Genomic DNA, 109,070 nt, shown 5'->3' on the forward strand with positions numbered 1-109,070 from the left:
AAGAGTGATAACAAGTGGAGCTTGGTCTTCTAAATGATAAAAAGTTGAATGTACAAAATGGTTGACTGTGATACTCTACACAAACTGATGTGAAAAAGACCTTCCACCTGTGTTCACAGTGAAACTTTTCTCTGGGCTCCAGTTAGTCCATCTGCCATTGAAATATTCGATGGGTTTGGCTCTCGCACATACATAGTATTCTTCATTGTCTCTCAGCAAGTGTCTGCTTATGGTCACTGGCTGGAACAATGTTTTAAACACCTGATAAAAAAGACATATGCAATTATGATACTGAAAAAATAACTTTTGTGGCATTATAAAGCTAATGTGGAGTAAAAAAAATATGACTACATTGTTGAAGGACTTCCCCCTGATTTGCACTTCAAAAGCAGGGTTGATGACATAGTCATGCTTGTATTTAATGTATATAATAGCCTCATCAAACTTGTATGTAGCATTCTGTATTTCAGGAGTTGGAATTTTTACTGCAAGGTAAAAATGACAAAAAGTTGTTGAGATAGAAGTGAAACATTGAAAATGCTGATTCAGTATTGGTAGTGTGATTTCAATTGTGGAGCTCTTCACCACATACCTATTCTCACCAAGTTGATATCTTGTACAAGTACTTCACCTTCTTTAAAGTGGGTCTTCAGTTTATAGGGTGTCAATATCCTCAGATTCTGAAAGTTAATGCTATCAGGGTCCAAGGTGCCATTAAAACAGGTGTTTGAGCTGAAGAAAAAAAAAAGTTGTCTCAAGTATGGCTTTTAACAACAGACTTAAAAAGTCGCTTAACTACCAGGAATGGTATACTACCAAAGTGATGCAAATTCAATGTCGTCAGTGTCTCCAGCAGCCGGGAAACAGGTTAGGTTATTCTGTCCGAAGGTCAGTGTGGATGAGCAGAAAATGGGATCATCTGTTTCAGAGAAATTTGTTAGGAGACCATGTGGACTAACACTCGTGTTCTTATAGAACCCTTTTGGTGGGGGGGGGGGGGGGGGGGGTCTCTCATACTAGGTAGTACTATTGTTTATGCTCTATTTTCAACATTATAAAGACTTTTTAGGAAGCCAATAAGAATAATGCAAAGAACAAAATATACTGTTTAATATCACTATGAAAATGCATAAAATATAAAGGGATTTATGAGTTGATTAGGAATGAGATGAGAAAGAACATTACATTAAAAATCATGTTATTTATAAATATCCATAACATGCCCTTTATTAGCTATAAAAATCTTCTCACACCTTTAAATTTGAAACATTTCAGTACAATAAGAAAGCAGATCTCTTACCATAATCACCACTTTCAGAATGCACAAGAAAGGGACATAGTACTGAGAATATCCAAAAAATATATGACATTTTTTTGGCACGTTAATTTATTACTGACCAAACATTGCACAGTGTACCAATACTTCATTACAGGCAGCAGTGAGAAAGTAAGTATTTACCGTTCAACTCGCTGTATTTATACCACAGTAAAGAGGAAGGAGGGGGAGTGGGGAAGAAGGCAAAGAGCTAGAGAGAGAAAATGTATTACATTTTCCTGGTGATGGGTTTATTAAAAAAAGATCTCCAATGTTTAAAAACACAGCAGTCAAAGCTTTTGATGTCTGTTGAGAGGATTCAGCAGTATGTTTGGAGAAACATAGACAAGTCATCCTGGTTTATCAGCATGAAAAGCAATGAAGAATAGATTTTTAAAATGATGTTTTAAGATTTGTTGACTCACAAAAAATACAAAACAATCCTTGACAGAAAGTATGAAAGACCATCTATATATTTGCAGTTTCATTTTGTTTCACTTTGCATTTGATATATGTCCACTTGATAGAGTACATTCTGAAAAATGTCCTAATTACCAGATAAAGAATGAAAAAATTTATACCACTGTGTTTTACAGTTCAAACCAACAACTAGCTACAATTCTACGACAGTATGTTTTTGATTTATGAAGTTCTGAGTTTCAATACATAAAGTGAAATAGAAAAAAATCTTAACACATACCTACAATCTTGAAAAACAAAAACAAGTGGTAACCTGCTCCAGCCCACTTCCTTTCACCTCTGGTAATTGGGGTTACATCAGAATGAGGCCAGCATGTTAGTTTCCATAGGTCCTACTGTGCACATATATATCAACTTTAAAGGAACTGATATAGTGAGAAGTGAGACAATCAAGTGAGACATTCATAGTTTATTCTGGTAGAGTAACTTTCAGGAAAGGTAATCTTTGAATAGCAGTGCTGGTTGCTTTCTTTAAACTGCATTATTATGCTATTCTCATTATACCAGTAAGAATAGGTGGCATCCCAATTTCCTAATGAAATTCAGTGAATAATGACATTTTAGGTCTGTTTATAAATGCTTGTATTAGGATTATAGATTGCACCTAAAATATACTCAACATTTATTTTAATTAAATTTAATTTAAAGTTATGAGGGCAGATCGAGACTTTGTTTCATCAATTATTTCAAGAAGAAGCTAATAGGGAACTCTAAAAGAAGTTGTTCAGTATCTGCACCGATACTTTAGGCAGGCTTCTGTCGTGGGCCTTACTTCAGGAGGCCTGAGAGTTTGAAGGTGCAGTATTTTCACTGTTCCAAAGATCCTGAGGTCAGTGTTGCCATTCCTGGGATCTGTTAAGCATCCATTTTATCTATAATCACTAATAAATCAATACAACCATAATCACTACAAGCAGAATTATATATATATAATAATCTTTGTTGGATGCATATATCCCAGCTATGGTCTTTCGTCCACACTAGTTATTACACAAATGTATAATGTAGACAAGTGTCACAAGTGTAACACTGATATGCGCCAGTGGCCAACTAAAGGGTATTATATGTGGAAGCGTAAAACTTTAGGACTTCAGTGCTTTACAAAGTGCAGAAAAGAGAGGCTGTGGTTGCTTGGTTGTGTACCTGCACACTTCCTGCATGAGCACAGGATGGTAATTATTGCTGTGCTGACTCTAACAGCAAAGTAACGTTGGCACAAAATCTTGTCATCTTTCTTTCTTTCTTTCTTTTTTCTGTCTGTCTGTCTGTCTGTCTGTCTGTCTGTCTGTCTGTCTGTCTGTCTGTCTGTCTATCTATATCTATATATATCTATATATATCCATCTATCTATATATATATATATATCTATATCTATCTATCTATCTATCTATCTATCTATCTATCTATCTATCTATATATATATATATATAGATAGATAGATAGATAGATAGATAGATAGATAGATAGATAGATAGATAGATAGATAGATAGATAGATAGATAGATAGATAGATAGATAGATAGATAATTGTTATATTCACTAAATAAGGACATGGATTCATCTTTCAGTTCAAAGTCACCCTGTAAAATGATGCTGGCATGAATGTGAACAGACAACGGCAAACACTGGCAGAGCCCATCATGGTTGGTAATCTGCTTTTTGGTCTTTCAGTCAACCACAGTTGTAACTGTGGTATGAAGTTGCGTGGCAGCTGTTATAAAATGAACTCATGATCATAACGGTAAGTTCACCTGAGAAAATCCAATGATAAAACCCCGTGGTCTCTCAGAAGAAGGAAAGGCATGAAAGCAACAGCGTTGGTGATATGCCTTGGTTTTTATACATGATCATTATTTTTCAGTCATAAATGCACTTTTTATATGAACCTCTGTAAAGCACTACTATAAATACTTTTCACCTAAAGAACTATACACTGTACATGCTAGACATATACTTAATGGATCTGACTCATTGTATAACTGGTTGGGGAATTGCAGTATGTGCCCGCTATGGGTAACTGTTTATCTCCCACTGGTAGCATGCGTGATGATTTTACTATTATGCATAATCTTGACTAAAAACACTACAACACTATGTCTCAAGAAAGTGAGAAAGGAACTGGAAATACTTGGCAGGGGGGTGAGGGGTGAGGAGCTGGTGAAAGAAGACTGAGAGAGAGGGCAAAGCAGGCTTTGCTAGCTGAAGCGACTCTGGTGCGTGGCGGTGGCCTCGAGTTCGCGAGTGCGGCGTGGGCGGCTACTGCGGTTAGCTGCCTGAAGGCGAGAATATGAGAGTACCGAGGGGAAAGGGGAGGAAGCTCACTCCTCCTGTTTTGTTCCGCCGTGCTTTGTCATCTTTTTTTTTTTCAGAAATGCAGTGACATGTTTTCCTTCTGCCATCGCAGTCGCAATCACAAGTGCACCTCTCAGAGTGGCTGAACTCTTATTGGCTAGATGGTGAGAACTGGCAGGCCAAGAACTGCATCAGTGCTAGAGCCACGGCAGGGTATCATGGAGGCAAGAAGCCTCACGATACAGGATGAGAGTGCACTAAACAAACCCCCTAAAACCACACTCCCATCACAAGAGGCCCCTATCTCACTCACCATCTATGAACAACAGCTTCATTGCTTTATCTTCACATAGCACTCTTCTGTACATACCATTTGAGAGCTCTCGGATGGTTCTCTCTCATCTCTCTGATCTCATTGCAGTCAGCTTCCTTTGTGCTCCTTGCTCTTCTGTGCCATATGCTTTACTGCTCTGCAGATTGAGCTGCTCCCTCTGGGAGAGTACAGATCTGGATGACCAGGCCTTTCCATGACCCCTACTGCTTCCTCAGCTTCAGAACTGGGCACAGAAAAGAAAGCAAGATGGCACTTATGAGACAGAGGTAATAAAATGACAGCTAAAGGGGGATTCATCAGATTAGCCATTGAATTACATTGGTGGAAATGGAGTAAAGGAAGTAAAAGAGACAGGGAAAGGTCAGGATATGCAAACAAGGGTTCTGAAGAAGCTATACTGCAGACATACTCTTGTCTGATGCTGTAGCATTCCACAGGTGTCAGCAAAAAAGTACAACAAAGACATAAAAACCACATGACTAACACACGTGACACTAGAATGAATAGAGTATGGCAGAAAAACACAGGAGCAAGGATTCTTTGCACTGTAGATATTGTAGATTTTGTTTACTCAGTTCTAAAAATGTGTTTGCACAGCTACATGTCTGATGACTTCCTGTTATTTAGATACCACAAACCAAGAGAAACACGAACCAGACGTGCAGTGTGTTTTAGCAATCTGTGACCGTTAGCAGTATTTGTGTATGGGAAAGAGTACAGAAACCAGTTCACAAGACTTCAGTCAACAAAGCCACAAAAAGCAGCAGAGAAAAGGAGGGAACAAAGGGAATGGAGAGACAGAGAAAGAGAGAGAGGGAGAGCGAGGTTAGAGCTGGGGCAGTGCACATATGCATGCAGGTTGGAACAGTATTTATGCTTTTATTACCAAAATATCATGTCCATGCACCTACACTACAGAAACTGGTTCCAGCTAAACTTGTTGACATGTATTTTTGGCAGTATTCAAACATGTTCATTTCACAATATACTTTAGTGCCAGGATTGTTGTGATCTAATGAGTAGACTGCGGTTTAACACTTTTAACATCCAGTTTAATATCCATCTGCCCCAGAAAATGCCTAATGTCAGGGGGCAGAAGTAGCAGGAAAGAAAGAAGAGGAAATGAGTGTGAGAGAGAAGTCTATACCTTTTTGGGGTTAAGGTTAACCCTTTTCAGCAAAAAACCAATGTAGACAGTACTTGCTTGTTTACTAATGCATACAGAGCTTATAGGACCCTGAGGTGAATGTGTTTTCTGACTCATAATTGTACTGGGTAGGTAAATTCTTCATCCATGTGTGGGGTAGGTCAAGTATTTTTGGGCAGGTCTGTTTAACAGATGTACAGGGCAGGTGTTTTAGGCAGGTGTGTAAGACAGGTGTATAAGGCAATTTAAGGGGAGCAGCAGCTGTTCTTGGGCATTCCTAGAAGGTTGACCTGAATTTTGTTATTTTTAAATAAGAGAAATACTTATTGGGACAGGAGGGTTTTACACAAAATCTTTTTAGTTATATAGTTTTTATATAAAGCACAATAGTATAATATAAACTGTTATTTATAGATTTAAAACTGATATATAGGCCAGCTCATCCAGGAATTACATTTTCATACCAGTGTTGAGATACACAAATACAATGTGATACTGTAAGGGTTGGTAGCAGGCCGAGGCCCCCTCCGGCCACCAGAGGGAGGCCTCGAGTCAACCATGCTCAGGCTTAACACCCAACAGCTGGGCTAGAGGTTATATAAGCCCACTGACCCAGCCATTCAGTGCTGGGTCTTTGCTAAAGTTTTGAGCCAAGCTCCTAGCTGCTAACTCTGGGTATTGAGGTCTGTGAGCCCTTGTGCTACGCCTCTTTTCTGCTCTGCGAGGGTGTCAATGTTTTTACACGTCCCCTCCCTTCTCCAGTTTTCCCCTCTCGAGTCTGTCTCTCTCCTGAGGCTTCCCTTAGCCATTCAAGTTCCTCCCTGTTTTGTTTGGGAAGTTTTAGTTTGAGTTTTCCCCAGTGCATCGGGGGTGCCATTTCTTCCCGTGGCGTTGTTGTCCTGTTTAGTTTTTTCCTTTTGTTTTACTTGATCCAAGCTCTAACTGTTCCGCAGACGGGCCCCCACTATTATTAGAGTGTGACCACCTTACAGATACAGATTCAAGATTTAAGACCACCTTACAGATACAGCATCACTGGTAGAGAAGCCTTCTGACTATAATGATCCATTCAGCTTTTAGATGCTTTTGAATAATTCAGTTATTACTCGTTCTTATTTATTTTTCTCATGTCCCTCTCCAAGATGCTGGAGCTTCACTTGTTATTACCAGGCAACACTGTCCAGGCAGAAATATTATGCAAACTTTGTAAACAGCAAATTCTTAGTTTTTGTTTAGACTACACAAATCCTCCTAATCTTACAGTTTATGACAGAGGTCAGAGCTCTGGAACAACAGCACAAGAAACTCCCTGCAAAATAATGTTAATGATATGCATTTTCCAAACTATTTATTCAAATATACCATAGGGTGGAATTTTATCTGTGAACAGGAATTGGATTAGTCACACACTGTACAACCTACAGATCATGAGTACACCATCAATGAAGTAAGCTCACCAGGATGTTTTGAAAGATGTATAAGATACGTGAGATTCTGAGCTTGGAACTCTAACTGCTCCCTAGGTGCTAAATGAAGACTGATGACACTGTAGATTCTACTGTACATTACAGGGCAAACAAATAAGAGATAATGACAAATTATAAAGGCCCTCTCAATTAAAAAACAAAAACAAAAACAACAAACAAACCTACAAATCTTTACAATATAATTCCAAACACATGACATGTAGGCAATTATGCAATTTCAGGGATTTCACAAATAAGAGGATTTGTTTGCTTCTGATATCTGATTTTACTGGTTTCAATGCTCAGGTCTGTTGAACTGCCAACAGAGGGCAGTATCAGCTCCCCAAAACTTCACATGAAAACATGTTTGGAATATTACACTGTATCACACAATGTAATGAAAATCGACACAGAAATGTTCAAAATGATAAATGGTCACTATATTCTTAATACATTTACATTCATGCATGAATACATCACTGAAGGACAATCATAATGCACAATGGTCTTTTTCATAGGCACTGAAAGTGGGTTAAAGCTCACAGACACCCACAGAACCAATAACTAATGATGTATACATGAGACAGACCTCTCTCCAGTGAACAAAAATTGATTGCTTCACAAGATTGGCAAAAATACATAATCAATGCAAAGAGGACATTATTGGTCAAGGAAACAATTTTGAACCAACAGCCTGATAGATTTGCATTAAGTATTATCCTTCCTGTTCATATAATAAAGAAATATATATGAAGACAAGAAAAAAACCTCACAAAAGATTCTGTAATATATACTTTGCTAGAAAAGACCTGTGATTGCTGGGGACTGTACATATTACTGTTATGTACATGATGACATGCAAAGTATAGACATTTAACAAAAAAAATGATAATGTATGCAAAGTTTAAATGCTCCCTTTCATCCTAAACTGTAGCATCATCCCCTATAGAACTCCACTTGCAAATCCTTTCCTGTCGGTACATAATAGATTCTTTCTTTATCTCTCCCTATGTAATAATCACCATTTCCTTACTCTGAAGAGAGAATCTAATATCTCAGCTCCCATTCCTTCTGTCTCCTACAACAGACCCCCTCTCTTCTCTCCCATTCAGCTTGTTTGTCCTGCTCATATTTCTCCCAGACAGTGTTTGTTAGGATAGCATAAGACACACGTGCTAGGAAAGTTCCAGCAGGCAAAGCCTCTCTCCAGAAGCCTGTTGATGTGCAGACTAAAGGAGCGGCTACAGACGCAGCAGTCCTCTTGGCAAGGTGAAAGAGTGGGCCTTATCTGGACTGAGGGAGTCACAGACAGCCACTGCAATGCAAGGCTTCCTGCTGCTTTAGCTGTCAGCAGCGGAGGGACCAGTTTTGCTGGCTGCTGCCTGAAGAGGAGCAAATCAATTTGTAAACAGTATCGAGGCAGTGCCGCTTCACTAAAAAATATGAGAACCCATCCCTGCACGAGCGCAGAGACCACAATAGCCTTTTAGTCAATAACTGTAAGGAAGTAGTGTATTAATATAGAGAAATATGATGAATATTAGGGCTGCACTGAAGCATATGACCTCATATCCGATGTGGAGCTCCACTTTCATACACATTATTATTATATGTATGATGAGAGGCTGGCCAGGTTTAACCCAAAGATTAACTGGATGATGGTGGGAGCTTGTTTATAAGATGGACAGGAAGGCAGCATCAATTTATGATAAAGTGTCTCAACACAACTGTTAGTCTGCCTGAAAGACTCTCGCTGGTTGCTGATGTATCCTTTTGTTTCATGGTCTGTGCATGCTGGTTAGTGTGCTGGAGAGAAGTGTGCTCCTCCCTGCTCTCCTGCAGGGCTAGAGTGCAGCAAGAGCTGCAGAGAGCCAAACAGGTCAGACTCGTGTGAGGAAGTGCAGGTTGAGAGAGGCAGGGATGTGTAGACTCTCCAGGCTCAGGGCAGAAGGTGTGTAGGGGAAGAGCACAGGATACGTGTGCTTGGTGTCCACCAGCAGCTGGTTGTTTTCTACTCTGTCTTGGAGATGATTCTGAAAGCAAAAACAACCATACTCATCATATACCCTTCCCCATGATGGGATCCAGCACTGATAATATATGTTGCACAAATGTTGGCTGGTGGTAAGAGTTATACTTGTATGTCTCTGATGAATGACACGGTGACTCTTTCCTCAAATTCATTGAGAGGGGTGTAAAGGTTGAGGATCTTTACAATCTGGAGAGAAAACCAGTGCAAGAATGAGCACTCGAGTTATGGACCATGACTGGAGAGAGGTATTAAAGCATGCATGCTGGTCACTACCTGTTGTGTGGTGAGCGAGGTACACATGGAGCAGATGGCCTCAACGTCCTGAGACGTCTTCTTCTTGACCTGCAGCAGCTGGGCAGCCTGGATGAGGGGTTCAATGGTGGCCACTGCTCCGCTCTGCTGCAGGTTCCGCCCTCTCAGCCACTCCTCCATCTGACTGACGTTGTACCTGAATGAACGGGACAGGAATCTGTGTTCATCAGTGCACACTTTGCATCATAAAGCAGCACAATATTTGGCCGCGCATGTCCGCAGGCACCGAAGCATAAAGTAGCATGTCCAGTTGCAGTACTTAAAACGGAGTGGTCATATTTGCCTATTAGGATAGTGTTTTGAAGTATTTGGGAGACCCACAAAATAAGGCATTTTCAATTATTCCCCCCCCCCCCCCACACTCCAGCCAAACCGTTCTGTCTTTGGAGCCCTACAACACATGGCCTGAGCCTGCAATGTGCTGGACAGCCACCAGCATGCCGTGCTTGCTGCCGTGCGATACCTGAGCTGCATGCCTGTGCTCCAGGAGCAGACATCTTTGCGCAGCAGCAGATTGTTGAGTGTGACCGCATTGATGCTGTAGAAGAGCTGGCGGATGACCTGCTGGCCGATCTCTGGGTCCAGGCCATGGTCCCTCATGATCCCGAAGAAATCACCCAGCTGCCTGATGAGGGCCTCCAGAGTATAGCCCCCAGGGCCCCCGCTCTCACAGTCCATACTGGAAGAGCGGTTCCTGTAGCCCATGGGCTTGACACCTGCCAGGCTGCCACTCTCCAGCATGGCAGACACTACCATGGTGAAGGATGCAAAATGTTGGGGGGGAAAAAAATTAATAAAATGTGTGTGTATATATATATATATATATATATATATATATATATATATATATATACACACACACATATATATATATATATATATATATATATATATATATATATATATATATATATATATATATATATATATATATACATATATACATATATACATATATATATATATATATATATACATATATACATATATACATATATATATACATATACATATACATATACATATATACACACACACACACACATTTTATTAATTAATATATATATAAGGGTGCATTTAGGGTAGAGAGGCCACATGGGGCTTACCAGAGCAATGGATCAGTGAAGTATTAATATAAGGGAGCAATATAAAATTAATATACAATTGTAACCACGGTAATATAAAACTGCATCTGCACTAACCAATCATGGGTTGCAGTATGCCCTCAGCTATTTTAATGAGCTGCTGGTAGATTTGGATTGACAGGTCACTTAGAACCTGCCGGTACTCTGCCAGGTCAAAGTTCTTCAGGCAATGCTCATTCTGTTTGGGTGTGTTCTGAGTCATGAATGCCTGTAAAACAAAGGCACACACATCTTAGTTATGACTAACCTCTTACAATCAATGACAATAATAAATACAATTCATTTGCAACTTGATTTTTTCTATAGCAAACTATAAAGAGGTTGTTGCCCTGTCAAGAGCTTAGCTCCAGTTTAGAGTTTTAGATATGCGTAAAACAGGTCAGATGCTATCACTGTGTCCTTAGAACATATGGTTTAAGGTGCACCTAAAGGATGGACTAAATCCAGCTGCAGTGTTATTTAAAATATAGCAGAGGTCAATTTATTTATTTTTTTTTAAGTCAAACCTCATGTTAAACCTGATGTGCACATGGTCTAGCTAAGGATTAACATTTATGGCATTCTGTAAACTATTCTAATACAATTTTTACCCAAAATAAGAAGTTAACCCCCACGACACTCCCCATATCCAAGAGTTCTGAGAACCTTTAGGCCAAAATAATGCATCCAGTCAATGCATCATTTCACCAGAGGACAGTGATCTTTTTTACATTCATCTACTACATCATGAATAACTTCTTTGACATATTGTATAAGGAACAATGGACCATGGCTAGTTGATTGATGTTGACACTTGTAATCAGACAGAGGAAATAACATGTATGCTGCAAATAAAAAAGACATTTAATAATAAAACGACGGAAGAATGACATTTATTATTATGGCATTTCACTAAGCAAATTTACATTATTAATTTAAAACATCAGTGAAAGAAATTGTGCAGTTGTTTGGAGATGCAATGTGATGTACTAATTTATTACATACTAATAACAAATATAGTATATCTGGTTTAGTGACATTTAAGCTGTAGAAAATGGCAAGATAAATTCTTACTTGTTTTGAAAAAGCAATTATGAATACACAACTAACCAATTAAGCTAATGGGAAAAAGCTCCAATATGTTTGCCAAAGCAAAATTAACTGAAAAGCCAAAAATGGCTCAGTTATCCACAGAAATCACAATATTTTACATTTACACATTTGGCTTTTGTATACAGATGTGACCAAACTAATCCTCTACTAATACATCAAATACTAATACCTTACAGTGATGCTGTAATGAAGAAGGGTAGAACTAACTCACCTCATCTCCGCTGTATTGCTTCAGACAGTGCAAGAGGCGACTAGTGTTAGCCAGCCAGAAAGAGGTCATTTCAAAGTCACTGTTGTGTTTCTGCAGAGCACAATTTTTATATAAATGAATGACAATGTTATTTAAGCATCAATTGTTTTATATAAAAGTTATACACTTTATAAATAATATGTAAAAGTAATATGTAATTGTCTAAAGACACATTGACTGCCAGTGAGATGTTTGTGTGGATGAAGATTAATTTACTGTGAAAGTGAACCCTTTCTATGGAAACACAACTAGGAGATACTCACCTTAAGAACCTTCTTAATAGCATTAATGGTTGAGGTGAGCAGTGAGTGCACTTTCTGGTCATCATTGATGTAGTCAGAGTGGCGGATGCACATGAAGAGGATGTAGGCTGGGAGACAGGGGACCGTTGCTGACACAGCTTGGGGCTTCATGTCTGAAAACACAGACATGACACATATCCTATACCACAAAAATAGGTCACTTCACATCCTTTACAGCGTTAGCAGGACACATGCAGACGCAACTCGCTGATGATGTTTGTGCAGCCTCATGCTCACCAGTGATGAGGGTCATAACCAGCAAGGACTCATCCTCTTTGTAGTACTCCAGCATGCCCTCGAAGTCCTTCTCCTTCCTCTGCACAGTCACCTGCCTGGTGAGCTCAGGTCTACTCCTGCTTGCCTGCAAGGCTGCTGCCTGACCCACTGCACAAGGACCCCACACCACATTCACAACGCATAACAGTAAGGCACCTCCGCTCAGATACATTCCAAATTGCACAAAGGGATGAAAAGGCATTTTCAAACCTTCAAGCTCCTGAACTTTCTTGTAGTAGATCTTAAGCTGCTTTTTAAGCTTCTTCTCATTCTTCTCTAGCTTCTCTACAATCTCCTTGAGATCCTGGAATAATGTCATCAACAAATCAAGATTGATAGAGTGAATTTAAGCTTTACTTAATGTATTTAATTAATTCTGTTCTGTAGAAATAAATGCAAGATAACCCATGCTGCAGTGTGATCCTAATGAGGTGCGAGTGGTGAGAGGGAATGAGATGTCTCACAAGATTTTCGTTAGTGAGGCGGGTAATCTCCTGCTGAACACTGAACTCCACCAGGGCATCTGGGGGGAGGGAGCTGAAATGATTCAACATCTCCTGCTTCTTCTCCAGGTCTTCTTTCAGCACCTCGATTTGGGTGTGCAGAGCTTCCAGCTCATCTTGATACTTCCGTGACTGAGACTGCAGCTGTGCCTCCAAAAGCCTTACAAACATTTGCAGACACACGCAGATACATGCACCCACATATACTGAATAAATACTGCATATACTCACACATATTGTAATAAGATTAAGTATTCATTCCAAAGCCAACAAAAAGGAAAGTTTCTCATGAAAAGTGACAGAATAGAGAACAATCCAGAATTCCATTTTCCATGCCAGCAACACAGAGAAGGTCTCAGCTAAACCAGGGTCATAAGTATTATAAATAGGTGCTACTTATCGGCATTAAAAAGGTTCACGGAAACAAAAGGAAGGAGCAGCAAGCAGAAAATGTAAAGCGCAAAAAGCCCAACCTGGCTACTTGTTTTAGCCCCCGATAGGCCAGACCAAGCTCTCCATCTTCATTCACATAACCCCAGTCTTGCATTCTACTGGTGACCAAGCAAAGAGAAAACCAGGCAGCAGCACAGAAGGAATGAGAATGCAGAGGAGAGCAAAGAGAAGAAAGCAGTTAGTTATGCGAAAAACAAATTAGCTGGGTAGAGGAGATCAAACTAACACTGTTATCATACAGAGAAGCTTTGGGGTATTAGGAATATTTGCCCTTGAGCTAAACTATGACACTCAGAGGGTACGAAATAATTTAACAGGTTTTAATTCTGAACATCTAAACTAGTAGGCTTTTCAGCCTCTCAGCACTTTAATGTTCTTTTTCACTCAGTGCCTAAAACCAAGCAATGCCTACAGGGATAGGAAGACTGCCCCTCTTTCCCCACTGGGCAGTGGTACCTCAGTGGTTAAGGGAGCCAACTAATAATCAGAAGGTTGCCAGTTCAAGCCCCACCACCACTAAGTTACAACTGTTTATCCCCTAAGCAAGGCCCTTAACCCTCATTTGCTCACATTGTGTTCAGTCATAATTGTAGGTTTGTTTTTTTTAATTGTAAGTTGCTTTGGATAAAAGCATCATCATCTACATAAATGCATGCATGAGAAACTGCTTTAGCTCTGATGGGGATGGGGTTCCTAAGGAAGACTCTTTCTAGAGTCCTAGAACAAAAAAACATATACCCTGAAAACTTAGGATGGATATCGCTTACTGTAATAGGGTGTGCAACAAAATTCACTGATGAAACTATTTATAAAAGTAATCACCCCACCAATATAGTAGGCTGAAAGGGGTTGCATAGAGTAGTCACAGCTAAACATGTAGTAAGGACCCCAGGAACATCTCCAAGGTTTGAGAGGAATACTGAAAGTATAACTACAAGCCAAAGCCTGGCTAGCCCCGCTTGGCTATCGGGACCTTTACTGTTCCAACGATCCCAGTAACGGTGAGGAGGCAAGAGCATGGGAAAAGAGGAAAGGGAATGGGCAGGTTTTAGAGGGAGGTTTTAAAGCCCTCACGGGTTCATGGTGCTGGTTACTGACCTCTTGGACTCACTGAAGTCCTGGTATGCTTGCAAGGATTCCTCCTTGTCTACAGGTATTTTGCTGTTGGGACATTCTGAGATGTCACTTGAGTTCTATTAGGAAAGGACATAAAGCCATATTATACAGAAAGGTACTTACAAGTGCATTTTCCATTACATTCCACTAGTTGTAAAACATGCTTGCAAGCTTTAATGACATTGTAGAAAGGATCAAAGTATGGCCTTGAATCCATTAATATAGAAAATTACAGGAGATAACATGTATAGTAAGTAAAGATGAAAATTAATTTAACATTTTTTTCCTTTTTAAAACTTCCTGACTGAATACATTAGATTCAGCTGTTACCAGAGCACACTATCTCACCACAGGCAAGTATACTATGGTGGGAGAGTGAGAACATCGATGCTAACCTGAATTGAGTGAGAAGGCGGGAGTGGGAGGGGGACGAAGAGAGAGAGAAAGAGAGAAAATGGAGGAGAAACAGAGAGAACAAGAAACAAATAGAAAGTGAAAGAGAGAAAGACTGAGGTTCAGAAGTCATAAAATAACCATCTAATCATAGGCTGTTACTGGTGACTGTTGGTGATCAGACTGATTTTCTTAGTATATTTGCAACTGAATAATATTTAGACTCACAATGAGATTGAAGTTCTCTGTTGGCTTTGTGGAGCTAACAATCTGGGATTTCAGCATAAGAACCTCCTCCTTGCGTATATCCAGCTCCTCATTTGCTGCTTTGAGTTGACTGAGCAGGAGGTTATAGCTATCGTGCATTTCATTGGATGAGGTGCTGTCAGAAGCCTGTTCAGCTAACGCTTTCCTAAGTTCATTTAAATCATTCTTCAGCTTCTTGTTCTCAGACTCAAGTTCCTGCCTCTGAAGAATTGAAAAAAGAGGCAGGATAAGAAGAGGAGTGATGGGAGGAGAAATTTCACTACATAGAGAACCGGTATGTGCGCACGTGCATGTGTTTGTGTGTCGTCATGTGTTTGTGTCGTTGTGTGTGTGTGTAAAATGATCTGCATATAAGTGTGAGGTAGAAATAGCAAGAGTGAGCACGAACAAGTAGTTATGTGTAAAAAATAGACCTGTACACAATAAAACATTCACAAAAGATAACTGCCAAGAAAGTTTCAAATGTTATGCATTACACCTCACCCTAACTTCAATACCTTTTACAAAGCTGGAATGAGACTACCCTTGTACTTTGACCTTTCAGTTGAACCTAACCTTTTACTGGTCCTGTCCTTAGGTGTTTCATCACTCCCTGGCAGAACACTGAATAGCTGACTGGGCTAACAGTGCTCAGAGCTCTGCAGTAAAATTAAACATAGATATTCTGAGTATATATATATAGTGCAAAAGCACGGAGGAGTAATTCTCTTCTCTCCTCTAACGTAAGGCAGGGCTCCATTTTAACAACCGCTATGTTACCATTACCATTATGTTACCATTGTCATTATTACTAACAAAGAAAAAAGCAAATTAAACAAATTAAATTACATGAAAAATTGTCACTTACATAAGAAAACCTGTAAGTCAATTTTTGTATTTTTTTTCTTTAAAATGCATATTTTTCTTTGAAAGTGTACACTGTAGGAACCTTTCTGTTAAGAACATGCTCTCCTCCAACAAAATTCTATTTTAAGCATTAGAAAGTTTTATGATGACAAAATGAAAAACTGTATAATTAAGTAGAGTGATGACAAGTTCTATTATACACCAGTACTGGTAAGCACGGGTTCTCTAGGTCTACCTCTCCTGCCTGTGGTCTTCCCACTCACCCTCATCTTAAGTGGCAGAGCAAGCAGCAGCAGACCAGTCAAAATGCAGAACAGATCGAAGAACATGAAGAGAGACAGTGCTAGTGACTGTTAGACTGTGCAAGAGCTAAGAATGTGTATGCATAAACCTTCAGACTGTTGTAGGCCAGATCTGCGTTGGTGTCTTCCTCTGACGTAGATCTCTTTGGCTCAGTCACCTGAGAGACCAGAGAAGGAAAAAAAACCACAAGTCCACCTTTTATGATAAGGCAGGAGATTCAGTCTGTCATTTTACCAGATTACCTGATATGATAACTATTTAATTTATCACCAAGGGCAGTAACAGAGTTGAGCTCAAAGACAACACATCTATGTTTTGTTGTGAGATGCGCACGCGCACGCATACACTAAGTAAACACAAGGTTGCAAGTAAAGATCTGAAAATTCAGATTTGGTTTTATCATTTAGCATGTACTTTAAGTGTGTGTGTGTGTGTGTGTGTGTGTGTGTGTGTGTGTGTGCGCGCCTACCGTGCCAATAACTTTGTGACTGCTCAACTCCTCCATCTTCTCCAGGTTGGTCTGAAGCTTCTTCCTCTCCTGCTCCAGTTCTCGCACTCTTTTCTGCAGCTTCATAAACACACTGAGGTCCATGGCTGCATTCTCCATACCCATGTCCTGCCCACAGGCCAAAGGAAGCACAAACATCTTATGCTGTTTTTTTTGTGTATTTTGTGTGTGTGTGTGGGGGGGGTGTTACCCAATTTAGTAACTATCAATTCCCTTCCTCTATCTAGGTCTGCCTCTATCACCACGTCTTTTTGAGGCAAAATGGGACATCACCGGGATCTAAACTAGCAATATGGGTCCAGTCATACCTCCACCTGCTGAATGGTGTCCTCGGTGTCTCCCACCTCAGACAAGGATATGGAGGGGTAGTTGGAGTCAGAACCCAAGCTGCTTTGATTCGAGGGGACCCTCCGGTGGCCTGGATGGAACTAACACATCAAATTCAGTGAGAATTGCCCCTCTTCTTTATTTCGAAACTCCAGAGTTCATTAGTTCTCAATATGCTACCTTTACAAAGGAGACCTCCTCCTGGAGATTGTCATATCTCTGCTCCAGTCTGGAAAACTCCTTCAGCAGGTTCTGATAACGGAGCCTTTCCTCATTAAGTTCAGTCTGCAGACGGAGCTCCTTCTGAGGAACACTCCCCTTTTGGCCTGCAAGATGCACAACACCCACACAGTCACCCAACCAGAAGTTAGCCATGTTTTTGACCCACCGAGCTGAAGGTCACCGCATTAATATGACTTTTAACACACTGAAAAAAAGGTAATTTCTATCTTAACACTTGACAGATTTACAAGAGGCTTAGTTACTAACCTCGTACAATCACATTTTATGACATGATATATGATATTACAACTCTTAACTTTGATCCTTTTATGCCACAGGCTGGCATATAATCAAAAAACAGGATTGCATAACAAAGAAGGATTTCAAAGAACTGGAAAAGTGAGACTCTACAATGATTGCTGGAATGCTGACATGCTTTTCCCAGTTTGTCATGACAAAGAAAAAAACAGAATAATGAGCCAGTCTTACATAAGTATAACCCAATCTGTCCCAGCCCACAAACAAATACAGAGCTGACTGTCAACTAAACCTTTTGTGTCTTATTTGGTAGTTTATCAGCAGGGCTTTATTTAAAGAACATATGAAGTCACTTTTTGACTTCTTAGCCAGAGGCTAAGAAGATGGAATGAAGTCAAACACACTCCTTTTCTTGCCAAGTTGACTGTAACAGTATAGCCATCAGTATACAACTAAACAAGTGCAATGTGGAAGACATATGAGCATCATTTACAGTTACGTTATCTGCACATTTAAAAATATATACGTATAAAGAAGGTTTAGTAAAGAAGGAACAACACAACATAGTAGCAGTTACCACTCTTGTATGAGAACTGGCACAAAACACTATACTTAACAACAGCAGGTAAAGAGGTGATCCTGCATTCCTGCCCTGAAATCCAATACAGTTTGTGTTATCCTCTCTCTCACCCTATTTCTGCACAAAGCCCTCTTGTGTGGGACACAATACAAAATGAGTCCTGCCCTCTGAGAAGCACATCTTACTAACAAACATCCAACCACTTTGCTCTGTGTGTGTGTGTATGTGTATATGTGTGTGTGGGAGCATGTGTGGATGCATGTGTGGATGCATCTAGACACTCAGGTGCAATGGACTGTGAAACTCACCCTCAGAGCTCTTGGAAAACTGGAGGATTCTCTGATTCATTTCTTCTTTCTCCTCCTTTAACAATGAGTTTTCTCTCTCCAACTCCTCTACTCTCTAAGGACAGCAGAACACATTGCTACCGTCCGAAGCACCTTTCCAACTGACAAAAGCTCCTGCTTCATGTCATGAATCATGGATCATGTATGTGCAGTGTCTGCAGTGATGTGGCAATGGCCAACTTAATTTCTTCACAATAAATAAATTACAAAGATGTATGAACTGGACTTAAGGAAAGTGAACTCTTTAGACTTAGCTAGATGGCAATGAAGGACTGACATTGGTTATGTGCTCTGTGTCCTTTTATGCACCCCAAGCTAAACTGTGTAATGTTGTTTCCTATTCTATACCAGTTAATTATTCAACAACTTATACTCACCTTTTTCTATGCTCACCACCTATTTCTGACAACAAGCTGACCTCCCATCCACCCACTCTCACCTGTTCTAGTCCAAGTTTCTCACTGCTGTGTTCCTCTTTGAGCCTCTTAGCCTGGGTGTGGGCTTCGTCAAGCTCCACCCTCAGCCTCTCAATCTCCTCTTGTAGTGAGGTCAGCTGATTGTTGTTGCCCTGGTGACTGCGAAGTACATCCAGCTCTTTCTGCAGCTTGCCAACCTCCGTGCCCAGACTAGTGTTGGCAACGACCAGCTGCTCATTCTGAGTCTTATAGTCTTTTGACTACAGAAAGAATCAAGAGAGATGAAGATTTAATTCAGAATTAAGAAAAACTACCAAGCAAGTGTAATAATGGGAATTACGTGGTGGATGTGGTGGTATATTAGCACAGCCTGCTGTACCTGCTCATCCATCTTTCTCTGAAGTTGGACGATCTTATTCTCCATGCCGACATTGAGTTTCTTGAAATGCTCCGCTGAACGGGCCTCAATCTTCAGCTGCTTGAGTTGCCGCTTGGCGAGGACACGACGGTAGGCACACTGGATCACAATTGCTGCGTCACGGGCCCGGCAGAGCTTCTTCCTCTCCAGCCATCCACGCACTGTTCTCTGGATAATTGTTGCTTTGTGGTGGAGCAGGAACTGAATGGATCACATGGTTTGGTAAAAAAAAAAAAAAATTTAAATGGAATAATGCTCTTTGTAATTTTTATAACAAAGTGAGAAGAACCCTACATTCAGCATTCTACACTACAAAATGTATTTTGACATGCCAAAAACAGATGGTGTGCAATGTTTTGGAGAACACCCCATAGTCAATGCAGTTCATCTTGTTTCCAGCATCAGAGTGCAGCAAGGGGAGGGGAATCAGAAAGGATAAAAGGTGAGAGAGTGAGAGAGAAAACAGGGGTAAAGGAAAAAAATAAAAAATAAAAAAAATAAAGCAAACATGAAGCAGAGGTGCAGCAGGGTACCTCCTGGTAGAGCCTGCGCGTGTACATGCCCCTGGTGTAGGCCTGGATGGTGATCACAGCCTGGCGGATAGTGAGATATGCACGGCGCACGCGCACCATCCGGCACTGCTTCTGACACACAAGAGCTGCTTTCGTGAAACGCAAGTACTCCGCATATCTAGACAGAGTGAGAGAGAGTGAGAGAGAGCAGAGTAGACAAAAAAAGGACAGACAACAGGAGAAAGTGAGACAATGCTGTAGGAAGAGAAGGCTCAGTGTAGGCATTATATAATTCAAATGTATCCTCTCACCGGCGGGCCAAATAGCCTCGTCCATATCTCTGGAGTGTGATGGCAGACTTGCGGATCTTGCGGTAACATGTCCTCTGTAGCCATCCCCTCACTGTCTTCTGGATTTTAATGCAAGCAAAGCGGAACTTGTCCGCTCTGAGCTTCTCAAGGTATGCTACCTGGCCTGCTCTGAAGAAGATCTTGGTCTTGCCAAACTGGAACTTGTCTGGATCCTGGATGAAAGATGAAGATAAAGTGGCACGGTTATTGGGACAATCAAGCAATAATCATTCATTCTATAACAGCAACTTTAACATCTTTAAATATCTGATATATATTTTGTGGAACGCAAGTTTCTCTCTCCTCCTGACAGTTTTATATACACTGAAATTCTATTAGATTTGCATGAAAAACAAATAAACCAAATTAACAAAATCTATTAGAGGATTGAAGCCATATACTCATCTAAGGTTAATAGCCTCTATTCCTCATGTCCACATCACCATACCAAGGAGAGCTGATTATACAGCATAATCTTTATGGCTGCCCACCAACTTTGTGAGTGGAGAACTCAGAATGACTGAGCTTCATAAGCTGCAGCCACTGGGGAAAGCTCTGCAGAAGTTGCAGCTATTTACTGAGACTATGGAGATGAAAAATAACATTTTGTAATGCTAAAGGCTATGCAGCCCAAAAAAGAGAAATCTTTCTGGCATATTTCCTAGTTTCAGATACAGGAACCTGTGATGTAACTGTGCGATCAAGATTAACAATGATAAACTCCTTTATATTTTTATATTTTATATATCTTTATATTTAGAGCTGTCTACCAAAGCTATGTGTCTGGTGTAAATTCTTTTTATTCAATATAAAATGTAAAAGTGGAAAATTTAAACCGTTACCTTGACCAAGGACTCAAGCAGGTTTTTGCAGATCTGTTTCTTATCACCAATACTCAGGTCCTTCCTCTTCATGAGCACTCGGTATCTGCTGAAGAAATCCATGTATGTCCACCTGAAAACACACATTAGTAGATGTCATTGAGTACTACCATGTTGTGCAGGTAAAGTAATACTATATACTGTATACTAGATACCACTGTAGACAGCTGTTTTTAAAAGCTCTGTGAGAAAACTATACATTGCAACTGAATAACACTTTTATCCAGACAACACCACTATACAGCACTGACACAAGAAATCAGCACATATGATTTACCAGACCCCCCCCACACACACACACACACAGAGACACACACACAAAACAAAAAAACACAGAGAAGTGCATTCTTTAAAATCAAATGCCAATATAGAAAGAAACTATACAAACTATAATAACTATAAAAATAAATGCTATGTAAATCTTATCAATATAATCTGTTTATGTGTAATTCAATGCAGTGGCAAAAGCAATGTACACACATACACACTGATTTAGTAACCATTACAGAATGGAACAAATGCCCTGTTACCAGTCCAACCGAGTGATGTTATCAAATTTGTGATGTTATATAAACATATCTATACACAGTGGAGACCTGAAGGGATTTGATTGTGTGAATGTGTGATTTTGTGTGTGTGTTTGTGTGTGTGTGGCCAGTTACTACACATCTAAACTGGACAGAACCAGAGAGCTCCAGAGTCTTTATTATATTCTTAATCATGATTTCAGACATCCCATGAACTTTCTGAAATGACTACGTACATGGGAAGTGATATAAGAGCATTTGACTTTTGTCTCAAACTTACACCTTACAAATCTAAACATTTAAAAGTTTAAGGGTATGTTTAAGAGTTAAAAGGGAAAGAGAGAGAGAGAGAAATGCATTCTTTTTGGACCTTTACAAAGTCATGTCTCACAGTGTAGAAGTACATCTGTGGAGGGATTACCTGGATGGATACCCCGCAGCACTGATGCGAATGGTCTCCAGAACTCCACATGCTCGCAGTTGTTGGACAGCTCTTTTGGAGTCGAATCTGTACACAGAATCATCCAGTGTCCATTAAAACAAACTCTCAGACAATAAAATAACCTCAACATGAAAAATATACATGTGATATGAGCAATTAATCACATTAACCCAATAAATCTACAGACGATAAGTAGAACCCCACAACATTACAATTCATCCTTGCAAAAGCCAGCCCACCTTTTCTTCTTAAGCATCGTAAACAGCTGACGCGAGAGAGGCATTTGGGAACATGCAGTCTGCTCAGGGACACAGAGGCTCTGAGATCGCTTGCCTCAGAGCTCTGAATACAACCCTCCACTGATACTAACCCTAGCAGCATGTGATTTAGGAACTTCTCTCAATTTAGCTTTTATGAAGAGGCTCTTGTCCTCAGGAATGCGCAAAAAGGACACACACAAAACAAAACCAAGTCCTTTTTTTGGAAACCAGAGTTGTAAATTCATGTTAAAGCTTTCTTACCTAGGTTATTCATAATAAGACTGGATGCTATGATACATAATTTCGAGCAGAAGTAGTGTTGAAGTACTGCATCTACATACTTATGGCTTTAATAATGCCTTTGTCAGAGAAACCATTTCACTGCGAGTTATACTGTGTATGACTATGTATGTGACAAATAAACCAAACTTGAACTTGCATGCAATGTAATAAGTTGGTGTTTTCAACTAAAAATACATGCAGGCATTGCAAATATAAAACAATAACTAAACAGTAATAAAACACTACCAAACAACTGACTAAACCTAGTTACCAGTCATACAATCAATCAGATATCCAAAATAATCCTTCTGAAATAATCCAAATAGATCTCTGATTTCAAATCATGGTGTCAGCAATGTGCACCAATTAGTGACTATTATACCAAATAGTTTATGAATGTTAGAAGTAGAAGTATAGATCAAAGTCACTTTAGACACACATATCAAGCCAAATAATATATGTATATCCTCACTTACACAAAGGCTTGTTTCTCATCATTGGGTTTAATGCAGCGCACATAGTGAGGGGTAGTAGCATTGAGAGTCTCCATCAGAAGGTGCAAGGAATTACGAAACTAGAAAAGGGGATTCATTATAAACATTCAAAAAACAAATGTGTTCACATTAATACAAAATACAGGTCAAATCTTTTCATGTCTATTAGTGTTTAATAAGGATAACAAATTCCAGTCTCTAATGAAGTAATATGCGTAGTGCGAGGTTACCTGGTGGCCTACAGTTTTGCGGTGCTCACGATTGTGGCTTTTGGGCATTGGCTTAGCAGGACGCACATTGATCCTGGATGTCTTGCCAGACAGGACCGCAGGTGCAGAAACATCTTTTCCATCCTGGAAGAGATCTGCCACCAGCTGGAACTGCAGAAGGAAAACCACCACTATAAGCATCTGGGCAATGCCCTGGTGCTGAACACTCCCCAAGAGCATTGTGGCTGATCTTGTTTACAAAATAAAACATACCAATATATTTTGTTTACAAAATAAAACATGCTTCATATATTTACAACACAACTCAAGATTCCTCAGCTCTGTTTTTCCATATTTTCGTTGTATATGGAAAAAGTATGACCTTTTCTTAATGAGATTCAGGTTTAGAAAAATCTGAAAATATGAAATCTGGTTTGAAGAGTTTCTCTGCTAACAGACTAATAAAGAAACCTCAAAGGCAGAGTGTTCGAAAAAGGAAGGAAAAAAACTAGACTCTGTGTTACAACTTTCCTTACATGACTTCTCAGACCTAAGAAAAACAAATGCTTAAAAAAATGCTACAGTAAGACAATCGTCACATTTTCCATCAGTTCCAAAGAACTTAGGCGTTCAGTCACACCCCAAGCTAAGTAAAGCCACTCCAGACTTTAAAGGTTTGTTTCTCAGTACCATCCCACTATAGCTGGGAAGTTGATACCTCAGGGAGCTCGCTGTGCATTCAGGTACAAACAAACTCATGCCTACTGCTGTTAAGGGGCCTTGAGACACAATACAGACAATGAGGTATGTCATGTCAAAAAACATTTGGCTGAAAGTGATGTTTATTTTATTAGCCCATACTATGTCTACCAAGTGAAGATATTTTGAAACCCTTTGCCACTTAAATTCCTTAGAACATGCATTTATGTGAGTTCCTAACTATACAGATTCACAGTTTCATCCCAAGAGACAAATATAGTGGAGCTTCAGGAGATACAGAACTGTGGCAAGCTTCTTCGCAAGTTTTACCTTGCTGGCCTTCAGAATGTTGATCTGTTCATCATATACTGTGTCTCTGTTTTTTTCCAGAAAGCCTTCACACTGATACTCAACCTGGTAGAGAATAGACACATCATGCTGAACATCTACATCAACATGTCAGAGAACCATCAAGATATCACAGCTGAAAAAAATCTGTTATATCCACTTTTGCATGCTAATCAACAAATCTTTAGTTGAAGAGGTTGTTTGGTTATTCCATTTTTGGAGTTTAAATGTTATTATATTGAAATTGCAGACAGTGTCATAATAATCTAACAAGTCTGCAGCATATAAGGTAATAATACCTCTTGGTGGAGCCTAAATCTCATTGTGCATCATTCATACTAATTACTGATCAGTTTCACAACTTTATCCTATTTGTTTTTGAATTCAATGATATGGAGTGTAAATTTTGCACTTCTATTTCTCAACAAGTTGTCTCCGAGAGACCTAGAGACATTAGTGTGCATGTGCAAAGCCTTGTGGGCACTACATTGCTGCAACAATCATTTGCTATACAAGGATGTTAGAGGAGCGCTGACCTTCCTCACTCTACAGTTCCTAACACACCATTCATCAGTCCCCATTCTGAGTGCTGATTATGGCTGGGGCAACAGCAGCACAGTATGGGGTGCAATGCAAGCAAAGCTCAAAAATCGTACCAATGAGACTTTGAGCCTCACTTAACCTTAACCTACTTAAACCTCACTTAAACTTAACCTACCTTATCAGCAAAGTGGACCACAATAAATGAAATATTAGACATTCTGGGCTTTTCAAAGTGTTCACGGCTCAAGTGTTTGCTGTAAAGTTTCTGAGCCCAGTTCTGATCTGTTCCTTTGGGTACCTGTGAAATGACATTAGAGAGAGAGCATGGAAAAGTTTGAACTAGCAAGAATACAAACATCTGCTTCTATTTGGGATGAACAGCAAAGACACTTGTTTGATGCTAATTATGCTCAACAACTTCCAAGATCTCTTAGGCTACATCTACACCCAAGTATAGATAATGTGTTAAATATTGGTATGAGGCTCAAGGTATACATACAACACACTGCAAGACTTGAGCCTAATCTCTTTGGTAAAATGTATTGGGTTGCAGAATAATTATCTAGAGAACTACATTTCATTGCCTGGAAGAGGTACTAACTTTGCACTCCTCATCCAACAGGTCCAGTATACCGAGCTTGGCCTCTATAAGGTCAATGCAAGGCTGGTTATCATAAAAGTCAATGAGTGTCCATGGGATTTGCTCCTTCATATACTCCTCTTGCTCCAGTTTAAAAACATGCTGCAAGAAATGCAAGGAGGAAGGATTTATTAAGGCCCATGTATAACATATACTTCAAAATGCAGAATTGAGAAGGGGGCATGGTTGGGACAATGGGAGGAACCTTTGAACATTTCTTACTCACAGAGTTAAACTGTTGCTGAAGTTTCTCATTGGCATAGTTGATGCAAAACTGCTCAAAGCTGTTAATCTCAAATGTTTCAAATCTGTTAAAACATTAAAATAGTTTTCTTTGGAAAATTAGTTTTTAAGGAGAGCTGCAAAGAAGATACTTTTCAGGTATTTTTTTTCCTTCTTTTTTTCCCAAGGAGCACAAGTTCTTTCACTAATATCTCTTTCTCCACTGTTCTTGTATTGATATATAGATATGTCTCCAGGAAACCATTTAGGTCACTGGTTTAAAAACAAACACTGACCATGCCAGTTGATGTTTTAATCTTGTCTTGGAATAATGTAATTGCAACTAAAGGATAGGTCAATGAGCACCCAGACAAATACATAACATAAATGCTCAATCAAAAACATTTAGACATACACACCCATGCACACACACAGTCTAGTTATAGTACCAAAAGAAATTTTCAATAATAATAATAATAATAATAATAATAATAATAATTAAAAAAACATCTCTATGTCCTGCCAAGATCTATTTTGTTCAAGTAGTCATTTCAAGCAACCCCAGTAGAATTACCCATAGATATCCAGCACTCCAATGAAGGAGTGCTGTTTGGTGGAGGTGTATAAGGCCTTGTTGATTTGCTCCACAATCCAGTCGAACAGAAATGCGTAAATGTGCTTGGCGAGAGCATCACGGGCATTGGTTGCCTGTGCGCGGGACATGTTCTTCACGTAGGTCTCAGCGGTGGTGACAAGTTTCCTGTGGCAGAGCCAGTGCTCCATCTGTTCCAGCTCCACCCCCAGCAACTGGCAGAAATGGTGCAGGTGAAGGTCATCCTTCTGCATGCCAAAGAGTGAGAAACAAGCATACATAAGAAATGAAACACTGCAACCAAAGAGCAAGGCCAGTGTATCTTTTTTGCACTCACAGCAAAGACAAGAAGCACAGCAAGAGTACAACAGCATTAACAGTAAAGATTAGAACAACTACAAAAAAATCTCAAAATAAATTTTTATTTTTTCCCAATTATCTCCTTGTTGGCCTCTACTAATTATTGCATAAGCCCAACTAAATCTGGGATAGTGAAGGGGAGCCTGTGCTTCAGCGGAGACCTGAAGCCAACCACCACGTCTGCTTGAACCGCTGCTTATCTGGCTGAGCAGAGCACTGATTGCCCAGTTCTGTTGACACATGAGCTGGTAGGTGCCCAGTACAGCACTACTGCAGATTCACAGGAGAGAAAACCACCCCCTCCCACCCATCTTACAGAGCCTGAACACCCCAAGATATACACTTCAAAGAGGAAATGAAATAAAGAGAAGCCCACGAAAGATGATGCAAGTATGATCTGGCCAGTAATGAGGTCAGTTCACTTAAGGAGAACTTACTGAAATATGGCATGACTCTCCATCTCTCTCAGCAACAATGTTCACATTCCCAAGATGCAAGATGGAGGCAATTATCTTAAAGATGCTCATCTGATGACTCTCCTTAATACCTTTGCCACATAACAGATGTGAAAATGTACATATGAACAAAGCACCTGATATTCCATTAATTATTTAGATGAAATGATGAAGCTAACAGTTGAGCGAATGAAGAGGAAAATGTGGCCCTTACCCAGCAGTGAAAGTGCTTCCCTCATCTTCACTAAATCCTCAGCATCATTCACGCCATCAATAAAGATGTTCTCACCCATAGAGGTGTAAGTGAAGCCTTCTGCACTGGCTTTGAATAAAGAAGGTATGGTAGTAATCAAAGCACTGTACATACTAATCTTCTGTACAGAGTACAGAATTTTCATGTATAACAGCTAGAAAATAATATGCTATACTATCAGTACACCATACTTTTTTTTTTTAACTGTTACACGTGTTGGTGGGAGAAAAATAATATTATGAACCAGCATATTGTATTAGCACTCTGCAGAATTATTATAATGCCAGCATATTAGAGTCTTCTACTCACCCAGAGCTAGATCTTTGAACTCTGTGAGGGAGCCTGAGGCGCAAAGCTGGTAGAAGATATGGTAGTTCCTCTCATCTTCAGCCTGCAGACATATACTGCCTTTAGTGCTAAAGGAAATGCTTTGCTCACCCAAGGAAGCTGGTGAAATGACAGGCTTGCATTGATTTAAGGCTGAAAGCTGCCCTTCCGACTCACCTGAAATACCACTCTGGACTTTTCCAACAAATATGTTCGCATGTTGGCACCAATGATGTGATACCTCTTGTCAAAGCCAATCTGGATGTATTTCCCAAAGCGACTGCTGTTGTCATTGCGAGTAGTCTTCGCATTGCCAATAGCCTGAGAGAACAAGGCATACACATATGAAAAATGCCTGAGATACTGAGAGCAGGTAAGATCAGATGACTGATGCAAGATAGGTGCATGATCTTTTTACAGCATTTAGTTGACACATGTACAATACACGCACAATACAGTAATCACTAACTGGAATATTCAGTTCATGTTGCTTTAAACCAAATAATTACTCTAAGACTGATTACCATTAATCTTCTGTTCTAAACTGTCATCGATTATTGGTAAAAATGAGAGGGATTTCTCTCTCTGCATCCTGACAGCAGCATTCTGTCATCAAGTCTTATTTCAACTAAGTAACATCACCGAGTGAGAGATTTAGTTCTCCCCTGAGCTTAGACTGGCTTCATGAAGAGCAGACTGAGACCTCTCTCTTCTTATCAGTTCAAACAGACACAGGATGACACTGTGATTTAACTACACTCCTGGAAGCTAAAGTGTGCCTGTACAGTTTTTATGGCACTGTGGTAAGGCATGTGAGACTGAGAGGGAAATTACTAAAACAACCATGGTGATACTCAGTAGCTTGGCTCTTACATGTTTAATAAGTATAGTGACCACCTGTGGCAAAGGTGCAGGGCAGCAACCCCACCAAGGTCTCAAACCCAGGTCCTACAATTGATAGACACTTGCACTGACCACAGGACCAAAGAGGCATCACACTCTCTCCTTCAGGGGGAAACGGTTTCTCACCACTCTGCCTTCCCCTGCAGGGAACCCTGGTGAGGAACCTCTACTTCACCATTCCATAGGTCCATGCAACCCTCATCATCCAGGGTCACACCTGGGTTCACACACTGGGCTTTATACCATCCTCTCACGGAGGTGGGGGGGGGTCAATGTGACAAAGGTGGAGGGTAGCAACCATACTCGAGTCTTGAACCTGGGTCCTAAAGTTAAACATATGCACTGACCACCAGACCAAAGATTTAGCAGCCACTGCGCCCATTTCACCTGCCAGAAATGACAATCCCCATCACATCACCCTCTCTCCTTCAGGGATGGCAGTCTCTGTCACCACACCACCTAATGCTGCAAATGAGTATTGGCAGTCTCATTTACTAACTGTTCTTCAAAAGAAGACCTAATCACCTCAGTGATTGATTTTGACAGGATTCACAGTTGTCAAGTGACAAAGTTGTCAAGTACCCTTAATAATAACATCAATTCTATTACTGATTAAAGCTTTATAAATCAACGGCACCTCCATGATTGGGCTGGAAGCCAGCACTTTCTCCTCTACGTTCGTGTCATTGGCTGAGCCTCCCACAGTGGCGAAGTAGCGCATGGCATACTTTGCAGAGACAGTTTTCCCAGCTCCCGACTCTCCACTCACAATGATCGACTGATTCTTCTCATCCCTGTAGGGGGCAAAGCCAACAGTCTTACAAAGGGAAAGACATCTTTCATAACTTGTGTGCCTTTAACTCTGATATATACCAACTGAAGGCACTGTAAGATAAAGCTGGTGAGAGAAATGAACTGCATGAAAACACAAGGTGCAGCCAAGTCTTATAGCTATCTCAGTCATGGTCAGTGAAAACCTATGCCAGTTTGACTTTGTTAACCACTCGTTATGGGTTAATCTAAACCTCACTTTCACACTTTGTCAAATGTCTAGTCTTAGTGAATATCTTCCATTTGACATATATCAGAAACAAAGCATATCCTTTTTCCAGTTGGAGTCCCTATGCACCAGACACAACCACACCTCTCTCTCTCTCTCCTACTGCCAGAGGGACACCAAATAGAGAAGACAAGCTCTGGAAACTCAATTCAGCTGAAATATAAGCTCACCCTAAATGACTTGCAGAAAAAGGATTCTCCCTAGACAACCTAATGAAGAGTAGATAATGCACCTTGCAATAATAAGCTTATAGAATTTTCCTGAAATTTCTACCGCTCTCAGTTTACTGTGTTGTTGTGACTCTGGCCATGTTACTGAGGACTCTGGTAGCTCTGTGGGTGCTGCTTATACTGAACTCAAACCTGTTGTGAAAATGGAATTGTCTCTTGCTTCCCACAGAAAAACAAAAAGGCATCAGCAACGAAGATGTGAGCACTCTAATTATCCACCCACTCTGTCCATTACTGAATCAACAGGGTGAACTTTGAGATGATTCAAGGAACTCACACTCAAGGTCCAACTACTGAACCAACTGAGGTGATCTGCTGGTTAATGCAATACAAATTACAGTCTCCTAAACATCCCTTATGTATTGTAAAATAAAATTTTAAAAATTGATGTGATAAAATATTGTCTTAAACCACTTTGATCCTTCATTTAATGAAGACAATATCCAATATCTATGTGAGCAGTACAACATATTGCAAACATTTATACCAGACTAAAGACTGGATTTTAAATGTTTTATGTGAAGTCAGCAACTTGAATGCACTCTACATACCTGGCCATCTGTTTATAGGCCTCCTCTGCCACTGCAAATATATGAGGGTCCATATCCCCCATATTTTGCCCGTTGTATGCATTGATGACCTCCTCTCCATAGATCTGCAGCTGCTCATAAGGATTAATTGCCACCAGTACTATACCTGGGGAGGGAGTATTGGTCTGAGTTTAGGAAAGCACCTTAAGGACAATAATAACTGGTAGTTCATTCATTATAAATATCTGTGGGATTAAAAATGAAAGTACTTTTGATAGCATATTGTACAAAGGCTTGTAAGCAATCGAACCAACAGACCAACTAGGCCTACAGAATATATTCTTTGTTCATTAGTGCTGTATTGAAAAATGTTTGTTAGTATTTAAAAATTGTAAAAAGTTTGTGTGCCATGAATATCCTCATGAACCAGAGGCTTCAGAGGAGTATTCCACTGCAGATATAATGTCTAATCATTCAGTGAGCGACATGAGTGAGTTTTAACATATTACATTATGCTGCACACGGCAATCAAAATATGAAGCTATACTACTGGTCAACTACACAATACTTCACATCTTTTCATTACAAGAATGATAATTATCTTGATTTGGGAACAGTTTATCTGGAAAGTTTTGATTCTTTATTGCTCTAATATTCTAGTATTTATCCTAGGCCTAAATGTATCATGTGACTCCCCTCCCCTCCCCAACAACAACTGGAGGTATGTAAAATAGAGTTTCTGGAGTGCATAAAGCCACTGAGAATCATTACTAATAAAATGAGCACTAAGCTTAAATCACAATGAGATAGCATGTGAAACCAAGCTGCTGGGGAGTCTTCTCTAAAAGGGCTTGTACAAGTAATGAATGATTAATGGTACTGTAGCCAGTGGTTTATGACAGACCAACTGACCAAGTTGTCACGATAAAGCACTGTTTATTAAGTACCAATGGTAACTTCCTTTCTTAAAGAGGTAATTATTTACAATGCATTTAGAAAAGAATGGGGAATTGAATTAATAACAGGATGAAACCCATAAAAGCCATTAGAAAATTTTAAATCCCTAATATTCACAGTCAAAAGTAAGACTCTAGTAAGACTCACTAGTCCCTCAGTACTAGATTCAATGTGCTTTTCCCACAAATAGCACATTAAACTATTCTCTCTGACAGGCATAGAAGGAGGAACAAGGAAGATGATATCAAAAGTGTCACTATTCACTGGTCATGTGTGTGTGTTGGAGGGGGTTTCATTCAGACCTACTGTATCAAGGAAGTTGCATGCATTGTTCTGCTCTGACATAAATCATAAACTGGAAGCTTTCAGTCAAAAAAACCAAAAAATCAGACTGAGGCAAAAATGCATTAAACACAATAAAGATGGACAAACACAAACACATTAAACATGTGCATAAAAGATGGACTGCATTAGTTTGTAAACAAAACACCCCATAAAATGTGCAATTATTTGCTGACATTTACATTTATCTGACTTTTATCGAAAGCACCTTATAATTATGACTGAGTACAACTTGAGCAATTGAGAGTAAAGGGCCTTGCTCAGGGGCCTAACAGTGGCAACTTGGCAGAGGTGGGGCTTGAACCACCGCCTTGTGTTATCCTTCACAACTGGGGCTGTCCACATTTTAAGCATATTTAAGCATTATGCTCATCTCACTGGTATCACATTGCTTTCCAATGCCATTTTTTGGCATTGAGCAGGCTCATCTGTCTCTCCTCATTATAAAACTAGCACTTCATATTAAATCATTAAGTTAGCATGCCAGATCCTAGTCTTTGGAATTCTTGAAATATGTTGGTTTTCACTTAATATTTGGTAGAAAAAGTGAAAATTTAAAGAATGTGAATGAGAGTCATCTTAACAAAGAACACTGAAAAGCTGTGTGCCTTCTTTTAGCAACCACTGGCACGTTTCTACAGACATGGACAAACTACACATGATAAAGACCAGAGCAGACAACATGGAGACATCCTCTTTGTTCACCTCCATTAAATCCTGTATGGTGAACTGCAGCAAACCTCAGATAAAAAGTTTGCTGCTAGGGGAAAGATGTGAATGATGAAAATGCATTGAAGGTAATGGGTCAGTTTTACAAATGCATATGTAGAGCGTGTACACTTTGAGAAAGCCTGAACCCAGGTCAGTTTTACAAATTGATAAGTAGAGTGTACATTTAAAAAAAAACCTGAACACGGGTCAGTTTTACAAATGGATATGTAGTGTATGTACACTTTGAATAAACCTGAACAGAGGTTGTATGATTTTAAGGTAATCTAGTGCAAATTCTTTCATGAGGAGAGAAACTAAGAGACTTACCACAGTATGTGTAAATGTGGTTGGACTCCAGGAAACGAACTTTGAGGTTATGCAGTACTGCAGGTTCGTGGAGATAGCTGAGTGCTGTGAGGTCATTCTCACCCACCAGAATGTCTGGGTTCCGAAGGAAGGGAAGTGGGTTGTCCTTGGGACCAACTGGATATTCTAATGTCTGAAGTGTAAATGTGACAGTGGCAGAGGAGGAAAGTATAACTATGAACTCTGTGATTCTTTTTCTAAACTTTCATATTTTAATCAGATTTAATCAGAATTTGGAGACATAAGATATTTTTGAAGGACAATAAAGTCATAGATAAATGCTATGGCATGCTACATTGTTATGAGAGAGGCCTCTTACACAGATTGCACATATTTGAAGACCCCCACTTCCTACCTTCTAAAACATGATCAAAAAACAAGAGACCCACGACTAGGAAGTACAATACTATACTGAATGAGGTAAGCAAGCAGCAGTGAACCTTGTTATGTTATGTATTTGTTTTAGAACATAACAGCAGTTTACTAACCAACTTTCTACTCTCTGTGGAATTTGCCCTGCATCCCTCATCAATCCAGCATTTACATTGCTTTAGAAGCTATTTAACTAATGCCTGATGGAATCATATTTACTTTTAGGAGTAGTAAAATCACTTACCGATTCATCTTCTAGTCGGAGATGCAGGATTGGATCTCCCTCTTTGTAGTCTTTGATAATCTCAGCAGGCTTCCATACTTCCTCAGGGTCAGGGATCCAGACCCGAGTGTACTAAAACACACACACACACACACACACACACACACACACACACACACACACACACACACACACACACACACACACACACACACACACTTTTCAAAGCCTGTAACTAGATTTGGGCTAGTATTCTACAATTGATCAATGTCTGGATTGTACTAAGACTGGATCTGATTTGCTATAGCCTCTACATCTTTTAACACCTGCTGACAGTAATTCTGTAAAACAGTTCATATTACCCCCTCACTACTAAATATACACCACAGTGAATGTATGCAAAAGGAGGGAAAAACAATGAAGAAGAGAGTCAGAACTACAATGATGTATCAACTTTACCCACATTATGTGGTCTAATAATCTGCTGAGATTCAGCCCAGGGCCCAGGAGTTAATGGAAAATTCTAGGAGAGCACACCCACATAGTCAAATGAACAGTATTGCAGTGTGCTTGCCAACTTCCAAAGCCTTGCAACTGAGAACTGTATTCTGACCTAAAATGGTTACTGCAGACAGGCCAATGGAATGCAATAGGAAAAAAAGCCTAAAATTTAGAGTATTTCATTTTATATATGCCAGCTAAAGCCAACAATGATGCACACAGCCTACCTTGTAAAAATGAACCTTCCAGAATTTTTATGACACAATAAAAATAAAAAAAAAAGTATCTAAACATAATTAAAGGAGATGGTCCATCAAAGAGACAGAGGTGTGACGGCATGAAACATACGGGATGGGCAGAGCAGAACCAATTCAGCAACTTTTGAGTGTTGTCTACTGTTCATCGTTGTCTACTGAACCCTGCTGAAAATTGAAATGGGTCATGGCCCAGCTTGCTAGGAAAATGAAACAAACAAACAAAAAAGATGCTCGTCTCTCAAAAGGGGACTTGTTTGGCTCATCTTGGACAGTTGTATCTCAGTGGTTAAGGTACTGAACTAGTAATTAGAAGGTTGCCAGTTCAAGCCCCACTGCTACCAAGTTGCGGCTGTTGGGCCCCTGAGCAAGGCCCTTAACCCTCAATTGCTCAAGTTGTGTTCAGTCATAATTGTAAGTCACTTTGGACAACAGTCAGCTAAATCCGATAAATGTAATGTAAATCTTGGACATGTTCCCACCTTGTTTCTTGCTCCATTCATGTGTACTTATTAGTTAACATTACACAAGCCAAGCAGCAATATTGTTATAATTAGGCCTATGAGCCCTTTCTGTCCACAGAAAAGGGACCAGACATCATAAGGACATTGTTTCATTAGAACTAGGAGATACTAGAGGATGCTTTTGTGTAGTTGCTGTCCATTGCATAAACAACGTCACAAGACAATTTTCTATCATTAACTTTTCATCTCTGATCCCCTGTCACAGCTGCTTCAGTGAGGAGGATGGCAGGCAATCCGGCAAACAACCAACTCATAAAAATGCAAGAAAAGTCAAGCCCATTTGCAGAACTCTTCTCATCACTCACCACTCACACACTAATAAAATGTGCAAGCAAACTACACATGTGGCAGGGCTTCACAGCAGGTGAGGAGGAAAACACACCCCTCATGACCATCAGTGGTCCATATAGCCAGTGCTGTTGATGTAGCAGCAAAACAAGTCCTGATGCTGAGGAGATCTGGATAGTTAGTGAATGCATCCTTATAGTCTCTATACATTACAATTATCCAGCATGCCCAGGCAAAGAAAGAAACAAAGGTGAAAGCACACTGCTCTGTAAAAAAGACAGACAGCTACTGCAGGATGCCCGTGAAGAAGAAATTAGTACTTATCAGCCCTCCCTCCTCCTGAAAGCAAGTAAGGCCAGTACTCTCTATACATGTGAAATGTGAAAACACAGTGTTATTGGTTTCAAAAGCTGTGCTGTGGTTATATCATAAGCACAACCTCATCAAATCTGTGAAGAAAAACCCTCAATTTTCATCATCAGACACTTAAAAAATGTTTTATGGAAATTAACAATACTCAAAACAAACCATGCCACATATATTATAACTTGGGTTGAAATATCAACAGTAAAGCAACAGTAAATAAGCAATGGGTTACTTAAGTTAATGGGTTACTAACAGTTATTCACCATGACCATGATAAGAACATCCATCTATGATCAGTCATCACTGTAGCAGAACCTGTACTTCACACACTGTACTTCACACACGAGGGGAACATGTGGCATCCATGTGACATGCATACAGGTTTACACCTGGGAACGGAGCAGGCTGACTTGCTGTGAAACTTAAGATTCACCCTCCTATTAGAAACTGGGCTTCTACCCTCTTCCCCAAGGAAACAGCAGTTACTCAGCAGAGCAAGAAAATGTTTTTTTATCCTGTTTACAAGGTGGTTGATAAGGGAAATGAATCAAATGCAAATTAGCATGCCCTTTCTAAAATAATACATGTGACATCTTCACATGTACTTTAGTGATATCAATTATTGTGTTAGAGGTCATTATTTGAGCAGTTTTAAGAAATGCTGTGCATTGTACTGGGGGGGTGACAGAAGGCTTTACTCATCTTCCCAAAGATGCGCAAAGATCAAGTCTAAAATCAAAGCACCCTGTCCTAGTGTGAAATATATGAAACTACAATAAATTTGAAATCAAACTTTCACTGAGGCAGAGCATACAATGCATGTACACCGTATATCATAAATAAATCAGTAAGAATATAACACAGAGAGATCACAAAGGTCTGCATCACTCAGACCAGGCTCAGAGAGACATTGAATCTCAATTACTCATGATCCCAGCAGGTGGCTCAGCCGGAGGAGAGGTCATTGTTAGATTTTGCTTTATCAAATGGATGAGCAGTGGCACAATGTGGACAACGGTCAATAAGGTTGAGTGAACAAAGGGAGCTGCTAATCTTTAAAGGCAGCAACAGTGCCAAGTGCTTTGGGCTTCAGCTCGGAAGGACAGAGATTTAGAAGTTTCATGCAACATTGTTCCTGATGCAAACTCCTTCAGCAGGAGACCCCACAGCTTTGCACTTTTGCAGAACAACAATTTAAAAAACAAACAAACAAAATCATACAGCAAGTTTTAAAAGGCTGGACAGGCAAGCAATATGTACTAACAGCCAACATATACTGTACAGCATGTAAAGAATATGTGAAGAGGCAGATCTCCAGGAGAGGAGCTGGACATTGCTGGCTTTAATAAGTTCCAGTGTGTTGGCAGACATGCTCAGTTGTTTGCATAATACAACCACTGCGAAACATCCTCTTGGACTAACATGAATACACACCACAAACATTGTGCTCTCCGTCATGGCTGTAGACATTAGTTTAAGAAGCTGGGTATCTTTCAGAAGATTTTATTAACCTGGAAACAGTAAGAGAGGCTATTAAGTGGGATTTAAGCATGTTAAGTGTTCCAGTGAAAGTTTTGCATTCTTCTGATCATTTACCAAGAACTGGAAGAATGACCCAAAATGTAAAATATCCAATGTCCAGTTATTTAATTCACTTTCAGAGTTAAAGCAGACAGTTCCACTTTTACATTTTATGGATAAACAGCACATGTAACAGCATTATGCTCAAACAGGACAAACATGTTCCTCTCACCCCAATCATTCAGGTGTACTGACCCATGGATTGACCCATGTTTCTGAAAAAGAATGGATGATGGCCAGCCTTAAACCAAAGCATTCATAGGAAATAATTATTTCTAGTTCTGGGTCAGCATGTATTGTGCACAGGCTTATCAAAAATTATATAACTACCTGTAAAATAGCTATACCTGGTAAAGGTTGACAGAGAAATTAGGTTCTATCATAATATTGTGGGAGGTTGTCGAAGCACACTTAGAATTGTTTCTAACCGAGGGTACAGAAAGTATATACCTGTATTTACAGATCTTTCAGAGAGGCAACTTACAAATAAGGCAAGAGAACAAGATATCAGGTCCCATATCAATGAGACATCAATTTGAACTAAAGCTATAAAGAGTGATATCAAAATATTAAGATAAACTGGCAAAAGCTGCAGAATTAAGATGCCTAAAGCATCTTTGTATTCCAGGAAGTGTTCAACATCTAGGATATTGGTGTAGTACTTTGGGTGATCTAAGTATATACAGAAAGGTGAGTTGAGTTAAAGCAGGATGAAGGGCATCCATATGTGTAAACATATCTAGAACAACACTCAATCTCATTTTAGGAAACCTCCAACAGTAGAAGGAAATTTAACTGATATAAGTGAGATAATCAAATGTACATTGTGAAGCTTGTAGTCACAGAACTACTCATTGGAACCAGTTTAGGAGCCTTCGGAGGAGCTACATGGTATACTATAATAAAAGACCCAGAACATCTTACATAACTTTGCAGGTTATATCTGAAAACCTTCTTCCACTAAAATAACTGAAGTAGTCAGAAGGTTTCTTATGAGAACTTGAAAGCACCATTATCATGTTAAGTCTGCATATCACGCATTGTCTCATGCAAATTGTCCAATGTGACAGCACCAATTCATTTGATTTGTAAAACATTTTCTCACAACAGTACACCAGTCTGTTATGACAACTCCAGTAATATTTAAACTCCGTTTGCATGAACCCAGGCAACTTTGTCTTGTTTTATGTTTGTTTCCAAATTCAAGAAATTAAGGGCAGAGTGACAGGAGATAACAGAATGGAATACATGTAAACCTCTTTACAAAACACTTCCAAACTAATGTATGCATTTATTTAAATTGGGAATATTTCTTAATTTTCATTTAATAGTCCTAATTCTCATCAGAGAAATGGTTTTAAAAATACTTAAATACAGCCTTTCATTGCTTTTTAGTTAAATTAGACTTGTCAGTATGTACTCAAGGAGACATAGTATATACAGTCATATTTTGTAAACCTAAATACAAAGGAAAGCCCTATACTAATCACAAGAATCTCATCTGTCAAATCACACTGTCCTAGTCTCCTCTTTAAACAATGACTTCAATTACAATGTGGCAGTACATGTTTGTCAGAAGTATTACCAGGGGAAATAAGTCACTCTTACAGGTATGTGCAGTGTTACAGTTATGTACAGCCTACAGGTATGTGCAGATTTAATCTGTCACTTACTATGTAATATGTATGCACATATTGCTTCCAATAGTTGACTTTTTGGTAAACTCCTTTAATGTTACTATGTAGAGTTGGGGTCCTGCTAGTCCTGCTACTAATCTTGATTATAACAGTGAATTCATAATTTGGGACTGGCACAAACTCTAAATCTAGGTCTGCAGTGGGGGTTTGGTATACTGTGAATTTTACCAAGCATAGGCATAATGGTAGAAATACTTAAGACACCTAAAAGTGACGGGGGAAGTTGGTGTTACTCTCCTAGATTCAATCTAGCTGGAGGAACTGAACCATGGTGGGGCCGGATATGCAGTCAATTCCATTTTCATTTTGAAATCTGATGTCTGACTTTTGAAACGTGGTTAGATTTCCCCTAATGCAAGATAAGGGCAGTTTCACTGGTCAAAACTGGCAAACCATTCTGACTGACTGACAGATGTGTTGTTGCTCAGAAAATATGACACCAAAGAAAAGGAAATTCAAGAGCAAGAACACAAAAAGGTTCCCAGGCATTAAGGACAAACATACACAATTTTTTTTTTTTTTTACATTTACAGCATTTAGCTGATGCTTTTATCCAAAGCAATTTACAATTATGACTGAATACAACTTGAACAATTGAGGGTTAAGGGCCTTGCTCAGGGGCCCAACAGTGACAACTTGGCAGGAGTGGGGCTTGATCTGATTACAAGTCAAGTACCTTAACCACTGAGCTACCACTGCCCATATTCACTCATATTGCTTGCATGTGAGAATAGACATAAAAGAAAAGTAAATCTGTTAGAGGGTCGATTGAATTATACTGTATTCTCAGACTCCTATGCAAAGGGAATGTAGGATCTGGAAGACCTGGACCTCATCACAAGGACTGTGAGTAAAACTCCAATTATCAAACAGTAAAACACACCTCAAAAACAATACATTTCTCACTACCATTATAGTGAAACCTCTACTATAGTGTAACTTCTACATGTTAGCCAGAATGTGTCAGACATATACAAGACATTGAGGAAGATTTTAGATTTTTAAGTAGCATGTTCCAGATTGTGCTTCTTTCTTTAGTATTATGATCAGATCCATTTAAGTGTCTCCATCGGGACATTCTCATCATACAAAAACAATCTAAGCAGTAGAGTTAAAAACAATATTCATTGGCATCTTCCCATACATCTCTTTCTCCTACTTTCCCCCACTTTGTTCAAAAGTCATTCTAAACCAACCATTAGCACCCACGTTCAGTTGTCAAGAGGACAGTGGGAGTATTCATTTCTATTCAGTGAGTCACATACTCCCTACACCACCATAGGTCCATATTATTCTTGTGCAACATAGTAATCAAGACCACAGATTAATAATATGAGAAACCTGATGTTGTGGAAGGGAAGTAGCTGAATAGAGGAAGAGAAAACCTGCACTACAGGTTTTTTTTAAGTGTCATTCTTCCTGTCAGGAACAAGGCTCAAGGCTTCTATGAATAAGAATATAACTTCAAAGGTAAAGTTAAAGGCTTTATCAACAATAACCACTCTTCTGAAGATGTAAGTAGAACAAAGCCTTTGACATCACTAGTGTGAACTAGTACATAAAACTACACATTGCTGATAATGATGCAAAATAAAAAAATTAATAAATTATGTAGTAATAATGGTCAGGAGGAAGAAATGAGATTTCAGAACCTCATGGTTCATTATTTTCACTAGTATTCTGTTATTTACATATAGGTATGGTGGGAATGTCCAGACAGAAACTTTATTTCCATTCCTGTGCTCTCCTAGCCACACCCAGCAGTATGTCAGCATAGTGACAATGCCCTTAGGTTCAGAGACACTGGGTGTGTCCTAGAAGAAGTGCTGACTATTTTCTCCTGTGATCTTCAGACCATCCACTAAGAATGACTTTGTGGTGACATGTGATACCACTAACCTTCTCCTAACGTGCCAATACTGCACATCTTTTGCTTTGTTTAACAGGCAAACTTTCTTGAAGTAAATGCTTGCTGTAGAAGTAACCTTTTATCTATCATATTATGACTTTTTGACTGCAGACCTGATGAAGCAAACATCTGCACAATATTATCTTTCATTTGGATGTGACTTTTCAAAGCACAAATGTGCAAGTAGCAATCATACCCTCTGTTAGTTCCCCAAAAAGCCACTTGTGCTCACAAAGTATTAAACTGTAGATGTACTGAGTTACTGCTGAGACATCTGCCCAAAATAAAGGGAGATCCTGTTCAAAATAGGTGTTGATTAAAAGTAGTTTAAAGTAGTGCTGTCTAGCATTTTCGGTTTCTGGCATGAAAGGGACCTGAATGACGTAAACTCAGCCATGCGTGATAGATCCAGCCTCAGTGGGGGAGGGAGAGCATACACACCTGGCTCTAAGCTCCACTCCCACTGGACCTATGCTACTTGTTTATCTACTTTTCTGTATCTTGGCTTTGTATCAGTCTTTTTTAACCACCCTACTGGAAACTTTGTTATTTTTACAATGACAACTTGACAAATGAAACTGATTCACAACTTGTCTTTTTGACCAAATTTGAGACATCTTGGAGCACAAATGTCTTTTAGGAAATGTATGGCTAGGAAGAAGATTGTTGTTTTCTCAGGATTCTGTTGGGGGAGTTCACCATAAGAATATATTTATGGAGGATAAGGTACACCATGCCACAAACTAACCCCATTCTAATATGCCTGTGTATCATTACAAAATACTACCCAATAACAGGAAAGCAGTGACAACTTGGGTTACATGCACACTGTTCACAAACTTGGTAATTCAATAACTGGATTTAATTTTATGTCTGTGGCAAAAGAAACCAAGGTTGCTAAGGCAGCCATATCTGTATACATGTGTGCATATATATTGATTAAAAGAAGCCAGCTGGTCAAAGCCATCCTAAACAAAACAGATGGACTTCTGGATTTGCTACCTCCACTTTGGATTAGATTACTAAGAAGATCATTATTTATGATTAAGCACTACATGAGAAATGAGGATTTATAGTTTTAGCATTTATAACTGCCTTCACATGGCTAAATATTACATCTGCCATCTTCAGATAAGGATAGGCATTTTGAAGCCTGAAAACAGACTTGTATCTTAACACAATAAAGTATATCTTTGTTATAAATAAATATCGGCAGGGTTGCCATATTGACACCACAGTTATTCTTGTAATCATGGAAAGATCTAGTAAGTCAGCAGAAGCCACCATGAAATGACAGTAGGCATATACAGTACCCTGGGCTAACTGGAGGCTGAGTTCTATTCGCCACGTGTCCTATGCTAAGAACTTCTACTAAATGCAGTAAACTACAATTTTCTGGGAACTCGGTATGAAAGCTACTCATGCACTTTCAAGTAAGGCAGTACAGTTCTTAAAAGTAAGGTTGATTAGGCCTAGCTTCAGAATACCATGATCAGGAGTGTGATTAAAAAATTGTACTTCAAAAGAGTACCAGCATTCATGCATTCAACTGTGATTTGAAAGATTAGTTTTTGCTCCTACAAACATGTATAATTCGACAGATTAGCTAATCACTGCTTCTAACTTGAAATACTTGCTTGTGGTATGACAGGCATACTGCTAAATGAAAGCTTATCAAATCACACATAGTTTGACAGTTTAATTAATTAGAGGTCAAAAATGTATTAAAATATGTTTAATTCTGCAGCCAGTTTTGACTGTCCCATCAAGCGAACCATATAGTAAAATAAGTTACTGCTAGTATTTAAACATTGTTGTGTATGCCCAATATTTAAATTATTAATTCAATATTTTGTTAAATTTCAAAAACAAGAAGATAAATGATCTTCCCCCCCCCCCCCCCCATTTCCAATTAACAGAAACAATGCAGAACGGATCAGGTCATGTGTAAAATCTTTAGCCTTACAAAAATATAAGTCATGCAGAGCAGAGCCCTTCTTAATTGCTTAAGTAATTTCAATAATACGGGGAAAAATACTGCAGTAATACAAGAGTTTTTCGTAAATCCTGATATAAAATGGCACATTGATTCAACTGTATTTAATAATGATGCTGACATTTCAAATTAAAACCACATTGTACATTTATCATGTCCATGGACTAGTCCACCTGCTGTGACAGTGTCTCGATCCTAATTCGAGATGTAATAAAGTATTTGTGTACGCTAAACACTTTATACAACATAACAATAATTCATATGCCCATGCCCTGAACTTATCTTTGCTACTGATAATTATTCGCAAATAAGTAGTCTGCCCATTATAGTTAGGATACAAGTTACGCAGCCTGTCGTGAACACCGAAACTATTGGTGGACAGACCGAAACTACCTTAACGTTACCTGTATAGGTTACCTGCTCATAGTATGTTACTGCTGCAAAAGGAAGTTATAGTTGTTAAAGATGTAAATATATTTATGAGAACTATTTTCTAAAATATGCTGTAAAAAAAATAATTCCACTGTAACTCATCATCAGCCTAATAAAGGTAACCTAACTACATCCTACGATTACGCGAGATAGAAATGTTTAGAAATTGGTGTTATACGGCTAAATCTAACTAGCTAGCCAGCTAACCTAGTTTAGTTAAGATAGCTAACTTGGAAGTAGAAATATCCTAGCTAGCTAGCCAGAGACTGCAATGTTTGGAAAAGTTGCATTTGTACAAAATGTATGTATGGTAATAATACACATTATTAAAGGAAATTTAAAGATCGCCACGAATACCTAACAAGAAACTCACCTTGGTGAAGAGTTCGTTTACTGACATGGTCCCAAAAGAGCTCCAACTACATTAACAGGCTGACTTTATAACTACCTTTCCGTTTAAAAATAGTAGGTAATATTTTCTTCAGTTTATATAATCGACGTTACACGTCTCGTGTCCATTCCGTGCCATAAATCCTGTTTGCGTTAATAATTCCAGATTTGTGTTAATCTTACAGCAACAACCATGCTAGGCCCTTAGCCGTTTAGGACTGACCCTCGCCTGTTCATGGCAGGTGTCTTTTCCGTCTTTTTCCATTATTTGAGGAGTTAAGAAACCTGCTCTTTACCTCTTAAACCGCTTTTCTAATACACTCTCTGGGATAAAATAAACTTGTTTTCCACCAAAGAGCAAAAACTGTTCGAAGACCTACTTCGATAAATAATCTAGAAGAACAATTGGACATAAATCTATTGTAAGTTCCTTTATTCCATTCCCGTATCCACAGACTCTGCTACTGACTGTGAAGGTACAGCGGCGTGTACCTGCCAAACGCGGTCAAACCGATACCGATACCGAGAGTGACGACTTCAGGCAAATCGGCGCACTGCATTACAGTGCAGCAGTTGAAACATCGAGTTTTCGAGGAAAAATATACAGTACCAGTTTTATGCAGTAAGTCATGAAACCACATTTCCACTACGGCGTTTTAGGGCAACTATTTAAAAAAATGAACAGTAGATTTTGAGAATAAAGTCATAATATTTCGAGATACAAAGCCGTACGGGATCACATTTGGAGAATAAAATCGTAATATTTCAAGAATAAAGTCGTTTTTTTAGAATAAAAAGATAATATTACGAGAAAATTGTATTTATGTTTCGCCAATAAAGTCGTAAAGTTACAAGAACAAAGTGGTGATATTTCGAGGATTAATTGGACTAATTTGTTGTTGGGGAGGCTGCAGGGAAGCACGGACGAAAGTTCCCACTCATGAATTATCATGCGGCCTGCTTTTGCTGTTATTAGTTACCTTTATTTTTGTCATGAATTTTAGTGTTAAATATTTTGTGTATGTAATACTTGAGTCTATCCCTTATTCTCCTACAAATCGACACCATATATATTAAGTTATTTAAATTTTTATTTCGTCAGGTCTCGAATGCAGATAATTATAAGCACGTCATTTATGTTACTTTAATTTACGACACAGAATCTTAGAAAGTGACCTCAGCTCTTAGGACAGACAGGCCCTTGACTAGCTAATTATCAATCTTTCCATGAGCTGGAGTGTGTGGACATTAAATTGCATTGTTTCAATGGCGACAAAAGGCCTAAGCCCAGGAGGGAGGCTTTCATCAATAATTTTTTTTCCCCCTTTCCTTCCTTCTTTCAGTCTTTGCTTCTGATGGATATTTGTTCATCTTAGTGTTACAGAAAAAAATCAGGTATAAAACGTTTACAATATATGATAGACTCCTATAAGAGTGGAGTTCACCATTGCAAACTGGGAGGTAATTAAAAAGCTACTTGGTTCAAAATTATGATATGCTATGGTACTAGGGCTTTTTTATCATTTCATATTATGTCATTTTTATGAATCATAAAAGAAAGATTAATCTCAGCAAGGTTAACAAGTTCAAGTCAAGCTCAATGTATCTTATTTTTACTCCCTCACTAGAATCTCTACAGTGATCTTGTGTCACATTAGACACAAGCAACACAAACCAACTTGAGTTCTGTATCCAGCTCAGAAACAATTAGACTATTACAATAGTAAAATAGAATTCTCTAGTACAGGTTGATTTACCTTGACATACAGCTCATATTCAGTCACCATGCTCTCTTCTCCTTTTAAGTGAAGACAGTATCAATATCCACAAAAGAAATGTTCTAAAGAACTAATTTAAAATGCACTTTACAATTTCTCTTTCTTCTCATTTCATCTTTAAATGGATAATACAGAGCACTCAGATAAGAGAGTTGTAAACTTTATGCTGAGACTGAACTAACTATTGCAGACTCATACAAGGACTTGAGTAAAAGCCTGTGGGAAAATAGGAGGAGGCACAACCAGCATCAGTCAATCTGCTCCACTCCCAAAACACACCTTCATCAGGTATGGGGTGTAGAAGTCTTTAACATGCCAAAGCTGTCAAGCCTTGACAAACAAAAAGTGTTGCACTTGCAGTAATTATTTGAGCAAGCATGCTGTTGGATAAGAGCCTATTGTCAGATTACATCATATACTGCAGCACTGTGATTCATGTTCCTGAGGAACATTATTTAGTGCACTGAACATGATTATAGCATTCCCTGTCAAGGTTAGTGGAAGTACTTATAAATTTCTAAATACAAATTTAAAACTAAAGTCTAATAACACATGCAGTAAGGTATGTGTGGGTAGGCCTGTCTCACAGCAACAGCAGGGTGTTACACATTGTTGACATTAACATGAGCAAAGGTTGCTACAGAAGACATGACTTAACTTAGAGTGTCACAATAACTCATTGGTTAAATAAGGAGAACACTTACATAAAATATCTCAAGAAATTCACTGATTTGACAGAGGTGTATTTAATTTAACCCCAAATAATTCACCTCATCAACGTCTTGTCAGTCAAGTCGGACAAGTTTAGCAAATACAGGTTCTTTAGCTATGCACATGAACATACTGCAGTATAATCCAAAAGTAAATGCAGCTTTGATCATCACCTTTCTTGAGTCTCGAAGGAAAGCAGGACATTTGTTTTTCATATAATTACTTAACTCTGAGTGGTCAGACTTTTTTTTGGGGGGGGGGGGGGGGGGATGCCTATTCCTGTTTTGACCTCATCTGAATCCAGCTAATTTGTCTTGCTATATTTTGATATGTATTTTTTGCTGAATTTCTTTGTTTTTATTTTCTAGACACATCAGTCAAAAATAGTGCAAGAGCTTGCTGATAATACTTTATTCATTTTTCGCTTTTTAGAGCAATTACAATATTGTTAGAAATAAACATACCATCTTGATACGTTTAACGTGAGGTTGGTCGATCCCTTCTCCTGAAGGGGTGAACTGCAGTGCTATTGGCGACAGGCCTGGATAGGATGTCCTGCATCTTCTGATTGTACTTCTCTTGGTAGAGCAGGCCCATCTGGAACTCCTTCTCCTTCTCAGCCTGTTCTGCCTCACGCAGATGCTGCTGATGCAAAATCTGAGACAACAAGTCAGCTTGGTATTCCTGACGGGCATCCCTGACACTGTGGAACAGTGGACCATTATATTAATTACTTGAGTATGTGCAAAGTGGAAAAAAAGAAACAGTGAGAAAGAGTGAGGGAGAGAACGAATGGTGATAGTTTTGAATGAAACGCACCGGGTCTTTTCTTGTTCATCCAACAGTTTGTTTTGCTGGAGTTTACTGTTCAGCTCATCTCTTTCTTTAGCAAGTTCAGCCTGTTTCTGATTATTCCATTGCACTGAAGCGTAAATACCAAAAAAGAAAGAAAAAACAAATATCTCTAAACTCTCTAACAAGCAAAGAATAAGAGATAAGTTATAATAGCTTAACCATAATGTAAAATGGCTAGTTTTTAGTTTAAGGGCATAACCAAACTCCTGATTAAAGCAAATGTGTAGCAGTCAGTGCCAGCTCAGCTTTTATCTATCCTATTTGGATATGCCAGCAATAGAGATTTCTTAATTTTTCAGTAATTGTTTTTTTCTCAGTTATATTATCTACAAATCCCTGAAGCATATTCATCATTTCAAATTTCTCTGTTTCTCTTAAGTACTTTATACTGTTCAAATATCTGATGAGAATATTCTTCCTTACACTTTTGCTGGATCTGTAAATGCAGGGTCTGCAGCACATCTTTCATGAGTCCATCTCTGGCTTCTTTCTCCAGTCGCCACTGCTCTGCCCTGTGGGCCCAGGTCTTCTGGAGCTCAGCCTCAATCACCTGCTCAGTCTCCGCTTCCTGACGCTTCTGCTCCTCCAGCTGCTCCGCCAGGTACTGACGATACTTCCGCTGCTCCTCCCGTAGTTCCAGCTACTCAACATCAACAGCACATTCTTTTGCTAGCATTTCTGTTCACATCTGTTATAAATGACTTGTGATTGAACAGATTACGGTTTAAATTAAAAGGTCTCACTTTGCCACACTATATCTCTGACAGGTCTCGATCATCATCTTACTTACCCAAACTCTTCTCTTCTCACCACAAACTAAACTCCAGGCTTCACTTTTACATAATGTTTTATGTGCAAAACCATACCTTCCTGAGTGTCTCCCCCTTTTTCTCATCATTCTCTTGTGCCAGCAGCTTCTCCAGGATGCTCATGTCCAGGGCCAGCTCTTCCTGCTGCTCCCGCACCACACGCTTCATCTTCAGCCTCAGCGAGCGGTCCAGCTGCCTGCGGCGGCTCTCCTGACTCAGCAGCTTGTGCCTGTGCTCACGCTGTTCCTCCAGACGCAGTGCTTCCCTCTGCTCACACTGTATGCCACAAGCACACAGGCTTCAGCATATAAAGAGTATTACAGTTGCATTATTATGCATTATATGCATTACTCAGTAGACATATCATTTGGAGGACTGCAGCGATTAGTGTCTAATTTGCTAGTTTGTGGTTATCACAGTAATTGTTTTGCACCAGTAGCTGAGCCTCTTCCTCTTTAAGATGCTTGGCCTGCAGCCGCTGTTGCTTCACTGCCTCCATCTGAGCTCGCAGGAAAGCCAGCTGCTGAAGGTTGCTTTCTTGTTGCCGCTGGACCTCATGGTTATTGCGCTCCTCTTTGGCCAGTCGATCATTCTCCCACAGCTGGGCAAACAGCAGCTCTTCTTCCCGTCGCAGGCGAGATGTCTCCTCCTGTGTACGGATCTGTGTAGCACGCTCCGCACAGACCTCGCCCTGTCTGCGGTGCATCTGCAAAGCACGCAGCTCTTCACTCCGCTCGCTGAAACACAGGAGAATGGGACGTACAGGAATTATCTTATGAAATAGGTCTAATTAATGAAAGGTAGTCTAATATCCCTTTCACTTAATAGGAATTGCAACAACTGTATTTATTTTATCTCTGAGTAAGCAGTGTAAGATGCATTTTGTGTTTCTTCTTTTAAGTTGGTAGGATAGTGATATTTGCTATGTAGAAAGATTGTTTTTGCTACCTGAATAGCTGATCAAGCTTGTCAGCAACAAATTTCTGTCTCTCCATCTCCCTTTTCTCTAGAAGATACTTTGCTCTCTCACGCATTTTAGCTTGCTTCTCAAGCACAGTCTCTTTGCTCGCTTTCATTTCTCTCAGATATTCTCTCTCCTCATTTTCCAGCATCTCACGCAGCCTGCAAAGAAGGACAGGGGAAGTGATAATGTTCTAATTTTTAAAAAATCCTATCCTATGCAATGTAAAAATGAAATGACTGGAAAACCTGTCTCTCCTTTCATCAATGCTTATTTGGTATTGTTCCATGGCCTCCTGCACACGCCTGTCAATAGTGGCCGATACCATCTGCCGTTCAGTATTTCTTTCCCAGAGCATTCTGAAATCACAGGCGCTTTGGTCCTTAGTAAACGCCAACACATTGTTCCGAGCAGCCTCCTGTTTCCGCCGTTCCAGAATAAGGTAATCAGAAGGCCTGGATGAGGGATAGCGTGCTCTCTAGAAAATGTGAATAACAAAAAAAAAACAAACAAACAAACAAAAAAACAACTAAGTACCACTAATAGCATACTATATTTTTTTAAAAGTTGCAGAAATATCAGTGTGGTAAAAAAAAAAAAAAAGCAAACACGACCACCAGAAATGTAATTACATCGTGGCCCATATTTTTACACTGGTAAAGCTACGTATGTGTAAATACCCTTCTTGTTGATTGTGATCCTGCATGAAGTTATGTTAATTTTATCCATACAAATGGCCCGATATTTTATAGTCTAACTAGCCAGTCTTATAGTAAACTAAGTAGTTTTCTAGGTTAGCTAGCTTAACCAACATCTCTGAAAGACGAAAAGCTGGTCACAATGTCATCTTACCACTGCCACTGAATGAGGGGTGGGTCCAGTGAATTCTCGACACTGCGTTCTGTTTCTCTGACCGATCAACATATTTGACCCAAACCTCGGTCTCAAAGGCAATATATCGCATTGACCAACTGTCTTTGAAGTCAACGGAGGAAAAGATCTCATTCATCAACCACATCTGTTTACGGAACCACTCCGTGGTTCCTACGGCAACAACAGGGCACGTGAACCTGCTGGCTTTTAATGTTTTAACTGAAAGTGTCAATCAACGATGTTTCATGAAGCCTATTAAAAATAAGTATTTAAAATTTAACCGTAACAATTTTAAAACAGCGTTGCCGTTTTGGGGTGTTAAACGTTTACTTTGCTCTTTTGTTGTTGTCATCGTTTTGTTTTCAAAATAAGAGTACTAAATACAGATTTAAAGCAATGATTTAATAATTTGTTATACTTGAAGTGTATACCTCAGGCAGCGCATCAGTTGTGAGTTTATATTAATTGGAGCGACTCAAAGGTGACGTGGAACAATAACAACGCGTTTAGAACAATTCTATGCAGTATGTTTGGGGCTTTAATGTTGAAAATTGAATTGTTATTATAATGTCTGCTTCACGCGGCCAATGACTTCATTTGTATTAAACGCGCCAAAGTTTGTAGAGCAAATGCTTAGCTAGTAGTATCAGTTGAGTGTTTACAGCATTTTAACTATTAAAACGTTTTCTATAAGCTTTCTATCTTTGTCGACTGTCGGCATTGACACGTCCTTTCTAATTATATGGAACAAGTTTATGTTATGTGCTACCTTTCTTTAACAAAGCAGTAGTGCGTAAGGTAAGTTATTCTAGGTAAACAGAAAACATCATATCGCTAGTTAGCTAGCTTGGTTCGCTATCGCTAGCTCGCTATGATAGACTGAGGAAAAGTCTGGCCACTCCGATGGTCTCTACCTAACGTTATTGTTCTTCCTGTTTTCTGATATTTATGGGATATTTGCTAATACAGACGTGCAGTTGATCATATTCGTCCTTTAAATCCAACAAATGAATGGCTCTGAGTAATTATTTACTATTAAGGGAAGACTACCTAAGATCAATTCAGTTTAACAGTAAAAAAAAAAAAAAAAAAATTAAAACGGTGCTATTATTTTGCAGTATTAAACGTTTACTGTGCTTTTGTTGTTTTGCTTTCGAACTTTTATAGATTTATAATAATTTTATGTCACATTTTAAATTAGTAATTTGTAATTATTGGAGCCACTCAAAGTCTGTCTTGCAGTATAATAAAAAAGTCACTGAGGTTGTGTTCTTGATGGCCTGCCTCGGATGTTTTCTATTTGTTCAGGTCATGGCTGTGCCTTTTGTTCAAGACTGGGATCTGGTGCAAACCCTAGGAGAGGGTGCGTATGGCGAGTGAGTATCAATCCACTCTTTTTTTCTATGTTATGCTTTTTCTATGTTTTTACTCTTGTCTGACCTGTAGTTACTTTGTTTGCATTAATTTTAGGGTTCGCTTGTTGGTTAACAAGAAGACTGAGGAGGCAGTAGCAGTGAAAGTAGTTGACACATCCAGTGCAAAAGACTGTATAGAAAATGTGAAAAAAGAGGTGTGTGTACACAAAATGCTGTCACACCCCAACATAGTGAGATTCTTTGGACATAGGAGTGAGGGACCAATCCAGTACATCTTCTTGGAGTACTGCAGTGGTGGGGAGCTCTTTGATAGAATAGGTGAGTCTGGGACATTTTGATTTAATGTATGTACACAGATGTTCACACATTCAAGGTCAGATGGGTAATTGAAATTGAAATTCTCTTTGACAGAGCCAGATGTGGGTATGCCAGAAAAAGAGGCTCACAGGTTTTTCCAACAGCTGGTAGCAGGAGTGGTGAGTGACAGTATTCAAGTTTGGTTTATTTGTCACATACATAGTCATACACAGTATAACTCGCAGTGAAAAGGTTGTATTGTGATATTACCAAGGATATAGATATTTATGTAACGTTTAATTTGTTTTCAGTGCTTTGTTTGAAACCTATCTGTTGTTTACACAGGAATATCTGCACAGTATTGGGATCACACATCGGGACGTCAAGCCGGAAAACATTCTTTTGGATGACAAAGGTAACAGTTACTTTAAGGGCCAAAAAGAAAAGAAATGAAAATATCTCCCACAAGCTTGATGTAACTGGTCCATCTTTCCCAGATAACCTGAAGATCTCGGATTTTGGAATGGCCACCATGTTCCGACACCGCGGGCGTGAGCGTAAATTGAGTCGTCTGTGTGGAACACTGCCCTACGTGGCTCCAGAGCTGCTGTCCCGCTCAGAATTCCACGCCCAACCCGCAGATGTCTGGGCCTGTGGCATTGTGCTAACCGCCATGCTGGCCGGAGGTGAGAAGGAACTGTGAATTTTGTTTGTGGGAGCAGGTCAGAGGCAGACAGCGTCAGCTCACTGTGTGCTTACTTTTTCGCTTATGTGTCATGTTTGCTTTTATAGAGTTACCGTGGGACCAGCCAAGTGAAAGCTGTCAGGAGTATGTTGATTGGTTGCAAAAGAAAATCTACATCACACCATGGAAGAAAATTGATTCAGTGCCTCTTGGTACTTGACTGTATTGTTTAAAGTGAAGCTAATGTGTAAATATTAACTTTATGTGAAAGATTTTATCTTTTTCTTCAAATCTGTCTGTGAATTCTTTACTTTGTCCATTTGTCTGATCTATAGGTCTGTTAAAGAATATACTACTGCATAGTCCTGAGGACAGGTTTACCATCCCTGAGATCAAAAAGCACCGCTGGTTTAGTAGCAGTTTCAAATCAGGTGCTGTGCTGAGCTTCTGGGGCTGGAGACGTTTCATTTCTTTATACAGTATCTGGTTTGTGTAACTCTTTCCATGGGTAGCCGATAGCATTGCAGACATCACAAACTGTAATAGAAGATTCCTCTGCTTATGAATTGCCAATGTGTATGAAAATGTATACAAATACATTTCTTCACTTGCATTTGAAGCTAAATTAATGCTAGTGCTTACAGTAATGAAAATTAGATTAATACATAAAACAAAACTGCTTTCAAACTGTCCTCACTGTTTGTGATTGCAGGGGTAAAGCGACAGGGCGACGTGCCTGGGCCGGTTACCAAAATATTGAGGTCTGATATTGAGCGGCTGCAGCTGGGACGGGCTAACAGGTCTGCAGTTAATCATAGTAATGAGGCAGTTGGGATATTTTATTCACTGCCTACACAAAAGAGTATGACAGAGAAATACCTCATAGGCTGTCTGTGTTTTTGTGTGCATGCCTTCAGTGATGACCGGGTACAGATATCCAGCTCTCAGCCAGAGCCACAAGGGCTATGGGAGGTCCGGTATGATGTGGTAGGCACTGAAGGAGCTCAGGTCAGCTTCTCTCAGCCTGCGTGCCCTGACCACATGTTACTGGGCAGCCAGCTGCTGGCCACTCCAGGGGCTAGCCAGGTGATCATGCTAATACGCTAAATTTACATGAGGTTGCTTAAAGCATTAAACCTAAAGTTCTTGGTGCTCTTCCCAGCTTTATGATCATCATGAGCTTTAGAAGTAGTTGTCACAGTTCAGCAATTTATAACATTTAGAAATGCATGTGTGTATTTTCTCTATCAAAATACAGTTTTACCAGGTTGATAAGTTTTAGGTTTTGGGTTAATGATAATAAAAATGCAAATTCAGTAAAATGAGAAAAATGCTAACACTGCAGTTTTTTTTGTTTTTTGTATTGGAAGAGTATAGAATTGCATTTATTTCTATTGGTGAAAAAATTTAGAAATTTGTTACTGGAGAAAATATGAATATTTTATGAATGATATAAGTGGATGGAGGGCAGGATTGAAGACGGGACTCCGTTAGCTACTAAATCTGGTGTAAATTTACAAGAATTGTGAAATAATTTTAATTACTTTCTCTTTATTAATTGCTATAAGGCAGTGTATAGTCTGTTGGCTGTTGTTGACTGGATAAGATGGTTTTACATACAAGAATTGGTCTTAAACTGTTTTTAGAACCCATGGCAGAGGCTAGTGAGGAGGTTGACCAGGTTCTTCACTACTCTGAAAGTGGAGCCTTCTTATGCTGCCCTTCGTGATACCTGCATTGCCTTGGGCTACCAATGGAAACAGAGTTGTACCAGCCAGGTACTGTATAGATAATTTGCAGGCATCAATCACAGCAACTTGATGTAGAAGGACTTCTAATATTGCTCTCTAATTGTCTTTGAATCTTAGGCAACAGTGTCCACAATGGATCGCCGTAATAACAAACTAATCTTCAAAGTGCACTTCCTGGAAATGGAGGAGCGTATTCTAGTAGATTTCAGACTATCAAAGGTAAGAAGAAACTTGAGTTTTTTTGGTTGTTTGTCTTTAAGGAAAACACTGAGTGAAATCATTTTCAAGATCGCTGTTATAACACCAACAAGAGTGTTCTTGAATACTAATTTCTAAATTTGTTTAATTGTCAGGGTGATGGTTTGGAATTCAAAAGGATATTCTTGAAACTCAAGCAGAAGCTGTCTGACATCATAAGTAACCAAAGGGTTCTTATTCCTTTCACATGATGTAAAATATGCATACCTGCAATTCTGTGCTCCTGCTGCATGCAGTTTTTATTTTACCTGTTTGTACTTGTTGAAGTGTCTCCATCATGTAACACTATGTGTAATGGTGACCAATGCCTTGAGCTTATCAAGAGTGAGGGATGTAAAAACATTGAGCCTGATTTGAAGGAGTCTTTCTGAATTATTTAAGACTACCTCTTGTTTTGTCCTTACTCTTTTACAAATTTACTCTGCTGGTCATATTGGCAATGACATTAAATTGTTGGTTTACCCCAAAATATTATTCCTTAACATTGTTAAAAATAGTGGGATGCAATTTTGGAGATAAATCTCCAGCAGTGGAAAAGTACATAGTTCTTCCTTTCATGCCACTTGTTTTGGCTTTTAGCAAAGTCAAAAAGGCTAAGCACTGTAGTTTAAAAAATTAAGGTACAAAAAAATCATAATGTAACTTTAAAAAAAACAACTTGTCAACATAATCTTTTACTTTATACAATCATAAGCAAAACGTTATTTGGAATAATGTTTTGCTGTGTGTAGTAAAAACATTAAAATTTTCAGTTTGTTTGCACTTCTTTACATAGTTAGTCTAAAACTCGGTAGATCTTAATGTTTTCCGAATAAAGCAGTCTTTATGATCGAAGTCATTTATGGTAGAAGAACATTTTCAAACATGCATTTTTTTTACTTTATTTAATCTAAAGCAATTTGCTTTACTGCATGTGCTTTTTGCAAGTAAATTAGCATTTTCATTTAATGATGCTTAAAGTAATTAAACAAGGGTGGCTTGTTAATGAGACAGTAAACTTCACATCACAATTATGTTAATACAAAACTACTTTCACTGTGCTCTTTCATAAATCTTTTTGTTCTGATGTTGGTCCAGATAAAACAGATAACCTGAGCTTTTCATGATGATGCTTTAGCTGGAGGCCATTACTGTGATGGTGACGTTGACTGGTTCATCCCCTGGGGGCAGATTTGTAGGCGTTGCAGTGGGACGTGGCAGTGCCACAGGTGGCTCTGGAAAAGATAATCATCTGTTTACATTTATTAATTTCATGGAGTATTACTAATAAAGCAAGCTGAGAGGCACAGACTCAGATGCTGTAATGAACAAGAATGAAAATGTTTGATTAAGTGCAGGAAAATGTGTCTCTACTAGATAAGGAGCAAATATCAAAAAGCTGTAGAAGACTGTCCATTGTATGTGCAACACAATAATGTTAAGATTTGTCAAAGCTCGTTCCATGTACAGGGTGCTAGCCATTGAAGTAAGTTTTGTGAGTGCAGGTTCAGTGAGTAGATCCAAGGTACTAGTTACCAGAGGTTGGTAGTAACGACTAAATTTACTTCATTACATTTTAAGTAACTTTTTTGAGCAAATTTTACTTTTAAGAGTTGTTTAAATGAGGGTACTTTAGTATAAAGTGCATTTGCTATGTGAAAAATACTTTTTACTCAGTTATATTAATCAACGTTCCTTACGTTATTTCAAAATTACTTTTTACATTTTGTTAGCTTTGCCACAACCTGTCAAGTGAGAGGGTTGGTGAAATCCCTAAAGATGATCACTGAGTGCCACTGCTTGACTTAATTTACACAACTGCACAATAGACATAATGAACAGAGCGGGAACATTTTTTGCTGTAGGACTGAAATGATGTATGAAAATGATCTTGCAAGATATCCTTTTCTTTAAGGATTACATATCTGAAATCGGTGCATTATCAACATGAAAATTTAGTGTGGTCCGATATCAATGATATTCTAAGTAAAAATGGCTAGCTAGCTAAGTAGCTATAACCTACAAGCAGCATGTTAACATACTCACATGTTATGTAGACTATAGCAGGCCTATAGAAAACCAATAACAAAAGTAGAGCCCCTCTATGTTGGCAAACCATTACTGAACACTGAGGAGGAATGTTCAATATTGTACATGTTTTAGGTGTAATAACAGCCTTATTTATAAATAAGTAATACTCTTTGTAAAACTCACTTAAAAACCATGCCTGAGAAATGTCTTTAAAACAGATTTGAATTTAAAAAACTGAAAACCACATATTTTAGTTTGGGGATAATGATATATCTATAAATATATCAAATGACTTCAGATGAAGTAACTCACTTCTTTAGTAGTGTTTTAAACAGATGCTTTCTTACTTAAGTAATAATTTAAATGACTACTTTTACTACTTGAGTAATTATTATTTTACAGTAACAGTACTTTTACTTGAGTACAGTTTATGGCTAGTATTCCCACCTCTGCAAGTTACTGTATTACTAAATTATGGCTCATATGTACTGACAGAGCTTTGGAAACATGCATCTGAGCCCTACATATACATTTTTAGGCAGGGGAAAAGATGGTGTTATCACTGGGGCATTTGATACAATTTAAAAGTTAGTTTCTCTTAGTACCTGAACTAGTGGAAGGAGTTGGCTGTTCTTCATCTTCCTTTCCCTCTGTGCCACCAACAACCTCATCTTCAGGGAAATTGATGTTTTCTCTGGACTGGCTGTTCTGCCTAAGAGATCAGATATTCACATGGATATGTATATGCAAACAGAAAAATCAGTGACGATATTAATGCATTTAAGTTATAGGATTCTATATTGCAACAAAACATTGTAAATTCTTTAAGGGAACAGTCTTGCTGCTTATACATACCTTCCAAATAACAAATCATGAAGACCTGCAGAAATAAGTTTTTAAACGATACTTAATGGGGAAGTACAAGAGTGCTTGCCAAACAAATACACTTTCTGATGTTGCACTGATTGCATGAAAAACCTGACTGCTGTGTGGCAAGGGACCACTCACGTGGGATGTTGTTGCGGTTCCTCACCACATACAGGAAGAGCAGCACAGTGGCTATTGTTGCCACAAGCATGCCTCCAATGGCTGCTCCAATAACAGCAGGATAAGCATTAAAGCCTGGCAGAGCTGAAAAAGAGCATAGATGCTTTAGCATCAAAATTTAAATTTGGTTATTACCTCAATAAGTTATTAACAACTTAAGGACAAGATTCTCTAAACACTAAACTCATTTAAGTCTTCTAATTCTTCACAATGTAATTTTTTCACTTTTATGCTTTATATTTTTGTACTTAACACTGACTCATAAAGAGTAAAGCAAGTAGCCAAGCAGTATTAGAAAAGACTAAAGGAGTAGATAGATTATGTAAAGGGACAGAGTGCTAAGAGTGTAAGAGATTTGCAGTTGTGGTCAAGTGTCAAATCATGATTGTAAATTTCACCTGAGAAAACAACAAAAAAAGAGAAATTTAAGTTGGGGTGCGCAGCATAACTGGCATTAAAATAAACCCGAGTTCCCAAGAGCACTTTTGGGTAACAGAACCCATGAACTAACACCCTTGAACTAACACAATGAATACTTTGAATGTTGTTTATATTTATTTTTTTGTTTTTTGTTTGTATCCATGGCTAACAAATGGCTATTGTTCTCTCTCCTACTGCATGGCAGTACCACCAGTCTGGTGAAGGGCACAATAGCACTGTACACCTCCTCTGATCTATATGAAATGGAGAAGAATGCTCAGTGCTCAACCATGCACATGACCAGTTGGATAGTGCTTCCTATGGCAACAGGGGAAATACAGTTAGCAACACTCTCAGTGAGAATGTTGCCATCTGTTTTCTTAAAGCCTGCTGAACACAGCATAAAACATTGATACAGTTCCCACCTGGGCTCTTGACCTCTGAGGGATGTCCGACGGTGCGGTGATTGAGAGCTGTGATGCGGAATGAATATATGCCAGTGGGATCCAGATTGTTGATCAGGAAGCTACGTGTGCTGGGCTCCAGATCTACTATAATTTTCTGCCACAGAGGGAAAAGAGAACTTTGCCGTTCGATGAAAAATCCGGTGAGGTCATCGTCTGTCTGAATCTGCCACTCCATATAAACGTCTGTTCGCTGATGGCTGCTGTATATGATCTTAGTGATGGATACATTTGGAGGCATCGAGTACCCTGAATCAGAAAGACATTAAATCAGTAACATGAGGCAGAAATGGGAATACGTTTTTGTTTTTTGTTTTTTTACTCTTTTTAAACACTAGGGTTAGTGAAGCTCCAAGCAGCTCCAACTCCTGTGCACCCTAGAATTATTTTCAGTGTTCTGGGAAATCGGAAGCTACATCTTCAGTAAAAAAACCCTGTGAACCAGTACTTGAACTTAGAATTTTCAAAAGCCACAAGATCATTACAGCTATACTCTTCAAAAATATATATTTAAAAAACAGACATGGACTCATCTTTTAGAAGGACATTATTTAAACTCCAGTTCATTGAAACTCTGATTTTCACATTTTAGTTTAGAATGAAATGCAACAAAAACGTTAACTGGCAATATATAATGGGTATTACTGCTTTGTTTGGTTTCCTAAATGTTCCAAAATCACAGAGACATATATAGCTAGATTATAACTGGGCCAAAGCAAGATGTGCACACACACACACATATATATATATATATATATATATATATATATATATATATATATATATATATATATATATATATATATATTTATTTATTTATTTATTTTATTTTATTTTTTTTGTGTGTGTATGTATGTATGTATGTATGTATGTGTGTATGTATATGTATATATATATATATTTTTTTATTATTTATATATATATATATATATATATATATATATATATATATATTTATATATATATTTATTTATATATATATAAAATAATGTATATATATAAAATAATGTATAAAAGAAACAAAAGTGTGTGGAACTCCACAATTGTCTAATTTTATTTTATTAGTGTTTTTTTAAGATGTTGAATAAATCTGATTCAAAACTGTCTAGGGTAAGTTAAACAGTGGACAACAGTCATAACAAGTCGAAGTCTGGTGCTAACAATTTTCCAAGGTATACAAAAGAAATGACTTTTCCTTAATTTTTATCTGAAACATAATTAACTTCATAAATCCCCTACAATTTCTAGGATCTAAATTTTTTGTGAACTCACTGTTCACCAGCAGCATGATGGAGACCTCTGTTCCTCCAACAGCATTGGCAGCAGAGCACCAGTACTGACCACTGTCCACTGTACTGTCTGTTTCCCGCACGGTCAGATTGGACCAGGCTACAGCTTGCTGCAGGATGTACTTCTTCGGTATGTCACTGTCACCCACCTTCTGCTTCACGTTATTGTACCAGGCAATCTCTGTGACTGCTGGGTAGTTTTTGCTCAAGATACAGGCAAGCTCAACATCATTACCCTCATATACTGAAACCACACTGCGCTGAGTCATCAAGACAGGTGCCTCTGGAAGAAACAGTGGAGTAACATAATAACTAGAGTATACAGCATATTGTTATTTTGTCCCTGAAACTACAATAAATGTAGAAAATTTTCATTTTCTTACCCAACTTTACCACACATTGCTTGCTCTCCTTAGCTAGTGGATGCTTGGCATGACACACAAAGGCTTTGCCACTGTAGTTGGCACTGGAGCGCAGGACCAGGATGTTGGAGTTCTCCTCAGATGTGCCCTGCATGTCCCCTGAGCTGGAGACCCACCACAGCAGTGCCAGAGGGAAACCCCCTTCCCAGGAACAGGACAGCATCAGGTATTCATTATTATGAGTTGCATATGCAAAACACTGGGGTTCTCCATAGGGAAGCCCTGGAATCCACAAGATATTTAAACAAAAGTTTAAGAGCTGTAGATGTGACTCTCCAGCCTGTCAGAGGTTATGCATGCTAAAAGCAGGGTAAGAGGTTATTTATGAAATAATTAATATACAAATACATGTTGGTAATGTTAGTTACTAACATCCCCCGTAACTGCTAAGGTTATATCTGTGAATGACTGTACTCACTTGCTTTAGTGCTGCATTGTTGGACAGCATTTTGGGCAACATGAGAACCATAACAAGTGAATACAGAGTTATTAACAGTCTCAGGTCCTGGTTGAATCCGAGTGATGTTGGTGACTCCTTGACTACTGTCCCCATACACATATGGGATCCAAATGAGAGTAGCTGGAGGATAACCTCCCTTCCAGGAACAGGTAAGGGCCAGGTCAATGTAGTTATTAGCTGGAAATATGGAACAAGATGGTTCGCCATCTGGTGGATCTTTGGGAAAGAAAAACTTTGTATAACACAGTAGAAAGCTGATGCAGCATAAACCAGGACAGTACAAGTAATGTTTTTATGCCTAACATATAAGTAAAATAACGTGGCTGTTGATTGTGTTGGTAGAATTATCAGAAGAAATAATCTTCTATTAGGACTTGTGAAACAATCTGATGAAGTTTTAGGTGAACTTTATGCAAAAATATAGAAACTTCTAATGGGTTCACAAACTTTCAAGAACCACTGTACAACACTAACTGCATTTGAAGACGATGTTAACTGAGAGCTATTTTTAAATCAATTGGGCAAATGACATATATTCTTGCTATAAAAGGAGTATATAGGCATTCTCTAGCATAGCATTGGTCACCTTTATATATAGCTTTTTATATTTATTTCCACTAACTTGTTGATTCCAGACATCATAGTTCTTGATTATGTTTCATTTCGGTTATTGGCCATATCCCATGAAATTGGTAAAGATGCTAAAAGACTGCATGCAAATAGGCTTTTAATTGTAGCATGTAACTGACACAACTAATCCTGTTGTATTTGGCAATAATAAAATACCTAAACATTCTAAATGTTATGTGCAGTTAGTTGGTATTGTGCTATGCACTATAACAATTTGTTTCTGTCTAAATTTAAGAGGAAAGTGAAAAGGCAGTATTTTTAAAATACCTTATTGTTGATCTATCACAGTTTATGACAGGAAGTCTTTCCATAGCTTGTTATGACAATAAAGATTTACCTGCAGTTTCCAGAAATGCCAGTAATCACCTCCTCCAGATGCTTGTCACAGGCTGAAGAAAATATTTTCCTCACACCCCCAGTCAGCCTCAGTGGACATCTGACACTTTTTTTGGATATGTATATGCATGTGTGTATGCATGTGTATAGGAGAAGGTGTAAGAGGAAGCAAATTAAGGTGTGTATAGGAGAAGGTGTAAGAGGAAGCAAATGAAGGAATGACAGAATGCAAGTAGTAGTGTAGATATCACAGAAATCACAGTAGTCTTCAAGGAAAGATTGAATGGATATAGAACATGGACTTCTATTCTCAGTGGTGATGGCATTGTTTTCTGGCAGCACTCACAGTAGACAGTAAGAGTGATGGCTTTCCTGGAGCGGGTGTTGAGGTAAGTGTTCTGGGCCAAACAAGCGTAGTTTCCCGTGTGCATTCTCAGGATCTTGGTGATGGTGTACTGCGGTCCAGTGTAGACCTGCGAGTTGTTGTAGAACCACACGTACTGGCTGGGAGGGTTTGAGGAAGCTTGACACATGAGGGAAACAGTCTCTTTCTCCAGAGCTGAGTAACCACGATCTGTTACTGAGTAGGGTGTTACATCAATCTGAGGCAAGTCTGGCCCAACTAAAAAGAGATCCATTTCAATATATTGTTTGTAAAAATAAATATTTTTGCAAAAAATTAGTAATTCTTAATGAAACAGTTGACGAAATGTACAAAGGCAAGGAGAAATGTTCACATTTGACAGCTCCCACTCACATATAACATTCAACCAGATCTGATCACTGCGCTGCTGGTTGACCTCATTCCGGGCCAGGCATCTGTACCAGCCAGTGTGGTTGCGGGTGACCCAGGTGATGTTGAGCAGACTGCTGTTGCTCTCAGCCAGGGTGGTGACCTGCTGACTGGAACTCCCCTGCTCCCATGTGTACTGAATGGGGCCTGTACCGTTCTCCAGACCACAGCGCATCCACATTGATGCTGCCTCTACTGGTGAAGAATCACTCACCAGAATGTAGGGCTTGGATACTGGCACTGCAAGACACATTACAGTAATATAGATATGTGATAAAACTACTGATAGACTAAAAGACAAAAAATACTTATGATGTTGATTCAGAGGTTATGATACCAGCTGTGAAACCACTACACTTTCTTTCTTCTTTTTTATAGTAAAAATAACCATTGGAATAATGAAAATGCAAATTTGTAAGTGGCAAAATCAACCATATTAAGATCAGAGGTTCCTGAGATCCCCTTTAGATTAAAAACCCATAATATAGTAGAGGTTTTCACTCAAGTCTTAACAAGCAAACCAGACCCAAATCATTCATTTAAAAGTCATATATGTAATTCTATGTGTAATTTCTTGTTCTTTTTCCAGTATTTACACTTAGCCTGTCATAAATAAATGTATGTCATACATAAATCTTTGACAGGTAGCAAAATCAGTATAGCATTAAAACACTTCCTTTTGGAAATAGAATATAGAGCAATGTTGAATGTCAAGTAATAGAAACAAATAACAGTCTATTCAGAATATGAAACATTGATAATTTCTGAAGATATTTATCTGAAGAAATGAGGCCCCTAAAATACCATTATTATTAATAAGGAATCCTTTATTTCAAGGGTTTACTCTTTGTTTTTACATTCTTATTTTTCTTTATCTTTGAGCATTTAACACAATTTCTTCATAATTTTCAGCATAAGCCAAATAATTGAAAGCTAAATTAAACTTCAGAAGAATGGTTATCAAAAAAACTTACCCAGTGTGTCTGATATTAGTTTGTACACATCTAAATTCCTAGTGTTTAATTAATGCCTAAATTGTTTTCCCAGCTGGGCTTTGAATGTTTTGAATGTTTGGATGCTTTTTTCCTTGTATTAACAGTGCTGACACAGATAATGGCCAATGATTATCCATTCATCCATTTTTCCCGTTGAGATTTGAATCACTTTCTGCCAACTCACAAATAAATAGACATTGTCCTGCAAAGAATTCTACTCAGCGTGTGATCTGACCCTGAGCACTTGTCACTAACCTAGAACCCGTAGGTACACGTAGTAGTAATAGAGACTGGCTTTCCCAGCAAGGTCATACACGGCCTGGCAAGTGTATAGGCCTTCTGCACCTAGAAGAAGCTTCTGAATGGACAGAGAAGCACTGTTATTGATGACATTTAGGTCACCCAGTTCTTCAATTAGTTGCTGCAGCTTTGGACCCTTGCCAAAGTTATAAACCACGGCTCGAATTTGGTCTGTGCCTGGTTTGGTAAAGCCCCAGATGTACATATCTGGGAGGGTGGTGCCACATTCCAGAATCACTCCATTGTTGACCACACCATTGGTCCTGGTTTCTCTGTACTCTACTTGCACAGGGTCCAAGATGTCCAGACCTAAGATGAAAATACATTAATACATTTACCAGGACAAACCCGAAAAATAATTCTGTTCATTTTGTATACCAAGAAGATTTCCACATGCATTTGCAAAGCTCAATAATGTGGCATGGCAACATTTTTACATTTCATGTTAGAGATATACTGAGAGTCAAGACAAGCCTTTCGTATTAGTTGCCTACAGATAGCATCCATGTATTGAAAGTTACCTGCAACTAAATATTTAAAATGCTAGATATTTTTCTGTGTAATTAAATAACTCACGTGTTATGGGCTGTATTTGTACTGTAACTCAATTTCTTTCAGTATTTCAGATGTTTCCATTGTTTATTTAGACATTTATTAATACATAAATCGAGCTTCATCAAAATATTGGCTAGTACATTTTTAATAATTGCAGTAAATTGCTGTTAAGGGTAATCATAATGCATCAAGCATCCAAATCTCTAATCAAATAAAATGAACTGCTAGTATATAAAATGCAAAAGCACTACTGAATTTGAGTCTTCATTTAAAGGCAAAAATTCCATAATTGTAAAGACAATTATTGTAGTATATTGCCATTTTGTGTATTACATTTTAATTAGAATTTTGCCTGTAATATTCTTCTGCAGCAAACCAGAAAATGAAAAATAATGGAAAAAAAATGTAATGTATGTTGCAGTAGATTAGAATTTAGTATGACCTCTTACCATGCAGAAGGAGAGGAAGTAGAAAAACAACTGGGGAGAATTCAGGCAACCCTAACAATATGTGTACCATGTTGCCATGACGCTCAGGTGACCAAAACAATGTCCTTTATGGAAAAAAAAGGAATTATCCTGAAAATGTCTAGTGTTCAGTCCAAACAGTGAGCCCAGCTAGTGTACACAGGCAGTGAGAAGCAGGAGCTGATCGAGTCCCTGTAAACTGATTTAGCTTAAATTATTCACCAGTCCCCCCTCTCTATCTCTCCACCTGCAGGAATTCAGTGGGGTAGAGAGGAGACACAGGGTTTAGGGTGATGCGATGATACCTGTGTCTCATCCATTATTTAGCATGCACGGATGGATGACCATTCTAACCTTCCATCACCTTCCACTCTGCCAATAGGCAGAATATTTACCAATGCAGAACTCAGTTTAAAAATGGTTTCATAAAATATTACATTTCCCTAGCTCCCAGTGGCTAAAATGTAGCAAGCACATGATTTTTTTTTTTTTTTTACCTTTTTTTAAGCTCAAAAGCTGTTCACAACATGGATTCCTTCATAACTACTCATCAATCGAAATGATGTTTAAAGTGAATTCATATCTTCTCAATTGATTTGGCTGCCTACCATTAAAGATAGACTTTTAAGAGGTGTTTATATAGATTCTGTTGTAATATCACAAAGAAGAGGTACTCAAGTCATGAAAGGAAGTGCTTTGATCACAGGTGCTACTTAAATCTTTTTTGTGGGCTACTCTTTCTCTCCATTCCTGTGCTAATGTCATATCAGTTAGAGAGTCTAGAGAGTCAGGTGGCACTATAGTGTTCAGCAGGTAAAGGAGACTGGGGGCTCTCTACATTCATTGATGAGATTCTCATGTTACGCTTCATGTAATGGGAACAAACACTGTAGTAGACACTCTAAAAAACAAACACACTCACAGAGAGTAATATCTGTGCAGAGCTGGAAGTAAGCAGATCTCCAAGAAGCAATAGTTAATATGGAGTTATGGTTCTTCTAGTTCATCATGACAAAATAAACCCAGTTATAGATGTACAGGTTTAAAGAAAACAGCTAATTACATTACACCATACTTCATTTGTCTATCAAAAGTAGACAGTTTATCACTCCCTTCTTATATACAGTATATCACATTAGCAAATGTTATATTCTAATATATTAAATAGCCTCAAGTCTTGAATTGAATCTTTCTTACAACACTTCTTCAGAACTTGCAGTCAACATCCCACGTGGAAAATTCAGTGTGTCAATGCTGTCAACTCTGCAAGGAGTGTCAGAGAATCCTTTTAATGCTCATGATGCCCCAAAACATATTCAGAAAGGAATGAAAGGGATTTACTGGTATTGATTCCATACGTTTTATTCTCAAAAATGTTTTGGTCTGTTTACTCAAAACTATAAATCAGTGCAGGTATCTAATAAGTTAAAATCAAAGGAGTCATTTTATTTCCATGTTCTAGCTAAATCTTTTATTAGTTTGAAATTTTAACAAAACTTTTAAAATGTTGAAATGTACTTTGTGTACAATCACATTTTTTCCTAAGGAGGAAGTACATAAGTAAATAAAGAAGTGTCGGGGGAAAAAAGTTGATGATTGGTGTGTAACATATTGTCCCATTGGACAATAAGGTCTCTTACTGTGTTCTCAATAAATAAGCAAATTATTTACTGTCAAATGCAGCTTCAGTGAAGGTAAACATGTTTACAAGAAATCATTAGACCACTACTTATACTACTGCACATACTTACCGTAAATAATGTAACATTCTACTTTAAAGCTTGTAAACTACTTTCTACAGTTACTGTTTTCATATTCAAATGCTACTACTTGTATGTTAAATGTTCTGTTTTGATATGTTATGAAGAAACATATTTCACCAGGAAATGAGTGCTTGGATCATCTTCAAATGGAGCAAGCAGGTAATGGCTAGTATTTTTGTAGATTAGTTTGTGTGAGGGGCAGGTACGTGGCCATTGCTTTGGGTTTCGGTAGTGTTATTGTTCTGGAAAAAAAAAATCAATAAAGGTAATTTAAGTGGCATTTTAGTGCCCTCTAGGCAAATGCACTGATTTCAGTTTGAGACAAAACAAAAAATGTCTGTATTAAAACCCTAGAACCTGGAAATGAGGAATTGCCTTCTCCTTGGACCGAGTCTGCTTCAGTCCCTCCAACAACCTCTTCCTCAGGAAAGTTTACATTTTCTCTGGACTGGCTGTTCTGCCTTTGAGACCATAGGTACATCAGGACAAATCTAAGTATACTACAGTAGATAAGCTTTTGAACTGTTTTTTCCCATATTTATATAAGATTTAAAATTAGTGTGTGAGCATGTTGATGCACTTACCATTTCACTATAACATAACATTTCACTCTGTATGTATTTAAATAAAGAAAGAATAACAAGCTTACCTGCCAAATATCATGTCATGAAGACCTGTAAGTAAATATTATAAATACATATTAATGTATGAAGTGAAAATGATGGTGTTATTTATATTTCAGTGTGGCATGGGAGTGCTCACGTGGGATGTTGTTGCGATTCCTCACCACATACAGGAAGAGCAGCACGGTAGGTATTGTTGCCACAAGCATGCCTCCAATGGCTGCTCCAATAACAGCAGGATAAGCCCTGAAGGGTGGGTTAGCTGGAGGACAGCACAGCAGTTTTAGGCACACATCCACAAAATGGTAAACCATGACAAATGGGGAGTGCATTGAAGAATGAACAACGACACACTTTAGATGTTATATACTTAGGCTTTTATATAGAAAACAAAGGGTTGCTCTAATGCAGTACCCAAATTAGTACTGTGTATAATCTAAGACAATTGTTTTCATGTTATATGTTATCATTTCTCACCTGGGCTCTTGACTTCAGAGGGATGTCCAATGGTGTGGCAATTGACAGCTGTGATGCGGAAAGCATATTTGCCACTGGGATTCAGATTGTTAATCTGGTAGCTGCGGGTGCTGGGTTCCAGATCTATTGCCACTTTCTGCCACAGAGAGACAATGTCACTCTTCCCTCCTGGTGCAGGGAGCTTCTTCTGACTCTCAATGAAGAAGCCAGTGATGTCACCATCTGTCTGGATGAGCCACTCCACATTCACATTTGTCCGCTGACTGCTGCTGTATGTGATTTTACTGATGGTCACGTTTGGAGGCATTGGGTACCCTAAACCAGAGAGGCATTAAAAGTCATCTTGAATACACTTAAAGATGTAAAAACAGACAAAATTATATCTGTAACATGACCATCGTGGCATATATTTTGGGTTAATCTTTTGTTAGTACTCAAAGTACTAACAAAAGATTAACCCAAAATATAAATGCCTTCCTACAATGGTCGTGTTACAGATATATGTGTGTTTGTGGGTGTGTATGTATACATACACACACCCACACACACACACCACACATCACACACACATCCTTACTCTTAGCTACATACATCTACATTCATTTACTCATTAAAGTGAACTCACTCATCACAAGCAGCTTGATGGGGATCTCTGTTCCTCCGACAGCATTGGCAGCAGAGCACCAGTACTGACCACTGTCCACTGTACTGTCTGTTTCCCGTACAGTCAGATTGGACCAGGCTGCTGCTTGCTGCAGGATGTACTTTGTGGGTGTGTCACCAACATTCTGCTTTAGATTGTTGTACCAGGTGAACTCTGTGACTGTTGGGTAGTTCTTGCTCAGGATACAGGTGAGTTGAACATCGTTGCCTTCAAACACTGAAACCACACTGCGCTGGGTCGTCAAAACTGGTGCCTCTGGAAGGTAGACATTTGGAATTACAGTAAAATGTCATCACTTACTTGAACAACAGGAGTTGGAACATATAACAGCTTACATTTTTAAGATATAAGTGGTTAAAATGTGGATTCAGCTATGGCTAAAGCTGAACTCTAAAACCAAACATAATTACATACATTTTATGTATTCATTAGAAGACAAGGCTTGGACAGACTTTATCTTATTTTTATTTCAGGATTTCTTTTGTTAATAACGGTAGGATTTATTTCACCGTTTTTAAGTTAAGTGAATTACCCAGCGTCACAAGTGCTAGTCGCCTTATGTGTGGTTTGTCATAAAAAGGTTCCAAAGATCTGAAGACAATTTATTCTGCTAACATCACAGACCTCATAACTGGCCATTGGTGGGCCATATCAATGCATTAGTGAAGGACCTAATGAATCATGTTATGTAGGAGTAGGGAAAATACTAAACCGTTAAGGGCTTTAGGCTAACAGGTCTGACATGGGTGTCTTGATTTCAGTAGTGTTTATGTAGTGTATATATATTGTCACAACCTGTCACCACCCAGCTAGGCCTGATCTACTGAACTTTATAACAATGAGTACTGCAATACCATAAACAATAGAACTGATAGTTATCAAATTACAAACAGGTCTTACCCAATTTTAATACACACTGCTTGCTCTCTTTAGCTAGTGGATGTTTGGCATGACACGCAAAAGCCTTGCCACTGTAGTTGGCACTGGAGCGCAGGACCAGGATGTTGGAGTTCTCCTTAGATGTGCCCTGCATGTCCCCTGAGCTGGAGACCCACCACAGCAGAGCCCGAGGGAAACCCCCCTCCCAGGAGCAGGACAGCATCAGGTACTCATTATTACGAGTTACATATGCAGAACACTGGAGTTCTCCATAGGGAAGCCCTGGAATCCACAAATTATTATTAAAGGCAAAGGATATTTTTTTGAATTATTATATTATTGTTAATAATATTGTATTATTATTCGTCTATTTCATTGTTTCTAAAAGTAATGAGTATAATAAATATATAAAACTTAGCAAATCACTAAGAAAAACATGATCTGTTTTATAAGTGGTGAATATTTACACAATACTCACATGCTCTGGTGCTACAGTTCCGGGTAACATTTAGTGCAACATGTGTACCATGGCAGATAAATACAGAGTTGTTAGCTGTATCAGGGCCTGGCTGAATTTGGGTCATATTATCACTTCCCTGTAGACTGACCCCGTTTACATATGGACTCCAGTTTAGAGTAGCTGGAGGGTATCCTCCCACCCAGGAACAGGAAAGGGCCAATTCAGTGTAGTTGTTCAGTGGGAGGATGGAACAAGATGGGATGCCATCTGGTGGATCTGTAAAAACAAGACCAAGGTGTCACTTGATCATGGGTAGTCAGGGTGTTATAGTTTATAAGAAAACATGGAGGATGAAGCAAAGAGGAGTTTTTTGAGCTCAAGAGGAATGAAGGATGAAAGCACTTGAAGACATATTGGAGTGAATGAAAATAGATTAGTCCAGCTGGTCTATAGCAATAGCAGTGCGCTGTGGCAGGACTCACAGTAGATGGTGAGAGTTACGGTTTTCTTGGTCCTAGTGTTGAGATAAGTGTTCAGGGCCAAGCAGGTATAGTAGCCCAATTGAACACGCAGAACCTTATTGATGGTGAGCTGTGGTCCACTGTCAATCTGTGAGTTGTTGTAGAACCAGAGGTACTGGCTGGGAGGATTTGAGGCAGCCTGACACATGAGGGAAATGTTGCCTTTCTCCAGGACTGAATAGCGGCTTTCTGTTACTGAGTATGCTGTGACATTGATCTGAGGTAAGTCTGGTCCATCTAAATAGAGTACATAAATAATCAATTATATTTTGAAAACCTGAATTATACTCTATGCAGATCTGGAGCAAAAAGTATACAGTATATGATAAGAAAGAAAAAGGCAAAATAGTTATACTACATTTGGTCATTTGATTTGTCTGTTAGTTCTATTTTTTATTAATCAAGACTTTTTCACTCCTCATCAGAGTAACCAGATTTAAAAGTGAGCAAGAACTGAAATGAATGTTTTCTGGATAGTTGGGCAGTTAACAACATGACAACCATCCAGTGTCTGGCATGTGAAATGGTTAATCCTGGTATTTTCCAATATTTGTTCATTCAACAACCAGCAAAATTATGTGGAGAACTGCTGTGGGCAGCTAAGATTATCAGAGGTCTATGAGCTCCTACTCACAAAAGACATCTAACCAGATCTGGTCACTGCACTGCTGGTTGACCTCATTCCTGGCCAGACATCTGTACCAGCCAGTGTGGTTGCGGGTGACCCAGGTGATGTTGAGCAGACTGTTGTTGCTTTTAGCCAGTGTGGTAACCAGCCCACTGTGACTCTCCTGCTCCCATATATAATTAATAGGATCTGTGCCTTTGTCTACAACACAACGCATCCACACTGATGTGCCCTCTATTGGTGAGGAGTCAGTCTGCAAAATGTAGGGTTTGGAAACGGGCACTGCAAGAGACAATGCGGAATTACCAAACCAACATTACTAGCATAGTGTGAGGTAACCACCAAAATGTTTCTCTAAAACTTATTTTGTTGATCTGCTAACTTTTTATATAGTTTGGACACCTACAATTTTAACTAAACCATGGTAACCCAGAGTTTTCTCCATCAGCTTTCTAAACTTCATGCAAGCAGTAATGTTGCAACACTGGATCACATTAGTGGAGCATTATGTAATCACAGAAAATATGGCATCTAACATGTAACATTAATACTTACTTTGAATAAAACCTATACATACCAAGTAACTATTTAAGGAGAGTAATGACTTAAGAGCTGAATGTCATTTTGATATCTACACCATACATTTAATACCTAATATTTAAGGAATTCTGAGTGCTTATATCTATGTCTGTGTTAGTGGATGCACATTAGTTTGTAGTGAACTCACTGATTACCAGCAGCATGATAGGAATTTCTGCTCTTCTGACAGCATTGGTAGCAGAACACCAATACTGACCACTGTCCACCATGCCATCTGTCTCTCTCACTGTCAAGTTGGACCAACCAACAGCTTGCTGAAGGTAGTACTTCTTGGGTTTGTCTACCACCTTTTGTTTTTTATTGTTATACCATGTGATCTCTGTGACTGCAGGGTAGTGTTTGCTCAGAATGCAGTCAAGCTGGACATCATTGCCTTCAAAGACTGAAACCACACTGTATCGAGTCGTTAAGACTGGTGCCTCTGGAAGTAAGCAGCATATGGAATGGTGCTATTTACTAGACTAATGTACAGATTAGGCAATAAAAAGATATCCAGAAAGATTTTTATATATATATATATATATATATATATATATATATATATATATATATATATATATATATATAGCTTCATAAATGTATTTTGGATTATAAATTAATGTAATATTAGCCAGATTCTGAGTCTGTTCAATAAACAAAGTTTTGAGGACCAGAGGAATATAGAGATGTTAACAACATGTTTATAGAAAAGTCTACTGTTATATAGCTTACTGTTCTTAATACTGTACACTATAGCACTGATATTAACCAAATTTGAGAAATATGATTATGAACAGTCCTCACCCAGCTTTATCACACATTGGCTACTCTCTTTGGCTAGTGGATGTTTGGCATGGCACACAAAGGATTTGCCACTGTAGTTTGCACTGGCGTGCAGAACCAGGATGTTGGAGTTCTCCTCAGATGTGCCCTGCATGTTCCCTGAGCTGGAGACCCACCACAGCAGAGCCCGAGGGAAACCCCCCTCCCAGGAGCAGGACAACATTAGGTACTCATAATTACTGCTGGAATTTGCAGAACACTTGGCCTCTCCATAGGGCAGCCCTAGAAGACAGAATATTTGTACTAAAGAATTTTAAAAGAGTTTTAAAAGGTGATTTGCAAATCTGAATATCTGATTCACATTAATGCCATAATTTATAAGTGATAAATCATGCCAGAACTAATGGGAAAATAGGGAAATTAGGGAAAAGGTCATGCAATTACATGTCCTGATGCTGCAGCTCTGGGTGATATTTAATGCAACATGTGAACCATAGCAGATAAATACAGAGTTGTTAGCAGTATGAGGCCCTGGCTGAATCTGAGTGATATTGATTTCCTTGGTGCTGTCTCCATTCTCGTATGGGGTCCACTTCAGGGTAGGTGGAGGGAATCCACCCACCCAGGAACAGGAAATGGCCAAGTCAGTGTAATTTCTCACTGGGAACATGGTACATGATGGAGCACCTTCTGGGGGATCTGGCAAAATGGATACAGAAAAAACATGGCAAATAATGTTAACTTGCTTACTAAATGCTAGGTTTAGTACACTAGTTTGAGTTTTTCAGCAAGTATAGTTCTTGCTACATAATTGCTTACATTCTCAAGCCACTTTTCTATCAAAAGGTCAGGTGACTTCTGTGTATTTAGTTGAAAGTGAGAGAAATATGAGGTTGTCATATGGATTCCATATAACAAATTGTAGAAATTGTCTTTTAGTGATAGTGTAGTCACTTTATTAGGTTAGAATATTGATATAATTGCACCCCATTTAACATAGCTCAACACCAATGTTTTGAGAATGTAGAAAGATATGTAATTGCTGCAGAGACATTCTTGGCATTTTTCTTGTAAGGCTGAAACTTGTAGCAAAGTTCATGCTAATGCTACAAACTGCAGTTTCAGCACCAAGCAACCATAACATCTGCAATGTCACCATGGCATAGTATACTGCTCTTACATAATCTTCTGTAAGCAAATATGCTTTCTTAACAACAAACCATGTTCCATAAAAGAGCTGGGGAAGTTAAAAAAAAAACAAAGGGTAGGTTTACAGGAGAGGACAGGGGCTCCCTAACAAAATCTCAACCAAACAATAAGGGTGGCAAAATGTAAGTACAAGGCAGACTGGAGCAAGACTTTGAACACTTCTCTGCTGTGTATTGTTCACATAAAGTCATTACTGAATTTAAAAAGACTTCAGAACTCACATCATCCTTCAAACTGGCTAAACAACAATGTATTTTATATTCACTTTGAAAGACAAAAGACATGTGCAATCTTCCATATCAGGAAATATCAGGAAAGAAGGGGAGCAGATGGAATTTCTAGAACACCAGGAAACCATATACTGCAATATGCCATAACATGAATATCAGTAAGGCAATGAGAACAGATGGAATTTCACCTGCTGCACTGATATACTGTGCAAGCCAACTAGACATTTTCAGCCACTTAATTGTTCATGTAAAGTATTCACATTCTTCAAGACCATTCTTCCAAAGAAAGTCAATATAACCAAGCAAAATGACAACAGGTCAATATCATCAATAGTCATGCAATAAATTATGAATGTAACATCAATAGTCATGAAATACTTTGATGGCCATGTTCAATCCAACACCCCTTCTTTGATTCACTACATTTGAAGTATTGAACAAACCACGCAGCAGCTTATGCAGTCAACCTGTGTCTACACTACCTACTTAATAATATGAATACTCCGGGCTCCTATGCCAGAGCCATGTTTATAGTCTTCCTGTCATATAGGAGGCAACTTATGCACATAGGACCTTACCTGTCAGAGCCCCTATCCATCAGCACTGGGGCTCCTCAAAGTTGGGTACCCTTATACCTGCTCTACTCATTGTATACCCATGAGTGCAACTCCATGGATCTTTCCATCACACTGACAAAACTTTTGCTGATATTACAACCCTACTAAAAGAAAATTAGCAAAAATGAAGAGACCACTTATAGGCTTATATCTGGCTACGTGGTGTACTGAAAATATAGAGCTCAACATGCAAAAAACAATAAAAATTGTAATAGATTTCTGTAAAAACCCAGTCTTCCATCTTGCCCTGAAAATCAACAAACGAGCAGTGAATAAGTTGGAGTCATTCATATTCATAGGCACTACCATCTCCACCAATTTCAAAGTGGACATAAACACAACAACCATCACCAAAAAGCTAATCAGCAAATGTTCTTTGTAATGAAGTTGCTCTCAACTGGTCCTGTCTTAGTTCTTCAGATCAACAATCAGAAATATCTTAGCCTCATCCATAGCTATGTGGTCCAGGTCAACCTCCTCCTGAACAAAGGCCAGACTGAAGCAGATCATGTGCACAGCAGAAGGCTGTCTAATCAAGAGGTGCATTACATCAGAGTCTTACATTGGAAGCAAGCTGAAGGAATCATCATGGACCCCACACACCCAGATAATCTGTTATTAAATGTGTCCCCTCTGGTAGGTGTTGGTACTCCATTGAAACTAGAACCACATGAAACCTGAACCTGAAAATGTTTCCCCCAATAGCAGTCAGCCTAGCAGTCATGCTAGCAGTTATCCTATACCTAGTGATTATCCCAGGATCTGTGACTTGGTTCTGCACCAGTACAGACCAATTTCTCAGAGTGCTAAGACTCAGAGCTGACAACTCGGCCCATCTAACCAGCAATATCTTTGGTCTATCTTGGCACTCATAATCTGTGTTTCTGAAGTCTAGACAGTAATTAATTAGAATGGCCTCGAGAGGGAAAACAAGCTGTTTGATCTCAGTAGACTCATGCAAGTGGTTTGTGGCAGCACTTACAGTAGACAGTGAGAGTGATGGTTTTCTTGGTGCGGGTGTTGAGGTTATCATTCTCAGCCAGACAATCATAGTTGCCTGTGTGCATTCTCATAATCCTGATAATTGTGAGCTGTGGCCCAGAAAAGATCTCAGAGTTGTTGTAGAGCCAAATATACCTGCTAGGAGGGTTAGAGGAGGCGTGGCATATGAGAGAAACATTTCCTTTCTCCAGGGCTGAGTAGCCATTTTCTGTTACTGAGTAGGCTGTGGTATCTAATTGAGGCAAGTCTGGACCATCTAAACACAAGAAAAAAAAAAAATTTAAATATCATAGCTAATATTTGAGTCTACTCATATTCAAAAAGATCATGATTGTGTTAACTATGACACAAGACCTTGTCCTTGAAAAAGATTTACTACTTGGCAAAATTACAGTGAATTTATGCAGAGAATTTGTGATCTAAGAGCTCCCACTCACATAAGACATCTAACCATATCTGCTCACTGCACTGCTGGTTGACCTCATTCCTGGCCAGGCATCTGTACCAGCCAGTGTGGTTGCGGGTGACGAAGGTGATGTTGAGCAGACTACTGTTGCTCTCAGCCAGTGTGGTGACCAGCCCACTGCGACTCTCCTGCTCCCATGTGTACTGAATGGGGCTTGTGCCATTCTTCAGATCACAGCGCATCCAGACTGTTGTTGCCTCTACTGGCGAAGACTCACTCACCAGAAAGTAAGGTTTGGACACTGCCACTGGCACTGTGACATGGTCAATGCTACTGATGTAGTAGCTGATTTTTAGCAGATGACACTATATATATATATATATATATATATATATATATATATATATATATATATATATATATATATATATATATATATAGTAAATGGTTTACGGTGTTATATTATTTCTCACCTGGACTCTTTATTTCTGATGGATATCCTAAGGTGCGGTGATTGATGGCTGTGATGCGGAAAGCATATTTGCCAGTGGGATCCAGATTGTTGGCCTGATAGCTGCGGGTGCTGGGCTCCAGATCTACTGCCACTTTCTGCCACAGAGAAACAATGTCACTCCTCCCTACTGGTGCAGGGAGCGTCTGACTCTCAATGAAGAAGCCAGTAATGTCACCATCTGTCTGGATGAGCCACTCCACATTCACATTTGTTCGCTGACTGCTGCTGTATGTGATCTTACTGATGGTCACGTTTGGAGGCATCGGGTACCCTAAACCAGAGAGGCATTGCAATTTTAAACATTTGTATTATTATTATTATTTTGTTATACTTTTATTAATATAATGTTGTTATGCATTATTATGTTAGGTATTATGTTATATTTTTTCTGCGAATAAATATTTTACAACAGCTCAAAAAAACACTCAAAGATCACTGTTAAAATTACTTTACATGTGCAAATCTTCAGAGTGGGCCATATAAGATTTATACCACTTGTTAGTCTCAGAACTATACTATTACAATTTACGTAACATTTCTTCAGTGAATCAGTTGAGGTATAATGGTATGGTCACCATGAAATACTTGCCATTTCATGTGTGATACCAGGTAAATATTGTGGTATAATATGGGCATGTATGGTTGCTACCAGCTGATGGTTGCTGGTGAACGAATGGCAAATTTATGGTAAAACATTTAATCAGATATGGCCAAGTGCCTTAACACCCATGTAATGGAATAAGTTTGATAGGGAACATCCATCACCTGCTCTAAATTCAATATTCATATGTTAAAGATGAGAGTGAGAGTACATGCACTAACGTGAGTGTACAGGGCCTTGAAAAAGTATTCATACCCCTTGAAATTTTCCACATTTTTTCATGTTACACCTGCATCTTAAATGTATTTTTGGGGGATTTTATGTGATAAACAAACACAAAGTAGCAAGTAATTGTGAAGTAAAAATAAAATGATACATGGTTTTCAAATTTTTAATAAATAAAAATCTGGAAAGTGTGACGTGCATTTGCATTCAGCCCCCTGTACTCTGATACCCCTAAATAACATCCAGTATGACCAATTGCCTTCAAAGGTCACCAAATTAGCAAATAGAGTCCACCTGTGTGTAATTTATTCTCAGTATAACTACAGCTGTTTTGTGAAGACCTCAGAGGTTTGTTAGAGAACAATAGTAATCAAACAGCATCATGGAAACTAAGGAACACACCAGACAGGTCAGGGATAAAGTTGTGGAGAAATGTAAAGCAGGGTTAGGCTATAAAAAAAATCCCAAGATATGAACATCTCATGGAGCACTGTTCAATCCATCATCCGAAAATGGAAGGAGTATGGCACAACTGCAAACCTAACTGCCGTCCACCTAAACTGACAGCCCAGGCAAAGAGAGCACTACTTAGAGAAGCAGCCAAGAGACCCATAGTCACTCTGGAGGAGCTGCAGAGATCCACAGCTCAGATGGGACAATCTGTCCACTGGACAACTATTAGGCGTGTACTCCACATATCTGGCCTTTATGGAAGAATGACAAGAAGAAAGCCATTTTTAAAAGCAAGCCATAAGAAGTCTCCTTTGCAGTTTTCCACAAGCCATGTAGGGGACACAGCAAACATGTGGAAGAAGGTGCTCTGGTCAGATGAGACCAAAGTTTAACTTTTTGGCCTAAATGCAAAATGTGTGGCGGAAAACTAACACTGAACATCACTCTGAACACACCATCCCCACCTTTAAACACGGTGGTGCCAGAATCATGCTGTGGGGATGCTTTTCTTCAGCAGGGGCAGGGAAGCTGGTCAGAGTTGTTGGGAAGATGGATGGAGCTAAATACAGGGCAATCCTGGAGGAAAACCTGTTAGAGGCTACAAAATACTTGAGACTGGGGTGGAGGTTCACCTTCCAGCAGGACATCGACCCTAAAAATACAGCCAGAACTACAATGCTACAATGGTTTAGATCAAAGCACATTCATGTGTTAGAATGACCCAGTCAAAGTCCAGACCTAAATCCCATTTGAGAATCTGTGGCAAGACTTGACAATTTCTGTTCACAGACATTCTCTATGCAATCTGACTGAGCTTGAGCTATTTTGCAAAGAAGAATGGGCAAAAATGTCAGCCTGTAGATGTGCAAAGCTGGTAGAGACGTACCCCAAAAGACATGCAGCTGTCATTGCAGTGAAAGGTGGTCCCACAAACTATTGAGTCAGGGGGCTGAATACAAATGCACGCTATACGTTCCAGATTTTTATTTATAAAAAAATTTGAAAACCATGTATCATTTTCTTTTCACTTCACAATTACTTTCTACTTTGTGTTCGGTTATCACATAAAATCCCAATAAAATACATTTAAGTTTGTAGGTGTAACATGGAAAAAAAGTTGGAAAAAGTTCAAGGGGTATGAATACTTTTTCAAGGTCCTGTACATGCAGGGGCTGGTCAAAATAATGGAAACACCATATGAAAAGGACTTTTTTCCTAAACTCCAAAAGCAGCAATACAGCTGAGTTACATTAGATTAAATTCTAATTTGCAGTATGAGTGAGAAGAAATTTGATAAGCATTGTTTTGATATATACTCACTACCTACTTTATTAAAAGAAGCTACCTCACACCTACACTCACAGGAAACAGATGGATTACACCTACTATGTGTTTCTAATTAATCAAAAGTATTTTCAGTAAAGTTGGTGAGTCTATAAGGCAAACAAAGTTATCAACAAGCCAAATAGTAATTGGTACCAATGAAGATGCACTACCAAGTTGCAGATATATTAATCACAAAAAAAGCCAGACTCTTGTTCTATCTTCTCTGCAAGGTGAGCAAAACATTCTTGAGTACAGAAACAAAATACTCACTCATCACCAGCAGCATGATGGGGATCTCTGTTCCTCCGACAGCATTGGCAGCAGAGCACCAGTACTGGCCACTGTCCACCATAATGTCTGTTTCCCGCACAGTCAGGTTATACCAGGCTGCAGATTGCTGCAGGATGTACTTCTTGGGTATGTAACCCACATTCTTCCTTATGTTGTTGTACCAAATGACCCCTGAGACTGGAGGGTAGTGTTTGGCCAGAAAGCAGGTAAGTTGAACATCAGTGCCTTCAAAAACTGAAACCGTATTGCTCTGAGTCATTAATACCGGAGCATCTGGAAGGGATTATCATATAGCAATATATATCAGAATATCTGTCACTTGAATTCAACAAAGACTGCTAAAAAGAAAGAGAATAATGAGTAGATGTTTATAAAACAGTCCACTAGTCTATATTGTTCTCTGAACTGTAAACTAGTGTAATAATAGCAACCAAATGCTGACCCTTGTTGAGCAGGCCTTACCCAGATTTAACACACACTGCTTGCTCTCCTTAGCTAGTGGATGTTTGGCCTGACACACAAAGGCTTTGTCACTGTAGTTGCCACTGGAGGGCAGGAGCAGGATGTTGGAGTTCTCCTCAGATGTGCCCTGCATGTCCCCTGACCTGGAAACCCACCACAGCAGAGCCAGAGGGAAACCCCCCTCCCAGGAGCAGGACAGCATCAGGTACTCATTGTTATGGCTAGAATTTGCAGAGCATTGGGGTTCTCCATAAGGCAGCCCTAGGAAACAGGATGTATTCTACTGAAGGCTTGGGCAGTGGTAGCTCAATGGTTAATGCACTTGACTAGTAATCAGAAGGTTGCCAGTTCAACCACCCCCCCCCCCCCCAGGTTTCCACTGTTGGGTCCCCTTAATCCTCAATTGCTAAAGTTGTGTTCAGTTGTAATTTCCTTTGGATAAAAGGATAAAAGTGTCTTTTGGATAAAAATGTATAGGTAAGTTAGTTTTGTTTTTTTTAATCTTTTTGTCACAGCTCATTTTTTTTGTAACTTTATACATTGTGTTTAATGCAGGAATACTTCTCAAAGACATTAGATATGTCTTATTTTATCAAAAAAGCCATCAGATTTATGCCAAAGGATGGAAAGATAGAATAATGAATCAGGCATAGGACTAATCATAGAAATACATCTAGTCTAAATGGAGTAAAGCATTTAAATCTCTTTAATGTACATAATTTGCAACTGCCTGGCATGTGCTGCAAACCTACAAAAAGAGAGCGTGCTGAAGAATATTCTGCTCTAAATACAGCAGCAAATCTTTGAAAATCAACCTCTGCTTCCTCTCTGCACAATATTTGTTTACATCCTGGACAATATTTGTTTGCTTGATAAAATTATTGCTGTCACAGTTATAGTCGTAAGGCTTTTTTGCTCTCTTGTTCTATATCTGGATTATTAATTGTTTCATCAGTGAATAATTCAGAGGTCTGGTCTTATTTTTAAGCGAAGGTTAAAAATATAATTGAAAATACAGTATACTAACATGTACTGGCGCTACAGCTCTGGGTTATATTTAGGGCAATATGTGAACCATAGCAGAAGAATATAGAGTTGTTAGCCGTATCAGGGCCTGACTGAATCCAAGTCACATTAATGATTCCTGCTCTGTTGTCGCCATTCACATACGGACTCCAGTTCAGTGTAGCTGGAGGATATCCCCCAACCCAGGAACAGGAAAGGGCCAAGTCAGTGTAGTTGTTTACTGGATGGATGGAACAAGATGGGTTGCCATCTGGTGGATCTGTGATAACAAGATTACTGTGTCAAAGGAGAGGCAAGATGTTCTGCAAAGTAACATTCTTGAGCCTGATCTGAATGCAGATCAGATTAAGTGATTATAGTCCAATGCTTCTTATCTTAGTTTTTTGCAAAAACATGGACTGAAACTACTCTTTGAACATGGAAGACAAAATGGCTTGTTGGCGCACTCACAGTATATGGTGAGAGTTATGGTTTTCTTAGAGCAGGTGTTGAGGAATGTGTTCTTAGCAGTACAGCCATATTTGCCTGTATGCATGCGCAGGATCTTGGTGATGGTGAGCTCTGGTCCAGAATAGATCTCTGAGTTGTTGTAAAACCAGATGTACTGGCTAGGAGGGTTAGAGGAGGCCTGGCACATCAGGGAAACATTCCCTTTCTCAAGGGCTGAGTAACCATTCTCTGTTATGGAGTAGGCTGTGACATCTATGTGAGGCAGGTCTGGTCCAACTAAACAAATAAGACCAAGGAAAACATGCTGAAAATAAAGTCATAAAATGATCTAGCCCACTTTAGTGCTTCCAAAATTAAATTTTAAACAATAGCTAATTTACATCTCATAATACACAGGTTGTGCTAAGGGCCATGTAATAATTTTAGGCATGTTTGAATTGATAGAAGAATTGTATTAGCTTTATGTTTGGAACAGAACTTGTGATGCCACCCATGTGACCCAGATGAGCCAAATCAATTACTTTGCAACCTGTAAAATTACTTTTAATATTGAAGATTTGTCATTGGATCAAAATTGTACAGTAAAAACCTAGCTTAACACACCTGCTTAGGTATTCTGAAAGAAGGTATGGCAAACTAGGGAGCACACTAGGTAAAACAATTTTGAATCAAGAGTTTAGCTGGTCTAATCATGAGCTTTTGATAAACTTCTGGAAAGCATATGTTTGGTTAATTAAGATAAGAAAGCAGAAACCACATAGTCATCAAAAGCCCTTTGTGAAGGTCTTCTGCAGAGGGCAACAGAAATTTTTATGACTCCCACTCACATAAGACATCTAACCAGATCTGGTTACTGCACTGCTGGTTGACCTCATTCCTGGCCAGGCATCTGTACCAGCCGGTGTGGTTGCGGGTGACCCAGGTGATGTTGAGCAGACTGCTGTTGCTCTCAGCCAATGTGGTGACCAGCCCATTGCGACTCTCGTGCTCCCATGTGTACTGAATTGGGCCTGTGCCATTCTCCGGACTACAGTGCATCAAGAATGATAAACCTTCCACTGCTGATGACTCACCCAACAAAATATTGGGTTTGGACACTGGCACTATAGGGCATGCCATGGAAAAAACAAAAATGACATGTAAAAACTGAATGTGTATTGTTTAGTACTTCATCTAATCTATTATAATGTCAATTTTAAAGTATAATAATATATATTTGCCATTTGTTGTTTAACAAACTCTAGCACTGATTGTTTATAGCACTTATCATTGTTTACGATAGACCTTATGTATTTATACTTCTAGGTATCAGCATTCATCCCTGTATTCTACAGTATTCTAGTTCATTGGTATGTTTGATTCTAACCTACTGTACTGTACTAGGATATATTCTATCAGTAAATGACAAAGCACTTTTGTAAGTCGCTCTGGATAAGAGCATCTGCTAAATGCCATAAATGTAAATTTAAATATTATTCTATTTAAGCTTTATGCCAACAAATAACAGTTAACCGAGGCAGTAGATAACATTGAAACACTAATTAATTTTATTACTTTTATGCTTCTTGAGCCACACGCCATCATACATGGTACGTTTTCTAGAACTATGCTGTCAGTTCTCACAGCTGATCTGAGCACTTGTCACTAACCTAGAACCCGTAGATACACATAGTAGTAATAGAATCTGGCTCCTTCCGCGGTGTCATACAGGGCCTGGCAGGTGTATAGGCCTTCTGCAGTTACAGAAAGCTTCTCAATGGACAGAGATGCACTGTTAGTGGAGACATTCAGGTAACCCAAATTTTCCGCCAGTTGCTGCAGCTTCGGACCCTTGCCAAAGTTATACACCACGGCTTGAATTTTGTTTGTGCCTGGTTTGGTGAAGCTCCAAATATAAACATCAGGGAGAGCGGTGCCACATTCCAGGGTTACTCTATGTTCCACCACTTCACTGGTCCTGGATTCTCTGTACACCACTCCACCAGGGTCTGAGATCTCAACCCCTAAAAGCACAATACTGAAATGCACTTATCAAGATATGCACACCAATCTCACATTAGCAGTGGTTAAGACCCAGTCATCAATACTCAAGTCACCAGTGAGACCAAATCTTTATCACAGTGCAGTTTTTATACTATTGGACAGGGAACATGCTATTTGTCGACTACAGTTCAGCATTTAACAATATCATCCCCTCCCTACTCACTACTAAGTTGGGGGATCTAGGACTGCATACATCCCTGTGCGACTGGATCTCCAACTTCCTAACAGACAGACCACAATCAGTACGGGTGGGCAACTGCGCCTCATCCACCCTCACCCTCAGCACTGGAGCTCCTCAGGGTTGTGTCCTAAGCCCCCTGCTCTACTCACTGTACACCTATGACTGCACAGCCACTTCCAGCTCTAACATCATTGTCAAGTTTGCTGACGACACCGTTGTCATGGGTCTGATCTTGGACAACGACGAGAGGGCCAACTGGAGGACATTAAACACCTGGAAAACTGGTGCCAGGAAAATAATCTCCTCCTAAACGTCAGTAAGACAAAGGAGCTGATCGTGGATTGCAGCAAGAAGCAGGAGCGGCACTACAAAACCATCTACTACAAGCGGTGCCAGACCAAGGCCAGGAAAATTGTGAAGGACCCCACCCATCCCAACAATAGACTCTTCTCTCTGTTGAGATCAGGGAGGAGCTTCCGCTCCCTGAAGACCAAGACAGAGAGGCTGAAGAGGAGCTTCTTCTCACAGGCCATTCTGGCCCTGAATCAGGGAAACTGATAAACTGTGGGGACCACCACCACCATGTAACATAACTGTATATCTGTACAGCTGTATATATAGATTTATACTCAATTACCTTGTTACACAACAACTGTAGATATGTTATTATACAAAATGGATCTGTACATTCTGTAGATTGTGTACATATATACCCAACCATATTATACCTGCACTGTACATTCTGTAAATTGTGTACATATATACCCAACCATATACATTGTACATTGTGTATATAATCATAATATACATATATTGTACATACATTGTTAATATATTTTGTACATACATAGAGTATATATATTTATCTTGCATATCTACATTTTTCTCTATGCACCCCTGTTTCCTTTCCTCAGTTTGGACAGAGCACTCTCCACCATTTCACTGCGAGTTATATTGTGTATGACTATGTATGTGACGAATAAACCGAACTTGAACTTGAAACAATTTCTATTCCCTTGGCTCTGTACTTCTGTCCACTGAATTAAAAAAGAGGCAATGAAATAAAAGTGCATAGTTTTAATTTAAGGGTATTTAAAACTATTTGGATAAACTATAGGAATTACTGTCCATTTTATTGACAGTCTCCCCATTTTAGACAAACATAATTAATTGAAGGTATGAATATAATCCTAAAGAAATTTTAGTGTTTAGTTTTTATTCGCAAACCCTTGGAAGTCAATGACTGCCTGAATCCTGTAACCCGTAGACATCACCATGCTGTGTATCACCCCTGGCGATGCTGTAGCAGGCCTTTGATGCAGCCATTATCTGTTCCTGTTTGTTTGTTGGCCTTTTTCTGCCAGTCTTGCATTCAGTGGGCAAACTTCATGCTAAATGAAAAGTTGTGTGAATGCTTTTGTCAGAGAACATCTCACTTTGGATCTATGCAGTTAAGCTGGTTCTTTAACACTTTAGAATGCACCTGCTGTTGGTCACAATATCAATTAAGATAAACCTTATTTGCCACTGCTATCACATTGTAGTAGCTCAGATGGTATGATTTGTGTCATAAGCATACTTGTTTTTTGTCCACACTCACTGCTTACAATTATTCTGGTACAGGTTAATTATCTATTCATAAGACTTACTCCCAAATCTCAAAAAGACTTAAATGTATTTTTATCAAACTAACACAGTCCTTCTAATTTTGGGGTCTGGTGGTAAACCCTCTGAGGTCATGAGGATGCATTCTCTTTATGATGGGCTTTGACACATGCCTAGCCTATTTCTCAGTCTTTCCATATTGGTGTTCTAGCCTGTTTGCTATTACTAGGCTTACCAGTACATTTCTGCTTCTTAACAATGGATCGCATAGTTGATTTTAACACCTAATGTTCTCACTATACTGCTGATTAATTTGTTCACAACCTTATGTTCATTATTCATTTTTCCAGCCTTATGTTGGCGAGTTTTACTGGCAGCAATACCTGTTTTGTCTACTTGAGAGCCAACAGACTGCAGATGTGACAGTAACTCTACATAAATGACAAATCTTTTCATCTGGCCCATATTATTTAACCGTACACCTATAAGTGTCTTTAATTTAAAATATTTTTAATATAAAGAGGTCATGTGAAATGATCGGCATCAATATTCAACATGTAGAGTGTCTGAAATAATAGTGGCACTGCTTATCATGCTTGTCACTCAAATGTCAAACTTGCATCTACAACACTACAAAAAGCAGCTGAATCTGTAGTCCTGTCTTTTATTCTAAGAAACTAAAATCTATTTTGTGTCCAAGCTATTTTTTCTAAATTTGTAAATGAGTCATTGTTTATTATATGACACAATTCAAGAAATGTCTGAAAGAAAAATCTTTTTGTAAAGGCATGACTGAACTCTGCATTCAATCAGAGATCTATGACCTCTTACCTTGCAGGAGAGGGAGTAGAAAAACAGTTAGGGGTAAATTAAACAATCTTAACAGTCTGAGTGCCATGGTGACATGACACCTGTGGATCCACTGCCTTGTCTCAGATAGAATGGAATCACTGGAAAAGTTGTTTAAAAATGACTTCTTAGAAGCAGGTGAAACATCCAAGCATGTCCAAGTATCCAGGTAGTGTACACAGTGGAGCTGTGTGGGAACTGATCTATATCTAGCTGAATTGATATAAATAATTGATTGATTCTCATTTCTGCACACAGGAATACAACCAGGGTTTAGGATGACATGATGATGCCTCGTCAATTATTGAGAACCAGGGGCCAGCATGGTCATTCTACCATTCCATTATACACAACAGTCAGGAAACATATTTAATATTATAACTCATGTAACATAATTTTATATAAGTGCTAGAATAATTTTGGCTCAAAATAATTTAAAATGTATTTCTTTTTAATAATACAGGATATATTTACTTCCAGTTGTGTTTCCTCCAAAAGTGATGTCAGTTTCAGATGTTTTTGAAAGATATGGAGGAATAAATTGCATAACAACCTCAGCCTTCAGTATTGTCTGTGCTTACAAGATTTGTGGAGAATGACATATATACCATATATTTTATATGCAAGACACAGAATATTAATTTATTAAGATTATACAAATATTTAGTCCTGTAGACCTGTAAGTAAGGACCCCTCTGTGCTGGTGTCCAGGTGCCTGTTTTATATACATTTCTCATTTTGGTTAGTGTCAAGATGGCTGAAGATTGATCAAATCCATTTCATGACTAAGCTTTGAATGGGTTATGGTGGAAGCCATGTTTATACTGTACTTGACATAAATAAAAAAAACCACCAAGGTTTACTATACCCGATACAATATCATTTACAATAGTTACAGACCATTACAGAGTAGATAACAAGCTGGGTTGTATATTATTTTGGTGGGAAACATTCCAATTCTCATGAAAACTATTTTATTCTTTATAACATTTACCTTATGGAATGTAAACCCATGTCTCAGAGGTTGATATTGTTTTGATACTGAGGTCAAAAATGAAGACATCACTTGAACATTTCTTGTGTAACTGCAATCTCCTACTTCTTTCTTTTTTGTGGGGGAATCTGCTGCTAAAGACAGTTTAAACTGTGATTGTTTTTTTTAATGCTTAAAATATTTTCTTTTTAATTCAAAGTCTATTTGATATACCTGTATGTACTGCCATCTGTGAATATTGTTGCATGTGAGTCATATTGCATTGTAATCTTGAAACCTTCAGTGTCAAAGTAGTAATGTAGCTTTGCTAGTGAGTTGCTATCCTTAGCCTTTAACTCTTGTATTTTAGGATTTTAGGAAATACATTAAAAATATTTAGGATATTTTGATTCAGCAGGAATGACTGTATAAAATTACTATTACCCCCTTTACTGTGTTACCCTCTCAAAGTTGTACTCATAAACTGTTCATTAAGATTTGCATTGTATTATAAGGTCCAGCTTGAGGCAATGGCCATAATGGTCATTTGGGTTGGTTAATCTCTGCTGACATGTCTGTGGGCATTGCAGTGGGTCTTGGCAATGTTGTAGGTGTTCCTGAAGAAGATTTAAAATAATAATAATATGATTAAAATGAAAACGATGAATGATTTCTATGTCCTTCATGTTTCTGTTTGAGAGGCTAAAAAACTGCATATGCTCCTCATACCTAGGCTTCACTGACCTCTGACTTCCTCTCTTTCTGCTCTGCCAGCAACCTCATTCTCAGGGAAGTTGATGTTTTCTCTGGATTGGCTGTTCTGCCTGAGAGATCACAAATACTTCAGGATAGATATGCTTTGAAAAAAACACCTCAGCCCGTTTATTTGTACTAGATGCATTGTAGAAATATAAACAAAGTTTTATTTTAGCCATACTTACCTGCCGAATATCATGTCATGAAGACCTGCAAGTAAATATTACAAATCCATATTAATGTATGAAGTGAAAATGATGGTGTTATTTATATTTCAGTGTGGCATGGGGGCAGTCACGTGGGATGTTGTTGCGGTTCCTCACCACATACAGGAAGAGCAGAACAGTAGGTATTGTTGCCACAAGCATGCCTCCAATGGCTGCTCGAATAACAGCAGGATAGGCCCTGAAGGGTGGCTTAGCTGGAGGACAGCAGAAGTATTTCTGTATTTTTATTGTGGTCTTGCTGTGAAGTATAGCTTTGTCTTCTGAGTTTGGTTGTACAATACACAGCATATATCTGTAGTGTGAAACTGAAGCCCAAATGACTCATTTGTAATGGGTGACTATGGGACCTCACCTGATTTATTCCTCCTTACATAAATGTTTTGGTTTTTTATTATTTTACACAAATATGTTTTGTTTTTGTTTTATTATCTAGTATGAGCTTTGCCTAAATACAAAAAAAAAAAAAAAAATTAAAAACAATTCTGATGTTGTAAAGTTCTGTTGAAAGATCCATTTTTGGTTCAACTTCAGCTTTTTTTATTGTGTTCATTTTATTATTGCCTTGAAAGGTACACTGTGGTATTGACAACTGACTACATGATAGCAAATGCTCACACCACAAAGCAGAAAGTCAGGTCCAAATTCTGAAAGGGTGTAACATTATGCTCACCTTCCTGATCACATGGTATGGCCCACCACGTGCAGTGGGAGTTCACTATTGACTGTTTATTGTGTCTTGTAACTGCGCCCCTTGTTAGCACATGCCTGCACCCGATTCATTATGTCATGCATGTATGTATTCAAACCCCCGTGTGTGTGTGTGTGTGTGTGTGTGTGTGTGTGTGTGTGTGTGTGTCATTATTTGTGTTAGATGTTCATATACATGTTCTCGTTAGCGTGCATATTGTTCACTGGACAGTTATGTGATTGCCATTAATGCTTATTGTTTCTTTGTGTCTTGTGTTGTTAAATGGCTATGTCAAGAGGTCTGTGCATCCTGCTCCTTGCCCTACGTCACTCGAGCCATCAAAAAAGGTTCTTAAAACAATAGGGTTCAGTGTGTCCACTTGTCAACAGAACCTGTTTTTTGACAGAGCAAAAGTGTAATCAAATTACACATTTTTAAAATGGCTTCTGTGCTAACTGCCTACATTAGTCTACACAATAAAACTGATAAGAACACAACAAACCATGTAAAAACAAAGTAATTTATATATAGTACAAAAAAAAATGTAAAAATAAAAATTGATAATAGGTAGAAAGTTTAAATTCTTAAAGGCTGTTCATCTAGAATGATGAAACCCAGCACAATACTGTGTAGTTATATTACATTGCAACAATACTGTAAGACTGACTGTACCATTGATTAGATATATAAAACTATAATTAATAGTATAGTTGCACTGTCACCATGTTACCCTGTGCACTTCCAATGATTAATATCACTTCAGAAAATGGTAAATTTTCAGGATACAATCATATCAAAAACAGTCCTAGACAAAAGATAGATCTTGTAGTGCAATTTTGTTAGTTAGTTTTTTTTGTTTTTTTTTACTGTTCCCACCTGGGCTCTTAACCTCTGAGGGATGTCCCATGGTGCGGCAATTGACAGCTGTGATACGAAAAGCATATGTGGCAGTGGGATCAAGATTGTTGATCTGGTAGTTGCGGGTGCTGGGCTCCAGATCTACTGCTACTTTCTGCTACAGAGAGACAATGTCACTCCTCTCTACAGGTGTAGGGAGCCTCTGACTCTTAATAAAGAAGCCAGTGATGTCACCATCTGCCTTGATGAGCCACTCCATATTCACGTCTGTCCGCTGACGGTTGTTGTAAATGATCTTACTGATGGTCACATTTGGAGGCAATGGGTACCCTGAATAAAAAAAGCAGTAAAAGTTAGTCATGATTATCTCAAGTAAGCATTTTCTAGATTTCAGAGCATTGCAGAATCCCTTTTGTAAGAGCATCTACCTATGCTATACGTCACATTGTGTTTTTTGTTGTTTTTCAACTTACTAATCACTAGCAATAAGACAGCTAGGTCTGCTCGTCCAATAGCATTGATAGTGGAACAAAAATAAAAACCATTGTCCACTTTGCTGTCTGTTTCCCGCACAGTCAGGTTTGACCAGGCTCCAGCTTGCTGCAGGATGTACTTCTTGGTTATGTAACCTACATTCTGCCTTAGGTTGTTGTACCAGGTGATCTCTGTGGCAGGAGGGTTAGTTTTACCCAGCATCCAGGAGAGCTGCACATCATTACCCTCAAAAACAGAAACCATGCTGAGCTGAGTCATCAACACTGGTGTCTCTGGAAGAAGAATACAAATGGGAATTCACTGCGTCATATAATATTGAATAATATGAATGTTTCATTTACACTGCTCCATACAACCTTAGATAATATGAGAAAAATTGCAGATCAGCTTTAGTTTCTATGTTCTGCACCATTAAAACTGTTTAATCCATTTAATCTGTCATATAGCATAAAAAATCTTTAGCACAAAAGACACCTCATGATTACTAACATCTATGAAATTAATCTGCATTAATATTCATTAATAAATGTTTAATGTATAGATTTTTGCTAAATGTTTTTTATTTTGTTTAATTTCTACAATTATTCAGTTGTAAATTTTGTTTATAAGGTCAAGCAAGCCATAGCAAAGGCAGAAGGCATTGTGATGGAGACTCTCACCCCCCTGAAAGAGAGGTTAGTATTATGGAGACCATCACCCCTGAAATAGAGGGCAGTCTGATGGAGACCATCACCCCTCCTTAAAGAGAGAGAAGTGTGATGGAGACCGTTAGCCCACTGAAAGAGGGTAGTATGATGGAGACCATCACCCCCCAGAAGGAGAGGTTAGTGTGATGGAGAGTCAGTGTTTGGCTGGGTGGTGAGTGCACGTTTGAGCCCTGAATGACAGTGGGGTTGAAGCCAGGACTTGTTTCTGCCCCCTGCCTTTGCTACACCAGAAAACAACAATATTCATATTGCTTGTGATTTACTTACTTTTTTGCAGTAATGTCAGATTCTATATAAAATGATAGTAAGTAAAAGTTCCTTCTAATGGGCAGGTTAATAAAAAGTCCTTACCCAGTTTTAATACACACTGCTTGCTCTCCTTAGCTAGTGGATGTTTGGCATGGCACACAAAGGTTTTGCCACTGTATGTTGCACTGGAGAGCAGAACCTGGGTGTTGGAGTTCTCTTCAGATGTGCCCTGCATGTCCCCTGAGCTGGAGACCCACCACAGTAGAGTCCGAGGGAAACCACCCTCCCAGGAGCAGGACAGTATCAGGTACTCATTATTACTGCTGGAATTTGCAGAACACTGGGGCAGCTCCATAGGGCAGCCCTGGAATCCACAAGATATTAAGAGTTGAGTTTAATAAGATATATGTAGTGAAATCTGAAATCTTTCAACAGCTTTATTTTCTTTTTTCAAAAAGTTTAGAACGCAAGGTATGTTAACCAAGTCTGTTCACCTAAAGGAGGAGCTCTGCATTCACAGACACAGAGGCCAAAGCACTTTTACGTTATCAGAAAAGCATCCGTCCCAGGCCGTTGTTCAGCTTTGCAAGCAAGCTAATGGGTTTTTTGAAAAAGAAAAAACATCCATAAACAAACCACACAAATTATGCCTGAGTGCTCTATTACCTGGAAGTCATCAGATGGTTTCTTTATAGAAGAAGGCTTCTGGCAGGCTAGAGAAGGGCTGTTTCTGTTAAGAATAAAGTAAGGGGCAGGTTCAAAAGAGCCTCAGGGTCATCAGTCCCCAAATTTCAGCAAAAAAAAAAACTTTTACTGTGAAAAAGAAAAATAAGACCTAGTGAAAACACCACACTGTTCATATGATACCTGTGTTTGTGTTTTAAAATGTATGACTCCAAAGATGTAATTTTGATAATATTACAGAAACAATTCAGTGTAGTTTCTTGCTTTTAACAAAATAAATATCATCCCTTAAAGATAAAAAACATTAAATCCTTTAATTGTAAATGTGTTTTGAGCATACGTGTAGTGTCAGAGCTACCACAATATTTTTCATTGAAGTTATGGGTACCTACAAGTCACTGTTGGCCTCTTTTTGTTTGTTCTGCTGCTGCTTTTTGACCAAGAATGCAATGCCAAGGATACTGAGGATCACACCCAGGGCAACCAAGCACCCAAGGACTCCCAGCACCCTCTCTAATGCGTTGACTGGTAGTGGGTTCTCTGTAGAAAACAAAAAATGCTTGGAGTTTGCATAACACCATTTTCATGCACAATTCCCATCATATGGTAGACAAAAAATAAACCAAGTCTTTAAATCCAGAATTAATTAATGTACTATTATTCTATGTTGTGGTTAAGCCAACATGACAAAGGACACATGCATTTCCTTTTGGAAAATGTCTCCTTATTTTGTGCCAACTCATCCCCGAAATTGAGCATTCATGTGAGTTTTTCCATAGGTTATTGTGTACATAATACAACTGTGTTGTCAGACCAAACCATTGAAAGCCTGTCTAAATCAAGAATGCTGCAATGCATTTAGAAAGACAATAGTTGAAGGCACAGTGCTTCCAGCCAGAACTAAATGGCTTCCAGCCACAGAAGAAAAAGTCTAAAGCGGTGTATAACACATCTGCTAAATATGAAATTCATAGACTTTCAGAAATGAAAATCGCCTGTCAGAAATACTTCTTTATAAACTTCCTAATAGTGCTTACCACAATTTAAAATAGCCAGAACAGAAAGGTATTATAGAAAGGTATTATAGAAAAGTATCCCGATTGTTGGAACTTTTATTGTATTTTATATGCTGATTAAACTAAATATGAGCGCATAACATTTACAAACAAGAACAGAGGTATCCATTAATATCCATTAATATTAATATCCATCTAAAAAAAGTTTATAAAACAATTTTGTAAATAGCTCTATATTTAGCCACAACATGCACTCGTTGTTCTAGATGTTTTACTATAACTTTTATGACATCCAGATCCACCATCCAGATCGACTAAAGACCACTGGCACAAGCAGGTCTTATATGTACTATAGTTTTTAGGTTTTTAGGTAATAAACTATCCCTTAAGCATAGACATTAACCATAAAATTCCAGAAAATATGTCTCTTCCTGTCATTTTGTAGAACATCCTTAATTTTTAAGTACAATTTTTGGCACAATTAATCATAAATATAGCATGGACAGCACCCAACTGAGGAAGAAAAATAATAAATAAACAATGCTTACCCAAATTCTAACAATTATTAATTCCAAACACTGATACAGTACAAGATATTTTCCTTCAAAATGCTAATACAAATAAATAAACAGTATATTAAAAGTCCAAAGCAGCATGTACATGACTTTTTTTAAACATCAGGTGCAGTGACTGAGGTTTATAAATACTTGCTACTTATAAATACTTATAAATATTTGGCCTACGTATAGAATTTATTAACTGAACATGTTGATTTGGAAATGACTACTTGAATTACTAAGCCTTACTGATCTTTGAAAATTAAACAAACCGAACATTTTCACAGCTATTACATATGATGTAATTTGTCTGTTTTGAATGTTTATAATGATGATTAGAATCACATCTGTAGCCTTTGAACAAATTTCACAAAGATGACAATAATTATATTGCCAAAAATGTATGACAGACTTTAAACAGCACTAGATAAATAAAACCAAAAATAAACAAACAAAAAACCATCATCAGTTAACAATTAAAACAATTAATTTTAGCAAATAACATTTCAAATCCCAATAAGTCTGCCTTCAGGTCAAGGTATAGTACTACAATGCAATCAGAAGTGGATTAATCTGGGATTGGATTTATAAAAAATCTCTTAGATTAAAGTCCTGTCCAATGCCAAGAAAAACATGGCTGACTGTTCATATGACCCATTTGAAAGGATTGAAAAACAGTAGAATGATTTATCCCTGCCACTAACTGCATCAAGGTTGATCTCCTTCGGATACTGCAATGTGATATCCCAATGTGATTATGCCAGTGTCTCTATTATACACATGTGCAAATACATGACCTCACTACTGAACAGCTTCCAGCTGCATTTGATGCAATTAATCATAGCCTCTTTAATTTACAACCTTTGCTATGTTAAATGCTGTATAACAAGGACTTTGTGTGACAAGACAGAGAAATGCATGCATGCCTGTAGCCATCTCAAGGTCATCAGGGTCCAGACATCTGTACTTTGAACATAATACAACTGGATAAAAACATTTTTTAAAAATCAGCAGTTGACAACTTTTCTGGTGAGTTGAGTGCATGCATATTTAAGATTAGACTTGTTATTTAGTGTCTACTTTGTGTGAAAGAGGGTGCAAGCACAGGCCCTTGCATCATCAGCACTTCCAGCAGCATATATCATTTAGCAAGACAAAGCAATGATTGTTATGCCATTATCTGTAAGAAACATTTAAAATAGTCACCTTGTACAGTGTCTGTAGTAAAGGCAACTGTATGAAACATGTTAAAAATGCATCCTCTGTGTAATGCTGCCTGAGTGCCGCAGGGCAAGGAGCAGGACGCACAGACTCCCGTGACATGGACATACGTTTATTAACACAAAACGAAAAACAATGGCACTCACACATAACATAAACGGTGATCTCGGATAACATATAACCCAAGAGGTGAACATGAAGATACATACAGTTATCATAGACAATGTGAACAACCACGTAAACGAGGTGAACGACGACAATAACCGACAACCTGCACACTTCGACCGGGGTTTAAATACACAAACAAAACATTAACCCGGTGCAGGTGTGTGCAGGCGTGGTTACCAATACACAAACAAGACACTCCAACTGCATTATTAATTCAGCTATGTGTTCATTGAATGTAGTACATGGTGGTGACCAAAACAATCCAGTCAGATATGTTAAAATACAATTTGTTTCTTGAAAATAGCAACCTATCTCTTGCTATGTATATAATGTTTATAAATGTATATGTGTATTTATGGGGGATTTTGAACAATCTGTAAGAATTTAATGGGACAATATAAGAATACCACTACAGAGATGATAACATTTAGGTACACACTTACATCCATAGCAATTTACACGTTAATCAATATGACAATGTGTGCTCCCGTGGTATCAAACCCATTATGATGCTGCTGCTAGCACCTTTCTCTACCTGCTCTGATGGTGGTGCACCTTTATGAAAAACACTATTGATCATCTCACATTCTTGACAACAAAGGATCATGTACTCAAACACCATGCATATTCGTAGTTGTTTATTCGAACCTATTATCTTAAGATATCCATATGCTTTCCTTTAGTTTCCCATTGTTCACCAGTATAAAGCCCACAAGTGAAAGCATTAACATTTTCAGTTTGGGGTTAGGGTTTCTAAGACCTCTTGTACCACAGAGGAAAAAAAATAGTTTTCTTTGCAAAGCCTTTATGAATAGATCTTACAGGGACAAGCTAGAAAATTACAAATCAGAGCTTTTTGTACATGGAGTATAGTATAGTGTCTGCCACTAAAATTAATAACTCACTATAACCCACTCATTAGCCAGTACACATTTTGTGCTCCCTTTGAATGAGTGTATGGACACAGCCACCTGCATTACTGGAACATACTGTTATCTTTGTGACCCTGTTATCTTTGCATCGTACATTTTTGTAATGTAGTGCCTTACACATCAAGGACTGCACAACCAAAGAGAAGTACCATTTAAATGAGGCACTGCAAGGTAAGGAGTTGGCATTTTTGTGAAAATGATAGTATTATGATCCCGAATCCTGAAGACCAACTTCTTACAACAGCACAACATTTGAACTCAGTATAACCATTTCCATGTTGGAGATGTGCTACAATTGCAGTGAGTTGGGTTACATGCAATGAGTCATAACTAGTTCTACTTTTAACTTATGTATAAAAGAAAGGAATAAAGAAGTTATAAATATTACAATAAATACACTTTTTTTTAAACTAATTTTTCATTTCTGTGAATATGCTTTCTCTTGGTTTAATCAGAGCTGGACAGGCTAAGATTATAAAAGTTAAAATCCTGCCTTGATTTTGCATCACCAGGTTGATATCACTTATTAATTCTACTTATTGACATAAACTGATTTCAAACTCCTCTCAACTGAAACAAAGTCCTCAGGAAAGACCTCTGGTTATAAACAGTGAATCCTGTCCTTTTGTGTTCTTGAGTTTTTTTGTTGATTGCTGGCGGTGTATATTTTTCTCAGTTAGATATGACTTGGTCTCATTTGAAAATGATAGCTACGGGTAAAGACCCGCTTTTGTTTTAAATATTTTTTTCATTTTACATTTTAAATAAAAAAATAATTAAAAATATGTAGCTGCTACAAAAACACTACAGCTGACAGAGTAACTACACCTGTACAATTATTAAGCAACAGCCGCACTTTATTAGTCGAATGTGAAGGAAGAGGAAAGTGCTTGTAAAGTCTCCTGCTCTAATAAATACTGGCAATATGTAATGTCTAATTTACTAAAGCTCTCAGTGTCAGAAGCAAGACCAATGACTGAAAGATGAAGAACATTTTAATCAATCAGTGGTCATTATTCTGGATAACTTGCTAACTTGATGACTTCCTCCCAGCATAGCCTCCACAGAGGACTGGGCCACCCCTGTGTTTCAGCACCACATCCTCTACCCAAATGACCCTCACAAAGCCCCTTCCTTAACCTACAATGCTAATTGCTGGCCATGTATATGGAAGACATTTCTTGTAGACAGGTTTTCCGACTGATTCATTTCACTGAACCTTAGTGAATTTTTTAGTTGCTAACTAGGTAGTACAGGATGTTTTCTCACATAGAACTAGTTTTGCTATTGTGTTTTTGTATTTAATAATTTCTATTAAGATGTAAACACACTTTTGGGTGTGTATGTCACTATTAAGTAAATATGACCAATATTTGTCTCAGTTTTAAAGCTACAGTCACTAGCAGGTCTCGTCTCGAAAGAGTGTAGAGGGGAAGGTTTGATGGCTTTGTAAAAATAGTAGTTAGTTAAAAGTATATGCAGAAATGCTCCACAATGTGTTTTTTTTCACACATACCACTCCTCTTTGGAGAGGATAGAACCGTCCATTTGAGGAACCATATCCACTGAGATTTCCATTTCAGCTCCACAATTATACAGATAGCTCTGTTCATCATATCTAAAAGCTTTGTTTTCTTCCACTGTGCTGTAGGCCTTCATCCTGCTTTCAGGGTACATATGGAACTCCTGAATGTGTTCATCTAACCATACGTTTCCATATAGTTCTGACTTCTTTTCATCACCCAAATGGTAGATCAGGCTTTGAAGCAGAGAGGGAAATGATGGCAAGCTGGCAGCTTTGCTGAAGCCATTGCCCAGGACCTGTTTCCTGGTGTTATAATCTCCTTTAAATGTGTGTCTGTGGTGATTGAAGAATACTGCCAGCAATGTGACAGCTGCCAGCATCACCAAACCACACACAACAGCTCCAGCAATGGCAGCCCCTGCTCGCAGCTTTTCCTGAGACACCCCATGCAAGAGATGAGGGAATTCTGGGTAGGGAGAGAGATGGAAGGGAACAGAGTATAATGTTCCTCTAGTTAGCACACACACACACACACACACACACACCGATAAAATGAGAGCAATATAAAAGCAAGCAAATGGAGGGAAAGTGGATGACTGTTCAAATGAAGAGATGCAGCCATGCAGTAGGCAGGGGGGATCAAGCGTTCACTCCACTTATGGAACATAGCAGTTTCTACAAAGCAAATTCAACATGACCAGCAAGTGAGATGTTAAACATGATAAAACTTGTAAAAGGCACTTCAAGCTTGTGAAAAGAGGTAAACAGATACAAGTTAAATGAAGCACCAGTGAACTGTGCACCATGAAAAACACAGAGAAAGCAAAAAATGATCAGATGCCATTGGAAACAAAGCACTAGCACAAGATATTAGTTGATCATTTATGTTGGTGAATGATTATGGTGTTTCAGAGGCAATCCATGACAAACTTCACAAAATACCTGGCTAGTAAAAAAGGGGACTAATCCTTAGTGTTCTCTTAGTGACTCCACAAATTAGGCATGCCAAGCAGCTGGGCACATGCATTTAGTGCTTTAGACACCAGAAGACACCAGCACTTACCTGTTACAGTGACCTCTACTGAAGCTGAGCCTGTGCCAATGCTGTTGGTGCCATTCCAGAGGTAGGTGCCTGCTAGCTCATAGCTTACAGCACCCTTGAAGATCAGCGCATCCTCAAGCAACTCAGCTAACTTTGGCATGGAGCTATTTAGACTAGGATGACAAAATTGATTTTAAATTGGAAGTTACATGGAAGTTAAAGAAGAACTTCTTGAAATGCAAAGCATTCTCTAATGGAATGAAGAAATATCAGTACTACATAATACTAATGACATTTTAATGTTCATTGGTATGTTAATTTAGTTCATTGGTATGTTTGATTCTAACCTACTGTACTGTACTAGGATATATTCTATGAGCAAATGACAAAGCACTTTTGTAAGTCACTCTGAATAAGAGCGTCTGCTAAAGGCCGTAAATGTTAAATGTAAATGTAAATGTAATGTTTACTGATTCAGCTATTAAAATGTTGACTACATTACTGTTTAGGAAGTTAGTTATATGAACTTTTATTATACTTGTTATACATATACAATATGTATATAATATAACCAATATATATACAATATAATACAATATATGATATAAAATATACAATATATATACAAAATAAACACACAATTTGCATTGTTTGGCTACATATTTCTACACATAATCAAGCAGTATACTTACTATGTCCACTGAAAGAAAGAGATGGCTGGGTTAGCATCAGCTAGGCAAGTGAGCTGAACATTCTTTCGGTTTATATACCAGTTCCCTTCAAAGCCCTCAGTGATCACTTCCGGCTCATCTATGGACAACATTTCATTTTTCCAAATTAGGTAAAAAGACTGATATTAATTTCCCTGTTTAGTCATATAGTAGTTTAATGTATGCTTAACTTAGTGTGTGATCACAGCAAAACATTTTGACACTGCTTTTAAAGCATTGCACTGGATGGCTGGAGATGAACACCATTTATTGATTATCTTTCTTAAGTAATTCACCAACCTGCTGGCCTCTGGATCCAAAAGACCTGAGCTGGGTATTATGAATTAAGCTAACTGACTCCTTGCCAATTTTGCTTCTCAGTGAAGAGCTGCAGTGCCTGCTTACACTGTATGTTGAGGGAGACGCTGTCTGTGTACTGTTCGTCATTGTAGGTGGAGATGCAGGTGACTTGCTGCTGATGGGTTGCTCTACTGGGCACCACTATGTAGTCACTGCGTAATGTGATCGTGCCATCAGCATTCAGGATCTCCTGAGTACTGGCTTCTCCATTCAGCTCGCTCTCCCATGTGATCATGCTGGCTGGCTTCCCATTAGCTGAGATACATGTGGCCACAGTCATTTTCTGAGCTTTAGGGCCCGCCACTATTGTGGGTTTGGTTAGGGTGATCCGGACCCTAGGTCGAGCTGCATGATTGTAATGAAGGAAGATATAGGTGGCCTCATCGGTCAGTCTCAAGTTGTTGAGGACAATGGTGGTGTCCTCTAGGGACGGCATCCTTTGGCGCACAGCTGGGCTCTTAAATCTCACACGCTCGTTGAAGGAAGGCAGCACAGACACACCCAGGGAGGGGTTGGCGATGGCCACATTCTGCTTGGTCCCATTGAGGACCCTCTGCCAGGTGACCTGAGAGACCTTTACGGGTGGGTTGCTGTTGATGAAACAGCAGCGCAGCTCCACCTGCGAGCCCACATAGCCCGACATGTCGCTGTCCATTTGTACCAACTGGCCACTGCCACCTGAGGAACATGAGAGGCAAGATTTACCTTTAGCCAATGCATGTCTGGAAATCCATGTAGGGAGGTCCCTATAAAAAGCTTGTATACAAATTACACATCTGAATTTGACAATAATCCTGATCATCAGTTAATATAGTTATAGTTTTCATGCAGTTCCAATGGGCTTTGTTTACAAACTTCATGTTCTCGTTGTAGTTCATAGTAATGTATTCTTAAAGGAAAAACTTAAACATCTCAAAATCCTAATGAAAAAAAAAGAGGCATTTGGAAGAAATTTTTAATGGATTTCATGGGGCCCAACATAAACATGGCAATCAATCTATAACTTTAAATAAGACTATGTTGGATTCTCTAAAAGTTATTTTTTTCGTTTTCATTTGGAGGTAAAAATTATGAGATAAGTATGCCATGTACTGCCTTAAGGGAAAGCAAACTTACTGAAAGTTTTTTTTTATTTGAACTATCAGCATGTTTGGTTGTCAGAAAGTCTGCAAAACTGAAGCTGTTAATGAAACTTTATTCCCTGTGTTATAAATGATTTTGATCTTCTCATGGTTTTATAAGTCATGAATTAACGTGAACACCAACTGTCAGTTTTATACAGGGATTTGTACTGAGAAGAGTTCCATGTTCAAACACACTACCTAACAACATTTAGCATAAGGAGAGAGTAGTAACCCAATTTATTCAGATATTCGGATTTGGTATTTATGAGTAACAGAAAAAAAGGAAACAGTGACAGACAAAAATGTACAGGAAAAAGATTCATAGATAAGAGAATGCAGAGTGATTCTGGATTTGAACTCAATAAAAGTCGCTGTTCTAAGCATGTGTTCTGCCTGTTAGTGCTTCATTTCAATAGTTCAACATTGTTAAAGTTTTATTATATTGTGACTAAATTAGATATTGGTGGTAGCTCAGTGGTTAAGGTAGTTGACTAGTAATCAGAAGGTTGTGACTTCCCGTCCAGCTTCAAGCAATCCACCATCATCCCTGTCCCAAAGAAACCTCGACCCTCTGGCCTCAATAACTACCGCCCTGTTGCCCTCACATCAGTCGTGATGAAGTGCTTTGAAAAGCTAGTCAGAGACTTCATCACATCTTCACTGCCAGCCTCCATGGACCCACTGCAGTTTGCACAACCGCTTCACTGATGATGCAATTGCACATCTGACCCACCTGGACAAAGGGAGGGGTAATTATGTTAAAATGCTGTTTGTCGACTACAGTTCAGCATTTAACACTATCATCCCCTCCCTACTCACTACTAAGTTGGAGGATCTAGGACTGCATACATCCCTGTGCGACTGGATCTCTAACTTCCTAACAGACAGACCACAATCAGTACGGGTGGGCAAGTGTGCCTCATCCACCCTCACCCTCAGGACTGGAGCTCCTCAGGGTTGTGTCCTAAGCCCCCTGCTCTACTCACTGCACACCTACGACTGCACAGCCACTTCCAGCACCACCATCATTGTCAAGTTTGCTGATGACACCGTTGTCATGGGCCTGATCTCGGACAACGATGAGAGGGCCTACCTGTAGGAGATTAAACACCTGGACAACTGGTGCCAGGAAAATAATCTCCTCCTAAACGTCAGTACGACAAAGGAGCTGATCGTGGATTGCAGCAAGAAGCAGGAGTGGCACTACCAACCTGTGAGGATCAGTGGAACCACGGTGGAGAGAGTAGATAGTTTCAGGTACCTTGGTGTTCACATCTCGCAGGACCTGTCCTGGTCCCGCCATACCAACTCCCTGGCAAAGAAGGCTCATCAGCGTCTTTACCACCTCAGACGCCTAAGAGACTTCAGACTGCCCTCCAAGGTACTGCGGAACTTCTACACCTGCACTATCGAGAGCATCCTCACAGGGAACATGACAGTCTGGTTTGGGAATAGCACCAGGCAGGACAGACAAGCACTCCAAAGGGTAGTGCGTTCAGCAGAGCGCATCACTCACACGGAACTTCCTGACCTGCAGACCATCTACTACAAGCGGTGCCAGACCAAGGCCAGGAGGATTGTGAAGGGCCCCACCCATCCCAACAATAGGCTCTTTTCTCTGTTGAGGTCAGGGAAGCGCTTTCACTCCCTGAAGACCAAGACAGAGAGATTGAAGAGGAGCTTCTTCCCACAGGCCATTCGGGCCCTGAATCAGGGAAATTGATAAACTGTGGGGACCACCACCATCATGTAACATAACTGTAAATATGTTCAATTACCACCATGTAACATAAAAACTGTAAATATGTCATTTACAAGATGGAACTGTACATTCTGTACATTGTGTACATACATATATACATAACCATATACATTGTACATTGTGTATATAAACATAATATACATATATTGTACATACATTGTTAATATATTTTTGTACATATAGAGAATATATATTTCTATATGCACCCCTGTTTTCTTTTTCCTCAGTTTGGACAGAGCACTCGCAACCATTTCACTGCGAGTTATACTGTGTATGACTATGTATGTGACAAATAAACCAAACTTGAACTTGAACTTCAACTTTAAGCCCCACCACTGCCAAGTTACTACTCTTGGGCCCCTGAGACCCTTGATTGCTTAAGTTGTTTTCAGTCATAATTGTAACTTGCTTTAGGTAAAAGCTTCAGCTAAATGCCATAAATGAAAACTGGAGAAATACCAACCAATTCACAAACTGCAAACCCTATAATGAGCTGTGCTGACACTTTATGCAGCAGCCCTTGGTCTCAACGAATCAAATGCTGAGTCTTTATAACGGGTGCCTAGGTTTATTCAGTTTGTTAGACTTCAAATGTTGTTAGTTCCTTGATGAGCATTGCGACAAGCACCATAAAGAGCACCGTGATGAGCTTGCTCCGCGTGCCAAGGTGTGCAATATTTCTCAAAGCTCTGTGTAAATTCTCCTTTTGTTTACTGTCAACCCTCTTCCAATCTGATGTTATGTGAATGCGAGCAGCATAAAAATTGGCAAGATAACTTGTCAGTAGACCTCTCAGTAAAGAAAGCGTGTTCACAAAATTCACACACGCAAACACAAATGGGCGACAACCTTGAGCTTGAAGGTCCACGCTAAATTAACAAAAAGAAGTTTTACGCAGACAAAGGAATGAAAACGAGGCTACTAATTTCCCGGTACTGATGGGGCACCACATCTGCTCTCATTCTTAAATGTGCAGTCGCAAATAACTGTACACTGAGTGAACGGTCATTTACACTTTTTGTTTAAAAAGCTTTATTTATTCACTCCCTTCATATGAAACTATGAAGACTGTCCACAGGAGGAAGCTGGAAGTAGTGTCTTTGCATTAGTGAGGGTTTTTTTTGTTGTTGTTTTTTTTTTATTTCAAGTCAGATTTTCACCAAGCTTATATGTTTTGACATTGGTTTCATGTATAAATTCACTATGAGCGAAAACTGATTCAGAGAATGTAGTCCTAATGTAACTATTTTTATGAGGACTTTTAAAGCTGACATGCTAACCCTGGATTTATCATGAGGCCCTGATGACCTAGCAGTACCTGGGCAGGCTTCATAAAGCCATTGTCATGGTACCAAGGACACAGGCTAATGAGAACTGAAAGCCCTCTGTGAAGGAGGAGCCTGGCCTGTGTCCAAACTGCTGTTCAGCAGTCCTGTCCCTTATTTTAGCTCAACAACAAAAGACATCCACCTATCCACACAGCAGGAGGAGTCCAGAAAAAGCTGATGCACAATCTGTGTTACATAATCACAGCAAACAACAAAACATGAAACACTTTTTGACATTATTTGCCCATTTTGACCTTAAGTGCTCATGAGAATTATGAAAATGCATTAAGTGTCATTTAGTTGACAGGAGGCCAGGGCAAAACATGACATATTACTTTATTTAAAAAGAAAAGAGCTAAAGTAAATTATGTGTTAAATGAATAATCATGTTAATATATGATCCTTTCACTAAAAACTTTTGTTTGATTACAGCTCTGTAGAACACAGGGCACAAGTGGTCCCATGCTGTGTTTGTCTAATACCCACATCCAATCTAGAAATGAACATGTCATACACATATGACCTCATCACCTTCATCTCAGCGTGTGGTTTGATGAGCTCTGTGGCTGAGCTGATTAAAAGGGGAATGAGAAGCACATTTAGCCTGCAACACCTAGCTCCTAGCTGTATGCAACTACATTTGACAGCTAGTGTGTAAACCATTTTTAGATTCAGTACAAAGAAGACCAGAAATGTAATATGGCACATAAACAATTCCCTTCAAACAATTCTACACAAGAAATTATTTTATTCTTAATTGATACATCTACACTAAAGTTACTAAAAAGGCAAAAGGAAAGAACCCCTTTCCCTCTCGAAAAAATCTCCATCATCTCTTTTTAAAGCAGACAGTGTTTGATCTGCGGTTGCCCTTCCTGTGACATTGTGGTTCCCGAGATGATGCTTTTAAATATGTTCAGTTTGTTTTGTTTTCTTATCTAGCCATGTGCTTCCTGTTTGTTTTGGTTCTGTGTCTCTCCATAGCTAAAGCACCTCATATGTGACACATCAGTCATTATAGGATAAATATCAACATGAGAGTTTATAGGTCAGCTTATGCCTCTTAAAAATGCCTGCTAAACCACCTCTATTATGCCTGCTAAACCACTGACCATACTCAGCTGAGAATGTTAGCCATTTTGGACTTAAACCAGAATTCCTACATAAAGAAATTATGTACTATATACATTGTTCTATATTTTAATGTGAAACATCTGTTTATCCAATAAAAAGCACACCATGTACCTACAGCTTTCTCAGAGCTAAATTTAGTCATATTTGTCTGAAAAATAGCAAGTGAATCATACTTAAGGGGCTTAAAGGCTTAGAAAAGGTCATTACCTAATACTGTATTCATATCCCCTGGTATTAACAAATGAAAGGAGGAAAATAACCTTGCCCATGTTTCATTTACAACTCAACACTGCAGCCTTAAGCAGTTATATATTTAATATGATATGCCAGTAAGCTGTTCCTTCGAGAGCTATTTTTATGAGGAATAGTATTAGACAGGGTTATGCACACTTATTAGTAAAACTGACACTTGCATGTTATGACACCCTTGATTCAACCTGAGTTCTGTTTCTTTTGACTGGATTGATGATATGTGCTGGATGCTTTTTGTCAGGGATAGAGACGAAGACCTCTTTTTGCAAATCGGATCAGACACAATTGGATATTTATAATCCAGCTTTTTGAAAGCATTTCTTTTTATTTTAGCTCACACCCACTTAGCTGGGCTGCTTCTGAGCTATCACTGGGTGCTTCAGCATGCTGTGATTATTTGTGCTGTGTGCAGTGTGCTGTGATTATCTCCTTTTAATTGTTGCTTTTTTATCACTGGCCCAGAGCACTGCATTCAGGAGGTTTGAACATGGAATGTTTGAGTGTGACCTATGGCTGTGACTTGAACCCTTACTACCTGACCTGCAACCTACTGCTTTGCCTTGGTTTGGATCAGATTTACAGTACTGAGATGGCAACAGCTCAGAGTGTAACAGATGGTAGGAGCATGTTCTGTGGCACTACAAGAGAGAGAGTTGAGAGCAGGAGGAGGAAAAGTGGGTCAGGTCCAATGGATACCAGCACTATGTATTCAACAGTTACATACACTTGGAGGAAAACATGTGCATTTGAGTAATGAGACTATTATCTTTAAGGTTTTCATAGAACTGTAGAATGGGACATTCTACATCACCAGTGCAATACTTGTGCAATAGCCAAACAAGTGGAAAAACAATCACAATATTAATTACCAGATTTGCAAAACCAACATGGTAATGTGCAGGGCTAATCAAGTTATCTAGTTGCTATCAATCTTGCACAAACATTTTCCAGTGGCATATCAACAAAGGTTGACATCAAAGTTTTTTAACTAGTAATGTCATTTTGCTTCCCTATATTTCATAGGAATTTTAGTATGCCTGTTTATTTTAGGTCACATTAATAAGATTCTCAATAGAATGTCATTTTAGGGGAGTGAGCTTCAGCAGAGGCCTGCAGAAAAATGAAGTCCACACAACTCATAATTTAATCCAACAAAGAGAGAAAATATTGAGTGGATTAGGTAAATAGATTAAATGTTTTGGACTTATTTACTTATCAGGTTATTTCATGAGAAAAGAACTGAAAATAATGGACTATTTCATCAGTATAAATATATGCATCTTATTTGCTATTTCAACACAAGGGATGTAAACAATATGAGTCTCATGCAAACAACTTTATAAATATTACATTTCCTTGACACATTCATCCAAAGCAATTTACAATTATGACTGAATACAATTTGAGGATTAAGGGCCTTGCTTATGGGCCCAACAGTGACAACTAGGCAGTAGTGGGGCTTGAATCAGCAACCATCTAATTACAAGTCAAGTAACTTAACCACCACTGCCTGTAAGCTTATCACTGCTTTATATTATGACCAGTAGGATACACAAATATATTCATTATTTTGGGGCTAAATTCAAATTATTTTGCAAGTTCTGATAAGCATTCTTATTTGCTACAACTTGCTTGATCCATTGGACTGAAAGCAAATATGGAATCTGCAACTGCCTTGCTTACTGCTCAAAAGTCTCCTAGACAAGTCATTACAATAATGCTTGTGTAAAATCTTTAAAATTTTCTAATAAAGGATCTATGATCTCATTTTTCCATGAAAAAAATACATACACATTCAACATAAAATGAGACAGAATGTGAGCTGATAAATAAATATTAAATATTAATATAATGCTTTAGTATTGGCCTCAAAAGATTACGTACAAAAGTATTAATAAAATGTAGTTCCTCAATTCCTGCTCTGAGGAACAATATTTTCACAGCTGGTGATCATCCACCAACCTATGCATTTGCTATTTCTGCCTATGGAGATTTAGCATTAAAAAAAACTCAAAGCCCCTTCTGAGTACAGTATCTCAAATATAGACAGACAAACAAACACACACACACATATGCAAAAAAAATAAAAAATTAAAAAAATAAAAATCTCTGGTTGTTCCAAAACAGAATCATTAATTACAATGTATTTTATTTTTGGTTGTTCCAAAACAGAATCCTCAATTATAGTAAATTTGTGTATCGCCATAATGATAATTTGACATACTGCCAGTATGGGAAAATAAATAAATAAATAAATGATTGCGGCAAGAATCTTGACATCTGTGCGCATGGCAGTGTCAAAGCTCTGTAAAAGTAGTTGTTGATCCACTCATCTACAGTTTTTATGGCTCCAAAAAAGGAAAACTGGATGGATGGATGGATGAATGGATGGATGATGGGTGCATGATGGATGGATGAGATAGACAAACAGACAGAAAGACCAGCTTTTTGATGACAATGATAAATTAAACTTGCATTTGCTAAGCAAAAACAATAGATCAGAGACCCACATTGCATAAAGCTATTTTTTTTATACGAAGCTTTATACTAAATAGAATATTTTACATGTTGAAGTAGCCTAATGAGATTTTGACAAAATTATAGCCTTCCAAAGTCAGTTTTCTCATATGTCAATTCCCATAATGTAGCCTACAGACGATTACTGAAAAAGTTGAGCCCCTAACATTGCACATGCATTATAAATCTCCTCCCTGGGGCTTGCGAACATACGTTTTATCTGACAGTATAATGCTCTTCTTTTTAAGCAAAAATATCCTTTATTATTACATTAATCTAATTTTAATTAACCAAAAACAAATACCAGCCTGACGAATCACAGAGCTGACTTACCAATCAACTCTATGTTTCGCTTCAAGAAAATGTATGATCTTACTTGATAATAGCAGCATCGTAAACAGAGGAAACGCCAACGTCATCGTGGTCCTCTTTAAGGTTACGAATTCACAGTGATTGGTGTTATAGAGTAGTGAATTCCAAGTTCAGTTATTAGCCTAAGAAAATGTCCAAATTCCCATCGATCGGGAGAAGTTTTTTTCCTAATTGTACAGAAATTGCCCTCAGGAAAGACAATGCTGCAACGTTCTCTCTTAGACGGTCTACAGACGTTGTCCTCAAAAATCCGTTATTTTGCGCTGTTACGTACAATTATGTGGCACTTGCCGCTTGTAGACGTTGGAAGTTAACTTTCTTTGTGTGGGCAGCATGACAGACATAAATCACCTTCGCACAGGGCAGTGAAAATAATTAGGTATAGGTTACAATAACGATCTGCAATCTTTTCTCATTTTATCCTTACTAAAGTAAAGATCCGGCGTTATGAGTTCCGTCGATTAATCCCCTAGATATCGCAGAACAATTTTAAGGGCGCTGTGACGTTAGCCAACCCACAGTCTCTGGTTTGGAAGAATCTAGAGCTAGTTAGCTAGACCTTTAACCTCATTAACTGCTTTTCAAAAGCAAAAAGGAGCGAAATATCCTTTCATTAAAACTCCGCTGTTTCTTTTAACGATTAAGGTGCATAAATGCGATTAGATGTAGGTGGAGATAAAATGAACAGCCGATTTGACGCCCTTAAAACATTGTTCGAACACTGAAATTATTATTGGTAATAAATATACCATACATTTCCATCCCGACCTGTTACCTCAACATAAAATGTAAAACACACCAGTAATGTACGCAAAATAACACAAATTATTTTATCTATTGTCTATTTAGACCTATTACTAGTAGACTGCCTTTATTTATTATTAATATTATTGTTGTTGTTGTGTCTATTTATTTATTTATTAGCTGAGTTAGTCTATACATGATTTAGAACTTAGCGATTGCCTTAGCTGTACGGTCTATTTTTCAAGTCCGCTTCACTCACTCAATTTAAGACTTCAATTAAGACTATCGTCATTCATTCTTTAAATGACCACAAGTTTTCATTTAATTTCTGTTGTCTCATTTCTGATGATTAGACTATATAGTGTTTTTCTTACCCATAAGATTCGTCTCGTAAGGTTATCTAGCCTTTTATGAACGGGCGTGCGGTGAAGACACGAAAATGTGCAAAGCGTAAGCCCTCACGGTTTTAACTAGCGAACCACTGCGCTAAGTACGCACCCGTGTTTTGACATTTCAGTGTATATCTCCTATAAAAAGCAACCATCTCCCCCGTGTGGCCAGTGGATGCTGATACACTTTGTTTTAGGTTGGGTTGGTATCCAAAAATCTCTCAATCACCTTTTTTTTTTCTTGAATCAATTTTTTAGCATACTTAAGCATCATGGCATTCTGTCAGGTGCCCCCTGCACTTCAAAGTTTGCCGTTTTTCAGCTCTTAAACACCTGACTCATCTCTCAATTAGTGGTAATTAGCTGATAAGTTTATTCAAGTCAATTTGACCACAAAACAGTTTAAATTCTGCAGTGAAAGAAGGGCCGGGGAGTAAGTCTTACTACTACCTTTGGGATTCATCTAGCCTAAAAATGTCAAATAGTGAACAACCATTATCAAGTTAATACAAGTATGACTTTTTAAAATTTGAGTTCAAGATTCTACTTGTGAAAGATTTGGATGGGAAGTGCAAAGAGACAATCACTATGGCCAAGAACCCTTGTGTTTGTTTAGCACAATAATCAGAATTAAATGAATGTTATTGTCATATCTATAAGGGTTGTAGCAACTGTCCTCTTCCAAATAATAGAAGAACTTATTATTTAATATTTTAATTTGAAGGAGTTTTATGTTTGGTCAGAACATTAATAACCCATATTCAGGTGTATTGTTGGGATTTATTTTATGCAAAATGCTTCTCTCAGATCTCTGCTGTTCTTATTACTTGTTGGGAACATTAATTCTGTTGGTTTATTTTGAATTGTTCATTTTAGCTTGTTAGAGGTTTTCAAAATGCAAAGATTATTTTTTTTTGCTTTACATGCTGGATATTTAATTCTCTCCAGATATATGTTTAGTTTTGTAAAAACAGTTTAAAAATATTGCTATTATTTTTGTCAAGTCAATTTACCATTGTTGTTAAGAAAACAACATGCCATCCTAAACTATTTTACATTGCATAATTTACTGTTAATTTACAATTTAGTCTTAAGTTACTTGAGTTACTCATACTTAAGTTCAAAACATCACATTTTCACATTAGTGATAAGCACTATGCTAATCAGCCTAAGTGCACGACTTGTATGAAGTACACAAATAGGCTATTCTGGGGTAGGTGGCTACTATAAAGCCAACTTAAATTACATTTTCTATTTTTAAAATAGTAGGCATTGTATTGCTCCTTCTTACACTTAAAACAGTTTATCAACCATTCTTTGCTGCTTTGATATGGAAACAGTGACAGATGACAATGCTTTCTGGGACAGGCTCCATCCTTCAGCCCTCCAAGTGGATGCTTTTCCATCTAAAACTATTTACCAGATAAAGTCACAAACTGGCCT

The 109,070-nt window shown here is 38.6% G+C and overlaps 8 protein-coding genes and 1 pseudogene across 16 annotated transcripts in view; 1 reads left to right on the forward strand and 8 right to left on the reverse strand.

The window, feature by feature from the left end:
- The window catches only part of il7r (interleukin 7 receptor), a 3,569-nt gene extending 1,870 nt beyond the window's left edge, over positions 1-1,699 (reverse strand). The window contains exons 1-6 of one of the 3 annotated variants that reach the window (XM_027003390.3): positions 1,301-1,664; positions 817-919; positions 593-732; positions 352-485; positions 108-261; positions 1-29 (exon numbers count right to left, since the gene is read on the reverse strand). The exon at positions 1-29 is cut by the window's left edge and continues 71 nt beyond it. In XM_027003390.3, coding sequence (XP_026859191.2) covers positions 1-29; positions 108-261; positions 352-485; positions 593-732; positions 817-919; positions 1,301-1,370 — 630 coding nt within the window. In that variant the 5' untranslated portion in view covers positions 1,371-1,664. Of the gene's footprint in view, positions 30-107; positions 486-592; positions 733-816; positions 920-1,300 lie in introns of all 3 variants that reach the window. The other 2 variants (XM_027003382.3, XM_027003373.3) reach the window with 2 other exon arrangements.
- A 5,202-nt stretch (positions 1,700-6,901) lies between these two features.
- Positions 6,902-45,382, reverse strand: myo5b (myosin VB). 5 transcript variants are annotated; one of them, XM_081719724.1, is made up of 40 exons: positions 43,412-43,913; positions 33,512-33,622; positions 32,857-33,028; positions 30,541-30,685; positions 29,337-29,493; positions 27,974-28,117; positions 27,779-27,860; positions 27,431-27,538; positions 27,199-27,308; positions 26,384-26,649; positions 25,814-25,895; positions 25,549-25,689; positions 25,123-25,245; positions 24,387-24,470; positions 23,379-23,528; positions 23,131-23,228; positions 22,092-22,178; positions 21,105-21,216; positions 20,224-20,435; positions 19,934-20,090; positions 19,362-19,601; positions 19,006-19,242; positions 18,528-18,621; positions 17,340-17,485; positions 17,141-17,260; positions 16,794-16,940; positions 16,413-16,481; positions 15,137-15,376; positions 14,498-14,592; positions 13,420-13,497; positions 12,908-13,106; positions 12,654-12,747; positions 12,405-12,551; positions 12,129-12,280; positions 11,827-11,916; positions 10,581-10,731; positions 9,842-10,127; positions 9,340-9,514; positions 9,172-9,252; positions 6,902-9,067 (listed from the first exon to the last, which is right to left on the reverse strand). In XM_081719724.1, the coding sequence occupies exons 1-40, from the start codon at positions 43,436-43,438 to the stop codon at positions 8,915-8,917; spliced, it is 5,562 nt and encodes a 1,853-aa protein (XP_081575850.1). In that variant the 5' UTR covers positions 43,439-43,913; the 3' UTR covers positions 6,902-8,914. The 5 variants fall into 5 exon arrangements, with proteins under 5 accessions (XP_081575850.1, XP_081575846.1, XP_081575847.1 ...); XM_081719720.1 differs by lacking the exons at positions 13,420-13,497; positions 43,412-43,913 and adding an exon at positions 45,186-45,382; XM_081719721.1 differs by lacking the exon at positions 13,420-13,497 and having other exon boundaries at positions 43,412-43,910.
- Positions 45,383-46,294: 912 nt separating this feature from the next.
- Positions 46,295-49,613, reverse strand: cfap53 (cilia and flagella associated protein 53). 2 transcript variants are annotated; one of them, XM_027003863.3, is made up of 8 exons: positions 49,395-49,613; positions 48,791-49,020; positions 48,530-48,703; positions 48,015-48,318; positions 47,639-47,857; positions 47,196-47,412; positions 46,737-46,839; positions 46,295-46,574 (listed from the first exon to the last, which is right to left on the reverse strand). In XM_027003863.3, the coding sequence occupies exons 1-8, from the start codon at positions 49,545-49,547 to the stop codon at positions 46,355-46,357; spliced, it is 1,620 nt and encodes a 539-aa protein (XP_026859664.2). In that variant the 5' UTR covers positions 49,548-49,613; the 3' UTR covers positions 46,295-46,354. The 2 variants fall into 2 exon arrangements, with proteins under 2 accessions (XP_026859664.2, XP_026859654.2); XM_027003853.3 differs by having other exon boundaries at positions 46,295-46,620; positions 49,395-49,599.
- Positions 49,614-50,030: 417 nt separating this feature from the next.
- chek1 (checkpoint kinase 1) lies at positions 50,031-54,471 on the forward strand. Its single transcript, XM_027003875.3, has 13 exons — positions 50,031-50,213; positions 50,724-50,791; positions 50,886-51,109; positions 51,203-51,267; positions 51,434-51,503; positions 51,586-51,774; positions 51,881-51,985; positions 52,109-52,204; positions 52,486-52,573; positions 52,691-52,859; positions 53,420-53,551; positions 53,642-53,743; positions 53,878-54,471. The coding sequence occupies exons 2-13, from the start codon at positions 50,727-50,729 to the stop codon at positions 53,971-53,973; spliced, it is 1,401 nt and encodes a 466-aa protein (XP_026859676.2). The 5' UTR covers positions 50,031-50,213; positions 50,724-50,726; the 3' UTR covers positions 53,974-54,471.
- A 195-nt stretch (positions 54,472-54,666) lies between these two features.
- On the reverse strand, positions 54,667-64,022 carry vsig10l2 (V-set and immunoglobulin domain containing 10 like 2). The gene is made up of 12 exons (XM_035526779.2): positions 63,953-64,022; positions 62,904-63,257; positions 61,618-61,893; positions 61,207-61,482; positions 59,853-60,110; positions 59,396-59,656; positions 58,996-59,295; positions 57,685-57,972; positions 56,801-56,923; positions 56,648-56,672; positions 56,398-56,504; positions 54,667-54,996 (listed from the first exon to the last, which is right to left on the reverse strand). Exons 1-12 carry the CDS (start codon positions 64,020-64,022, stop codon positions 54,896-54,898), a joined length of 2,439 nt encoding a protein of 812 aa, XP_035382672.2. The 3' UTR covers positions 54,667-54,895.
- A 1,945-nt stretch (positions 64,023-65,967) lies between these two features.
- Positions 65,968-70,289, reverse strand: LOC113575020 (V-set and immunoglobulin domain-containing protein 10-like 2; the record flags this gene model as incomplete). The annotated part of the gene is made up of 10 exons (XM_081719012.1): positions 65,968-65,975; positions 66,109-66,194; positions 66,383-66,407; positions 66,496-66,618; positions 66,834-67,148; positions 67,459-67,752; positions 68,398-68,658; positions 68,855-69,112; positions 69,319-69,594; positions 69,992-70,289. Coding segments are annotated over 10 exons (1,944 nt in total), but the record flags the coding sequence as incomplete, so codon positions are not given.
- Positions 70,290-70,692: 403 nt separating this feature from the next.
- Positions 70,693-84,886, reverse strand: LOC113575029 (V-set and immunoglobulin domain-containing protein 10-like 2). Its single transcript, XM_081719013.1, has 13 exons — positions 84,820-84,886; positions 81,809-82,162; positions 80,987-81,262; positions 80,160-80,435; positions 79,711-79,968; positions 78,684-78,944; positions 78,201-78,494; positions 75,285-75,596; positions 74,843-75,124; positions 74,386-74,661; positions 71,792-72,046; positions 71,369-71,629; positions 70,693-71,006 (listed from the first exon to the last, which is right to left on the reverse strand). Exons 1-13 carry the CDS (start codon positions 84,884-84,886, stop codon positions 70,693-70,695), a joined length of 3,486 nt encoding a protein of 1,161 aa, XP_081575139.1.
- A 2,492-nt stretch (positions 84,887-87,378) lies between these two features.
- LOC113575037 (V-set and immunoglobulin domain-containing protein 10-like 2) lies at positions 87,379-90,494 on the reverse strand (annotated as a pseudogene). The gene is made up of 4 exons (XR_014125177.1): positions 90,285-90,494; positions 89,893-90,154; positions 88,813-89,106; positions 87,379-88,669 (listed from the first exon to the last, which is right to left on the reverse strand). The product of XR_014125177.1 is annotated as a V-set and immunoglobulin domain-containing protein 10-like 2 (transcript).
- Positions 90,495-92,096: 1,602 nt separating this feature from the next.
- Positions 92,097-106,891, reverse strand: nectin1a (nectin cell adhesion molecule 1a). Its single transcript, XM_081720254.1, has 5 exons — positions 106,499-106,891; positions 98,051-98,683; positions 97,628-97,745; positions 96,957-97,108; positions 92,097-96,359 (listed from the first exon to the last, which is right to left on the reverse strand). The coding sequence occupies exons 1-5, from the start codon at positions 106,539-106,541 to the stop codon at positions 95,875-95,877; spliced, it is 1,431 nt and encodes a 476-aa protein (XP_081576380.1). The 5' UTR covers positions 106,542-106,891; the 3' UTR covers positions 92,097-95,874.
- Between the last annotated feature and the right edge of the window lie 2,179 nt (positions 106,892-109,070).

The sequence above is a fragment of the Electrophorus electricus genome, chromosome 8 (genome assembly GCF_041902795.1).
Source record: "Electrophorus electricus isolate QZ-2024a chromosome 8, ASM4190279v1, whole genome shotgun sequence".
In the NCBI taxonomy this organism is placed as follows: Eukaryota; Metazoa; Chordata; class Actinopteri; order Gymnotiformes; family Gymnotidae; genus Electrophorus; species Electrophorus electricus.

What these genes read in the sequence shown, in the direction of transcription:
- myo5b (XM_081719724.1), bottom strand. Translation starts at nt 43,438, where the DNA reads ATGTCAGTAAACGAACTCTTCACCAAG. An exon ending in TGGTCCACTTTGCTGATAAG is followed by an intron (nt 24,471 to 25,122) that starts GTAGGTTAAGTT and finishes ATTCTCTACCAG; the next exon opens with GTTGAGTATCAGTGTGAAGG. An exon ending in CCTCGCTCACCACACAACAG is followed by an intron (nt 9,253 to 9,339) that starts GTAGTGACCAGC and finishes TTTTCTCTCCAG; the next exon opens with ATTGTAAAGATCCTCAACCT.
- cfap53 (XM_027003853.3), bottom strand. Translation starts at nt 49,547, where the DNA reads ATGAGATCTTTTCCTCCGTTGACTTCAAAGACAGTTGGTCAATGCGAT. An exon ending in AAGCTTGATCAGCTATTCAG is followed by an intron (nt 48,319 to 48,529) that starts GTAGCAAAAACA and finishes CCTGTGTTTCAG; the next exon opens with CGAGCGGAGTGAAGAGCTGC. An exon ending in GATGAACAAGAAAAGACCCG is followed by an intron (nt 46,621 to 46,736) that starts GTGCGTTTCATT and finishes ACTGTTCCACAG; the next exon opens with TGTCAGGGATGCCCGTCAGG.
- chek1 (XM_027003875.3), top strand. Translation starts at nt 50,727, where the DNA reads ATGGCTGTGCCTTTTGTTCAAGACTGGGATCTGGTGCAAACCCTAGGA. An exon ending in AACAGCTGGTAGCAGGAGTG is followed by an intron (nt 51,268 to 51,433) that starts GTGAGTGACAGT and finishes TTGTTTACACAG; the next exon opens with GAATATCTGCACAGTATTGG. An exon ending in AACCGCCATGCTGGCCGGAG is followed by an intron (nt 51,775 to 51,880) that starts GTGAGAAGGAAC and finishes TTGCTTTTATAG; the next exon opens with AGTTACCGTGGGACCAGCCA.
- vsig10l2 (XM_035526779.2), bottom strand. Translation starts at nt 64,022, where the DNA reads ATGGTACACATATTGTTAGGGTTGCCTGAATTCTCCCCAGTTGTTTTT. An exon ending in GATCTGGTTGAATGTTATAT is followed by an intron (nt 61,483 to 61,617) that starts GTGAGTGGGAGC and finishes ATCTCTTTTTAG; the next exon opens with TTGGGCCAGACTTGCCTCAG. An exon ending in CATCATGCTGCTGGTGAACA is followed by an intron (nt 57,973 to 58,995) that starts GTGAGTTCACAA and finishes TTTCTGATTCAG; the next exon opens with GGTACTCGATGCCTCCAAAT.
- LOC113575029 (XM_081719013.1), bottom strand. Translation starts at nt 84,886, where the DNA reads ATGGCACTCAGACTGTTAAGATTGTTTAATTTACCCCTAACTGTTTTT. An exon ending in TCTACTCCCTCTCCTGCAAG is followed by an intron (nt 82,163 to 84,819) that starts GTAAGAGGTCAT and finishes TTGTGCTTTTAG; the next exon opens with GGGTTGAGATCTCAGACCCT. An exon ending in CATCACTCTCACTGTCTACT is followed by an intron (nt 72,047 to 74,385) that starts GTAAGTGCTGCC and finishes CCATTTTGCCAG; the next exon opens with ATCCCCCAGAAGGTGCTCCA.
- nectin1a (XM_081720254.1), bottom strand. Translation starts at nt 106,541, where the DNA reads ATGACGTTGGCGTTTCCTCTGTTTACGATGCTGCTATTATCAA. An exon ending in TACGATGCTGCTATTATCAA is followed by an intron (nt 98,684 to 106,498) that starts GTAAGATCATAC and finishes CATGTTCCTCAG; the next exon opens with GTGGCAGTGGCCAGTTGGTA. An exon ending in TCTTTCTTTCAGTGGACATA is followed by an intron (nt 97,109 to 97,627) that starts GTAAGTATACTG and finishes TTGTCATCCTAG; the next exon opens with TCTAAATAGCTCCATGCCAA.